General features: G+C 32.6%; 4 protein-coding genes across 7 annotated transcripts; 3 read left to right on the top strand and 1 right to left on the bottom strand.

Annotated features, from left to right (window-relative positions):
• The first annotated feature begins 27,056 nt into the window (after positions 1–27,056).
• LOC124360265 (fatty acyl-CoA reductase wat-like) lies at positions 27,057–62,428 on the top strand. The gene is made up of 9 exons (XM_046813715.1): positions 27,057–27,173; positions 53,500–53,718; positions 54,205–54,453; positions 56,777–56,925; positions 57,329–57,438; positions 58,452–58,644; positions 60,013–60,294; positions 61,134–61,391; positions 62,217–62,428. Exons 2-9 carry the CDS (start codon positions 53,515–53,517, stop codon positions 62,374–62,376), a joined length of 1,605 nt encoding a protein of 534 aa, XP_046669671.1. The 5' UTR covers positions 27,057–27,173; positions 53,500–53,514; the 3' UTR covers positions 62,377–62,428.
• Positions 62,429–70,009: 7,581 nt separating this feature from the next.
• On the top strand, positions 70,010–82,775 carry LOC124360264 (transmembrane protein 98-like). 4 transcript variants are annotated; one of them, XM_046813712.1, is made up of 6 exons: positions 70,010–70,236; positions 72,534–72,630; positions 72,821–73,012; positions 75,162–75,381; positions 76,521–76,712; positions 78,470–82,775. In XM_046813712.1, exons 3-6 carry the CDS (start codon positions 72,867–72,869, stop codon positions 78,530–78,532), a joined length of 621 nt encoding a protein of 206 aa, XP_046669668.1. In that variant the 5' UTR covers positions 70,010–70,236; positions 72,534–72,630; positions 72,821–72,866; the 3' UTR covers positions 78,533–82,775. The 4 variants fall into 4 exon arrangements, with proteins under 4 accessions (XP_046669668.1, XP_046669667.1, XP_046669666.1 ...); XM_046813711.1 differs by lacking the exon at positions 72,534–72,630 and having other exon boundaries at positions 70,010–70,229; XM_046813710.1 differs by lacking the exon at positions 72,534–72,630.
• A 5,965-nt stretch (positions 82,776–88,740) lies between these two features.
• On the bottom strand, positions 88,741–110,224 carry LOC124360263 (ras-related protein Rab-18A-like). Its single transcript, XM_046813709.1, has 5 exons — positions 109,819–110,224; positions 104,821–104,938; positions 102,376–102,567; positions 95,826–95,954; positions 88,741–92,220 (listed from the first exon to the last, which is right to left on the bottom strand). Exons 1-5 carry the CDS (start codon positions 109,896–109,898, stop codon positions 92,101–92,103), a joined length of 639 nt encoding a protein of 212 aa, XP_046669665.1. The 5' UTR covers positions 109,899–110,224; the 3' UTR covers positions 88,741–92,100.
• Positions 110,225–118,967: 8,743 nt separating this feature from the next.
• On the top strand, positions 118,968–133,100 carry LOC124360262 (ATP-binding cassette sub-family F member 2-like). Its single transcript, XM_046813708.1, is given in 14 exon segments — positions 118,968–119,000; positions 119,002–119,158; positions 120,038–120,244; positions 121,049–121,237; positions 121,979–122,119; positions 123,595–123,721; positions 124,196–124,298; positions 125,660–125,755; positions 127,306–127,485; positions 128,240–128,380; positions 129,185–129,376; positions 130,228–130,431; positions 131,227–131,366; positions 132,898–133,100. Coding segments are annotated over 13 exon segments (1,887 nt in total). The 5' UTR covers positions 118,968–118,982; the 3' UTR covers positions 131,359–131,366; positions 132,898–133,100.
• The last annotated feature ends 11,079 nt before the right edge of the window (positions 133,101–144,179 follow it).

The following is a 144,179-nucleotide window of genomic DNA, read 5'->3' as shown; positions in this document are numbered from 1 at the left end:
GCAACATGGTACGTGGTATGTTATTTTCAGGTAATCTTTATCACTGATTGAATAACCTTTTACAAAGAAAGGCATTAACTTTCATACAATTTAACTGTATTTTCAGATGAAGTCATTGATAATTAATATAGGCAAAATGCCTACATTTTCTGTTCCCTATACTTGAGAAAAAGTTCTAATTAAAAATTCTTTATCAACACAAAAAATAAATACAAAAGGTACGTTTATAAATAATTATATCATTGGGGTCATATTTTTGGTTGAGTTTCAGGACGTTTTGCCACTCTAACTCGTCGCACGCGGGAAAAAAAGGTGCAAAAACATTAGAAAATATACTGGAGGACATAATGAGGAAGATGAGTACCCAGAAAACACCTCGTGGATTAGGAATACACAAACTTACGCTACAGTTTGTGTTGAACTAACTTAAAATTGTGTTTACAAAAAATTACAGTTTTTAAGCTTCAATTTATGTTTTCTCAAGTAGCGCTAGATATGTCTGAACGGTTCCTCCTTTTTTAACTTAGATAACAAACATTATACTTAGATACCTAGTTAAAACAGTTTTTCAGTACAAAAAAAGACAATTAAGACCATAAGCGAAACAAAGAATTAAGACCACAAGCAAAACAGTTTTATTATTTCCGGTAAACCATATATTCCAATTATAGAGAAATAAGTGGGCTTTTATATAAATTTCAGAATAGTGGAACTATTAAATAAAAAAGTACATCCAATATAAAAAACTGAACATTACGAATTACGATAGGGACATCTGAATTCCAATAACCATGTCTATATGTAAACTTAGAAGTAATTATAAAACAATGAACTGAATATTTGAATTGCTGTGAAGTCTACTTTCGTAATTTATCCTCTGAAAATTAATTTTTCAAAAGTTGTTTTATTCGTCTGATGGCGTAGTGTCTTATATTGAATTAGATAGGGCTTGAAGCTGTTCTATAATTACTACTGACGTTTCTTGGTTGTTTACCTTTATCTAAGTGAATTTTAAAACCTCGCTCATCAGTTAGAAAATGTCATGGTTATTTTGCCTACCTTTATGTGTCCTTCTTTACCTTTCTCTCTAGAGTAGCGTTCACCTTACAGCCCATATTTTCCTTGAGGTGTGAGATTAGAATATTGAAAGAGCTAAAAATAGCAATATAGATGAGATATTTTATTGGTAAATCTCGTCGTTAAGACAATCACGTAATCAATGTGTTTTTTTTAAGAGTTTCCTTAACTTTCCTGCTCTGAAAATAAATCGTACTTTGTTATGAAACTCAAACCAATATATTACTGTACTAATTAAATTACCTTCTGTTCAGTGAACTACACCATGAATTAGCAACTGTTTATGCACATAACTGAATCTTTACATAAAACGTAATATAATGTTGAGTTTTTTTGGCTCTGATATAATCATGCTTACTGAGTTACCAAGAATGATTATAAATATTTTAAAATATATACATATTTTTAAATATGTGTATATTTTCATCGTTAGTGTCTCTATACATTTATTACATTATAAACATTCCAGCAATGGAGTAACTGCCATTTATTAACTACCAACATCAACTAATTACACTTTAAAAACTAGTTACAACTTTTTTAGCTGCTGAAGGATGAAAATATGTGCTTTCACCGGCCTATGAGATTCTCACAGATTTACGAGTACATGTAGTAACTATGGAAGACCTACTTGTTAGAAACAATCAGAGCAACTAACTTGTATACCTACTTAAAAATGTAATGAGTATGTTGTCACCAAAGCTAAATCAGGCATATTAGCCTTTCATCACTCGAATTTTTATGATTGTATCCTATACATCTGGATAACTAATTTAAAATAATTGTTTTTATACAATACATAATTTTTCCAAAAGTCAAGATAATCAAGCTGTCAATACAAAAAATTAAAATTAACGTAAATTTTTAATTATATTTTAATATTTTAGGCCACATATTGTATATAAGCAATTTATAGAATTAACTTTAATTTAATAAGGACCTAGGGAAAGTTTAATGTGACGAAAAGAAATACTAGGAAATGGAGCTATAATGATAAAATAAAATACAATAAAAATAACGTTAAGTTAGTTATTTTATGTTACACGCTCGATTGATGATATTTTATGATCAAGCGTTGTTAAGAATGCCTTATAATGATAATTGATTGAACTGGGTTATGGTAATAAATCGGTCAACAGAGTAAGTAATTCAATTAGCATGAATACTAACAAGAGTAATTGAAGCACGTGACGCAGACATTCTCAAAGGCGGCTGCTAACAGTCTTAGCCTTAGGGTCCCTTGGTCTGGGACAAACTTAGTGTCGTGAACCTCATTGTAACTAGTACTCAGGGAATTGAGGAAAACAATGCAATATACTACTTTAATCGTATGTGCATATTAATATAGTGATTAGTAACAGGTAAATTTATGAGTAACATTCTAACAGGTAAGAAAATTACTACAAAATATAAAAAGATCTATTGTTGCGATGCTCGTTTACGTTAATCTGTCAAACCACTGATCCGATTTCAATTAATATATATATATATATATATATATATATATAATATATATATTATATATATATATATATATATATATATATATATATATATAATATATATGTATATATTGTTTGGTCCAAATTAAAAAAGATGTAATAGTTTTTATTTCGATTCATAAACGTCAATTTTTATATTGCGAGTTTTAGGTTTAGTAAGCGTTAAGTATGCAGTGCTTGGTTAGTACTACTGTAATGTTGATATAAAAGACAATGTTACTATCTAACTTTTACTGTGTACTTAAAGTCTGCTACAAAACCCATCTTAGTTGTATTTTGATAGAAGTAGGCTTCTCTGTCCTTTGTATGTATATATTTTTCCTGTGTAAATAATATCCGGATAAAAGTTACAATGGTAACAGTCACTTTGGGGGAATTATAAGAAATATTCAAGAACAGAGGAGCAATAAAAAGAATTGAAATGAAAATCCTTAAAATTACAGCGAATACAGTGATGCCATATTCCCAGTTTATGCCACAGCTTAGAATAGATTTTTTATCATATGTGTTTGAAGGCCATATCATACCCGTAGTTTTATAAGTAACTCGTATACACGTCACTCATATACTAATGAATAATACTTAGTACTATCACCTCTTCATGGAAGTCTAACGTCCTTGACTTCACATCTAATGCTGTGTGTTAAGTAATTGTTTTAGTTTTGGAATGCCATTCAGTTTAGTACGGTCAGAATGTGTATGACACACTTTATTCACACCTATAGTAAATAATATATTTTTCCAATGACAAGGGAATAAATAACCCAATAAATAAATAATTAAATAATCTATTTTTATATAATCTGTAGGTTGTAATAGTAATAGGATTAATTAAGCTCTCTGTCTGATTGTGAGTAGTGAAATCAAATAGTTTAGATAACTGTATCACTATTGTTACATTAATTGGACCGCTGTTATATCTGAAATAAATGAAAGAGTTATCAAACAACTTTACATGAATAATAAAACCTGGAAAATAGTTAAAGTTCTTTTAGCAAATATAACAAGCTGTGTTCAGCCCAAGGATCAATATATAAAATACAAATGCTATTTATTAGTCTACGAACACAAATCACTGACCGTGTTATTTATACATTCATCAACCTCAACTTCGCAATGAAAGGAATCTTTGAAATGCTTCAGATGTGAGTTTCAATTAGCTGAGTGAGGATTAATTGAGATATTTCACCTTGAAACCATCTTTGAACAAAGATACACAACGCTACTCGCTCACTTACAGATAGCTCCCGGCTTGGGAACTTTTTACCGATCTTTCCACCCCTGTACTGTAAAATACTACGAGGTGTTTAAAATCCTAAATTTAAATAGTCGAACAAGTTTCGCTCACTTAAAGATAGCTCCCGGCTTGGGAACTTTTTACCGATCTTTCCACCCCTGTACTGTAAAATACTACAAGGTGTTAAAATCCTAAATTTAAATAGTCGAACACGTTTAATTTAACACACAAAACGTTATGTATGTGCAGAGAATTTGACACACTAAACGTTATGTATGTGCAGAGAATTTAACACACTAAACGTTATGTATGTGCAGAGAATTTAACACACTAAACGTTATGTATGTGCAGAGAATTTAACACACTAAACGTTATGTATGTGCAGAGAATTTGAGAGAAATTCCTGTTATAAACAGATTTATACTCAATAGTTAAAACATAAAAATATTGTATTTATGGATTTTTTATCTTCACAGTATTAAAGTGCAAACTTATATCTTGACAGTACATGCACATAAAGACGCTTAACTGCTTGGATGGTAAATATTACACTACTCACAAGCCCGACCTTGAGTATTGCTCACTTTACCTTGGTGTATTTTATTTTCCATTATTCTATATCTTAGAAAACGAACCGTAGAAAATTTGATATAAGGGGATTTTAAGTATTGGATAACGCATGTTGGAAAAAAGTGAAAAATGAGTTCCAGTAGACTTGACGGTAAGAGTTTTGATTTAGACTTATTTAAAATTATAAAATTGTCATTTATATTAAATATAAATTAACAAGATTAATATTGATTCCTTCCTACTGGTTTAGTTCAATAAAAATGGAGAGAAAACTGGGATACAATTGAAGGAGCAAATCCGGGTATTATGTTTAAATATCATTTAAACCCATAATAACACCTCAAAAGTGCGTTGATTAGTCTAAAAGAGCACATTATAGTTATGAAGTTTTGACCAATTTTTTCACCATAATATTTTGTTTAAATCAGTAAAAAAATATGATTTCAACAAACTTTTTATCTATGTAATAAAAACTTTTTAAATGTTGAGTGTTTGCAATAATTTGAATAAGTACTCGGTTTTCCCCCACTTTCCCTTAATAGTATAAGTAGTTGCTTACATCACACATATCGTGAGAACTATATTATTTTGAGTTAATATATTCTGTAATACTTAACAGAAGTAAAACAAACAGTTTTTATTTGAGTAATTACACCAGCATAAAGTTTAAATTAATATAATCTAAATTAAATTTGATAGTCAAATCAAGTTATAAATTGGTATTATTAAATTTATTTAAAATATACACAACGTTTATTAAATTTAACATAAATAAATGTGCATGGCACTTTTATACACTAATTTTGCAATAGTATTTTGTTCAAGTATAATATAAAACTCACTCTTTTATTAAACCAGTATAAACCATCAAAAACTACACAAATAGTATTAAAATTTGCAGAAATTTTACATTTTTTTGTTAAAGCGAATTGAATTTAACTTACATACATGTGCATGGCACTTTTATACACTAATGTTGCAATAGTATTTTGTTCAAATATAATATAAAACTCACTCTTTTATTAAACCAGTATAAACCATCAAAACCTACACAAATAGTATTAAAATTTGCAGAAATTTTACATTTTTTTGTTAAAGCGAATTGAAATTAACTTACATAAATGAATACAATTATATTAAAACGTACTCGATCCATTGTCCTAAGATGTCCGTACAGAATATTTTGTGTTTATGAAATTAAATTATCAAAACCAAACTAAAGAATTAGTCTTGAAGTTATAACCAGAGCTGTATTGAGAGAATGAAACAGAATCAACTTCCTAACCTAATTTAAACAATCCATGACTGATTCAATTAGTATTCTTATAACTAACTTTATTACACTATATACTATTGTTAAGCATGGAACACAGATGAATCATTGAAAATAGATAATCTTTATTATTGTATAACTTGTAAATTGCTTTATTTGGATTTTTTAATTATTTCCACAAAGAGAGTTGACCAGAGGATTGTGTTTGATGCATCTTCGACCATCACCATTGATAAAAATCTAAGGTATTGAAAGTAATTATTTTTTGCACTTTTAAGAATTTATCACATTGTACCACTTGAGAACTTATGCTATTCAAACAGTAAATAATCTTTAGAACCACATGTGTTCACATAACTTTGAGATAAAACAGAGCGTCTCCCCTTTATTGCATTCCCAACCACCGCAATCGTGATCTTTTGTTGCAGATTGCACAGATTGTGACGATATTAATGCTCCCCAGTCTGCCACCTTTTCCGGAGTGTGCAGCACGTATTGTGTTGTGTGTCTGCCAAGTGTGACGTGTTATGCAGTGACGTAGTTTGTGCTTTTTCAGACCGCTCTTGTCTTTATTGTTTTATTGACCTGTTTGATTTTATTACGCACAATATATAATGATGACCAATGAACAACTGTCAACCTTTCATATAATCCATTGTCAATAACAATTTTTAAAATTAAAAATTCATACATGGTTAAACTTATGTTTTATAGACTAATTTATATAGACCCACTGATTTTGTATCCAGCTTGAACAGCTTACATATCTCAATGGTTTATCAAGACCTCTTCTACAAAATTAAACGCTTTCGTCACAAAAATGTGTTAATTGGTTTAGAAATAATTTTAGTGAAGAAATGTTTTTAATTTTGTACATTTTTATGGAGTTAATTACCGACACCATAAAAATTCAAAAGATTTCAAAAGAGGATTTTAGTCTTTGCCAAAACACTTCCTCTCTTGGCCTTTGTATTTATTGGCCGAAATGTAAAAAAAGTCATAAATATTCAAATTGAATTTTAATTGATCTCAGAATGTTTTTGGAACATTGCCAACACCATTGCTGTTGCATAAATAACCGGCTTTGTTAATATCTACATAAGCACATTCCATCATTCTTCTGTGATGCAGGTCACGGGTTATTATAGTACCCTATTGACGTTTCAACTCGCAACATTATCTGCTAACACAACAAAACAGACTATTCCTCAGTGCTGTGATACAGAGTTATCGAAAAGAAAAGCCATCGATATTTTACCGAAACTTATCCCATATATATCATAAATACGTAGACATACGTTTTCCTAGCTCAGTGTAAAGATATATAACCACAATGTGTAGAAAATACCAGCAGAAAATTAGATGTACACGTATTAAGCATAAGAATTTCGAGGACATTTGATCACCCCGTATACGACCTTGCTACGGTACGTGATTGGTATTTTAAAGATATTAAAATGTATCTGTACCAATCATACAAGAGAGCTCATCAACTCGGATAGTGATTTAATTAAACAGAAACTGGTAAAGGGAAGACAACAGACAAGTCCTTGTAGATGTATTACTCTGTTATGTGCCACTGTATTCTCCAGCGTGACACTCTACAAACTAGTTTTGTTGTGTTTATTATAAAACAGTTACTTATTGGTGTACTGGAACTCAACGACACAAATCGCTGATAAATATTGATAAACATTATTAATAAATATTTGAGTAATGCTGGTGAGAAGAAAAATTCAAAATGTACCAGAAACAACAACAAAAAACCGCTTCATCCCAATTATATTCAATCAAACAGATGAATACACCCATATCAGTAGTTCACAAGACTACAATCAAAGAAATCTACTCCAGGAATAAAACCGAAAGAAAACATATACCCCGAAACTCACGTCTAACGTCAAATATCCTCTCCTCTTGTAAGCCCATTCCAGTTGATATGGTGATGATCATGGAAGATAATCACGAGCAATAGCAAATAATCTCGAATCGAGATCTATGGTTAATAAAAATGCTCAAGGTATATTGCGAATAAGCACCAAGTTAAACTTTAGAGATTTGAGCAAGACAGCATTGAACAGATTGCAACTGTTGACTCTGTTAAAGTCTCAAAATGTTGGAAAAAACTTTATTCCGTATGTCTAAATGTGCCCTATAGTCAGGGGCCGGGGCATACAATGGTATGAGACAAGAGGGAGAGACAACTACTGTACTGGAAGACACAGAACGATAATGTATAATTATTTGCCTTCGCTGGATGTTGTTTAAATTACAAAACAGATGGTTTGATTTGCAAACATGTCCCTCCAATTCGTAAAAAAACTCATATGAAACGCTTCCTAGCGTCGAACACGTTTTACAGCGTTGGCGAGGTTTTTGCATTTAACGAGTCACCCGATTCAATGACTGACTCCGGTCCTGAAGGTGGTTTGAAATTGGCGATGGAAAAAAGAGACTTTAGTGTATGAATGTTTTGTAAGTTTGAAAATGGTACTAATGAGCTGTGAATGTTCCAAATGTTAGAATTAAAAAGTATGTCTGCCATTCAATGTTAATTATAACGAGTAAATAAACGATTTTATTTGAGTATAGAGATACATTTGCGCTATTTGAAGTCCTTCTATAACAAAGAATATAGGAGAAAATTAGAAGAGTAGGTAGATATTAGAACTCCGTTTAAGAAAGTCACTCCTAGACAAAGTCTGGTAGAAAAACCAAAAAAAGTCACACATAATTTCAAAATTTTGGGTTTATAGAATAAATGTAACAAATAATTTAAAAGAACCAATAATTTGAATAAATGTAAACAAAAAACACGAGAAGGGGTTTAAGGGAGTCCCAATCAGAAATATTGCTGATTGTTCTTGGTCCAAAAATCGTAAACATCTTGGTCGTAAACATTTAGATGAAGCGAGTAAAATACATCCGGAACTTCATTTGATTAAAAGGGAATTAACAAATGAAATGAGAATTAACTTAAAATCCTAGCGGACAAGCATTCAGGAAAGCATAAACAAAATTCGGCAGATAACATGGCCTATTCTAAAAACAAACTAATGATAATTCTGTAAATTCAAGTAAGAATAAAGAGTTATAATAAAAACAATGCAGACACACAAACCGGTCTCAAGAAGTTTGTCTGAATTGAACAAAAAAAGAATACCCTTCATTTTTTAATTTGCAATCATCTCGTTTATCAAGTTATAAAAAACTTATATTTTTGAATCATTCTAATGTATTCATGAATCAATAAGCTGAAACAGAATAAAATTCTTTCTCAATAACCACCTGAGTAATAGTTAGTATACTAAACATACACGAAGTCATTTTCAGACTGAACTACGGCACTTCAAGTCTTCAGTCATATCTGCAGGGCCGTAATCACTTTGGCGGACACCGGAAAGGATATTGACCGGGTTCCGTCATGTCCCGCCACCTTTCGTCCACAAAATCCCTTCAAATATACGTGTGGCAGAGCCCGGCCAAGGCCCCGGTACAATTTTCCGACAAAACCGGTCTGTGTACGGGCCTGCATATCTATTAAAACTTTGGATCTGTCTGTCATAGCCGTTTATTGTCCTCCGGATGAGGATTCTGTGCTATTTTTGACAGATTGGAGGACGCTTTTCGCATCCTTATCATTAGAGTCATTGCTTGTTGTGATTTGATAGTCCACTTTTGCAAATGTTATTGTTAATAGTTTCTGAAAACTACTCGCTCCTATTTTTTTTTGTTATTTATGTTAACGATCTCTGGCACTCAATAATGAGCCACATTGTTTAATATGCCATCGACAAAAGCGTAAGTGTGAATGCTGAATCAAAAACTGCACTCAACCAGAAAATTTACTCAGTTTTGAATAACCTTAGAATTTGGTTTCAAAGCAATTCCTTGTTTTTGAATACAAATGAACAAAAAAAGTGCAGTTTAGGCTAAGGACACAGTCAGATGCACCTATCCTGAAAGTAATGTCCGTAATGAAGTCAAATGTCAGTCTTCACTATCATTTGTAATAATCTTACCAATTTTAAAATTCACATCCACACATTTGAAACTAGGCACTTGAGCAATCTTGTCATACCTTTGTTACTGGCTAGCATATCTTAAAAATCTATCCAATGCCTTGGACTCAAGTTGTTAAACTGTCTTCCTGAAGCAATTGTGAAAGTTCATCTTCATTCAATAAAAGACTTATAGTTTTTTTTTTGTGACGTAAAGGCTATTACTGAATAGAGGAATACTTAAAAAGACTTGTTCTAGTTTAGTTTTCTTATTGTGCCTCTTAGCTGTTTCATAGTTACGACGAACTGCCTTAATTAATTTATAAGTCTTTGTTTATTATACGACTGAATCATTTACAATGTATTGTCATTAACAAAAATCATTTGACTATGAAACAGAAAAGTCATGTACTCATTTAGCCGTGATAACCAATATGTGAAAATACCACGTGACTATTTGATGTGATTTTTGTATACAGAGTTCAAAAACTTGTCACAAATACAATATTAGGCGAATGGGTATTGAAAGGATGATTGCGTTTTATCTATGTCACAGCAAATTGCGATTTCTTCGACCTGATATAAGGTTTTAAATTACGGTTTTCACCCTAGCATGTCCCGGCCTGGTTAAGGTCAATAATATAATTTACACTAACCAGCGATTATTTACAGAGTTCCGGTTCTTTACTATTGATAAATTTTAGCAATACTAAAAACCCTTTGATAATAAGTATGGTTATTTAATAAATTTAGTTCATACTAAAACTAAGTGAATTGCTACTTTCAGGTAAGGGACATTAATTCAATCTTCTCTATTTTCTTTCTTCAAATGGGATCAACAAATGTTATATTACAAGGTAATTTGTAAAAACATAATGTTTGACCAAGTCCGAAAGTCGTATTCACATCACTGTAGTAGTATTAATTGAACAACCGATATGCCAAACGAATTATAAACTCAAATGGATTATATGGAGACCGTATTTTAAATATTTAGTTTTTCATACAACTATATCAACTATAGCATGTGAATTAGGCAAATAATAAATGTGAATAATGCGTCTGGCTAAGGTAAAATTGCATTACTAATCAAAATAATAATTTACAGCTATATTGTTACAACATTACATGATTTACCCAGTTAAAATATTACTACTATTCATAGAAGTATTTATTTATTTAAAGTCTGTTATAAAATAAATATTTGAACAAAGCATTAATAGTTTAATTATTTATGAAGAAGAGAAATAACATGAATATTTTATAATCAGAATGTAAAAGTAGACTTAAAATACGGTATGAATCTCTTCTTTTATTTATCACGTAAAATAATTCAGAAACTTGAATCGGATTTAAAACACATTGAGTGCCAACGTCTCAGAAACACGCTACTTTGCTTTATCCCCTGACAGTCTACACGAGATTAGAGCTGTAAGAGTAAAGAAATAAATGTTACTACCGATTCCATGAACAACTCCTTGTTACTCTACTCACAGCACTGGATCGGGTGAATGCGCAGAGGGGATCTTTTGGAATCTGAGGTGGACTTTAGAAAAACCTCAGGTTTTTATACAAAATTCGGAAAGTTTCGTTATTTGAAGAGTACCTACCAAACTGCTAAACTACAATGGTTTAACTCCTACCTACCCAATGTGTAGAGGTGATGAATTCTTTGGAAATGTCATGTTCTAAGTTCTTTCCTATGACCTTTGGCGTTCCCCAAGGCTCTATTATAGGTCTTATTTTTTTCTGTTATATGAGAATGATCTTAACACCCATTTGAAGGAACACTTGGTGTAATACGCCAATGATACAAGTGTTGTTGTGTGACTCAATTACTTGAGGCTGTGCTACATACAGTATTACTGAATTTTAATGTGTACTTCGAAAGACACAGTCTGTCTCTAAACATACATAGAACAAGGTTGCCCTATTTATGAACCACGTAGAACTTAGTTTAAAATCTTAAACTTTGCCACTGTATATAAGGGTATGGCAGATTTTGAAATTTGAGTCCGTTTGTTTCCTATAAAGGAACAGATCCTAAGTTTAATTTTTAGAAAACTCATGTGGGATAAGTTGTGCAGAAAAATAAACACTAGATTTTTAAATACAACTAGATTCTGAAATAAATATAATCTTAAAATGGTATAATATGGCTGTTTCTTCACTGGTATCATATAGAACTTGATTGTTACCCTAATTAAACCGGGGTTTTATAGACTGCTAAAATGGCTGTATGGACATATTTAGCATTTTGTTATTTCGCACGCTATATTGCTCAGGTCTTCTAACCAAGTGTAATTAAGAATGATTTATAATGGTAACTGGAGCAATTGCGTTATACTAATTAATTTCTCATCAGAGCAAGCAATTAAATTAACGAGAATATACACAAGAGTGAGTGAAGACCATCTCAAAGGTAACTACTGATAGTTGCAGTCTTGAGATCTCTTGCTCTGGACTTTAGTGCCAAGAACTGTATTGCCATGTTTGCATTTGCATTCAGTAAAGTAGATGAAAAATGTAATATGAAACTTCAATCATGCATATGCAGTTATAGAATAGTTACTGGTAATTAGAATGACACTAACAGATTTAGATAAAAATACATGTTATACTGTTAAATAGAACAAAAATACACCAATATATTAGCTATGGGAAGTAATCTATGAGTAATATTATGAGTCCTAAATGTTAATTAAGACAAAATAATACCAAAATGAAAACCTTCCCTAAGATACTAACAAACTTTAGAACACACAGTACTTCAAAAATTAGCAGCGATTTGGAGGTAACCCCCATTCTTCTGGGACCATATTTAATCTTTGGTATTCAGGGCCTTTGTAAGGGTCTTTGGCGATGGATCTTCTACAGAAAGTTAGTCTATGTGAGACTAGATTGTATGTCTGGTGTCTAGTTCTACAAGGTTTCTCAGTTCTCTGTTTCTGTATCGACGGCCTCAATTATTTCTGTTTCGATTTCATATTGTAGCATATCCTTGAATTTTTACGTCATCTAGCATTTGTGCCTGTTTATGGATAATAAAAATTAAGTTAATAAAAGCAGATTTAAATATTATTTGTTATATTATAATTATTGTCACTGGAAGCCTTCATATAAGGTGTTTAAAGTACCATTACAATTAGATATTGCAACGTGGAGTTCGCAGTCTGGTTTTGTGTTAGGTCATCTTACCATTGATTAAATTCTGTATCAATGTGAACGAAGAATGCATTCTTATACCATTTTATTTAAAACAATGCATGTTTATGCAATATTTTAGGTGTTCCGATGAAACGAAGGTAACAAAATACGTTTTTAGCTGAAGACCATTTTAAAATCACAAATAACCAGAACACAAATTAAAAACAAATAAGAATGGCTATTTAAAATGGCTATGAAAGAGAAACAATTAGGAAACCTGTTTCAGTATTAACTTTCTTTAATCTGAGGTGAATGAATAAGCAGGCTTAAACCCTTTTAAAGACTTTTAATTAGCGGAGTGACGTTTTATTGAGAGCTTTCATCTTGAAAACATCTTTGTATCGAAGTTGCACAGTTTTTACTACTATCTCTCTTACAGCTGGAGTACTCTCAGGTGGAAACTTAAAGAAAAATATTTTCAAAATCTTTACCAGTACCGTAACTAAAAAAATATTAAATGGTGCTCAAGTCTTGGGTCATGAAATAAATTTCAAATTATGAACGGTATTGTACCCAGTATTATGTTTAGCATAATAAATGTATATTTTTGATTTTTATCCTCTTGAGAAGTATAAACAGTATATCATGGCAGTACACGTTACATAAAGACACTTAAGTGCTTGGATGGTAAATATTACACTCCTCACGAGGTCGACCCTTGGGGGATTGCTCACTTTATCTTGGTGCATATTAGAGTCCATTGTTATATATCCTAGCAAATCAACCTTGAAGAAAACTTTGTGTGAGTTATTAAGTGCTAGCATTCACCCGCTGCTTATTTCACGACTATGTTGTAAACTTTCTACTTCACACATGTAAAAAAATTGCTAGCAAAATTAAAATTGGAGCATTTCAAGGATTTAAAAATATGGAATTTATTTTAATAATGTAGAGAATTCAAAAAACTCACTAAATGGCCACACTTAAAATTTGTCTATTATACACGTCACTTCCGTGAAACTATTGCATTCGTACTCAAGTATTTTGAATATTTTTACCTATTGTCTTAAAAGTTTCAAAAACCGAAATTAGAAGAAATGTTTTTTTCTTTTGATTTTAATAAAGCAAGAAAGTTATGGAATATGCCTGATATTGAAGCAATTACAATTGGCTAACGAATAAAATAGATTTTTTTAAAGGCTATAGTAGATGTCACAATTTGTTGTACATTTTCTAAAACTAGTTTCTCCCTCTGAAAAATCTATTGGGGGTGGGGGGGGGGGGGGGTGGGGGGGGGGGGGGGTGGGGGGGGGGGGGGGTGGGGGGGGGGGGGGGTGGGGGGGGGGGGGGGTGGGGGGGGGGGGGGTTTTATTTGAAAATATTTAAAATTCTATATTGTCACCTACAAAATAACTTCTTTCTGAAGTCACACAGCGCTGGGGATGGTTCTTCCACTCCTCATAGCAGTGCTGGAAGTCCGATACTGGAATAGTCTTCAGCTGGTCGGTTACAGCCTTTTGAATGCTTTCGACAGTCCCAAAATGAGTTCCCATGAGGTGCGTTTTCAACTTCAGGAAAAGAAAAAAGTCACAAGGACTCAAGTCAGGCGCGAATAAAGAGGATGAGGAGCCACAGGAACTGGCTCCTGGCCAAAAACTCGTTTATGGAATTTTTTTATGACAAAGAGCAATATAATGGTGCAATACCCACTTGTTCTTGATGTTTGGTCACGACTGACCCTTTTTCGAAGCCTTTCAAGAACCTCCCGGTAAAAGTGTTGATTAACCGTTTGGTATAGAGGTAGAAACTCTTTGTGAACGATTCTGTGAATATAAAAAAATCAGCATGCATTTGATTTTCGACTTCACCATCCTTTTTTGGGGCCTTGGACAGGTTTAAGTGTGCCACTCCATGCTCTGGCGCTTGGTTTCTGGGCCGTAATCAAACACCCAAGATTCATCATAAGTAATGAATGACACGGCCCAAAAGATAGGGGTCATTTTCAATCGAATCCAAATGTCAAGGTACCTTTACTTTCTGATGTTCTGGTCTTGAGAAAGGTCTTTTAGAACCACTTTTGAGCAATTTTTTTTCATCCCCTCTCCATTGGTCACAATTTGATGAGCAGTGGTGGTGTGTGAGTCAAATTTAACTCTTCCCCGATCATTCTGACTGTCAACCGACGATCTGAACGAACAAGATCCCGGATTCTGTCGACATTCAGACCGGTGTTTAAAGATAAAGGCCCTCCACTTCGTGGTTCATCTTCAGTCGACTCTCTTCCTCCTGAAAATGCTTCAAACCACTGAAACATCTGGGCTCTTGAGAAAACACTATCTCCGTAGGCCTGTTGAAATTTAGCAAGAGTTTCCGTTACACTGTTACCAAGTTTGAAGCAAAACCTGATAGTATACCGTTCCTCGAAATTGATGTAACTTATTTTTAGAACACAATACAAAAAACTGTTCCCCGAAAACAATCGCTACGCACAAATAAATGACATGAGTGAGGCCAAACTTGTACTGAAGGTGGATCACTTGTTCATCTACCACCCCTCCATCCCTAGCCAATTCATTGTTACCTGATCAAACGTAACTTTGGCAGTCTCATTACTTCATTTATCTCATTATTTAATTACATACATCTTATGTTAATATATGGAATGAAATATACAGAGTGCGTTGCGAAGTCAAAGTCAAATATATCCTATAATATAATTAATATGCAATTATTTCAGATCAATTGGGTGGTTGCATTGAGGTCGACGTCCCTTTGCTATCCTTAACATAATCCTTATGTAGCTATGATTTAATATGATGAGTTCTACATCAAATAATAATTTTATGGATTATAAATTGTACATATTTAACGTTAATATTATTTACTTCGAAAGCAATTTCTTAAGAAATGTTGACTAAATTATGCATAGTAAATTTCATAAGATATAATACACTAAACATTCAGATTTATAATATTTAAAATTAGAATAAAATAACACGCCTATTTACCTCGACGAGTATTTCTGGTTCACCGTACTCTTTAATTCCGTTAGTTTTCGTTCTTTGAAATAATGCATTTTCCTTTTGTAAAATATTGTTTTACAGCCTATATAAACCTAATCCAATTAATACATTTTACTCGTATGTCATCTGGTTTGCACGTTACTTTGCTTTTATTTCGACGGCTGTAATTATGCCATTTCACAATGCCATGTTCGCCAATTTACAATACCTTATATGCACGCATTTTTTTAACTTCAGGAAGAGAAAAAAGTCACAAGGATTCAAGTCAGGCGAATGAGGAGGTTGAGGAGCCACAAGAACGTTTTTTGCTGGCCTAAAACTCGTTTATGGAAATTGCTGTGTGGCAAGGAGCATTATCGTGATGCAACACCCACTTTTGTTCTTGATGTTTGGTCTTACACGAATGACCCCTTTTCGAAGTGATTGACTAAATTAAGGTGACAATAATTGGTTGTAAAAAACTTTTCCTGGCTCCCATTCTTCCTATTTTCCATTCCGTCTCTCCTTCATTAACTATCATTTTTATTACCATCAGGCCAGAGGTGTATTTCAAGATTTGCCGCTCATAGGCTAGCGGCTATCTGCCGCCCCCTGTTTTTTTCATATCCAAAGTTGTATTGACGTAAACGTAGTAGGTAAAATTACATTATACGTTGAAACCAATTTGACTTTGTTATCATTTATCAATGTTAATAATGTATTTTAGTTTAGTAAAGCTATAATATGACTAATTTGAAGGAAATAAGAACATTTTATAATAATAAATACAATATAATATATTTGAATCGTAAGTGTTAAAGCTAGTAAGTAAAATGTATGCATTTATTCAGGATAAAGTAAATCAGAACTTTGCATCATTTACACCTCTATGGTGATTCAATCAACTTTCTTCTCGATTTGAGAGACTGAGAATAAATTGATTACATCATCGAAAGCTAATTTCTTTGTCATCTCAGACTCGAAGGCTAAAACAGGCACATCCCCCAAACGTGCTTCAGTCATCATCGATCTCGTGTAGGGTTTTATCCGTTTGAGAACCAAAAATCATCTCTCTGCTGAACAGTTTGACGCAGAGATTTATTATAAAAACTGGGAAATTTTTTACAGCGATCAGTTAGTGTCTCCTTGTCTGGTTCTTTTTTCATTAAATATGACAAATAAAATAATTGAGCTCAGCTCATCGTGTACAGTGTTTCTCTTTTTCTTTTTCTTAGATAGGGTGTCTAATGGTACATAAAATATTTTTTATTTTAAAGTTCTCTCTACCAAGAAGTTTTATTTCACCTTCTTTAGTCTCATCAGGTTGGACCTTTGTAATCAACGTGACGAGAATGAGAATGAGAAGAAACATCACGTACCATGGATGGTGCAGGAATTTTCACATGAAAATAAAAAAATCGTTGGCCAACGTGTAATAATAACTTATATATCAATAAGATGTAACATATCTATTAACATAATTCGTCAACCAAATGCAGGTACACCTAGCTTATTGTTCCTGGATGAGTCAGAAGACGTGATTAGCAAGCTGGACTGTTTTATTTACGAGTCGAAAACCTTACTCAGCATGAAAACGCATAGAGTAGTAAAGTGATTATCGATTGTTGAACGCGACCTCCTGAACGATTTATTAGTATTTTCAATGAATAACTCATATTATGTAACAGCTAATTATGTATCTCGAGTTAATATGAAACAGGTAACGAACTACAAGGATAGTAACCTTTCACTAAGGCCGTAATACCTGGCAAGGCCATAAATGGTACTTGTTTCCCAGCCACGACTCTTCCGACATGCTTTGTCTGACCTTATCTTAAACGTATACAGTATATACATAAAGCAAAACTTATATTTTATCAAGTTTTTGAGATCTCATAAAGTTTTAGTAAGATCTCAATTTCAGTAACAAAAATTAAGTTATTTTAATTTTGTTAGAAGTTTCCAATAACATGTTAAGGGAACACGTTTACAAATCATATTAAATCTTCAGGAATTGAGGTGTTTTTTTTTTTTTTTTTTTTTATTTATAACAACAGTTAGTTGTGTTAAAATAACAATTCTTTCTTGAACTATATTTAATTAAAAACGTAATTTCCATATGTCATACATGAATAAAGAAAGACATGTTAATATCATTCACATTATCTGTTGGGGATTTAATACTAATCGTATTCCAATTCTGCTTATATTCTTAACTGTTGGTAGATGTTTTTATTTTGTAGTGTTATGCATATTTCAGACAAATATATTTCAGTCCAAGACCTTAATTTGTTTGCTAGACATAGTAGTCATCTAATAGCCTCTAAAACTGTTCGTTTAACAGTTGTTTGCTAAAAATAAATTTGGTAATATAAATTATTAATTATATTTTCATCATTATTTCAGAGCAAAAATAGTTCATTTTTGGCCAAAATCGAGAATACAATGGTAGGCGTTAAAGTAAATTTTATAAAAATGTTTTTAATATATTGAAGTTATTTTCGTGGATTTCCATTGTATGTTTTCCAGATTAAATCTTCGAAATCCTGATTCAACGATTGAGGTAAACGTCTACTTGCATTTTGAGGGACATGCGATAAATAAAATGGTCTTAAAATATTCTTCTCTTGAAAGCACAATCTCTTTGATGCACATTTTATTCCGAAATGATTTGGAATATAATTTTACAACATATTTGTGTGAAATTATAAATGTGGTGTTTTTGAGTATGAAGGAAACAGAGGCCAAGTAGTAGCCGAGAATAGTACTTTTCATCACTAGGAGCAAAAGTGGTGGTTTTTTGTTCGGAATGTTTTACTAGCGGAGCGAACGAGTTCAGAAATACGTATGCGCCAAAAGACACTCTCGCTTCGTGTGGATATAACAGGAAACAACATGAAAACCGGTAAATTTTATTTAGTGGTATTAAAAAAATAATTCAAAATAGTCATATTATCAAGTTTTCAACAAAAACAGATTTTATTTATTTGTACTGAAACAATTAAAAATTTTGAGGTTAGCTCACTGAAAAAACAAACGCCATATAATTTTTTCAGGTTCCAGTCATAAGGCAATGAAAAACATCGACTTCATGGGCAAGATTTTATCTGTACAGTATGTTAGACAAATAATCACAACATTCAATGTTCACATACAACCATCAGTCGAAATAACTAAACACTAATATTATTTTTATGTTGGTATTTATTAACAAAACTAATGTGAAAATTCTGATTTGTTAAATAATTTATCTAAAGTGGATGACAATTACTTATCTGTCAAGGAATCTGGACCGTTTTGGAAGGAGTGTAACCGGTCGGCTAATTATTTCCCGTTGACTACGTCACTGGGCTTGTTTTCAGGAGAAACACGGTTTCAATTGGCCTTGCTTTTGGTGTTAGCTGTACGTCTAAATACATAAATTGACTCTATATAATACGTGGTTGCTTAAAAAAAATGAGAAACCATCATAGTTATTATGGAGATTTAAATTTCTGATGAGTGTTATAAAGATCTGCAATGAAAGTGTGTCAATCAATGTTCGTTGTATAAACTGGAATTGTTCTACTCTTGCAATTACCTGAGCAATTTATAATCTTTTCTATCTTATTAAACGTAGATACATGTAACAGATAAATGAAAGAAAAAATCGATATTAATATTGTACAATAATTTTATACGAATAATATATTACTAATATTTAATATAACTATCTATTATAATATATTTGTTGTTGATCGTGTATTGAATTGTTGTTTGACTTCATTACTTAGTTATCATTACCTTCAATGTTTAAGACTGTTAACCATCATAACGAAGTAAGCTGATGTTAAGTTGGTTACTAGATTTTACAACCAATCAGCTGATATTAACTTGGTTAGTAGATTGAGAATAACTACTTGAGCTGGTAACATAAATGTAACCTGGATAAGGTGCTTCATCCAAGGAAGCCTTATGGACCCTTAGCGAGAAGTTATCCTAGATCCTTACAAGACTCCTACGTCAAGAACCAAATAGTACATTGAGGCGGTATGAGATTTCCTGAAGCCTATTAGCCTAGAGCTAACAATTAGTGGACTGTTTGTTCTGCAGCATTATTAACTAGGTCTTCAGCCCCTTCAACTGCTTGTAGCCTAAACATCAGACTCGCTTGATGAGATTGATTGTTCTGCAGCATTATTAACTAGGTCTTCAGCCCCTTCAACTGCTTGTAGCCTAAACATCAGACTCGCTTGATGAGATTGATTGTTCTGCAGCATTATTAACTAGGTCTTCAGCCCCTTCAACTGCTTGTAGCCTAAACATCAGACTCGCTTGATGAGATTGATTGTTCTGCAGCATTATTAACTAGGTCTTCAGCCCCTTCAACTGCTTGTAGCCTAAACATCAGACTCGCTTGATGGGACTGTTTGTTCTACAGCATTACTAACTAGGCCCTCAGCCCCTTCATCACAGATGTAAGGTTTCTGAGCAGATGATACTTCACAAGATTTTGGGTGGGATTATTGACTGTCCAGATCAGGTTGGAAGGCTACACACCAGACTCGCTAGAGGGGACTATCTGTTCTTCACATTATTTAATTGTTGGTTAGTGTATTAGTTATTACTATTATCATTACTGTTACAGCTATTACTTCATGTCGATATTTATTACTTTGTTGCTGATTTATTATTATTGAGTCTGTAATATACTAAGTTTAAAAGATTCATTCGTTTATAAGTAAATAAATGTCTGAGAAAACGTATCAATTTGTGAAATCTTATATTTTTTGTACTAAATGGGATTTATTGATGGAATTTGGCATGTGCCATGCTCATCTTTTACTGTACTTTCCTTAAAATGATCTGATAAATGCTGACTATTTGTTATGTGCTGCTTAAATACAAGGTCAAAAAAGGTTTGAAAACCGTGTTTAGGCAAGTTATTTTTGGTATAATATATTGAATTAATAAATCATTTTCACAGTTACTACACTATAATTTGGTATATTTCAGACTGAATAAATATAAAATTATATGTTAAAAATAATTGGTTGAAAAATATGTTAAAAATATTGTTTTAGAAAAGTTTGCTAAACAAGTATAATGTTGGGATTCTTATCAAGAACTTTGCTGTAAATCACTGGGATCTCGAGTAGACCTTTTCAAAAATAGATGTTATCTAAATGAACGACCGAATTTATTTCTTATTTAATTTCAATAAAATTGTTACAATGTGATACTATAAAATTTGAATTAAAACAAAGTTGGTATAATCATGAGCAATACACAGTGATAGACTATTTTCTTATTTATTCCTGGATAGCTAGTACTATTAATCTCTAGCAATTCAATCTGATACTGAGCTCTTGTCTTTACCTAATTTCAATTCAAATTACTCTTTTTCTAATAAGTATCTAATATTGTCACGACGGAGAGTGTCTTATTCTTGAATACATAAAAAACTAAATTTACCGGATATACTGTGGGGGTAATGGCCCCAGCTGCTTCAGAAAAACATGACCTCGTGACCTTGAGCCTTGAAGGAGACCCGCTCACTTTTAAACCATCACAAAAAATCACCTCAAGACTAAACACACCACTTAGCTTTACCAATTTGTGCAGAGGCCATGGAATCCCTTGATTGTTCACCAGTGCGGAGTTGTAACCCAGAAGTGAGTGAGTGAGTGAGTGAGCAACGTAACGGTGAAGGACTAGCAATAGTGAACACTACAGTAGGCCCCGCTTCATCTATATCTAGTCTCCTTCCTCTTGGACTTTATACAATTGAAAAAGTAAGTATTGACATATTTTACTCATATACTCCATATGAAATTATTTATCGTGTATGTATCACATCAAAGCCATTCTAATACCACGTAACAGTCTGCTAAAAACCACAAAGTTCAAAAATGTACTGCACTCTTTAACACATTATACTATAATATATTATATATATTATTATGTTATTACTTACTCTACATTATAGAGTCATCTTTGTGTTAGAATAATTAATGGTGAACTAAAACCCTTTTTTAAGGGGTTTTAGTTCACCATTAATTATTCTATTCATATTATGTTTGTATTGTGATGGTTCTACCACGAAATTTGTTAATTATTTTACCAGTTAATGTTATATTTTGTATTTAAAGTTTACCACGTAGAAAGTTAAATAAGAAAACATTAACTCTACAATACTTCAAACATTAGAAATCAGGAAATAGCATAAACCTACCATACTGTACATACCCATACAATTTACATATACATATTTAGTGAATGGATATAATAATAACTTAAAATTTACTTAAATTTACTTTAATCATAAATAACTATACTTTCAGGAGTTTAGTGAATTTAACGGACAAATAAAAACATTTGTTTATAGTTTGACTAGTCAATATCTAATATAAAGTCAGTTAATTAGGTAAACCGATTATATTACTGTATTTTTGAGTAAAACATTAGGTAAAGAAACTGTATGTAGAAATAGGTTTTTCGCTTCACTAATGATGATACTATATCCATGTTTAAAGTACCAATAATTGTGCTTAATTAAATCCGATAAATGACCCAATAACACAGTGTTATAAAGACTGTACATTTATATCATAATGAACAATGATTAATAATAAAGCAAATTAAGGTATTTCATTGGGTTAAAAATATAAACTATAATTTAATTCATTTTCAGAGCAAGAAGAAAAACAAAAACCTTTTCACGGCATTTCCACTAGTCAAATCGAATACAGAAATCCATCAGAAAAGACTACTGCAACAATTTTAACCTGTACATATAGCCTTTTCCAAAAGTTGTAAAACCCGAATTCACTCTTAAGTTCGCACCGCAATATTAGAAGATCTAAAGAGGAAAGATAAATGTACTGGATCAATAGTTAAAGGCAATATAAGAAACTAATTTGATTATATGCAAGACTGAACTATGAAGGTGGTGATTGACAACCTTATTATTCTAATAACCTAAGACATCTACTGAACCATTACAACATTGAAATACGTTGTCCCAAATATCCCCATGAACAGAAGATAACTAATTAGATTTTTTAAAGTCAATAATTGTTGACTATAGATGACCACACTACTTGCGTCTACTATTCTAGACCGAGGTGCAAAAAAGTACAGGCACATTTAATTTAATACTTATTTTAATTTTGTACTTTTCCATTTAATAATACAGTTTTACTCAGTTACGTCAACTTTCCTGTTTGTAAACAGGTGTTACTTGTTGTTGTATTAATATAAGACAAGGTGGGAGTACGTATACCAGGTGTTGTGTAACAGGCTTCGCTGAGGTACGTAGAACATTTCAACTTCACAGCTCACTTAATTCTCGAGATGCCTTGCGGACAGATAGACAGGCAGTCATATAGAAAAGTTATTCTAACATATCCCCGGAAGACAAAATATACATTATGTCAGCCTACTGAGTGATAGGCTTCGAACCGCAAGCCAAATCCCATGGTTGGCCCTTATACATCGATGGGTTGGACTTACACCAGTGTAGAACTATATATATATAGCAATTAAGTTTCATGCAAAATTTCAACTTTACAGCTTACTTAATTCTCGCGATGCCTTGCGGACAGATAGACAGGCAGTCATATAGAAAAGTTATTCTAATATATCCCCGGAAGACAAAATATACATTATGTCAGCCTACTGAGTGATAGGCTTCGACCCGCAAGCCAAATCCCATGGTTGGCCCTTATACATCGATGGGTTGGACTTACACCAGTGTAGAACTATATATATATAGTAATTAAGTTTCATGCAAAATTTCAACTTTACAGCTTACTTAATTCTCGCGATGCCTTGCGGACAGATAGACAGGCAGTCATATAGAAAAGTTATTCTAACATATCCCCGGAAGACAAAAGATACATTATGTCAGCCTACTGAGTGATAGGCTTCGAACCGCAAGCCAAATCCCATGGTTGGCCCATCGATGTACTATTATACATCGATGGGTTGGACTTACACTACTGTAGAGCTATATATATAGTAATAAGGTTTCATGCAAAATTTCAAGTCCACAGATGGAATCATTGTCGAGATGAATAACAGTTCCGGTTAGTTAGTTGCGTAGTTAGGGAAATTTCTACAATGCAAGAGTGCGCTGAAATAAAATTTTAGCACACAATTTTAACATAGCTTACCGTTATATTATTTCGTTTACTATGTGAGTACTAGTCTACACACAAAGTTACCAAAAGATGATGTTATATGTTTTGAGGTAGTAGTGAAATTCTATACAAACTTTCAAGTGTACAGGTTTTGTAGAGAAGGTACACAAACATAATTATAGAAGTAAAATATTTTCCAGTCCCTAGAGTATTAGGCTTCGCTAACGCTCAGCCATAGAGTAATTTAATGTAACGAGAGTTTTAAAATAGAAAGAATTGAGTACATTATTTTTATACAGTATTTTCCAGATTTTTAACGATTTAATGTTTTTAATGATTTCTCTTTATTTGCCACCTAGCTATATTATCTATTTGCTCCATTTTGCACAGCAAACAAATCTGTGCTTTGCTCTAAATAAAACTTTATTTCAGTCCCAACTCGAAGTGTGTGTGTGTGTGTGTGTGTGTGTGTGTGTGTGTGTGTGTGTGTGTGTGTGTGTGTGTGTGTGTGTGTGTGTGTGTGTGTGTGTGTGTGTGTGTGTGTGTGTGTGAGTGTGTGTGTGTGTGTGTGTGTGTGTGTGTGTGTGTGTGTGCGCGCGCGCGCGCGCGCGCGCGCGCATTGAAAATGAACATTCGCTTCTCATTGGCTAAGAGTTAGCGAAGCCTATCACTTGAACGGCTGGAAAATGTTAATTCTGTTTGTCTGTCTGCAAGATATCTCTGGAACGTGCTGACCTATAATTTTAAAATATTGTATAGAGCTTTATTTCTTTGTAAGCAACACTATGTTATATGATGGTGTGTTGATACATGAGAATTTTTGAGCGTTACGAATATTTTTATATTGGTTTTATGGTCAACCAAGTTATACGAAAAACTCACATGATAAATTAGCAAATAAATTGAGTACATACATATGAAATTTTAACATTTTTTTTATAGTTAAATTGTGCATGCAATATCAGCGAAGCTTGTTACGCCAGAAGTGGTGTAGCGTACTCGTACCTTGTTGAATAAAACGAAAACAATTAAAAAAAAGTAAAAATGTTTGTTTTCCGTTTATAAATAACCTACACATGAAAGAAATTGTGTAATGAATTTAAAAAATTTCATATAAATAATTTAAACAGATAAAACCCGCTTTTAAAACATGACATCAGTGTTTCAGAATCAATTAAAACTGAAATCGGACGTAAAATGATCGGGCAATATGCAAAAGAAATGAATTAATAATAGGCACCAGAGACTTGTTCAGGTAAGTGTAGGCCTACACCTAATCTGTGGTATTGCTAACCACACGGTGCAACCTCGCTTTCATTTATATTTGCGTGCTTGATCACAGTATCTGTTACTGAGTCAGGCAGCATTTTACTTGAAGTTGTGCATACGTAATTGCTGTTTACTCGTATATAATGACATGTGGTAACGGCATATTTGTAAAATATTGAAATCTTGAAAGCTATTGTCAAATAACAAAGTTCAAAGACAAGACAAAGGAAGACACTTACTTCCATGTAGACACTTCCATAACTAAACCCCGATTCTTCATAGTTTTCCTTCCCTATAAATCATCTCAGCATACTTCATTGTAGTTCACTTAGTAGATTTAATATATTTGATCTCTTACACTTCTTTGATTTGCTGGAGAAGATGCATTGTTATAAATCCTTAGTCCTAAATGAAAAAAAATGATTTTTTCGGTATAAATGAATAAAAGCGAAAATTCTTTATTTCAGGCTCGTAGAAGGATGAGGCAGTATAGCGTCAGTAGTTACCAACTGTTTTAGCTGTTCGTCTCCATAAAAGAAGTAATTAAATTATTTTTAACATAAACATTCTACTCCAGAAAGTTATAGTGAATAATCTGTTCAACATTGAGTCCATAGTGAAACTATTTGTTCAGCTTTACAAATTTTTGTGATAAAAATGTCTTTATCTCTATATACATGCGGCTCTGTCATTCCGAAGAATCTGCAGTGTTTCACCGAGTTTTATGCAACAAATTGTCAGAAACACACTTATTTACACACAGTTGTCACATTCATTAATTGCTTTCCAATGTAATCAACGAAAAGGTGTAGAAAATTAAACCTTTTTGTGATTTTGTATTCTACATCTGGATTCATTGGGTGACAGAAGTACCTTTTCGGAAACCTCATAAATATTCTTTTTAATTAAAATGTTCCAGATAAGCAATGCAACTAAAATTATATCAAAACAATAATAGTAGAAACTTTGTATAAACAGTTTAATGTAGGCTACGAATCACTTATATCTTGATCTGATTTCATTGACTCATAGACAAATCCGACTACTAATAATTAGTACCTACGTTAGCCGAGATCCCATTTACCATTTTAAATAAACGTATGCATACCCGGGCTTTGTAATAATATCCATGTTGAGTGTGCACGTATGCAATGTTTGCTATCCATGTTAACAAAGCCTTTATTGGGATATCAGAAATTCATTTACAGCAAGAAATTGTCCTACGTAGAAAAATCAGCTTTTTGGTACTAAAAACAAAATAGTTATAATTTCCCAATGAGGTGGTTAGCTCCAAAATTCCTTACAGATCTCTCTGTACAGACTTGTAGTGTTTCCAGATACAACACAACCTGTTACACTAAGTAATTTTCCCTTTAGCAGTTATAAGTTTAAAAATATATAAAGCTTATCAAAGACACATCAGGAGTAAAACTTTTTGAAACGTTGCGTCGCATATAACACGCCACAAAATAGGCTACATAATGTTCCATCAAGATTAAGTAAAAGACCACTTTAACCTTTGCTGTAAAATAATTAGTTAATTAGTACTTTCTGATGACTCGGTAGTGGCCAGTCAAAATGCACACTTTGCGTAGGCCTATAACGTATGAATACCGAAAACATAACTCACATCTCCCAAATTCCTGACTTTAAAGCAGCATAACGTTTTCACCCCTTTTCCAGATCTTCTATGAACTTCTTATCAACAAAGCAACTAGTTTTCCTGTAATTGATATTGTTCCTTTTGCACAAATTTCCACCCAAGGGACAAAACGATGTTTTGACTTAAAAAACGAGAGTGACGTATGCCGGCGGTGGCTGCTGCGGCACGGTGGCGTTGTTGGCAGGTTGGAGGGAATGGTTGGTGACCTGTTCGCCTTGCCCAGGAGGTAAGCCCCACAGCCGCGGTCTGCCGTGCCGTCAGTTCGTCAGTCCGTCTCTAGCTTCACCGGGAGTAGACTACGCCGTTCAGGTGAGCCTACCTACCAAGCAGTCATTCGGCTTCATTGGTTTCCTTAATTTTACTTGCTCAGCTTCCACAATCGTACAGTCATATAACAGAAGTTAATTTATAATTTACCAATCAAATTGTTTCTTGTCGAAAAAATTAATAATGCTTAATTAGTTATCGTTATATGATACTGCACCGACGAGTTCCCAACGGCAACCGGTAATTTTATACTTAAGTTTTTTGAAAATTCACAAGTTTAAAATAATATCACATCATTCATTACATGCCGATTTTAGTACTTTAGATAAACAAATTAATAACGATTTTACAAAAATATTAATAAAAGCATTTAAAATTACAAACAGAATTTTAACAAAGGTTTTATAACTCAGTATAAATGCCAGCGTAACCGAATCAAAGATGTTGTAATTGACTATATGCAATAAAGCAACTGTTTTATGGTAATCATTAAACAGTTCAGTTCGTTACCGTGTACCCAACACAAGTCACTTTCTTCACACCCTGTATGTGCAGGACTAGAAAGAGGAAACAGTGTATTTGATATACTATATCTAAATACGCATGGAATTTGTTTCGAGGTGCAATACTGAAGGGCCATTAAACTATCGCGAATATGCTTACACTCTATAGATTTCCTTTAAAATATTCACACATTACTGAAGTTGGAAACTTCATTTCGCACACCTCACACAGTGTTTCTGACGGAGAAAGATTTGTTGATTTTATTGTGGGAAAACCTAATAGTTTGCATCACGATTAGGCATGAATCCGATAAATGCATATTTTTGGAACTGTACAGAGGTGATTGATTAGTATACATTTGAAATAATATTAAAGTGTTAAATAGTAAAACGACATTAAAATTGAATAAGCCTTTTATTAGTGTTTATTTCTAGAGTTCTACCGATGGCATTGTATGAATTGTAGTAAACAGTGTTTTTAGTATTCACTTTTTGTTTTGTAAATACTAATTTTAATTACCATAATATTTGTTTAAAATTGTACAGTTTTTTAATCTAAAGAAAATGGTATGTCTTTTTTATTTTCTAAGAAAATTGTAGCTATTCTAATGTTATACACGAAATAGTGCAATACTTCGCTACCTTGCATACTAATATGTAATAAACACGCAATTTTGTAATACTGAATATTCAGTCAGCAATAGTCCGTGTTTATAAAAACATCTTAAGAAATTGACGTTATGAAAAAGTGATTTTTAATAAATTATATACAGACTCTGGGATGAATTAATTAATTAAATATGGATAACAGAGAAAAAACACTTGGAGATAGAGTAGACGTCTCGTCCCGTGATACCACCAGCTACACGTATAATTATATAGTTAAGAGCCGGCTGTTCTGGCAGCCATCTTGATCTTATCCCCATTAGAACAATGTTCAACTTCAAACACTACGGTCTTATATTCAGTTTGTATAACTATGGGAGATGTCTTATTTTAAAGAAATGAATTACTAAGCATCCAAGCCCTTTATAGTTTGTTGGCTATTTTTTCTGATTACTAAGAAGGATATTTTATAAAGTTTTGTACTTCATCATTTTAATATAGAACTATACGCTTTACAAGAAAAACTAAAAAGCGTTTGGATGGTTTTTGGTCATAATTAAGCCTAAAAATTATGGGCAAAATATTTTTGAAACCTAAAGTTGTTGTTTAGGGTGAAACTAAAGATTATTTCACTGCAGCCGGATTTTAAAAAGAAAACTTTTCCTTTAAATTTAATCTTGCAAATCTTCTTATGTAACAGTTTTTTATTCAACTCATTGCTAAACCAAATACTAATGTTTTAAAACATCTTAAATCAAAATTCCGCCTCAATATTTATGATTGTTCGTTGTTTAACTAGCGAGCATCTACAAACTGTCAAACATGTTTAAATTACAAATTTACAAAATGTTTTATTGAAATTAAACATTAAATAAGGTGTATTCACTTGGAATGTTCAAAAACATTCTGAAAAATTAAACCGATGATATGTAACACCAATTTACTAAGAAAAACTAAAATTGAGCTTACCTTGACATTTGCATTAACATAATTGATGGGAAAGAAAGTATATACGTACATAATGTACCAGCATATTGGAAATAAAATTGCAAAAATTATAACTTTTAAATGTTTAAACAATGATACTCTTCCTACTGACTCTCTTACATACTGCACTTGAATTCTGTGTTCTTATATCCCCCTTGAGTGGCTTTTGTAGCGTATTAATCTGTCAGTGGTGTGAATAGTTTGACAGCGCCTATTTTACCTAAGAACTTAAAAGTGTCCTGTGATTTACGCAATAAGTAAACAGACGATTATGTAATCACGTAAATAGCACACTGTGATTCCTTGTGGTTACTACAATATCCTTTACAGTGGTTACTACAATAAATATTCAAACTAATAAAAACCCTTTTCACACGTCCCTGTGGTTTTAGCTCTACTGTACAAACATAGCTTATAGAGGCTGTCTTTGATGTAGTATTGCTGACGCCGCTCCAAAAAACTTGAATTACTTAGGCTACTAGTTACTTTTAAATTACAATAGAAGAAATTAATTACAGGAAAAGTGGTTGTATGACGTCAACGTTACACTGCAGTTCATACTGGTACTTTTAATTAATTGAAAAATGTAGTCCTTCTGATTGTTAAGAAAATATAATTAAGGAATTCTTAGAAATTTTACAAAAAAAATAATTTTTTGTTTTTAAATATTTTTGAAGTATATTTAAATGTTGAAATCAACATGCATGTGAGTTTTATTTGGTTCTAGCAGGATGTTGTGTGATCGAAAAAGTTATGAATGATGGATTAAATTAGAGTTCTATAAAACTATATTTTTCTATATCAAAAAACTCCCCTTTACCCCCTTAGGCTACTAGAACTAATACAACCAAGCTCGTCGTCGTGCCTTACAGTAGGCGAAAAATTCTTATTTCATCCAATTTTAGATCTTAATTGGGTCACGATCAATATAAACGTTTTGCTATAAGATTGTTAGATAGTATTTTCACAATAAAATGGTGATTAGGTTTGTGTTACACTGGAACCTAGATATTGATAGTTGGCAATAATTTAATCATTCCCGTGACATTCGTTGATGTCTACTCTTATGTTGTATGGCTGCCTCATGTTATCGAAGAATTAAATATTCAAATTATCATATTTAAAAAATACAAAAATATCTAACCAGTGTGTTCTTGGTTTTTTGTAATATGAGTATTTCAAATAATTTTAACTAATGTAATATTTAAACTTACCTATTACGACTTGCTTTCCCAACTTAGTCGTTAACAATAGCTAATTGTAATACATATCGTAATGTTATTTTTATGGAGTATTCATACGGTACCCTTTCTTCCTATGCTTTTATTTTATTGCAATATAAAAAATATTTAAAACTGTAATATCGTTTGTGCTAGAAATACATTGTAGCACATAATTAATTATACATTTTAAAATTCAAAATAAAATCCGTCAAGATAAGTGAATGGAAAAATTATTAATTAACAAAATGTGTGAAAACGCACTATTATCAAATAAGACTAAACTATCTCTCTGAACTAAAGTTTTAAGATTATTTTCCTCTTTCAACAGTACATCCTAATGGTCCTTGTATGTTTAATAAGCATTTCATTAAAAAAAAAACCAACAATATCAAGTTAATTATTTATTATTATTATTAATTATTTATCAAGCTATATTATTTACAATGTATTTACAATTTCGTTTTCTTTTGGATACTTGAAAACGTTATTTACATACCATTAATTATTAAATAAAACTGAATGAACGTGTTGTATTGTTCCATTCCAATATAAAACAACTACAAGAATAAATAATTACCACGAACATACAACGTCATATTCAGTTTTCGGAATTTACTTATACATAGGCTACGTACGAATTTTATTATCAATATTCCGACAAACTACCTCGTTAGCATTAGATGCTCGAACAGTAACTTTTCATACATCCTTAATCCATTAATAAAACTAAACAAAAAGGAACAAAATGTGTTTAATCTTTATATTTAGAACTAAAAGTAAAAGGTAATTTTGTAAAAAGAATAATTCTTAGTGTGCGTACAAATAGCCCCAGGAATATTCATATAAAAACATTTACAGTACTGAAAATGGAATAAAAGTATTCAGTGTTCTACATACGCGAGATCAAGAGAATGAGAAGGTGCCCAATGACTTTCTCTGCTAAATCTACCTAACAACGCAGCTCCCATGCAACAGAAACCAGTTTCCTGCTTCACACACATCCATCCTTACACAGCAAACCCTATTAAACAGATGTATAACACGTCTTTTTAGAATACTTACTGTCAGCAAGGGATAGAAATTCCCTGAAGATAAATTCCTCGTAACAAAACAGTGTTACCAGAATGATGTCATAGCACGCATCTTTAAAGGATCATTACATGGATTCATCCCTTCAGCTATTTGGGGTTAATGATTCATGGTGTTATAGTACGATCCCTCCATTAATGTTTTTTATAGTACTCATCACCAGTAATGTTTTTTTTAATTGGCTCTTGCCACCCCATTGCACAACTTCTTCCCCAATACTCAACTCGCTACTTCTTCTACTCTTGTGACAAAGTAATGGAGAACAAATTTTGCACACAATTCCCTCTCCCATAGAATATTATGTACAGTGTACAATATTGTGTGCCCTACCAATACCCATACCGACCTGCTTGGCCATTAATTTGAGTTTGAGTTTCCTAATTTTCAGCGAGTAAATGTTTTAACATGTTCAAGATTTTCCCTCGGATTACCTTTTTGCTTCTTCTCGCAATATCGTTAAGAGACTCATGACAACTTTTAAAATGTGAAACCACTCAAATACCTTTGAAGGACTAAATACTCATCGCTATACGCTGTCTGCACCATTGTATTATAATGCAGAATTTCAGCTTTTAAAACAAATATTAATTGCAGCTTTATTCAATTTATCAAAATTCTGACAGAGGTCTCAGCAAGAAAAAGAGTTCTGATAATTAATAGTTCTCCGTTCAGATAACAATAATGCCATAATTAATTTGTTGTGAGTATAGAACTATAGATGACTTTTTTAGAGAGGCATCACTTGTGAAGCAAGAATACATAGATCGGATGTTTGTATAGGCACTGTACTGTACATATTTGGATTATGGACTTGGCCACAGAAAGTTATGGAGTGGTCCCTGAAAAGAAACACAGCATGTGTCTAGAACTCGTATATCAAATACCAAAGTTCTTTGACAGGAAGAGAGGCTTTTTGAAAAATATTATGTAAATGTTTATAACAATGTAAGAGAGCATTACGCCAGGCTTCGCTGATGTTCAATGCAACATTTATAGCTTATTTCAATATTGACAGATTGAATGACAGAAAATTATACGGCAAAGAAGCTTATACATCACCCGGCAAACAAATGGAAATTGTGTCAGCCTACCGACACATCGTGATAGGTTTCAATTATCTCAGGCAAATTCCATGATTGGACTTGCAGCATCATACAACTCATCCTTGTCTATGTAGAAATGAAATTTCAAGCCTACAGATGAAATCTTTCTCGAGATATCTTGTTACATGATACAGTCAGAGTTTTTTTCAATTACATTTGATTTCATGTCAGTGTATAATAAAAGTCTACACACCTAGTAACCACGTATGTGTATGGGCTCGTTGGGCTATATGTGTTAATATATCACATGTTAAGATATCTTATGATTAGAATTACGTATTTTCTCGTTGCCATCACGGTTATATTTCAGCCAAATTTCATGGAGTGCCACACGTACCATAATAATAATCTAACTAAGTATATTCCTCATGTAGAAAATAAGCTTCATGCACAATTTAAAAACTATAGACCAGTTAGATTAGTTCGTTTACGAAATATTGTGCGGATAGACAAGCAGACATAAATGGAAATTTCTCCAGCCCCTCTAGTGATAGGCTTCGCTAACGCTCAGCCAATTAAAACAAGGTAGGAATACCCCACGATCATGTGTCGCGTAATATGCTTCGCTGAGGTTGTATATTAAATTTCTAATCAATTAATTCATTTAACTCTCGAGATTCTCGTGATGCACAATTTAAAGTCTACGAATGAATGACTTTTGTCAATATAATGTCTTGCAACAAGATATATTAAGATTATTGTTCATTAAGTTGGGTTTTCTAGCAATGGTTCAAATTGCCTCCCGGTGAGCAGTGCTAGGGAGGGTAAGTACTACAGCGCAAGAGTGCGTTGAAATTAAAATCCTGTCACCGACTTTTTGCATCGACTTTCCACTCTTATTATTTTTTGGTTTAACTGTATGCATAAAAATTTTACATGTTCAAATCCTATTTAATTTGACTTACTAAAAAAATTAGTTTGCTATTTTTTGTTGTCATTATCAAATCAAAACGTAAAACCCATAAGACCAATATACAAATATTTACTAACCCAAAATTTCAAGACTGTAGATCATTTGGTTTTCGACAGCAGACAGACGGGCAGTCAGAGAGACGGAAATGAAACTTTTCCAGCCTCCTCGAGTGATGATAGGCTTTGCTAATGCTCAGGTGACACAAAATGGCCAAACCTATGGATTACTTGTGCCTCTATATTGCTTAAGCTGGCCTGATGACTGGTATTTTATGGTACTAAAATATACAGATGATTAACCACGATACAGTTAAAACTTGTTACTGTAATTAGAACATTGTATTTCATGCGAATTATTAAGAAGCGACTAGGCTTATTGAAGTCGTGCGCTGTCCGTCTTTCAATTCTACGTCCGTCTGTGCGGTAATACTTGATAGAAATCCTAGAAATTTAAACATGATTCTTAGGTTCCTCTAGATCCAAGGAAGAACCCTATTTATTTTGAGGTCAAAAGGTTAATGGGTAGTTCATATATATCTGTCCATCCATTAGTCCTGTGCAATAACCGATAAAAGAAAGGTCCTAGACACTTGAAAATTGGTACCTAGATACCTCTTGGTCAAAGGAGAACTCTGTTAATTTTAAGATCAAAAAGTGAAAGACCAATCCGTCTGTCCGCCCGTGTGCATGCTATTTCTTTCGTTACGTTCTGTCGGGTCCTTCGATACTCCGTTGTATCGTTATACAGTTACTATTCTAACAATACGTTCATGAATCAGTCATAACTACTCTAATATGGTCTGTCACTAAAGAAAAAAATAGTTTTAGCCTGATACAAAACCATAATGAACATGGCTTTTAAAACTATGTATTAAAAATGAGAGTAACATGACAGTGTATATTTTTGTTTAATATTTATATTTAAAAATTCTAAACTATTATGTGCTCTAGGAATAACTTATAAATATTAAAAGAAATATAACCTATAAAGCAAATAAATTATGAAACAAACTGATGTGTATTTGAAATGCGCTAATAAAACTAAGAAAATTATACGTGGACAATTTAACTACTGCGCTATTTATACTCACAAGGTAAAATAATGTGCTATTATTTATTTGAAATGAAGGTTTTAAAATTAATTATCTTACGAACACGTGTCATCGACTACTTATAGACAACAGGATGATTGATGTACACATTATTTCACGTTCACAACTACCAGGCGTGTCACGCATCTCATTGTGGAGGTCTGGTTTCAATTTAACTATCGTAAACGTTTGTTCAGAAGCAACAATTATTCAACACCATAATTAAATATACGCTCTTTTAATCGCATATATTAACTAAGGAAGAACAAATGCTTATTCATATTTGGTCACAGTCATTTACAACTACATCCTTATATTAGAATAATCCATATTATAATATCAAGGTTCAATCGACCAATACATATTCTCAATAGACCAATGTGTTATAGATGGTGTCAGCCCCTAGGTTAAAACATAAATTAGAATGCTTTTCCAAATGTTATTAATAATTTTGTCAAGGACCTTTAATTAATAAAATGGTTCCAGAACAGTTTTGTTGAAAATATCTTCACTATGGAGCTTTGTTTCGAAACATGGACGTAGGGTCCAATGGGTCCGTATCCCCCAAAATTTTTATTTTTTTCAATGACTTTTTTGGCAAATGATTATTATTATTTAAATAATTTAGTATTACTGAAATTTTCCGCTGAAAGATCGTTCTAAACAATGAAACTAGTCAAGAACTTTTTAAGAAACAAAATGGGGCCTTACTCCCCGTCCACTACAGGAAAATATCAGTTGTCAGGATCCTCCCCCCAAAATATTTTTCTGGCTACGTTCTTGGCTTCGATTATATATAAACATGAACAAGAGTGTTAATTATCACATTTAAGACTAAACCATAAGGCCATACTGACATAGCCTACATATTAACATAGTGAAAACAAAAACAATATAAAGTTTATGCCAAATTTTGAATGTTCCATCCAAATGAGAAATACTTAATTTACTACTGCCTTCCAGGCGGATTAACTTTTGGTTGGTTTATACCTGCCGGTAGGCCTACTTTTGGTACTGCCATATCGAGGTTGTTACTCACATCCGGGCAAATCAATGAATATCAAGCTACACCACTAACTGCAAATGTCAGGACATTAAATAAGTTGATGTATAGGTCTATTGTACTTTGTTAAGGAAGATAAATGTTAAAGTAGGTATCTGCTAATGTGAAACCACACATTAGAGTCTGCCATTCTTCCCATGTCTCTGTTACCCTAGGTTTTCGCTCACTTTGTCCATATTTTATTGAATTTTGAATTTAACTTTGGGATCAATCCGTAAAGTTGCCATGTAAAGGAATATTCCTGAATAAGTTCAAGGAATGTATTGTTAATCATTGTTATCAATTTAGAGTTCCACCCTCTTGACTCCAAATGCGTTTGTTATCACGTTTGTCTGGTTAATATTTTATAAGATATAGAATATCCATGTCTAATTTGGATAGTGTCCATCCAATAATAAGGGAGCTATATCAGTCAATTGATTCACTGCTTCCTTCATGGGACTTCGCTCCCTTTGGTTTTGAGTAAAATGAGGCTTTATTCTTGAGATTAACCAATAAACTCTATGCCAAATTTCGTTAAGATCGCTTCTTTGTGAAGATATATTACATTATAATTGCTGCGTATGGTTTTCATATTGGAGCTATGCCTCCTTGGTTCCAATAAGATTGTATAAATAATTTAAGTTGTGGATTCAATTACTAAACGCGGTACCGAATATGGAGAAAAGTGGACAAAAAACACACCCACTAGAGTATTTACAACTTGACTGACAAGCTTTGTCATTTATGCTTCATTTAAAATTTTAGGTATCTCTATGTTTAGAAAATCATCTTCAGGAGTCTACTATTGATAATGCGTCTTTAAAATCATTGACAAAACGTTAAACGTAAAATTAAAGACAAACTTAAAGTCATCGTTAACAAATTCTGACATCGTAATGTACAGCTTTCTCGTAAACGAATAAAAGTGCTTTCTAAATTGGTACGACAACAAATATTTTAACATTGGTAAATGAATGATATATGGAACATTGTTAGAAAAGATTCAAATCATAAATGATTAAAAATTATTTTATTTCAATTTTAGTAGAGGGTAAATCTGAGTTAGACGAACACATAATAACTGCCCATTTAAATGAATTCTTCCATCGCGAACTTTCAGCTTCCGCTCCACGTTTATGTCCGAAAAGAGCTTTACACCAGCTTCAGCACTTCAGCCCTTCATTCATATCATAAATGTTCAAGGTAGGTACTTACTTCCGACCAAAAGGTCATAAAAACCATCCAATCTGTAAGGATTAGTTTATCATCTGGTTGTAATAAAATCTCTCTATATGTTTAAAGGCAACCATCATTAACCCTTCCGCAAAAAGGATGATCCTTCCTTACGTGATATTTATCGCCAAATAATTTGTTCTGTCCTTATTGTCTTTCCACCTGTAAAAATACAATATCATAAACAAACATCAACATGCAAATCCATTCAGCTCTGTATTAATGTACAATAACGTTTGCCGAGTCTTGGATGTGTTGCCTTATTTTGTGACGTATTTGAAGCATTTTTATTGTGTTTAACTGAAGTAACAAATTATAAAATGTAAATATTATGAATGTGCCCATATGTAGTGTATTTTGTGATAGAAATATTTTTAGTATTAACGTGATGACTCATCATATTTATTTTAGGTTTTATAAAGAAATGCAATGTGGCAATAAAGCGATTACTTATTGCTTGCCATATAGATATGAGAACGTACTACGTATTCTTTAATCGTAATTAAAATCCTTAGAAAAAGTATAGTTATTATCATAAAGTAATCATTTATACCGCAAGCAAAACTCATTTAGTAGTTATAATAACGTTGGGTTCTTCAAATTTTACTTTTAATATGTAGATGTTATACGTAAATGATTAAATGAGAGTTACTTTCATTTTTGCTTTGTTGTGATTCTCTGTCATTTTGTTAGCTACTCAATTAGTAGAACAAAATTAAACATTTTAATTTATTCAATATTAGCTTTGTCCGTCCTTATCTAAAGAACTTTCCGCTGTTTCACTCAATAGATGGTTACAATACGAATGCCGTATAAAACGCACAATCAATAAAGTTTCATGAGTTTTAAAACCTTGGATATCTCGACTCATATCGACTATAAGTATGTTCTATAAAGATTTAAAACAACTCACAGAAATGTTATAGTATAAAGATAGTTTGTTTTAAAAAGCTTTTAACGCTGAAAAGTAATATATTCAGGGACTAATGCGCTAACGATGGTGCCCATTTGACAGACTTAGTGACTCAGTGTTCAATGTCAAAACAACGAGTGGGCAGCGAGAGGGCGAGCGAGACCGAGGTCATAGGTCGAGGCCAACATGAGGGCTCAGTAAACATTGAGTGCTACAGCCTTCAGTGCTGGCTTCCTTCCTTCCGTCTACCAGAAATGTAACTGATACGGACTTTTTGCTAGATTAGGCTAAGATCAACGAATGTGTGGGATTTAAATCGTATAATATTACATGCAATTGATACTCATGAGGCGATATATGTCTTAGAAGAAGCTACACATTTGTATTGGTAATTTTCTTCGATTTTTGAGATGTGTGTACCAAATCAGCGTTTTATCAGATCTCTTTGTGTTTGTTTTGAACTTTAATCAGATCTCCACATGTATCTTAAATTATTTTAAAGCTATAAAAGAACAAAAACTCTGCATCTCTGATCTTGCCAAACCAAACCTAAACCTTGCCATCGATGTAACTCTGTGTGTGTATAGGGCGGCGCGAAAGAAGGAACGCGCACGTTCGAGGGAATGTTAAGGCCAAACATGTTTTTATACGATGCCATGATAGTTCCCATAAAGGTGGCAACACTGAGCAAATGTTTAATGTCAAACTCCGGCGTAACATTTCTTTTAATACCATATGATGATTTGTAGTGTGTTGTGTTTAAAACAAAGGAGGGCAGTTATATTTTATTTTAACACCCATTGTTGTCAAAAGCCATTAGGATTTTATTTAAGAAGAGGCCGGTCTCCTTTAAAGCCTTATTCTGTCCGTCCTCATGAGCCATTTACCTGTGTGAGGATTTTATCAAATAGAATAAAGGGGAGTGTCGATACAGTACAAGGTCGATGGTACTGATAAAAAGTTTTCGGTCACAGACAAGATTTGAACCTATGCTATCTCTAACTCAGACTCAAAGTTCAATGTCAGATCGCTCGGCCATCGGCACTCCCGCAGATTGTATGGAATATTTCTGAAATGAACAAAAGATCAGATTTTCGTCTTGGCATGATTCCATGGCCAGCACCCAGACGATGACCTCGTGCCATACACTCTTGGCTGTACATCAGAGGCCCCTACTCAGGAATTGTATACATGTCGACTACCGGTACACGACTTCTGAGGTAAATCAGATGAATCTGATGGGTGTGGCAGGCCTTGATACGTCAGGAAGGAAGTAATGGTTTTTTGTTCTCTGCTTTCCAAACATATTCACATATTTATAGCAAAATTAAGATCTTTTCTTAACTTCTTTCAGTCACCAATTAATAAACATATCAATGTTGAAAATTAATAAATTACAAATTTTGTGTGTGTTATATTGCATTACACTAACTTGTTGTAAATGTGCTGCTTCACGCATGTAACCTGTATTTAAGTCGCTTTCTTACTAAATGTGTTGTTGGATTTATGGACCCACGAGTCCCATGTTTGGTTTCGGTCAAGGTCGTCTAGGTAAGCGCGACCATGATCATTCTACACATCTGTCGCACTCGTTATCTAAACTAAACAAATCACATGGTTTACTCTAACTTGTTTATCTTATTATTTCTTGATCACAATCTACAGGCGTGCCACGCATGTCATTCTATTGAAGTCAGGATTAAATTCACCCATAATCTAAAAATTGTGATACAGACAAGGGCCCCACAAACGTTAAATTATTTAACAAATAATATTATACTATATAAAATACGGAAAATATGAGAAATATTACATTTATTATAATCGACAATCGTCGATTAACGAACTTTAAACCAATAATATTGTTACTATTATAAAATATTAATTTATGCCGTAAAAACATCTTTGGCGCCAGTGTACAGTTTGTATTTACAGACATTTTACATTCTGTAGTTAGTTCTTATTTCTCGGTTCCATAATTATGTAATTATTTTCATTAAACGTAGGGATTTTCCTTTGCAATGTCAGATACCATCGATAAAATAATGGATTTCGTTCATAAATATGTATAATTCACGTACCTATCAGCCTTTTTGTAGAAGCTAGTATGGAAATGTTCACAAACCAGCACCAAGAGTTAAATAAATTGCAAGTAATATTCTTAGTTTTACTTTTCACCAATTAACTTGCTATTTATCACATTATCATTTAGATCTTACTTCTTCAAACCACTTCCCTGATGGTACAGGTTGTGATAAAAACAGTCGTAGCTACATTCCATAGCTAAGATTAAAGGACAGTCAATGAATAAGCTAAATTTGACGCACGAAATAGTGATTAATGGTCGTTCATTAGGCAGCAAATCCGCTAATAATCAAACTAATATGCATGCCTCAATGTATTACAACTCACTCATAAATCAAAATCAATGTCATACGAACTTAATACTTGTAACAATGCAGTTTGCTGTTTCCCACTCTGTGCGCAAGCCCTCTCGTAATGAAGAAATTAATTCGTGTTTTTTTTTTTCATTTTAAAATACTATCAGGAGCTTATAAAACTTCGTTGGGGAATAAAACTAAATTATAGAATCAGTAGCAACCTACAAAAATCCTTATGATTTCAAACAACTAAATATTTGAAAATTAATTATGCCTCTTAATTTGCGTACCGGTACAACATCGTGTATCAAACTGTTCTCTTGGACACTTCTCTCTTTATCCATAGTGGCTTTGCAGATTCACGCATATAATACATCTCCAGATTCTTCTGACTAAAAGCCACTGGATCTCTCAATCTCCTGGTCGTCCTTAATCTATCTTCCACTTTCCTGGTCCCATTATTTCTTGAGTCTTTAGTGTTGGAACCCCAAAGTCCACCAGAATCTTAAATATAAACATCTCCCTTCCTTTGAAGTATCATCATCTCTGGAGCCTGCTTCTCTTGATACTCTAATACTGCCATCCCAGCATTACCTCAAGCATCACATAAACTAAAAGTCTGAAGATTATGATGCTCCTTTATAAATTATATTACATATTGTATCATTCGTTTTGTTACATAGGTTCTATATCTCCGGAATTTTAAAAAACTAGGTTTTTGGAACTTCTTGTACACTACAGCACGATTCAAGTTCTTAAATCCTGGTACACTGAGACAAGCAACGCAGTTTTGGAGTGTAAGGCAACATAATTATATCTCTTTAGCTTTCAGACCTTAAGCGTCTTTTTCCACCCTTCTTTCTGCCCTTTTTCGAGCCGCAGTGATTTGAGATTCAATATTTTTTAACTCTAAAGCACGGGGAGTGAAACCATCATTAGGGTTTGTGATATGTTTCAGTGTGAGACCTTATCAAAAATTAAATATTAATATTAAATAGACTATAAAGTGCGCAAGCCAATCTTACTTTAGGAGCTAGAGGTGAAATGTGTTTTTAAGACTAAAACCATTTTTGCCCTTAAAGATATAGATATTGTATCCATATTTATCAAACAAAATAAGCATGTTTAAGCGAAAGATTTCAAACGGTTCAAGAATATTAATCAGAAACTATAGATTGATCTTTGAAATAACTAAAGATGTTTTATTTGTTAGATATTTTGTTTGTCAAAACCTCTGTACTTTGACTTTCTCCTAACATCAAAACAGACTCTGGCACGTTTAGGTTGCTAGCTCAAGGATGGTTTCAATTATTGCTCCAAAGTTAAATGTTCTGGAATGTTAAAAAAAGCACAGAGAAGATTTGTATGCAAGTGTCCAAACTATGAAAGAGACTAACATCTTTAGTATGAAAGCAATAATATGAGCTTTAAATTTTGAACTAATGACACAACACATACACATCTTCTCACTTCCTACGAAACATTTCTTGAAAACTTGACTTAAATCATTGAAATAATTTTTAGTTAGCTATCTAGAAGTAGGCATACAGTGTAAAGTTGAGATGCATATGAAATTCATAGTTTATAATCGTTAAATACGATTAGGAAGAAGAAAAAAGTTTTATGTTACTAAATGCATAGAACTTTTTATATTAAAACAACTACTTACAGGAAAATGTATTAACAGAGAACTAAAGAAGCCGTTTTACACAAATTTCGCTTTGAAGATTAAAACTTTCCTGTCCCTATACGTTATCGTCTACTACTACTTCATATTAGAAGCTGCAAAACGAGAAAAAAAAATAACATCTACAAATACTTAGAACTAATCAGATTTTTGAATTGGGAGGAAATGCAAATGTATGGCAGGGATTAAAACTAGAATGTGTTGACACCAGATACTAACTATATCATGCCATTTTTCTAAAATTACTGTGTCTGTAGTTCTATACTATCATGGAGTTTTGTACTACCTAGTTTATAGTTATGTGCATAAATTATCTGTTACTCATGTATTTATACCGGTTTATTACAGCAATCAATAATTCATAATAAATACGATACCAATTAAACGTTAATAGTAGCCTATAAAGAGGAACTAATTATTTTTTTTATTGCTCGCGTTTGTAGCACTTAACATTTAAGAAGTCGGTTGCGGATGTCGGTCTTATTGCTTAAACCGTTGTCGGTTTCTAGATCGAAGAGCAATCAACGTGCCAAAAAAACTAGTTCAAACCTTGAGGAAGTAAAATTTATCGGAAGGTCAGAGCCAGTCAGTTACTGGGCCATTAGGAAACTGCTAAAAACTGGTCGTGTGCAGACATGGTTTCCTTGCTTGCCGAAAACCTGATAAACAGGCAGCAAACGTATGCTATACAATGTCACACGCAACCGGTCAACTGGATGGAAGCGATACCGGTCCTAGCGATAGGTCTGCGATTTAACGCGCAACTTGACAGATAATAGTCAGAGTATTGGTTAAGTACGCCATTTATTTGTTGTTACTACGAAACCAAAAACCTGATTGTCCTGTGGTACAGCTTATAATGATTTTAATGGTTCAAGTAATAAAAGCAAAGTTTTTCATATTCGCTGAAACCTAAAAAATTAAATTTTGCCATCAGTCAATCTTCATCTTCTAATGTAGTCAGAAGAGAAGATGGTGGAACCTATTACACGCATTTATATTTTAGTGACACTTCTGTTACTAAATACTCACGTTTAGTATAGGACGTATTGCACAGTATGTGTGTAAAAATATCTAAGTTTTTATTTTAGCTTCGAATTTTAACGGATCTTGACAAAACTCGACACGGACTCCAGCAAGTAAATACAAGGTCGAATATTTTGTTAGAGCCAGTCGAACGGGAAGAGCTGGGTCTAACGTAAACATTTTCTGTACACATTTCGTACACATTTATAATTTTTAACATTACTAGTATAATTGTATTAAGAATACAAAGTCAAGAAGATCGATAGACCTCTAGAGATCCTACAAACCAGAGATGTTCAAATGTACTGAATTTCTACAGGCCTGGAAGCTACAAGAGCCTTAAATTCGGAGATGCTCTAAATCCCTTGACCAAAATTCTTAATAAATCGGAAGTTCTTAGAGTGCGTAAATCACCAGAAACCAAGAGCTTTAAAAATGGGAGCTCCTAGGAGATCGAGAATCCCTAGATGCCGAAAGCTATTACTTATTGGAAGCGAAAAAAAGTAAATGCCTCAAAAGATCAGGTGGAATAAGATACCTTAGTCTTCAGCTTCATTCAATTCAGGTCATTCAATCTCAAAGACGGCTTTAGTGTACTGTATAACACAATAGCAGGGCAGTCCTATTAAAGTAGTAATTTAAATATATGTTGTGAAATTCTAGAGAGTGGGTTGTCCCAGAATGTAAATTCCCAAGTGTATCGTGCATTTAAATACTAGAGAGATATACCTGAAAATGTTTATATATATAGTCTTATCACATATTTTTTCAATCGTTCGATCTCGAGACACGGAAATCTCTGAAAATTAGTATTCAATACTTTCCGCTCTGTTACACTGATACACTAGTGTCCATTAGTTGAGTTAAGCATGTAGTGGATAACACATTTCCTAATCTCACAGTTACAAACCTAAAAAGGTGGGTTTTCATCTTTGAATCATCTTGTGATTTCACAAATGTCCTTTAAATTATATTATATTATTGTAAGACACTCAAAATCACTTAAGCTATAGTCGCTCCGTTTAGTAAAAAATACAATGATTTTGAGTTTATTAATTTGTCTCGGAGAAGAGTTATATTTTGCTGTAATCAAGCAGGAGATGGGTGAGTTAACTATTGAGTCCTTCCGAGTTCATCGCACCGATCAAAATATACGACCTGTAGACAGAGGTTAGACCGAATAAATTATTTATACAGCGCAGAGAGAAATGTTGCGTCCAACACCAACGCGGTATATTGATCACAGTACCATACGAGTATACAGTACAGTATTCTTATTACTTTAACTGATAAATAACAAATTTTCTATCGCCTTCCCCAAAAATATCTATGTATACCGTAAACGGATCGTTCCCAAAAAGATGTCGAGGCAGCACAAACTCCTAATGTTCTAATTTCAATGCGCCAACAGTTGAAAAATTGTGATTAAATTGTCTATTACATTTTGTAATTTATTTAATATTGTGCAAGTTGTTATATTTCCACACTCACATAATTAGTCTACCTGAGGATTTACTCATTTTTTACCTTATGCTTTAACAAGCAATAGAGAGCATTCGGTGTAATTTAATTCCTAGGATTTCAAGGCTTTCCGTAAATGGTTCTGGGAAATATTTTTCTGCTCCAAGAATTATAAAGCAGCGATTATTTTGCGCACTTAACTCATTAGTATGCTTTTTCCCTATTCCCTATTACATTGTGATTAGATGATTGTGACGTTGAGATAAACACGATCACGGCTGCAGTCGAGCATTGTACGGACACGTCCCTTCCGGAGCCGCACAGTACGCAGATGCAATATGGATGCATATCTGGAGGTCTCGGTGTGACTGCACAAGTATGAACTTATGCAATGCATATGCAATTTCTGAGGACTTGTGACTAGAACAACCCGCTGGCCGTTATGTCCAAAATGACGGACTCTACATTTGCTGAGTGCCCGATATTCCATGCTAATTTCTATTACTAACAAACAAGGCAGCATTTGGCTGGCCGTCACGCGTCCCCCCCCCGCCATGGCCATACTACAGTGCATTCGTCCTTACACAATGGTTCCTGTCACCATATATGATGCCTACCTCCCACATTACAGTCTCATATACGTTTCCGTGTAATCCGAGGTTTTTTTTATTTCAAGGTAATGTCAACCCAGTCAACTTGAAATTTTGGGTCTCATACATTACATACACATACAAACGATCATTTCTAGTAATGAAATCGTTGTGTATGAAATATTAAAAGAAACGGATTCGTTATAAATGATGAAATATAATTTTTTAATTAATGAAAGATAATTTTACTCAGCTTCAATTAGTACATTTCACAAGTCTTAGCAGTACCGCTTATAACACCAATTAAATGTATAGCAATCTGAAACCTGAAGATGCGTCAGAAGAGGATAAAATACGATATACATCTATTTGAAAACACTAACGTTGTTAAATGCCAAACAAGACAGATATTGCCATTTTTATAATATAAAATATAATATAAAAATATAAAAATATATATAATATATATAAGATATAAAAATTGTTTATAAGTCGTAAGAATAATTAATTCGTTTAATATGTACATTATGTAACCATACCATATATAAAAGGGAGTTAATTTTAATAGGCCTTTATTTATTCAAACGGTAATGCCAAAAATGCAACTTGGCGTAATAAAAGCCTAATAAAACTTATTTAGGCCTTGACTGTGATCAAGACAAACAAGGCTGCTTGATTATAACTTCACGATCAGGTGTCTGGTGTCTACCACTCCTGACTTTGGTTCCACCCAACGAGTACAGACGTGAGGGGAAAACATATACTATAAATGCGGATATTTACATAGATAAACAGAGATATAAACTTGATGTAGAGCTTTCTAACAAGCCATTAACGTACAGACAACAAGTAGAAATTCATCCATCATGCAAATTCTATGTAAGTTTCCTTCACCAGTTTTTTACTCGCCGCGCTGGCTGTACAAGTCTAGACTCATATGTAAACAACCGGTTGTGGTGGCGACCATTTTGATTTTTGCGCAGTAAGTACAATATTAAACGTCTAACACATTTACTTCCTTCGAAGATTAATGGAAGGTGTTTAGTTCTTAAGATATGATTAATGGCTACTAATGGATTTTTTTGTAACTCAAGATAGGAACGAGAAAATCATTAAATAGACAAAATTTTAAACAATTGAGTAGTCGTTAAACATTTGCCTTGTGACATTAGTGCCTTTGGTGGATTGGTTGACGATACTTTCGTTATGTTCTGTCGGGCTTTTCGATGTCCCGTTCAATCAGGGTAAATTAAGCTCGTTTTATCATTATTGTTAGAGAAACCAATGTACCAAGTTCCAAGTCTCTAGGATCTTCCATCAACAGTTATCACCTAAACCGACTGAGAGACTGGTAAACTGCTCTTTGACGTCTTAACCTCAATAGGGTTCATCCTTGGATCACGAACTGTTCCAAGGTTTTAGTCTCTAGGCATTTTCTACCAATATTTATTGCACGTAGGGGCTGACGTATGCTCGTTGAACTGCTCTTTGATCTTGGACGAAAAGGAAGCTAACTAATTTAATGCTCCAGGACTTTTCTATCCAGAATTATCGTATAGACACAGACAGACAACGGTAATATTATTAAAGAAGCTAAAGTCGGATCCTGGAAAAGGAAGTAATATTGAAGTTTACAAAAGTTGTGAATTCGGTTACGTGGAGCAATGTGCTATTAAAATCAACACCAAATACAATTAATATAGAATGAAATTAAACTATTTGATTTTTTATTCTTAATTATCTTAGGGGAGGGGGTACAGTAATACGATATTTAATCTACTAAAATCGTAGGCTAATAGTTAAGAAGAACCAAGCTTAGCATGTGTAGCTAGAACCACGTTCTAACATGTAGGCTAAACTTTTCAGTTAGTATTTTTATACATATACAATACACTTTTGAGTATTTTCACAACTCACCCAAAATGAAATACTTTTATGAGATTCATCTTCAAATTTAAAGAATAATACGTCTTTAAATTTCCGTTTGTGCCTTGTGAGCAAACATTTCGTTACTTCGAAAAAAAATAATAGCTTGAATCACAAAAACGAAGGAGATTATAGTATAATGGAACCTTCTCTTCTTGAGAACAGCTTCGTCACAGGAATAACCGAGCGGGGTCGCCGCAGCGCTCGCTCAAGGTCGCGGTCATAAACCGAAGATGAGTCCGCGAGATCTCTGCTGTGATGACGGCTGCATGCGGCCAATTGTTGGGGAAAGCCTCTCTGGACGTCATCGCCGTGGAAGGTTACAGTTCCCATACACGTCGAAGCAAACATAATTATGCAGTGATTAAATAAATGATCTATCAAGGCCTCTCTATAACTCTGAAACATTCTAATCAGACAGATAGCATTCACTTATTAATCCTGATTTAAATTTCAAATGGTTGCGAACAAATACAATGTTTAACCTACCACAACAAAAAATACTGACGTACGAGATAAAACCCGAGTAAAAATAAACAACCTGCGTATGAAAACCTTAACGAGTGTGATGCATTGGGATAATTGTAATTTGCACAACATTAGATACATTGTATGAATAAATCAACATTCATAAGATGTAATGAAGGTAATGACTTTTTACTTGAATATTTGTTGTTTTATTGTTTCGCGTATAGTATATTCAATATTTAAACTGATAATACCGTACATTTTAGCTCGATACTTTCAGACATAAACTGACTCTTAATACTAAAACAAGAGTATTAACTTGTCTTTAGTCGAAATGATACACCTCTAAGGAGCTTGTGAAGTATACAAATATGAAATAATCATTTTATTATATATTAAGGCTATGTTTTTCTACAGTTTTATGTAGCCTAAGCTTGTCACTGGGTAAGAAATATGGTGTTGTAGGCTTTTCCCTGGGTAAGAAAAATGTCGTGGTGTAGGCTTGTCACTGTGTAAGAAATATGTTGGTGTAGGCTTGTCACTGGGTAAGAAATATGTTGGTGTAGGCTTGTCACTGGGTAAGAAATATGTTGGTGTAGGCTTGTCACTGTGTAAGAAATATGTTGGTGTAGGCTTGTCACTGGGTAAGAAATATGTTGGTGTAGGGAGTTAATTACTAAACTACCCATTCATTGTAAATCTACAGCTTCCTAATCCATTTTAATAATTATGAGTACTGTATTGTTGTTTAAAATCAGATAAACTATATGAAAGTTTTAATTTCGAGAAATTAAAAGTTTTCTTATGTTGAATGATGTTTCATGGCTGAGTCCATATTTCAGTTTTTAGCAGCTGTTACGATAAGACAATAAAAAGTCAGTTGATGTATTATTTGTGTCCCAAGGATAAGAAATACGTTTTAAGGACACGTTGTATTAATGAAGACATACACTTCACAGTAGGGATATTGATTTTACACGGTCACTCTCTTGAGGTTTTCGAAATCAAGTACCATTCCGATGTCCTGTTAGATATACAAAAGTTGGCAAATGATTCTAATGCACTCGGCTAACTTTGATCCAAAAGATATCTAAGCTGAGATAGATTTGTTCACATGTGTAAATCACCAACATTCATGTTAGGCTAGTTTTCTTACAAGATTTATCAATTTAGGAACACAACCATCACGCGATATTTAGCCTTGGACTCTGGAGCAGACCACAGGATGCAAACATTTAAAAATAACCCCATAAATCCGATGACAATATCCTAAGTTACTTTCTAAATAATTACTGATGAAGAGTATTATAAATAAGCGTAAGTACCATTATATCAGAAATCTCTAATCCCAATTCCAAATAACAGATTAGAAACAGTGATGTAACGACTTAGAAAGTCAAAGTTATTCTTGCTTGTAGGCGTATTAAAATAAGTCTAAACGGGGTGTTATAAAATCTGAGCTGAATTTCTTAGTAATCAATAATACAATTGTTTTTCTGTTCAACCTTTACTTATCACATCAGTTACAACATAATCACTCTACAAATACATTCATCTAGAAATTTTAACTGTAACAGATTTATAAAACAAAATGAAACTGTATTGTTGTTGTTCTTTTGCTTGTGTATGTTCAGTATCTGCCGCATTCTAGCACGTATGTTGTAAAAATGTCAGAGATTTTTTAAACGTTTTTTATTTATTTAATGGCGGCTATCTATATATCGGACGAATTTGTGGTCTTGGTTTTGTTATGCTCTGTCAAAATTCTGGAGATCCGATTCTTCTAGTCTTATTGTTGTCAGTATATTATTTCTTAAATTGTCACTAAACGTCTTTAAGGAAATAAACTATTTCCAGTAGTTTCCAAATATTTCCTTTTCATTATTTTCTGCTGTATTAGTTGGATTGATAAATCTGTTCTTAAAACTTTCAATGAAGGTCTATGCTGAATGATATTTACTAGTTGTATTCAGTATGGCACTTTACCGCTCCAACCGTAATCTTACTTTGAACAATCAAAAACTTATATTTTTTCCCCATGTCCACATTAAACACAATGGGTTAAAAAAGTAGTGTTCAGTTTTCTGTAATGATTCATTATTAAAGAATGTTAAGATAAAAGGACTTTCTTTTTTTCTTTTATTTTGCTGACCCGTCGTGGCTTTTTACCAAATTTCAAATGGTTTATATAATTTGAACTTTTACCCTGTGTCGTGAGCTCTGTTGTTTCAAGTAGTTCCACCAAATAGAGAAAAGAGAGGTGACAACGCGCAACAAATCCATGCTCCGGATCTGTTACGTCACAAAAGGTTGACGGTATTTCGTCACCGATTTGTTCTACTTCACTTACATCATCAGAGCATTTCCCCCGGGCACTGTTACGGGTATCGTACTGGGCGGATGTCGGACGATCGTCCTCACCGGACTATCTGCTGGAGACGAGGTACAAGGCCCGTTACTTCCGTCCATTCTTCGAAGTGTCAACTAGATTCTAATACTAAATAAATAGTCATAAGGAAATGTTAGATTGCCTGTGTAATAGTTGAAGATACCGATGCATCAGTAATACGATGCTATTTTCTAGACAATAACAATAGAGCTAATGAAGTATGAAGGTACTACTAGCAAACTAGTACTACAAGAATGATCTTATATTGTTGGTTATTGTTAGTTCTTATTAACTTTATTTCAATTTTCATCTGTTAAATGTTGATTCCAAGAAACTATAACTATTAATTTTGCCATCAAACAGCTAATTTGCATAAAATTTAGAATATGTTTGGCACATATCGAGACATTAAGATTCACTATGTCGTCTAATTTTAAATTTTTTTGATTTTGTATTATAATAATATAAATTATTTTAAATTTAAAATTGGTCTCATTACTAAAATAAGAACAAGGGAGCACAAGTATGTACTGATTGGACTCAACTAAATTAGAATAGCATTAAAACAAAAACTATGTAAAATAGATGTTTTAAATTTCAAAATTATTTACTTTGTTCCATTTTATGTAGTACTAAATTATCTAAGCAATTTATAAAATCATACTTTTCTTATAAAAAAGGGATTTACTTTACCTTTTACCTAAGTACTTTACTTTTTAAGGGAAGAACTTAACATAGAAATTAATTATTCAATCAATGCCAGGGCATTTAAGATAAATTGATAAACCACCAATAAATTCTCTAATTTATAGACAAAAACAATGGAGCTAATACTTATTATGGATGTTAGTAAGTAAAACTGTAAGAATTATCGTATTGTTCGTTATTGGTAATAATAATATTTCTTTTAAATTTAAATTTCATAACACGTTCATTTAACACGTTCGCTACTAGAGATTACCAAATCATTGTGTGGTGTATGTATAATCACTGAGCCGTTTAGTAGTGAAAGTGCTCAAGACTCAATCTCATTGTCTCAGGGCCAACAATCAACAAAGAAATCAGTAGTTCTGATCTATTGAACGTTATAATGCACAGAGATTCCAAAGGCATACAGAGGATTGAGTACATATCATTACACGCCCAGTTCAACAAGCAGCCAAACTGTTTAACGGAAGGAACACAGGCTGTCTGCAGCCCAGTGTCAACCACGGCATACGTCACACAACCTTCAAGGATATCCACATAGTTTCCAGGCCTGTATAACTAGTACCTCCGCGACCGCGACTGCTCCACACGTGTGAGGCTTCCTCGTTCTTGTCTGCCGTGGCCTCGGCTCTGACATTGCCAAACACGTTCCTTATCTACGCCACACCATAACGATGCAAAAGTTTGATCCTCAAACATTGCAATGCACTTTCGCCATTATTAACTTAGTCAAATATTACACGACGAAATGTCGATACAGAGACAAATATTTGACTCGAGTACATCGTGTCGTGAATGTTAATGTTGAATTTAGCTCAAGTTCACCTTTCTTTCGTTGTAGCGTCTGGTATTTGACGCTGTCTCAGACCTGACTCATGTCTGTCTACCAAATCTGGAGTCATGTTTTTTCTGAAGAGAAAGTCGACGACGAAGAAGCTCAAAAAGAACTTCTAAATTGTTTCGACATCAGAGACATCTAAATAGCTGGAAGATGAACTGGAGCTAAACTCAGCATTCAAATTGAATCAACCCTTCCTACAATAGTTACGTTTTGTTATTTGAATATTCGATTATCCGATAGTTACCTACTATGTAGATGAAACGTTTTTGTCAGTGGATTTTTAAAATATTGTTAGCAGCTTAGGGACTTGAATGAGAAGAGTCAGTAATTGGTGTTGTGAAAACCACATTAGTAAAACTTGCAAATAAATCAAGTCCAAGAGCCAATTTGCATTGCTTAAGCAACAGCTTAGTTTTCTTAAAGTAGATCGTCAGCCACCTTGGTTTTGGTTGCGGTCGAAATAGGAGACATTAAAAATATCAAACGATATTTTCCTCAGATCATATTTTAGCTAGCCTCGGCCGAACATATCAAGATTTGTTATTTGGATTCAAAATTGCGACTGTCAGGTTCTTCATCGGCTGATTTTAATATTCTATGAAAATTTTATAAGCTTCCAGACTAAAACCTGAATACAAATATCAAAAATTTGTTATATTGACCACTAGTTGTTTAGTTGTTGACGAAAGAGCTTAAGGACCCGACAGTGCCTTATTAAATTCGTGTAGTTGTCCATCCATCTGACTGTCTCGATAACTCTTGAGGAAAGTCCCAGATACTTGAAACTTGGTACTAAAGTTCCTCTTGGTCCAAGGAAGAACCTTATTTATTCTGGGGTTAAAATGTCCAAAACGCCGTCTGTCCGTTTGTCCGTGCAATAACTCGTTATGTTCTATCGAGTCATTCTACATTCCTTTGTATCCGGTTTATTCTATTTCAGTATGGTATATCTAAACCTTATTTTATTCCTGTTATTAGTCATACACATTTTTTATACGTTTTGCTGTCTTTTTCGTACATATTATCATTCAAGTTTTCTATATTTCAAAACACCCAGTTCTAAGCGTTGTTTCCTGCATTTTCAGTTTGAGATTAGATACTTAATTTCAATACGGTGGATGATTTTTTAAATATAACTAAATTAAACAGATCCACGTGCGATCTGAGTAATTATATTTCACATTTAGTTTTTAACGATTCGTTTAAAAGTGTTGATTGTAATTAAAATAGTGTATCTTATATATTAAAAATCACCGCAGTACTGGAAATAATGGATTGCAGTAAAAAGAGATTTCAAGTTACAAATACAGAATGTGGTTTTCTGTGTTTCATCAGACATTAAACCAGAGCAATTGTACTTCCCTTGTAGGAAATACTTCAATACATACCAAATAGTACCTTAACTTGTATATAATAATTATTGAGAATTTGTATTTATACCTCATTTCAAAATTCTTTTCGGTGCCAAAAAAGCTTAGAGAATGCTTTTAGGAATTTATTCGCATTAAAAAATCCTTTTTAAAACATTTTTACTGTGACCTCGTTCTCGCAGAACAGTAGTAACTCAAGAAACTTAAGGGATTGGTTGTCTTCAAGTGGTTAAAACGATCTCAACATCAAACGTATTACATCTCATGTACTTTGTAGGAATATATAGTCTTCAGATTTTAACTATATGCTTTATTCTGCACCAATTTAAAAATTTAATACTATGACTATTAGTTGACCGCGTCAAACAGATTTGAATATAATCAGGATGCTGATTGAGGCCACGGAACACGTGTCTGTGGTTTCCTCTTCCCTCCTGTTGCGGTCACGATGCAGACGATGAGGTGTCTAACAGCTCGTTAATTGTTATTTGCACCTACCATTGTGAAAGCGCTACTTATTTTACACCATCCGTATAGTAAGATACTTTTTTGTTGGGTTTTTGCTTCTACTGTAACTATTAATCTAATTGTTACACGACACATGTGTGTGTGTTAAGGCTGCAATACAAACTGCAACAACAAACACAACCTGTAGAAGAGTATTATTGTTTAATTTAACAACAGTATAGGCTACCGGAGAGCTTCTCAGATGTGCTAGTAGTGATCTCTGGTGAAATGGGCATTGATGAGAGTATTAATGGAGACGTTTATGACGTATAGCTGAACAATAAGCGAGTGCCGGGTGTGATGTTGCAGGAAGTAGGCCCAGTGATGGAGAACGCGCTAAGCAACAGTATACCGGAGAGCTTCCGAGATGTGTCCGTGCTGATCTCTGGCGGCACGGGTTTCATGGGGAAGGTACTGACGGAGAAGTTGCTGAGATCTTGCCCGGATCTGCGCCACGTGTACTTGCTGGTCCGTGAGAAGCGAGGCAAGAACATGCACCAGCGGCTGGACGAGATATTCGAAGATCCGGTAAATATTTGGACGTCTTATATACCAAACCGATAGACCAGTAGTGATCAAATTCTAATAGATTTTAATATTATTATTTGGAGTTTATATAACTTTAACCACCCATATTAATTCGATAAACTCTTCTGAAATAATGTAAACAGAATGGACTAATACAGTAATTCATACATTACATCACAACAAGTACAGTATATTCACTCTGAATTCGAATTTAAAATGTATAATGTAGATATAATGTTTAAATATCAAACAATCCACGAGTTTCCACAAATCTTGATTGATTTTTTTAGTAATACTCTATCAGAGAGCAGAAGTTAACTAACCTTCGAGTATGGAATAATAATGAAGTCGTATATAAACACAGAATGGCCTCCTTTCCATTATCATCATGGAAACTCTCGTTTTCAGTTAGTCACAATACTCCTTAATAAAGCCAAAGCAATGACATTTGTTAGTTAACCTTTTTTTTATTTTTTGTCTTCCCAGCTATTTTCGGTGTTGGAGCGGGAGCAGCCCAAGTATCGGCACAAAGTAACGGGAGTGAGTTGTGATATGGGTGCCCGTGGGCTGGCCCTCTCAGAGCACGATAAGGACCTTCTGGTGCAAGAGGTGTCGGCAGTGTTCCATGGCGCCGCCACTGTGCGCTTCGATGAGCAGCTCAGGACAGCCTACAACATCAACGTCAGGGGCACTCAGGAGATGATCAACCTTGCCAAGGAAATGAAGAACTTGAAGGTATGGATTCCGGCCAGCGATTTAGCTTATAAATGACTGTCTAGGAATTCATGCAGTGATGATATTGTTCATATTAAGATAAATTATGAGTTAGGTGTATAAATAAGACAGTGTAATGTACTTTTGCAAAACCACAAAGTCCAAAAACTCGTCCCAGTTTATTTGCCACGTAACAAATATCATTATAGTACCTAGTTTTGTTACTATAATGAAAGTATGTTCGAGGTTTCTTTTAAAAATTTGTTGTGTCCCCAAAATGGATTGGATGGATTTACTCATAAAATTTAAATATACACAAGCCTCCTTCATGTTATAGTGAAAGCTAGAGATTGATATCACTTCTCTAACCAAACGACGGCAAGTCATTGTTCCTGTAATGCTTTTACAACAAAAAGCTATCCTTAGTTATCACACTCTTATTCTGTGGAAAAACCAAGTCATTTATATGTAATAGAGAGTTAGTAAAAAGGTTATTATCAACTAATTATATGGTACCAAATCGCACAATCACAGGCATTTACAACACAATTATACCATCTAAGTTGTTGACGTTGTCGCAATATTAAAGCGATTATAACACCATTTGGTAGCTTTAAACTAACCTTTATGTGCATACAAAAGGTTAACTTTTTTTAGGCAACTTGTGTAGATATTCAGGATAGCCTCAGAAGGTCAAGAAGAACACGAAAGACACTTGAGGATTATTGAAACGAGTGGGAAAATGGTGTGTTCTTAAAACGTTTCAAAGAGTGATTTGGAGAGCATCGAGTAAATTTTTCTTTCTACAAAGTAAGCTCTGAAAGTACGAGTATTACTTCTTGTCCAAACAAGGTTCAGAAAACAGTTGACATTCCTCTGCTTTCTACAGCAGCCCAACTGCGTACATTCATCCTTTGTAGTTATTGTTTCTTTAAAGGGTGTGTTCCTGAATCAACAGTCATTCAATAACCATATTGAAACCTGTTATCTATAAGAATAAATTATATAAAAAAAGATAGTAAAATGGAGTGTAAGTTTTTCATAAAATTACAGCAATTTCGACGCAGATCTTCAACAGAAGAAAAGTTATTCCTGAAAATCTTAATATTTGTTTACTAAACGTTGTCATACACGAAAAGAAGTTACATCTATTTTACACGGAACTTCTAAATCTAATGAAGCAAGGAAGCGCTTCAGACCATTGACAAACTATAAATTTAGAAAATATTACTAACTTACATCGTCCTCCATGCTTATGAACAGAAAGCACCTCCGTCAATGGATTCGTCGAAAAATGTTGCAAGCAGCCATCACATATCATGCAAGCATAAACACATTGACCCAGCACCTTACCTCGCTTGAAGGAAATGAATCTACTGACTGAATGACCTGGAAAATCCTTGCTGATGCTCAAAGGAATAACTTACCTATTAGGGAATGGAAAATTATCCGTCATTATTTCTCAAGTTCATCGATAAACTTATTTTTAACAAATCACTATTTTGCGAAACGTGTTCAAAGAAGTTTATTTGTACAAGAGAGTATTTAATCATTCAGTTGGTAATGTTATCATTGTCTACGTTAGTCCGTGATTTGTGCATCTTAGATTACTGATTTCCAAAAGATAATTCCAAAAATTGTAGGTGGCCAAAACTTGGTCTGGATATTGAGATGTGTACGAAAAAATAAACATTTTAATGAACTAAAGTTACAATTCGCATACTAACTCCATTTAGTACATTTCAATGACCACACCAATTTCAATATTGTCTCTTTTGTCTGATTGGACTTCTATTGGAGTTGACTCGTGATAGTAAGCGTAAACCCAGAATACAAGAATCCCTCTGTTCGACACTTCAAGAAAAATTACCGATTCTCTAACTCCGTTTCTGGGATGGGGAGGAGAGGAAATAGTAGATCTTCAATAACAGGAAGAAACGTAATTAACAATACCACTCTGTTAATAGGTATAACTGGAGCTAGCTCAAGATTCTCAATATGTATAAGTTGGTGTGTTATATAATACAATGTTGCTAAATGTCATATTTAAAACTATATTCTGATTTTTGAAAACACATTAATGTCGAATACCCTCATATTGTAATACTATAAACAGAAATACAAATAACACCAACACCAAGGCATGAATTTTATTTCTAGGTTTAGGAGTACACCGCAATATTCAAAAGTTACGCTGTAAATAGTTGGTGGAAGAAACTTGCATTACTTTTGTGGATTTCTTTAGATTCTCGTATTATACGCTCTAAGCTTCCATTGGTTGGAGTCTATACATTCTGTTACAAATTATTAGCATGCAGTTTGACAAGTTTAATGCTCGTTTTAGGTGTTTGTTCACGTGTCAACGGCATATGCTAACTGCCACTTGGAGACTATAGAGGAAACTCTCTACCCGACCCCCATGGCACACGATCGCCTCAAGGAGATAGTCGAGCATGTCGATGACGATGTGCTGTTGGAAGCCATGCTGCCAAAGTAAGTTGACAGCCTAATTTATCAGCTATTAAGTCGATTACAAATGGAAGGGTGGATGTAATGAGGGGTGAGATGTAGTTTTGTTACTAGTTAAGAGTTAAAACCTACGCTAGTGTCGTTAATCAATACCCTTATGGCCACTGGAAGTTATAAGACATTTTTTTTTAATGTATCCTAAACCGTGGTGATTGGATTCCTATATAAGATGACAAACTTCTATGTTGTGAAATTCAATTTACAGTGTCAAATCACGAGCTAGAGAATTTTTTAGATTACACAGCACGTACAATTTGTTCCATTATGGAATCTATAAAACCAAAGCTAAAAAATTACTACAATTATCCTAATAATAATTGCACAATTATTAGTTTATTCTGACTAATACATACATTTTCACTTACAGATTGTTAGGAAAATGGCCCAATACTTACGCATTTACCAAAGCTGTGGCCGAACATGTTGTCCAGGAGCATTCAAAAACATTGCCTATAACAATCTTCAGGCCAGCTATTGGTAAGTAGTTTTATTATATACATTTAACCGTATTGGTTCTTTGATTTAACAAAGGTATACGATGAATATAACGAAAAGTTAACTAAATATAGTATATATATATATATATATATATATATATATATATATATATATTTTAGCTAAGTTTATTATATTTTTTCAATGCGCCTCCAACACTAAACAGCTCTAGTGAGAAACTCTAAAATTATAATCCAAAGCCTGTCTGCTAAAGAATTTAATCCATATGGTAACGTAAGACTTGTCTCGATAAAAGTACCTAACTTTCTCTTCGCCGAATCATATAAATCCAGAAAGATCACAGAGTTCCATAACACCATCCAAAACAAATAGTATAACTACTCCAGAAAATGTTAGCAGTTAATAATTTGTTTGTGCGTATTGAAATGAAGAATATGACATTATTGATCAAGTTCAATCAACTGTGAGGTTACCAAATTTTCTAGAAAAAAAAAAAAAAACATTATCTATATAATTAAATATGCAAAAACAACTGGCCTGCCTTTGAAATAAATCAAACCATCCTACTAAAACTAGAAAACCGGAAATTGCATAAATAAACATTATTACGTGTAGCCCCATGTGTTATTATACATTGACTTAGTAAAAATGAATATAAGCTGAACCTAAATAAACGGTTAGCAGCCATTTATAGACATATTACAAGATTTTTTTAAAATATTTACAACAAGTAGGTTCTGTTTAAGAAAATAAATAACTATTTATACTGGCGAGATGTTTTACCCACAAAACATTACTTACTTTCAACATAAAATTTATACATTTTGATTGCAAGTTTGATAAATGGTGTGTAGGACGTATATTATACTCGTATGTATCTTGATTAAATTAGTTTTGTGTGCGTTTCTACTGTTCTGAAAGATTATACTTAACGTATAACGCTAAAGACAATACTTACTTCTCTTATTATGGTTATTAAAAATCTCGCAATAAGTCTCCTAATGTCAATTCCTGCATATTTTGAAATGTTGCAGTAGTGGGAACAGCATATGAGCCGCTGATTGGATGGACAGACAACGTGTACGGGCCGACAGGTATTGTTGTTGGAGCTGGTTGTGGAGTGGTTCACACAATCTACGCCAACACTGACTGTGTTGCTAACATCGTCCCTGTCGACATGACGGTCAATGCTCTCATCGCATCTGCTTGGAAAACCATCAAAGATAGGTACACTAGCAATGTATATCAAGTACATTACATAAATTATACTATTTTACGATGTTATTTGAAGCTCTATGTTTTACTGCTATCCAGTTTCTATCTGAAACGTACATGCAGCTTTAGACCTATATATACTCAGTTGAGGATAACCTTTTACCAGTGTACTCTTATTCAGTGTAACTTACCATCCCCGTTCACTTTAATTCTAATTAATACCTAAAACCATTGATTTTATTTGTGACAAAAGAGATAACTCTTCCAATGCTATAAATTGAGGCACAAAATAGTGAGCTATCGGACTGCCATCTGTGGACTGAAATGCTCAGTTAGTAAATATTACAAAATTAGGTGGCGCAGCCGTAGCGTCGAAACTCAGAACTAACTGAAATAATCCCCCAGACAACAGTATGAATAAATTATCTCCTGTGTAACTAATGCCATAAAATCTTGAACATATTTTCTCAGAACTCAAATCACAACTAATTGGGCTGATTAATAAATCGAAAGTATTCAACTCAAATGTAGAATTAGTCCGATAAGACAAGTGTCTTATTAAAGTAGAACCGTAGTAATATATCAACTAGAATTATAGAACCAAAATGTAGGTGTATTTGATTCAATAAAAATAAATGACCATTGATAACTCAGAGATTTATGGCCAATGTGTAAATAATTAAAAATATAGCGAGGCGAAGCCGAGCGTGGAAAATGTTATGGAACCCTACAATCGAACTTTCGAGACGAATATTGAACGATACTGTTCATCACGATATACAAAATCACATGAAATCTGTTAATAGTTACCTGACATTTCATAGTATAGTAATTATTCTTTCATAAGAAAACAGAACACTATTTCAAAATTTATTTTGGTGTTAAAATCAGCCGTTTGAACATAAGACTGTCAAACCAAAAACGGAATCGCACTGATGTACATTACACATTTTTTAAACCGGATAAAGTACTGCAAAAGACCTTCAATAAATTTTAATTGCTTATACAAGAAAAGATATGTTTACTTAGGGAAATATTGGTTTACATGCTAAAAGTAATGTTTAGAAGAGAGAAATCAGATGACTTATCTAGGAGCGAAACGATGACTTTCGCAGAATCAGTTGTATTGGAAATTAGCCCATTACCATACAGAGTGATGAAAATATATTTTCTTGAAACTTCATGAAATTAACTGAAAATGCAGGTTTTTAAATTGTAAGTTCTTGTTTAAGGAAAACCTTACAGATTTGTACACGATCTCTTATTCATAGTCGTTGTTACGAGATTTAAAATATTATGTACTACAATATACACAAATGACATGTGTGATTATTTTCCACAAAAAGTTACCAGTTTTTAAGTTTATCTTTCTGTTTCCAGCCAAAACAAGCAAGCTCCAGAGGAACCCAAGGACTTGGTCAGTGACGAACCAAAGATTTATAACTACGTGTCATCAGTGGAGAAGCCCCTAAAATGGGGAGACTTTAAATATCTGATCGAGACTCACGGAACGAGTGTGCCTCCCATGAGAGCCATGTGGTACTATTTCCTGACGATCCACCGTTTCTGGATCACCCACCTGATCTGTACATATTTCCTGCACTACCTACCAGCCATCATCATTGACATTCTCGCCAAACTCACCGGCAAGGAAAGTCCCAAGTATGCATTCGTTTCGTGACAAAACTATGAGCTATTTAACAGTGTGTTTATGCAGCATGTAATTACGACTATGTAATGCAGATATACTCAAGTATTAATACTTGATACTGATAATGGTATAGCCTTCTAATTAGTCCAAAAGGATTGCTTGCTTCTTAGCAAGTGTTGTTTATTAATATTGTCGAATAACAAATTGTAATTATAGGACCAGTTGTATGTACGTCATGTACAAAACGCAGGGATTGGGGATTTGCAGTTTGATTTATTTCACTGAAGTGTTTAAGATGAAACGGGTTAATAAATAAAATAATGCCATGTCAACTAAACAGTCATCAAACATTCTTAAAAAGTACATTATGTTAAATTCTCGTATAATCTAATCGACTCACCACATTAATATTTCTAAGTAGAATTCACCTATTCCATTAATTTTATAAAGATTAAAGTTTTGAATTGATTTGAATTAGATCTTTGAAAGCAGCATTAGTAGCTTCAATGTATAAGACCGGCGGATACTGTTATTATGGCTTTCCTTGTAAAGCAGACGGAGTGAACGATTGCGTGAAATCATGAAACTTTTAACGGTTTGATAATCCTTTCTTTTAATCATTAAAATTGAATTAGGTTAAGGAAGTATTTGGATCAAATTTTTAATTTATTACTGAATATATATTTTGATTGATTATTATAAAAAATTACGAACGTAAGACCTTTCTTAGGCCAAGTAGCCTAATTCAAACTCTGTAGTTTACTTTAAGTATAATTTAAAAATGTAATCTTTTATTTTAACAGAATACAAAATTATACTTAAAACTAATATTTTAACCTCTATATTACAGCCTCTTCCAGGTTTATCGCAAGATAGATAAATTCTCCGGAGTACTGGCGTACTTCGCCCACAGATCGTGGAATTTTAGCAACAACAACGTTCAAGAGCTTTGGCGTAGTTTGAGCCCATCCGATCAGAAACTCTTCAACTTTGACATGAAGCAGCTAGACTGGGACAAGTTCTTCTACAATTATATTCGTGGCTTGCGAGTATATTTGCTGAAAGACGATATGAGCACTCTGCCCCAAGCCATGATCAGATGGAGGAGGTAAGTAGAGATCAGAATGTTGATATAACGAGTTCAGATACTCATATAAAGTCTATCTAGGTTATTCTCAACGTTAAAACAGCAACAGAGAATTGGAACTGTCAGACATTAAATTACATTGTTCGATACTAACTGTCACTAGAGCACACAGCTCATCCTCCCCGCACAATTTTAATCCACTAAATAAAAATGTGTTCTCTGTGGACGATATAATTATCAGAATTTTGATACGACTTCTGTCACTCTTATACTGCACCTAACCTTACAATTAGCAACTAACACGCTGTCGGGATAACTGATACAGATTCAAGTTTATACAGTACTCTGAGGTATCAAGTATGCACCTCTTGAACAAAATTGAACTTTTAGCACTAATATCATATTTTAGTTCATAACTCTCTTATCACTTTATAATCTCTTAAAATCAGCAAAAACAAAAGCATTAAAATTACAACAATTAAAGGATGAAGTGTATCTAATAACTAGTTCAAGTTTCTGTAAGTACGAATAAAAAATCTAAAATGTATACTGAAATTCTTATTAATCTAAGAACTCTGCTATAACGCTGTTCGGTAAGCTGAAATAGTAAATAAGGGATGTTCCTGACAAATGAATAATTGTGAAACAATGCTCATTTTGGCTTATTAAATTGTAGATTATATATAGTTCTGTAATTTTCATTGTCAATGTTTTATGATTTAAAAAAAACATCAAAACGCTTTGTGAGCCCATAGTAGGCAGAATTTAACAAACTAATTATTTTGATTTCTAGATGAGTCTTCAAACAGTACTTGTGACGTATTATAATATGTGCTTGGGTTTCAGATTCTACTGGGCCCATCAAACGCTCAAGGCTATTTTTGGGTTTCCTCGTACTCCGAGTCAGTTGGGCGTGTGGCTCTACCTTCTACAACGCTCTCAGTTAGTCTTCTGCTCTCCAACTGTTGTTTTATTTATTAGTGAATGTTCTTATTTATTAGTTTAATTGTGAATCTTTCTGTAATAGTTGTAAATACAGTTTCCTATTAAAATTGAAATGTTTCATTCTGTTAAGTCCCTAGTGTATTTTACATATTCACACAACGCATTTATTCTTGGCCGGAAAAATAGTCAAGAACAGTGAGCAGGATTGTCCCGTAAAGTAGCTAGTGATCTACTCTAGTATTATTAAAGTACTTGAAGTAGAAATGGTGGTAGGAATTGATTATGTATTATTTACTATTCTTTTTAAATAGTGTTATTGCTCTCGAATCTCAAAAAGTGAGCTGAGGACAAATCATCTGAATACAACAAAACTAGCTTGCCTCTTTACTTTGCTGGGCAAAAGTGACAATCGCAGCTTTTATAGACTGCTTGAAATGGTTTTTAACAAACATACAGTACAATATTAATTGTATCTCCAAAAGCTCATCCAGAGCATTAAGTTATGTACATACTTGTTTACAACACTGTCTACTTTTAAATCAATGAAATTATTCTGAAATATATTATTTTTAATTTTGAAAGCCCTCTAAGTTTAGCGTTGTTAAGAAATTTTTAAAATTATATTACAACATAAATAAACTGTGCGTTACAAAAAGCGTACTAAGGGTGTCATAGGCAACTCATTTTGAAATAGCATCCCAAGTATTCCTATCTGACATAAGCGATGAACATTCGAAGGAATTCCCATCATGGGAAGCGTATCCAAATTATTAAATGTCTAGATTTAATGGTCACTGATGTCAGGTAAGAAGCTGTTTCTTAGTGAGGTAGTCTCTATTCAAAGCATAGACAAAACTTTAAAATCTTCAACGTATTGTCCATGTTTTCCATATTAATCTTCCAATAGAAAATTATCATCCCCTTCTTTTAATCTTTGTGTATGTACATGTTACACAGCTATGGTGGGAAGAGTTGATCCAATGTAAATGTTGAGTTTTGCTCCATTTCACGTTTGCACTTAATCCAAACCTACTGTAGACCATGCTAAGTGAAAAATTGATCTTGATTTTGACCCCAACATTAATTACTAATTACATGGACTACTGTGTCAAGAAATATTACATATATTGCTTAAAATGCAGGATAATATACAATTTGAACCTCTGTAAACCCATGTTGCATTATTAGTAGGAAGTGAAATTGTCTTCTATAAGATTGGGCGTAACGTCATTTGACAGAACAAAAGATATTAAGGCATAAAATTACCGTTGTAGGTCAAGTACCGTAGTATATCGATTTGAAAAGGGCTGGTTCTACTGACTGCCAAATAACAATATCAATATTTTAACTATGTTCTCATTAAGCTTGTTAAAGCTTTTAAATCTTAATGTACCTTAAGGTACTCACATGGGTGGTATCAAATTTATCCTCAGGTGTATTTTTTCAAGCTCTCATTTTTTTTGAAGCGACAACATCTAGACACAGGGTGGATCTATGGATCCTCAATTCTAAGTTATATTATTTATTGAATATGTTCCAGACAATATCATTAGCTATAAAACTAACTTTAGGACAAAATTTTGTCCTCGTCTACGTTATAACCTAAGCATTTCACTATTTGCCCGCTTCAAAGCACAGTTACACTTCAACCCCCATGGAGGTAGTATATGATATCTGTTGCGAGGAGGTGATGGTCCTTCTTTGTTCTTGTCAGTGCACGTTAAATATGTACCCATTTCTCTCCACCGCAACCATTTTCATACAAGTAGTGTGAAGGTTACTTGTCACAATAAATTACAACTTTATTCCCAACGGTCCTTCCGTCGTAATCTCCCAACGGTATAACATGTATTCTCAACGCCCCTTTCCAAGCTAACCAGCGTGGCATTCTTTATTGGTTTTTCTAGCCTGACGACTTGCTGATCTCAATCAAATATTGAGTGAACATATCTAGAATCCATTCCCTCGTACATCATATATTTACATACTCCTACATACACCCAAGACCCCCCTTGTAAATTAAATGTTTAAAATTTTATACTTATTACTAACCCCAACATACGTCTATATTTTAATTATTCTGCTCCACTTTTATCAGAGAATCACGTTATCAGTTTTCACATTCAATTTCCTGTAAACCTATTGATACTATAATACACTTTGTTAGTAATTTTAATGTTTTTAAAACTTTCATCTTTGCAAACATATTTATCTACAGTACTATTTAATCCAAGACGTAGGATTTAATTGTCCTAAATAATAATAATAAAAATAATAAAGTTATAATCCATTAAATATTATCGGTCTACTTAATCCAGTAGCAGCTTGTAAAGAGAGTTAAAAATATATTAAATGACAATATTGATATCGTTGATCGAAGTCTTATTTTCGGCTCAAAGCAAATTATCAGAACAACCCCCAAGTACGTATTTTATGCAAAATCATCTTTGCATACATCAACTTAATAAAAGTTCGGTAAGCCTAATTTGTTCTGGAAAATAGTTTTCTCACTAATGTTAAAAATAAAGCAAAAAATATCTTATCTCAAACTAAACCTGGCACATTTAAAGGGTGCTATAAATAGGTAAGTTCATGATTGTGTTTTCAACAGCCTCCAACCAACAATGAAAAAAATAAGGAGAGTTGTAAGTACTCTCCCCTTTTCTGGAAAAGAAATTATAACGGGTCCTCCATCTGGTCATAAATTCATTGAATTATGAATGGGGATGCATCACCTCACTGATTTAACTTAATGCATACAATATAATCTAATAAAATCATTGTGTATTTCAGTTGATTCTTTATAATAAGTCTCCTTTTCCTGGTAAACAAAAATTCCGTAAGTATTTATTTGATAAATGAACTGTTACGATTTCACTTAGCTAGTAAGTTGGCGATGCTGAGGACCGTTTGTGATCAGTAATTAGATCAAAAGAAGGAATATATATATATTGAGATATAAAAACGAAAATAAATAATGATTTGGCATAGCTATAGTGAGAAGGGTTGGTTCAATGCGAGTATATTTGAGTTTAGTTTCATTTTACCTTCCGCTTAGTGCAGCGTCTTAAATCAGATACTGGTACACAGCTTCACTCCTGGCATCTGGGGTGTACGCCTGAATAAATCCATAAACAGTTCGTGACAAAAACGTTCAAAAATAGCTCTTTGCATCGTTTCGGCATCATAAACACCTAGACTTCAAAGGACTTATGCTTGTTGCCCAGCAGCTATCTAGTGTAATCTAAGTAAAAAGGTATTACAAGACAAGCTGCAAGGGTAACCAGAGCTTATTTGTAGCCAGCTGTCCCTGATATCGATACGATACAAAGATTAATAGTTAGGTAATAACGGTGATGCAATAATAGCGGTTCTTTGCTCATTGACAATGCATTTAGATAAAGGCAAGGCACATACGAGGATACTATTAGATTGTGAGCGGAAAAAAATTAAATATATTCAGTGCCTATTTGAAGTCAAAATTATAGGAAATGAATTGGACCGTTTTTACGTGTAAAAATCAAGGTGCACGTTCTTTCACTTCTTTCTTTCTATTTCGTAGTTTGAGAGCATTTTTGTGAAACTGCTTAGCCATAGTATTAGTCTAAAGATAAATATGTATACGTAACTCCTGGTTTATGCCTGAGTTAGCTAGAATAAGAAATATATTGGTAGCTTTGCATGATATAATTAAACATTCAGTTGGTATTAATAAAAAAATATGATCTTTAACTTAATGAAATGAAAATACGTATATAGGCAACAAGAATCTCGATCCAACAAAGTATAAATTGCTAATACTTATTTATCTACTTTTTTAGGCATTTTCCCATTACTTAATTATTTATGTACGGTGATTCATTCATAATCTTGAACCATGATACCATACGTTTGAAGAACGTATTGTAGCATAAACATGAAATGTATTCCAGCACAATCATAGACAGATATTTGCTACTGCTGTTCGAAACAAAATCTGCGAATTCTCGGGGTGGAACATCATTAGTCCAGATACCGTTTTCAAAATAATAATCTTTTTTAAGATTCAGAAAGCTTCTATGTTTATGTAAATGCTGTATATCAGTTTAGATACGGTAAGTTCTAATGATTTCATAGACATTCTGAGTTTAGTGTATTACAATATAAGAAACTATAAACAAGTATTTATGGCCAATTTATGGCGAAAAAGTGTGAAGGAAATGACTTGATATTGTCTCTTCAACATACATCTTCTAAATTTGTGAATTTGGTAAAGACAGCGATTTGGTGACCGCCAGACTCTGGAGTTGTACCAATTTCTAGGAACAAGTATTGTTTTAAATTTTGCGATTGTATTCTTATGTCTGGATATTTTAACGTCATATTAAGTACACCGAGAGCTATCTTTATAAGGAATATTCACAGCTCTCTCTTTGCGTTTTTTCTTTTACTCCAATTAATTGAATGTATGAGAGGAAAACGGAAAACTTCAAAATGATTTTATTGGATCCACTAATCAAGATAGAAAAAGTGTTCAACATAGAATTTTCAGAGCTTTAACGACTTAATATCTTTTTGTTATGACTTTTATGAAATCATTACATTATTTAATAGCCTTAAACTATAATTTTAGGTTTGAAATTTTATACTTAAAATAAAAACATATCTGTTTTAAAAACAAATGTCTAATTTTTTGAATAATCAATATATTTATTATTACAAAACATTCCATTTTTCATATTAGACAGTACACAAATATTTTAAAATAAGCAAATCATTTAAACTTAGTAACAAAAGCTTTAGTTTAACTTAAACTTGTACATTACATTCAAATCAAAAAATTGTCTTCATTTTATTTATTTCCAAACAATGGAAATTGAACGGAATTAAAAACATAGTACGAATAAAATAAAGTAACTCAATTGATTAGTGAACTCAAAGATAAACCAAACGTTTAAAAAATCGGTAAAAGATACGGACTATTTCACTCACTTTGGTAGTCATCTTCACTGTTAGAGCTGTTTGCCGTAGGCCAGGCCAATTAATTGGTCTTCATAGAATTCAGTTCAGTTCAGTTCAGGTTTATTGACATACGTTGGTACTTCAAATCGTCTCTTTGAACTCTCCTTCTGGATAAACATAAATACTTATTTTACATTTTTAGATATTGAATTATATTAAATATAAAATACCATAATTTTCGGACTTAAATATCTCTTTTACTGGCACGAAAGAAAGGGACACGTGAGGCACAAAATAAAACACTATATCTGACACAATCTGGTCTTATTTTTATTAGCTTAGTTATTTATACAAGTTTCCGCTAAAACGTTCAGGCGAATTATTTCTCTGGGTTTGGTGTTCATTTTGTTGTCGTGTTTCACTCTTCGTTTTTTTGAAGTTATATTTACTTTTTACAGCTGAGTCAATCAGTCTTACTTGAAATAGCGTAAAGGCTAATAAATGGTTTGCGACTAACAGGTACACGGTGGCCGTTTTTCATTGCAAAGTACTGAAGAATAAATATAGGTACTTCTAATGTATCAATAAGTCCCATTAAAAAAGTCTTTTTTATATTTGGGCAACATATGTTTGATTGTATATACCGGGTGAGTTTTTTCAAAGTGATCCAATAGCTATGTGTGTGGCGGGTTGCGTTTACGTTACTAGCCGCTGAGATTAAGGCGCAACAATCGCTTAAACTCACGATTTCGATTTGCAGATTAATTTGACAAATACGTTATTTTCAAGAAGGCCGTTTAAACCAACACTATAACCAACTAAAAACAAGGATAAGTCCTTTTATGGTATTATTCGGTATTATCTTATTATTTAGATTCCACCACAATCAGCACTGGCTACAAAACAGACTGATTTTAGCGAGTGTGGTGAGTTATTGCCAATACGATTCAAAGGAGGGTTTTTCTATATCTCTAAAATGGTTCAGGAGCTACGCATAATGCTACCCCGCCACTGAAAGTTTTCATCATCAGTCCGAAAAAGTCCTCGAAAACTATATTTGGGTGTTTAATTGTATATATATATATATATATATATATATATATATATATATAACTCAGTTATGTACAACAATCTGGCTTAGTATTTTACCCCTTCAACTTTCTTCAGTTATGAATTCTTCACCCTCACTTCTGGGAATGTTCATTATGACTTCTGTATGAGTGTGGATTATTAACTTGACTATCCTTACTTTTATATGTTATCTCTGACATAATTATAACATTCATTTAGTTGTACATCTGATTCAAAGACTCTAAAAGTTTACCTGAAATAATATCATGAGTCACCACTGTAGATAGGCTCAAACAGGTTATAATACCAAATAAAACATAATTATGTTTTGTTTGTCTTCAACTGGTTGAATTGGGGAAGAAACAAATTAGGTGATTGTAGTTCGAAATTAACGTAGAAAATTTGTAGTCAATTTAAATTGAAAAAGGAAACTGTTCCTGGACTCATTCCTTCTTCAACTCACCTGGATATTCAAGGTCGAGTTTAACCAGCGAAAGTGATGAAATATTTTACTTCCTGTACTGAGATATGTATGGGTGACATATGACAACTTTGCTATTTCAGTTTATTTTCCTTTATTTTACTCACACATTCAATGAAATAAAAAAAAAACAAGTTTTATCCCATCACATATCCACGGTCCATGGGAAATTCCTCTCCACAATATGACAGAGACTGCAACTCTATTTGGAATCCACTTAGAGATATATTTTTATTAAAGTGACTACTTCTTTTTAGTGGGCTATGGATGTATGTTTTGCACGGGGGAAGGAATCGTCACGGTTCTTCGCTTTGTAGCCGCTAGGGGCGGTATTATCGTGGCCATTTTTATGTCAGACAGCCCGGGCAGGGCGTTTCTCCGTTCATTGGCTATCCAGGCATGCTAATGAGAGGTTACCGTCCTCCTTATTGAAGTGACTACTTTTTGGCGATGTATGGATTGGTTTGAATAAATCTACAAATTACTGAAATGTAAAAAATATTACAAAAATTTATGTAAAATTAATAGAAAATATAAAACTTTTTTGTGTTAAAGAATTGAGTATCTAGTATTATTTTAATATATAAAAATAACAATTCAACCAATTATAACCAAACCTACTTTTTCAAGATATATTTACAGCCCATTTAAAGAAGTAGTCACTTCTTTTGGTAGCCCCGTGATTGTCTTTCCATTTTATTTATTTATTTGATTTATTACGTACAATGTGTTATGCTTAATATTATGCCCTGCTGTGCTGTACTGACATTTTTTTTACAAAAACGTCAATGGGACAGGGGTTCTACTCTGTCGTGACGATTATTTAACAATTATTAGAAAAATTAAGCATGGTAATATTTTTCATTTTGGTAAAAAAAGGACAATGGAAAATAGGTGATACTCCACGGTACTGGTCCCATCTCAAGTTAGGTTATGGCAGAAAGGCGGAGACTCAATATACCCTTTATTGTACAGAAAAGCATTATAATTTCTACATGTACGACATTGAAATAAATAGTTCTTAAAAATTTGTAAAACTCCAAAAGACCAATAAAATCTGTCATCTCACATCTCCCATATTTAAACAGTTTAGTTTGTCAACTTTAGTGTAACATGGTGTAACACAGTACCAAAAATATTACATATTATGATGTTCGTAGTCTCAGACCAACTTCATCCTCTTTGTTGACAGTTCTTCAAACAGTTTGAAAAAGGGCGTCTATTCGTTCTGGTTTTCATTTAGGTTATTAGTTTGTTATTGTTTTGTTTTTAATTTTTTTAGCAATTATTCGTCAATAATTTGAACTATTTTTCTTCCAGATTTTGTTTTTATGAGATTTTATTTATTCTAAGAAAATATTTTATTATTTTTAGTTTTTTGTATTAATTTGCCTTCAATACCTTCAAACAAATTAGCCTAGGGCCTAGGTACATAAGCTGCTTGTTTGTTCTACTATAGAAATAAATAATGTACAGTTAATCTAACCTTAGATTGTTATACTTAGGATGTAACACTAGACTTAAAACTGTGAAATTAGGACTATATAATTTATATTGCCGAACTTCTATTTACCTAAATACATTACCTATTATTTTTGTCAGAATCTAGGATGAGGCCTAAGATGTTGTAGTGTAGAGGGTACTTTTTGTAAAAATACAGTTCTCTTAATATTAATTTTATATTTAGGCCTAAGTAATTGTTTCATAAATTTTATATTCTGAAACCGAATTATTGGAGTACTGTAGTACTAGTGGGCTGGGTTTCAGTAGAAACGCCAAAGTTATACTTTGACTTTATTTGAGAAAGAGGAAATTTATGACAAGTAGTGATGTCATTTTGATGCGCTACTGCAACGGTAAATGACTATTCAATCTTGTTCACTAAAATTGGTTGAAAATTTACAATTAGAAATAAAGACATATAGTAAATATGTTTAGGCAGAGTTTCAAAAGTGGTACCTTCGTATTATTACTGAAAAGCAATATATTGGATACAAGTAAATTGCTTCAGCTGCATTACAGGCTGAAAAAGCAATCATTTGTAAATATTGATAAAAACAAAACATTTGACTGTATATTGATAAAAAAAACCATTATGAATATTAAATATTATAATTTGATAAATTTAAATAAAAAAAGACTAAATAAAATTATAACAAAATTATATGTACAATTTGACAAGAGATGTGAATCAAAACTATAACAAATTCAACTAAAAAAAAAAAAAAAAACAAATAATTTCTCTAATCAATGTGTACAGGGTTTAATTTCTTGGATATATATTTCTAACAGTCTTTAAAAAGGATATGAATGGATCTTATACAGAAAATGAAAACTTCCCTTTTATACAAGAATTCTGCAAGGTGTCCTCTGATTTTATCTGATTATCGCGTTTAATGATTTATAAAATTGTTGGATTGTTTGTTTATTCAATTGGATGGTGTTAATAAGTTGATGAAGTTTTTGAAACTGTTTATTTAATGTAAATGTGAATTGTGCACCTAATGAGACAATTGCAATACCCCTTGACCTAAATTACACTATATTTTGTAATCTAGATGTCTCTGAAGTTGAAAAAATGTAAAGAGTTCATTTTGAGTTTCTTCATTGCAAAGACTTTTATGGATCTCTTCAGATTAACATGACTCCAGATTCAAGGAGTCAAGTCTGTGATAGCATTAGATTTCAGATGCACTAAGAGGAAGGTGAACTGGAGCTAAACTCAACATTCATATTGAATCAACATAAAATTAGAAATGCAGTGTTCCAAAATGTCTATAATAAAACCTGTCCTATAATGCTTATGCACAAACAACCTACACCAACAATCACAATCATTAATAATTGTATTATTTTAATCAGGAGGGTGACCACTGGCGTACCCTCATTTGGTCACAATGCCACGAGGGTATGCCTGCTCACTCAAGCAGTGAATCTGTTCATTAATACAGCAATAAGTGTTTCATTGTATTTTCAAGGTAGCACTGCTTCATTTTTAAAATTTAGAAACTCTCTCCCTAGAGGGGGGGGGGGGTTATAAAAACCAATGTTTACTGGAACAATTGAAACTATTGTAGATTCCTAGTTTTTTTAATGCAGAATGTATTATATTTATGTGTAACCTCTAGAATTAAAACTAAATTAGTGAAAATTTAATTTGAATATTATTTGTTTATCATGTTTTTTAGTTAAACTAAAAAGTGTTTGTTTTGTTATTTTACTAGCATACTAGATATCGCTACACATTCATTCTTCAATTAAAAAAACAATGTTTCTCAATGTTATATAGAAGTATAGTAATGTTCAAGTTGTTCAAAAAACGTGAAAAAATTAAACTTGAAAAACAAGAAATACAGTGATTTAAAGGTGTTAAAATTACTAAAATAGAGTGCAGACATTTGGTTATTATTTAATAGAAGTATTTCACTGGTTTTAGTGTGAAGTACCTCATGTTGAGATAGTAAATGGTTCTATTTACTGTACAATTCTGTACTGTAATTTGAGCAGTCTCACATGATGATTCAGACTTTCTGTCTACTTTTAACTCAAGAGTTCTGAACCTAAGTCTCATGTTGTGTTGGCTTTCTTGAATATTAAATTTTATCCTGAGAGATTCTAGAATGGAATGTCCCTGTTTATTCCTGTGAAATGATCCTATTTCCAGCTAACGTTAAAGTGTTTTTTCTTGTTACTACTCACTAAATCTAGTCTTCATTCAATTCCAGTACCAAACTGACAAAGACCCATAGATTCATTAAATCTGGTATGTGATCAAATCAAATGCTGGATAAAAAGTTATTTTTGGCTCAGTGCTATAAAATGGTATGTATAAATTTGAAGATCGTACATTGTAATATTAAATTTGTTTTATATGTTTTGAACTAGGTGAGACTAAACAGTGAAAAAGTATATAAAATAAATAAATATAATAATGTGCTTTTTTAATGATCCATTTGAAAATGTAACATTATGAATATTAAAATGTGCATTAAGAGAATTAATATTTTTTCAGGTAAAATACAACAAAGAACCTGATATACTACAACACTGATGTCAGTATGGAATTAGTAGTGGTAGCTGCAATCATAATTCTTGGGATCATATTTACTGGAGCGTTTCTAAGTTTAGTGCTAATCTGTCAGCATAAAAATATTCGAGCTAAAACTTCCAAATATGTCAAGAAACTCACAAAATCTGATGTCAGGTATTGAGTGCGAATTCATGCTGCTTCATACTGTAATATATATGTGCTTTAATATATGGCAATTATTTAAAATGTAAATTCACAAATAGATTTAATATAGGCTACATAGTTTATAAGACTGCAGTGATAATTATGGTGTGTTAATAGCAATAAATTTTAAATACAAACTAAAGAAAACTTTTTGTGTTTACATAAAGCAAAGCTAGGGGGTTCTATTCTTGGCTATAAAGGTATAATGTTTGTATTAACTTTTTATGTCTAGCAAACGTTTTACTAGTTTTGATTTAACATCACAAATTATGATTGTTCAAGTAGAATTCTCTGAGGTAGGGCTAAAATTATCAGATAAAATAAAATAACTAGTATTATACCAAAGGTTCTATGTGGAACAAGAAGTGATCTGACTTATTAAAACACATTAAAATCAAAAATATAGTTTACTAGTCTTCATTCTAGTTTTGATTTCCAGTATTGTTTTTAATGTGTAGTTGTTCTCTTCTAATTCATAATTTCATTATTTCTCTCTGTTTACCATTTGTTTCCATAAAAATGTTATTCAGAAATAAATCATTCTTCATAATATGAAGGCTCATTTAGGATATTGATGAATAAATTAAACTAAAAATAAAAGGACCAAATATGAATTAAACCTAAAATAGTAAACTACTATGGTTTACATCAATTCCTTTAAAATGCTTAAATTGACTTTTTAGAAAAACAATTAAAACACTTTTTCATGTGATTAGGATATTAGTCCAAAAAGGAAAACTTTTATCAGTCAGATTCAGCAATTTTAGTTATTGGCTGAGCGATAGGAAGTTTATCACTTGTGGGGCTGGAAAAATGTCTTTTATGTATGTATGTATGTCTGTCTGCATAGTATCTCATAGAACAAACTGACGTATAAAATATTACTCACTCACATTAAAACACATGTCACATGAAAGTTTTTAAAACAGAATTTTAAAATTGTCTTTCACGGATTTGTTTAATGTATTTTTATTATAAACAATAACAATTCAAAAAATTATTTCTGATCAAGCAGACAAGTTAGTTTTCTTACAGTAATACAGTTATTATTTTGCATCAGAGGATGTACACCTAGCTATAAAATTGCATAACAGCTTACTAAACTTGTTAACACATTACTGCAATATACACCTTGTGGAGGCAGTTGTCATGCACATTTAGTGTGCAATTGGTTTTCTATTGAGTAAATATTTTAAAATTTTGTAGTGACATATTTAAAGTACCTTCTCTGGAGACAGGAAAAAAATTTTGTAATTCCATGAAAAGTTGTAGATATTTGAAGTCATTATTATTTTATTTGTATTACAAAATAAACATAGTATAGATTATTTCTATATTTTTTTCGTTTTCATAATGTCTTATAATAAAAATTATATGCAAGTCATAACAATTTTAGTTATCAAAATGAGACACCACTATGGTTTTTTTGATAACTAATAATAAAATAAATTAATTAAAAAGACGGATTTGTATATGAAAGATAAGTGTCAGTTAATGAGGATCTGACAGTTTCTTCTTAAAATTGTCTGTGTCCTTGACAGAAAAGGTCTCAGAAACGGGAAACTTGGTACCTAGGTTCTTCTTGATCTAAGGAAAGATGCTATTGAATGTAGAGACAAACTGTCAAAGATATCAAAGTAATATGTTTGTTACTTATTTCAAACCTTTTAAAATAGGTTTTTTTATATGTTGGTTATATGTCCATGATTGCAAAAAACATTCAGAATAAAAAATTTAATAAACAGAGTATATTATAAAATGTATACCTACGACTTTTTCCAATAACTTATAAACAGATGAATTTACTTGTTGGACTTAAACAGACATTTTAACTTATCTTGTAATCACATTATGTTCTGTAAGGTCCTTTGAAACTTCAATACAAGTAGTTTTAATTAAATGTTTTCTGAACAGTATGTGATTTTAATGTTGTTACAAAACTGAATGTAACTTGCCAAAATAGTGTACCAATTTCAAATGTGACTCAACAGATGAGGTATATATATTTTCTTGAATTCTAACTTATTAACTAAACCTGGGACCTTGATTTCTAGTTAACAGTTTCTCACGTTATATTAGTGTTTTTAAAAAATTAACTGAGTCAAAATTATTGTGACAGCCAGTTTGAGGATTGCCTGATGGAAACTGATGTGGAGCTTGGGGAGGTCTGCTTGCACCCCCACATTGAGAGTATCTTGGCAGCTGAGTGGGTGGGGGACGCTACAGGACTGGTCTCTCATTGCTTGGCCATCCTCAAAATCTGTCACAGCCTAACGAATCATGTGGCGGCACTGGCCATGGATCCAGTTCAGCAGTCCAAGCTGCAGGATATCATCCAGGTACGATATGGAGATAGATTAGTAGGTGTTTAACCCGAGTGCCGTGGCATCAGCATATAAAATGCGGTTAAAACCTTCTAAATTGCCAGCATTGATTGGCATAACGATCCTTATTTAGGCAATATTTAATGTTTTACATAATTGAAATATTCAAGTAACCATACCTACATTTTATAATTCGATTAAGGCCTCTTTTTTCAAGGAAGAAAACAAAAATAAAGGCATTAATCAAATTATAGAAATGTATTGAATATGGTTATTCAGATATTTACTACACACTACATTAAAACTATGATATTGAGGTCTGTCAGCTGATTGAATCGTCAGATACATTACAAATTTGGCTATGAGCTTTGTTTACTTTGGTACGTAATTGTGTTTTAGTGTAAAATAATCATAAAACAGTGTACAATTTACATGTATTATTGTAATGTGTACATTTATATTATAATGTTGATATTTGGATGTTGCCATAGCAGCAAGTTGTTTGTTTTATTGTTTCCAGAAATATGTTACTAAGTGAATAAAAGTTTGTCGATCATTGTTGATATTAGTTTATTGCATAAGTAATGTTATTTTTTGTTTAATCTGCAGTATTTTATTTATAACAATGAGTAGAGAAAACTTTGCAAACAATGAAAACCGTCTCTTACAGGCTTTAGACTAGAGTAGGTATTAGCTCAACACTTCTCAGTAGTAGACGGATGGTGCTGGTGATCAAGTGGTAGTGTTTTTATAAATTGTTTTTCAAATTATTTATTTGGAGAAAAATAATATTATACAGGAATTTTGTTAATAATTTTATGAGCTTCCGTGGTATAGTTCCAAATATGTAGAAAAAATATAATATACTCACAATTTTGAATGAAACTCAAATGTTATATAAAAGTTTTAAAACAAGTTGTATTAACACACATTATAAATATATATTTAATTTTTACCCGAAAAAAAAATATGTATTCTTCATTTTATTGCAAAAATACCAAAATTATGAAAATCTGCCAAGTGATTATTGAACATTTTTTTCAGAAAAGCTTGCAAATATACAAAAATCAGGCCAGTAATTTAAGAGGGTAACATAGCAAAATAGCTACGCACTGAAAGGGTTAAAATATGTAGCCCAGTTATAACAATTACAGGTAGCACGAAGAATATCTATCCGAGCAGACGACATGGTACGTGCCATGTATCCACCACTGGACGCTAGGCTGCTGGAGGCACGCTCGGTAGCACTCGTCCTGTCGGTGTCTCACCTCACACTTGTTGCCCAGGCTGGTACAAAGTTTCATTGGATTGAACAGTCTATCGCAGAAATGGATACACATTTGTTGGTAGGTCCAATCTTTATCATTTAGATTGTTTATGTGACAGTTCAAGTATATACTATTTGCCAAATATTCGTAAAATCGTGTTTTAAGGTAGCTTTTATTAATTGAAGAAAGTTATGTACAATATTTCTTATAATCATAATTCTAGATCTGTACAAAATCTTGCAACTGATAATTTATTAGTGCTAAAGTATTATCTGGCTACAAATCCCTTTTATATTCCCAATACTGTGTAGAGAAATATTTTGTGTTTACCATAACAGCTTATCAATCTTTGAGTCATTCTCCTTACTAATTTAGAAAAGAAGAATAAATGAATAGTTGTTACACATAATTATTTTAGAAGCAAAATCTATTTTTGCTAACTACCTATCAACCTAATCTGGTCCAGCTCAACCTCCCTAGGGCCAAAGTCAGAATATAATACAGCCCAGAATCCTAGTACTGTGACGTCACAAGACCTGTCTGACTACTCCAACCATCCAATAGGAATATGCACGTGCTCTGTTACATAATTGTGAATATTATATAAGTTTTTTTTGTAATTACTAGAACATCCAGAGACACAAAACCTACCAAGCATAATTAATATATAAACAAGGTTAACTAAGGAACAGAAGAATTCACAGCTGATAACTACAAACAGGTGGTTTGCACTTAAAATCATTCAACTGTAATAAATACATGATGAGTCTATGGGCGGCGGATGGATAGTGTGATGTAGCGAATACGTGGGGGGTTGCAGCACTCTGGTCTGTATCATAGTCTGGACGTGCTAGGGATACTGTCAAATTCTTACCAACTAACTACCGTCAAATTCTTGACGACTTTTCCTCAACCTTTAATCATAAACCTTTTATTAAGTTTTCCATAATTTTAATACTTTACTCATGTTATCAGAAATTAATCTCAGCATACTCTTATTGATTCTTTACAAATTGAAATTCTTATGTTTTGTTTGATTCTAACTCAGTAATGATAGTCCAATCAATGTGTTCTGTAAAATAGCAAATAAAGGGAAAAATTATTGTAAAGCAAATTTTTCCACCATCGACTACTACCATCTAGACAAGTGTCTGGCTAAATGTCTCCACCCCCTACCAATAATATAGTATATAGATTATTTATTAAGTATGTAGTATTGTGTTTTTTCTTCTATACAACAACATTAAATCTTAAGCTCCCACCTTCATTAATTGATACCTTTTATTAATTATACAATTCAGAAATAAATTATAGAATGAATGCTTGCCATCTGCAGAATATACATAAAATGTGTTTAATCACGTTGTTTGTTTTTTCTCTGTATATGAGACAATCACAGCAAACTTATCTAAGAATTTAATGTATGTTATTTGCATATGTTTCTGAATGAATATTGTTAATTGTGATCTTGTTAAATAATCCACTAGTCTTATTTGAGTTTTTCTTTATATGTTTTTACGAAAGGGTTTCCGCACTTCAATAGATTTATTTATATAATGTAATGTATATAGTTTTATGAATTCTCTATAGAATTCTGAATAGATTAAATATAGTCTGTAATTTTTTTTAAAGATTACAATCTTATTCGTTTGTTATGCGAATTGTATGGTTGGTGTATTGTAACATACTGATTTTTTGTTACGTTAAAAAGTAACTAAAATAACAAATAAAAGAATGGTCAGAACATCTGAAACATTAAGAAAAAACTGATATTGAAGTTATAACCAATAGCAGTGCTCCATTTCGCTTTTTTAATACTATTTTTCTTCATGCAGGTTTTACGAGAAGCAGCACTTTCCCAGGAAGCAGCTTGCAGGATACAGAATGCCATGGCTTGACATGAATTTGGAAAGCATTTAATATACTATTTTTCTGTATAGTTTATTTTAAGCTAGAAGGTGCATTTATATTTGTTCCTATATTGATAGTTAAACGGGGTTATAGGTGCTTCCAGGGGTATTTTTCATATATTGTGTACATTTTAAGTCATTAAAAATATAATAATAATTTAATTTATCAAATTTAAGTGTACAGATTACAACATGTAATAAAATTCTATAGTTTGAGAATTCAATTCTGTTAATACATACTATAAACATACTAAAAAGTGTGAATATATTTTAGAAATCCCTCCCAGAATAATTATAATTTGTAACTTTTTACAGGTGCATATAAAATTTTAATGTTCAACTGTAGTGCTGTTATATTCTTACATCCTTCTTACATTCTTACATCATTTTGTATTGGGAATGAAAAATGTAACATAATCTGTAATTAAACACTTTTTATACAATAACTCATAATGTGAACTGTATAAAATGTATCATTCCCTTTTTTTATTTCAGTATTCTTAATTACATTTGATAGATTTTAAGTTTAGCAAATTTAATATAACAGTTTTTTATTCAAGAATGTGTTTGTTAAAAAATAATTCATTTCAGTGTTTGCATTATTATGGCATATGAATATATTATTTATTGTGTGAATATAGGCTATATTTCCTAGATGCACGTACAGAATAGAATAATTGTAAAATATTAACTTAAATTGGGAAAGTATAAAAACTTTAAAAAATAAACTATTCAAACTAAAATAGAGGATAAAATATTAATAGACATTCCTTTGCACCTGACAAATGCACTAAAAGACTACATTCCATTGCACCTTATTACACTAAAAGACTAAGCAATATATTCAAAGTTCAAATGCTAAACAAATTTTAATCAATTATAGTCCTACTATAAACCTTACACATCGTAAAAGATAAGTGAGAAATCAACAGATATCGTAGTTAAGGCTGTAGCAGTTGACAATGCCAGCTGCCTAACTTAAAAAAAGGCAATTTTTCGTTGTATGGTAGGATAGTGGAGAATAATCAAAATAAAATCCAATACTGGTGAAAGTTTTCAAAGCAGTGAAAGATTAAAATTAATAAATATCAGCTCTTGTGTAACAAGAAACATGATTGGACTACACAATCAGTCCATGGTTGGTTTCAACATCATCAAGGTTTCCTGTTAATAATATGTGTTAACTTATACTACAGTAAAAAAAGTTACTAAATTAAAATTCTTTTGTGGTAGGCCTGTAATAACAGACCATTTTTTTGTGGTAGGTTTATGTTCAAAATGCCTAGATAGTGAGAATGAATATACTTCTAAAATTAAGTAATTCAAGTTAGGTTTAAAAATGTTTTTACCAACTCTACGGAGATTAGGCTACATTATTTTTTTATTCAAACATCGTTATGCAATTAATAACTGATAAAGACAAGAATTTCTGCTAAGAATACGATGTTATTGATTGTAGATGTTTCTCCCATCACTGTAATTGGTTTAAAACCATCTCCAGACCATAATACAGTGCTAATGCCTGCCATATCACTTCATATGTATTGGTTATATCATTTATAAGAACATATTTTTGTAAAGTCAATGATATTTAGATACTTGGTTTTGATAAAAAATTGTTCATGCTTCATGTGAATTGCATATTGAGATTTTTCTTCGAATTGCCTATAAAGGATCAGTGGAAACAAAGCCTAATTTGTCATACAAGTCAGAGATGATTTTTTAAATTATGTTAAGCATTTTACAAGCAAGCAATAATATAAAACATGCTAAGTGTAAAGTATGATACATCACAATTTTGTGATTGAAACTATTAAACATTTGTGTTCCATTTTATAATGTAATGTCATCAGTGCTTAATATTTATACATGAATTTTTGTATGTTTCTAATACTACAACTTATTATGTAAGTAAACATTTCATTAAGTGATATTTTTGTAAATAAAATGTATTGTTTTGTATGATGTTTACAAATTCTCTACAAATGTTAAATGTTGATTATTGTTATACAAAGTTTGTGTTAAATAATTGTATTATTTATGTTAAATAAATGTTGAACTAGAATAAAAATATATATTTACTATTTTAATCCTATATCTGCATAAAAATTATGTATTATTTTAAGCAAAACCTTTATTAGATTACAAATATGAAATTGTACAGTAACTAATTAATACCATTCAAGGATCTGTTACACTTTTAGTGTTTGATGTTAATAACAATGTTATTGTTAACATCATTTTAATAGCTTTTTAGTTAATAGTTTAGTTTAGTATGATATAAAATATCAATTTAAATGTGATAACTTGCTGCTCAAAGTTATAGTTATAGATGATAAAAAAATCACTCCTTTTGATTGCTTTTTAATATAGAATTGAAACGTGAAAGTTGGTGAGTACTTCTAACTCAACTGGTCAGCTATTTTTACTCTTCTTATAAATTGTTGTTCCCTTGAATGTTATCCAAAGGGTTCATTCAAGTCTAGTTTAAAACATTAACCCCATTTTAATAATATTATCTTTTTGTTATTTACCTTTAAAGGGAAACTAAAATCAGGAAATTTTGGTGCTAAGGTGAGGTAAGTATTTTTATTTATTTTCAAGATCAACATTCAAATTACTTGAGAAATTAATAAATCCTTTTTTGATTCCAATGTAAGTAAACTACGAATAGCAAATTCTTAGCATTGCTAGAGTGTTCAAGATAAAAAATAATATCAGAACTAATTCTCATTAACACCTAATTTTTAACCTTTAGCAAATACATAAAAATCGTGTTTTGATGTTTGTTTGCAGAGTTCATAGTTTTTTATGAAGTTTGTTCTGTATTTATATGTGAAATACAGTACTTACAACACTGAAATGAAATAATCTAAGAGAGCGAGCGGAGATGCAAGACGTGTAACCACTAAAGTTTTAGCTGCAAGTCTCAGGGAAATCTGCACATTTTTTTAAAGCTGAGATCTAGTAAGCCCTTTTGACTCTTAATGGAAGGTGCAATATTAAATCTATTCTTTTAGTAGGTTTTGGCTACTCTTACATTATGCCGTCCTTTTAAAGTTCCCTAATCGTTACATTATTTATTATTTCCACTTATAAAACAAAACCAATGGTACAAGAACTGTATTGTGTGATTACCATATCAAGCTTTATCTCTCTCCATTGAGAGCTCTTGTGCCCAACTCTACCCAGGAATGAAGTGACCATCTCTCTTCACTTCTTTGAACAAGTATTGAGAAAATTGCTGGAAAATGACACTTTAATAAAATTAGCTACTTGTCATTATTTTCTCTATATATGCATCCTGCATTCATCTTTTTACCATCCTACTCCTACCCTCCATCTAATAATTTGTACCGTTCATTGTTTAATATTTGTTGTGATCAGTCTGCATTGTTTTACTTTGTCTTTTACAATTAATTATTAAAATATTTGCTAAGAACAGATTTGGTATCACCCAATCTAAATGTTTTGTGCCTATTTTACAATACTAGCAAAAAACAAGGATTACTTTTTTATCAGCTGACATTTGGAGATTATTCTTATTCTTTAGATATTTAGGTGAAATTTACTAAAACAATGTAAGTTTGTTTGAAAATAAATTTACTGTCAAACTGAAGAGTGCAAATTGCCCAACAAGCAATTTATCTACATAAAAACTACTAACCTCTAGCATTAAAAAAAATGTTTTCTCTATCTGTGTAAACATAGTAGTATACAAATTTACTTAACACCTAATCTGTCCTTAACACCCAACAATAATCAAATTATTTTCAAATATCAGTCATCAAGAAAGTAATGCAACTTTATTCCTGTAAAACAGAACTTTGAGCAATGAGATAACAATTTACAAGTACATACAGAAAGTACAGTTATGTGATCCTTTGTCATAGCTATGACAGCAATCAGTAGTATAGAGAAAACTAATTTTGCACAGAAACATTACACCCTTACCATTGTTGTCAAGCAAAATTGCCCTACAATCTAGCAGATGTTCAATTAATTAAACTTTGAAGTATAACTTTTTGAAGATATAGTATGCTCAACAATTCTTCCAAGATTTCTTGTTATATGAATAGAGAAAAGTGCCTTACTATTGGGAAACTTGTTAAAGATGTATTAATTGTAGCTATATGATTAAAACATACTGTTTATTATGATACAATATATTTTTCTCGAAGTTATATATTTTTGTTGTATTATAATTAAAATAAAATATATTTAAAATCCACTCCTCTTTTTAATTATTTTCCAAATATAGGAGCAAATATCTGAAAGGTATGTAATGTGTTCAAGGAGTATATGATATTAGACAACTGATGAATATTTAATGTCCATAAATCAAGATGGTTCTCAGTTTTCAATTCTACTCCAGAAAAACAATTATTTGTCTTACAGATTACTTTTTCTTATCAAATTAATTTATTGTTAAGTGATGTTTAAACTTGTTATACACTCATTTTATGCGTACAAAGTCTACTGAATTTTGTTTATTTTATTTTTATATTAATATTTATTTTATATTAAACTATTCAAGACTCCAGATCAAAGCATCTTGTTTACATTTCAGATCCAATAAGCTGTTACATATTATCACTTTGCAATAACGGACTTCTGCACAATCTAAAACCTATGGCCAGCAAAAACTATGAAAGATAAGACATGAAATTTGTTACGTACATTTATCTTGTGTCCTAGAGGCGCACGAAGGAAGGATTTTGCGATGTGATATACCAAATAACAGTGATTACCAAATTCATTACCCTACACTTCGCAATTTTGTTCATTAAAAAATATCCAGAACCAACTAATTGGTTACAGCTCGCCACAGCTGCCATCTATAATAAAAGTTAGCTAATACTATTTGTCATTACTACATGCATTGCACAACACAGTTCATTCATGTAAATAAAAAAGTGTAATATTGAGTTTCCGTGACCTTATCAGCTGTCAAAAATAAGTTCCTATCTATTTAATTTATAAAAGCATATTTGGGTGGTATTTCGGAATAATAATATGCGTATATTTCATTCCTATATCTAAGTAATGCTGCTAGCTGAGTCTGCAGTTATCTAGTTATGTAGTAATTTTGTCTTTAATATTTACATTATTGTACTGACCAAGCACTGCACACTTAATATTTCCTAAAATGTACAAAATTAAAAGTATATTTTTAACTCAAACTTTTAATTTTCTTATATGGGTATTTCCTTCCTCTGTGCTTAACTGTGGTTGAAATAAGAAGTGTAGTTACTACCAAGTTTACTCTACGTCTTCACACTATATACATAAATAGATTGATAATAGTAGTTTAATTGATTAAACATATGGTTTTATTGTCAATTAATCAATCAATATGTTTTTTTTCCATAAAATAAAGATCATTGACAAAGTCTCATTCCAGCTTTCATTCTAAATATAGCCAAGTCAGTTATAAATCTTATATTATCTATATCTTATGTTACGCAAACATAAACTACAATACTCAAATACAGCCAGTGGCATCGGGGAGTTAAAAATAAAATGGTTTTTAATCAGAAGAAATCGTCCAGTGCATAAAATGTGTTGTCTAACAGCCAATTCAAAAATATTTTTTTCATTGTACTTTAGAACTAAGGGTAGCAAATGGTTGTATACCCTCAGTGCAATAACAGAATGGCATTCAAGAGTTTTGCTCAATCTATTAAAATTAATAGATGCAGCATTTTTATTCCTGGTATTGTGGGAGGTTTTATACTGCTAGACTTAATAAGGAAATAAGTCTAAATAAGGAAGTAGGTGTGAACTATGGTTGTTTTGGTACATTAAATTGTCCCAGTCATAAAAGGCCAATTTTGTGCCAAGATCATTTAGTGAATGCTTAGTAAGAACAGTTTTTCAGGCCAATAGTCATATCTAACTGACTTTCTTGATTTTTGAAATTGGTGATACTCCCGAGATTCACAAGAATATCATTGTGATCTGAGAAGGGAAAATGTATAATTTGGCAGGTAGGATAACCTAAACAAAATTCTGTTATTTGTAAAGACATTGTCCAGGCAATTAAAACGTCTTGTAGGGCTACGATTCAGGCAATAATTGCATTATCTTGAAAGATTTTGGAGAGCAAGAGCAGTTTCACTATCGATTGTTACATCAAATTTGTAGTTTAGATCGCCTCCCATCACTGTGGTGTAGTTGCTCCAATTCGTAAAGTAGTTCAATAAATCTTCTAAAGAGTTAAGGAGAATTTTGGGATAGTCCGATGTTGAGTGATATATCTAGACATCACTATGATGCTTAATTCAATTATGAAGTTAGCGGATACTTCAAAATAGAATTCAGAGCAGAAACGAACGATATCACAGGCTCTTGATTCTAATGAGTTGTGAACAAACACGAGTGAGCCCCCCGTAATATGATTATTTCTACTGTATGCACTGGGCCAATGATATCCAGATGGATGGAAAGCAACCAATGCTTCCTCACCCCTAAGCCAATGCTTTGTGATGCAAACCAATTGAGGGTTATCTATATTGTGTAAAAAACTTTCCAAAAATTGTTTTTTTTATTATTTTTTATATTAATCAGGTATTGAATACTAAGAAAGAATACTTAAATTATTCTCATGCTGATATGTATAATTTGGACTGATCATTTGAGATCCTATATAATTTTTGTTGTATTTTCCATTAGTTTTAAAAAATCTCGATTCCCCAATGCTGTGATAAAGAAACTCTTGGCTGTCAGTGTCCATGTTACCTATGTTAGTGACACTTTAAATGTCAGTACAATGATATAAATTTAACTCCTTGTTGATCAAATAACTGTTCATGGATCCGTTTTCTATTGAGGAGGAGTCTAATTTAGCACTATTTACTTTATTGAAATAAGAAAGAGCACTTAGATCACTGGCACAGTTACTCTGCTTTAGCATCTCACTAAACGTGAGGACGCCCGGCACAACTTTAGTCCCATCACACATGCTTGGTAACTTGGAAACAGTCGGCAGTGACTGGTAGCATCTCGGTTGTAGATGGATTGGCCTCTGCTTCCTCCATGTCCGCCTGCGCTGCCATCAAGTTGCTGTTGACCATATGAACACTACCATCAAAATAGGATGAAGAACTTGTCCCAGATTACGTGCTTCAACAGTGTACATCAACGAAATCTTCATGAGTAATTCCATTTTTAAGCATTTGATTAGGTCTTCGGGCATATGTTATAATAGTTATTCTAGCATTAGTACTGTGCTGAAATTCATGATGTTGTTAATAAAATGGCCGAATTTGACCCTGTTGTGCACATAGCCAATTGGAGAACACATAACGTGCTGTAGTTTTCTTTTTTTGAAGGTCTCCGGCAAATGCTTGAAAGTAGTGTCATAATTACTTTTGGTTGGTTTACCAGAATAGCTGTCTTTTGTAATTAAACTAAACACATATGTACTGTTTTGTATTTTCTAGCAAGGCTAAGTGGTTGGTGAGGCGGTGTGAGATGTTGAGCCTCCAAAAATTATTTCTAAACAACAGGCATTTGATGAGGACTGTTGAAGTCACCTGAGATGCTGTGAACAAAACCTACTTTTTTGTCATGTTTGTGTAGTTTGATAACATTTTCCATGTGTGCCTCAATTATATTGATATTGTCAGCCTATGACAATATTCCTGTATTTGAGGAAATATCACTGCTCCCTTGTTGTAATGGCCCAAATGTCTTCTTCACAAAGTCTACAATCATGTGTGCCAGTCTCTTTTTTCCTCTGTAGTTTAAGTGCATCCCATGGTTTATAAAATACTTTCTTTCAAATAATTCTAGGTCAATGTTGTTTATTCTAGAGGCTCTAATGTAATTGTTAACTAGAGCAATGTCATAATGTATTGCATCATCAGGACAGATGTCATAGCGGGGCAGAATCGTTGTGATACAGACTGGCCTTGAACAACTTAAAACTTTCAACTCACCTTCCATTTTTTGGTAAATGAATTAAGATTTTTTTAGACAATCATTAGTTCCAGCAATTAAAATGAAAGGACTGTTATGCGATTTTGTAGCTTGACTGTAAACATATTTTGTATCAGCACCAGCTCTGACTAATCCATCGACAAAGACACTTCTCTTACTACATGAGCACAAGTTCTGGGAGCCGCCTCCCTTGGCGCAATAAGTTCAATCTTAACTTATTCACACCAATGAGGTTTGAGAAAAGCCCTGTTTGTCCCTCTTGTACTCCTAGCTTCTGATTGATTTGTCTTAGGTTTTTTAAATTATCCTTATATTTGTTTCCATTTTTGTTTTGTTGAAGAACATTAAATCTGTTAGACACAGATATACAAGTTTTTTTTCACTTTCATATTTTATTAGATTAGAATATTTAGAATTGTTTACCACCTACATTTCTTCTCTAGGTGTGTTTTTATTAATGTCTTGATAAGATGAAGACTTATTACTGGTTTCGACCTCTATAGGCTGAGGTTGGACGGATGTGGGTACAGAGGGTTTAAACATCATATCACAGATTATCTGTGACGTTAACAGTAGATGTTGATGGTTGTGCCACATATATGCTAGCTGGGCTCACTTAGTCAAGATTATAAATCTTTTCATTTCTTTAGCTTTACAAACATTTAACACCTAAACATAAAAAACACAGAAATAATATTGAGTTATGGTTGATTCAATGTGAATCTTGAGTTTATCTCCAGTTCACCTTTCTCTTAATACAGCATTTGGAATCTGACGCTGTCATAGACTGGACTCCTGGAATCTGGAGTAATGTACACCCTAGATTACACTATATTTTGTGGTCTAGGTGTCTCTGTTGTCAAAATGGTGTAAAGAGTTCACTTTTTTGTTGCCGACTTTGTTTGGATCTCTTCAGACGAACATGACTCCAGATATCAAGTCTGAGACAGTGTCAGATTCCAGACACTAAACTAAGAGGAAAGGTGAACTGGAGCTAAACTCACACAGAAATAATAGTTTTATACAACCAGTTGAATGATGCTGACAATATTTATGAACATAAAAAGGTTGGTTTTGTATGTCAAGCAAAAAATACGACCTGTGAAAATGTTATGGTATGATATCTTTAACGCTTTCAATACCATTCAATTTCAACTAGTGCAACTAATAACCAATTTATTTTTAGAGGAATTTCCCTTATGGACTTTAAGACAGACTAGGTTATTGCTTATTCAGTTTGAACTGGCCCATGGCTTTAGGATTATCAATGTATGTAGACGATGTCCCCTGTCAGCAACTGAATTATCTCGCAGAAGTCACTTCTGTGAGTTGCACCATTTTTCACTCCCTTTGGAATATCCCCTCTTAAGAGCTGTATTTATAGCTTCTAAATTTTTTTATAATTGAAAGAAATATGTTTCTGTTAATTCTTGACCTATGCCATTCTTTAAGTCTTAACTACGTTGCATACAATGTAGTAGATATAAAGGAAGAATATGCAGCTATGTTTTCATATTTTATACAGGATATATTGGGAATGATAGTGCACTGATATCTAAGCATACCTTTCTCTGTTCAGCTTTAAACATATACTCTCTTAATTCCCAATAATATCTTCTGTTGTAAAAACAACTGAAAACCTGTTCGATGTTTAAAAAGTTGGAAATCATAACTACAAGCTTACATGAGCTGCTATACTATCCTACCTCTCATCACCTGTTTCATTGCAGTAACATTAGACATTTAGCAAGAGATAAGTGATTTATTCTGGTGGCAAAAGTAATTTCTGCTGATGAACTACCAGGTGTCTTTGGCATATTGCTCTTCAGGTACATAGTTTCGTGGTTTTTTTGTGTGTAGCTTTTTATCTTGAGATCTACTGTATAAACCAATTTTTTATAGTGAAACAGTGAATACATTAGTTGACATTTGTTACTCACTTTTATGCATTGAAGCTACATGGGATAAAACAAAATACAAACTATTGCATTTTTCTGCTTATAAAACTTATTTTATATTTCTTGCAATAAAACTTATTTTATTTTATGTTTCTTGCAATAACACTTGTTTTATTTTATGTCGATTAAAATCTTATTTTACAATAACTGTTTTGTTTTCTACTTCATTTTTTTAGGATTTAAAACACTTACACACAAAAACTTAAAAATCCAAATAGTACTGACAAATTCTTGGAATCTACATTCATTTTGTATTGTATTTAAATAAACCAGGATTAATAATACATCATCAAAAATATGCTATGTACAATTTTATTTGCAATTCATTACAATTTTCTACTTTGTGTTTTATAAGATAAAATATTGAATTGTAAAAACAATATAATTATAAAATACAGTTAAATACATTACTTTGACAAGAATCCTTAATTTTAATCCTATACAGTAACTATGTACATTATTGTTACAAACATTAGTATATGATTCTTTACACTGACTTATTAGTGTTGAGAAAATACTTTGATCAAACATAATGTTTTGTTTGTTCTTCATCCATTTTTATCAGGTTAATAGACGATTCACAGTTTTTTTTTTTACTTATGTCCAAGAAAACAAATATACACACCAATCCCAACAGCAAAGTGATGTACTCAATATTCAGAGTAGTATAAGTATTACGAGTGTTGGCTGATAGGTAATACACTTAACAGATACATTCAGGATTTACATTAATAGTCAAATATAAAATCATGTTATTGAAAAGAAAAGTTAGGGGTAGCAATAGACCTTCTTTTTGAAATTTAATTCATGATTAGTTGGATTCAACATCTTTATAGCTACACTATGCACGGGTTTCAGTCTTCGAAAACACATGATTATCTCATTTTAACCATGAATTTAATTTATATCAACAATGCGTAAAATTTGTTTTTGTAAATGTTATTATATAAATAGTTCTTTAAGAACCAACATGAATATTTCTAGTTTCAAAACCCAGGTCTATGTTTTATCAATCCATGACTTGAGACCACAGTTTAGATGATAGTAAACCGATATGGCTACTAAATGGTCCAATATTCCTCCTCGGTTACACTACTATCTTGTGTTAACAATATTTTTTCAAGTTCACGGTGTATATATGTATATCAATCCTCTAATAGTACAGAAGTTTGTCAATTTGCAGTTTCTGGATTCTACATGTGCATTGTGAAGCCCAATTATGTAATTATAGCTTATAGACTCAGATATTTCAAATTTTAGCTGATCAATGGAGTTTACAAATCTTGTCATTATTTTGGGATGTTGAAAAGATAATATATAAAGATTATTTCTACAATGCCAAAGACTGATGCATCTATACCATATTATTTGATCCTAGTAATTAAAAGGTTACAGCAATGCAGAAACCTGTGCTAGTTTAACCCTCTAACTGTCACACTCGAGATATATGGTGCAAAGTTAATAAGACTACCAACCACCATGTATAATATATATCATGCAACAATAGTTTTTAAAAGAATCACCACACCAGAGTTACTTCGTTTTCCATTATTATCTGTGTTTCTTTCATAAAGACAGCTGTTAGTTTTTGTTGCGCTATATGTAGAAAATGTTTAGAAAAATTCTGACCTGTTGGTGCTGCAATCTTTTGGACTTATATTGAACTACTTGGAGGCCATGCGCTTCTCACTGAACATGAATTCAAGAAATTTACGTTGATTGAGAGTGTTATTTTACGAATTTTTAATAATGATAGACATTGACATCATTTGGTATAATGATAACATATCGTAATAACAATAAACAAAGAGGATTTACAGCAAATTTTAAACTTTCCAGTTCACAATTGAGTCCTGTTAATGAAGAATAAAGGATTCTTATACTTCAATCCTCCCACCCCACATAATTCGCATTCAAGTCAATCCTGGACATTATTGATGAAGGTTTGTTGTAATTTTATTAATACATTTAAGTAACACGTTTAATAAATATATAAAAAACTACTACAACAGGAAAAATACTCTGTGCTAAGGTGTCTCATTTACGCAGCTATACATCTGAGAACTGCTTACATTCCAGGCGATCAAAGTTTTAACCCGTTTGTGAGATATTTGCAAGTGTGTCTTACTTATCAACCAGTTCTCATAGTTATATACTTTCTCTGTCATTATTACAGCTTTAATCTTCTATATATGAACACATAGTAACTTGTACAAACACATTATAAATAAAAACTCACCACAAAAAAATAAATACAATTCAAATAAAAACTCATCACAAAAAAATACAATCAATTATGTGTCTAGGTTTACAAATAAAATCAAGTTTATGATCAGAAAACAATATTATAATAAATGTTATTTTTCAGCAGCGAAAATCTAAATAAAGCAAACCTTTCATAACTAATCCAAAATCCCAAAGCTGCTTTGGATTTCAATAATGCAGAAACATACTATCAATTTAGGTTAGTTATAATATTATTTCAACTATGATAATAAACGTATGTGTAGTATTATGCATATAGTGTTCATTAGTTGAATGCCAATGTATGAAGAGAGAAAAGGTTTAAATGATTAACAATGAACAGATCAATTTGATAATCAAGGATGTTTTCTTAGTCATTAGAACAATCAAATCATAAAAAATACAGTTTATTGCCTTTTAACTAACATAGAAACTTTGATTAATAACATTTAACTTAATGTTATGAATTTTTTTATAACAACTGGACAGTTATAGTACCTAATTAACAGGTGGAATGATGAAAATATCCTAGGAAAACTGTCTTGTAATTTTAGTTTTACTTGCAATAGTACAACCTACAGTGTTGATTTCTATGTTAAAAGTATAATATGACTGTATTAATATTTTCTCCAGTATTTAATAAACCTGTAATCATTACAAACAGCGAAATTCAATTACAGTGCCAGAAACTAAAATACTATTTAACAAACATAAACAAAAAGAAATGTAAACACCAAAAGAATAAAAGGGTGCTGTTACAGTTGTACACTAATTTATTATTATTACATAATTTTCTCAAAAGTTTCACATTGAATTTCCTACAAAAGACAGTTAACACTTATTTACAAGTGTCTCTTCAAGGCACCATCAAATCTAGCAGTAGTCCATATTTTGTGCTCCACACAGCAAAGTGTCATCTATGTTATTGATAGCATTGATAACATAGCACAAGCTTAGTAGCAATGATGAGAGTAACAATAAGGAATTAACTGAATTAGGAATGAAATCCGTATAGACTGTGATGCTATACAATGACTGAACAGAAGCAACATTGTCTATTTCTTTAATAAAATACTTCATGTTCTATGCAAGTAATTTAATTAAGCCTCAATTTGACATATTTATATCCACTTATTTAAAATCAATAATAGATATATAAATTTCCATCAACCAATGTTTTCCTGGTTAAAAAATGTAGCATTAACGGAAGACCCACAGCTTACTCGACTAAAAAGTTGCGACATTTTATTCACCGAAAATATTTAAACCTCTTTAAAATGTTTATAAGAAATAAATCACAGCCTCTTATCAAAGTGGGAAAATTAGTATAGTTTTCACACTAGACCGGCCGATATAAAAATATCTGTTTCAACCGCTTGTGTGCATGTGGTGGAGGAGAGGAGATAACAGTTAGACTACGGAACACTGCCAGCCAACGCACGATTGTGTTTCAGTGGCAGACTCACCACCATTCACTGTTATTGTTTTGTTGCTCGTGTTTGTCTCCCATAGCCCAGGAGTTTGTATTATCTGTACAGAAAGAATATATACATCAGATGTTAGAATTTCACTTTGGATAGTTCAATCATATGATAATTCAAATAGTGCTAAAATGGTCAACATGAGAAGTAGTATAATAAATGATAAACAAGTTCAGTGATACAATAATATTAGTACCATTGTGTTTAGAAATCTGCAGTCTGGTCTCTTCCTCAGGTAAATAATAACCTAACACATAAATACAATCTAGGTTAACCCTCCGAGTGGCGGTACTTTTTTCTCTCCAAGTGGCGGGACATTTTTACTGATTTTGTATGTTCGCAAAAGAAAATTTATATAAAATCCTGTATATTATATAAGTATGACATATCATACATCGATTTAAACTTCATAACACACAGAGTAGAATGGTAATAATATGAAACACTTACCTTGGATTGGTGTAAAAAAACCAATGGGTTGAATTCCAAAAATAAAAATTCAAATTTTTTTGTTTTATATTAGGCTGAGTAAATGTTCCTAAACTTAATTTTTTAACACAAATCCAAAATAGCCATTTTGTTTAAAATTTAATTCTGAACAAAAATATGTATCCGTTATATGTATTATTCCTAAAAACAACGCACTATTTGCTGATCGAAACTTTTATGTACACGTTTTTTACTGCATTTTAGTCAGTATCAGAGCCAACCTCATTCCTCATCATTCTTCCTGGTTTGAGAGGCCTCCAATAATGTTCCAGGTAAGGGAAACACTCCCTATGAACCCCAAAATTACAAGTTGGGCACCAGAAGTGACTTTTACCCCCTTTTTTGGTGTGTACACACACTGCACAAAGTCTGGTAAATAAGCAATCCCGTGAAGAAGACCTACACTTGGTCCAGGAGGTAGTACAGTAGGTGGATGAACCGTTTGTAAGAGTTCCATTAGTACCAGCATATCTAAATACTATATCAAATTAAAGTTTAGAATCTGGTCTTTCTAACCATACCTAATATATAGCGTTTAAGTCGCGGCATAACATCGGAAATACCGGAACAAGAGAGGCTTGCGTTAATAGACGCTAGAGCGTCTTTGCCACTCGCGAACGAGATTTAATAGACGCTGCAGCGTCTTTCACCACTCGGAGGGTTAAAAAGAATGAATATAAAAGCTTGTGACACGTAAGTCACAAGAGATAAAGTTGTGTTTTTATAGTACAAACTGTTGTGTTTCAACAGTAAAATGCATTAATTTGTAGGGTGTAGTTGTTTGGCAATTTTAAAAATATATTTATATGTTTAAACAAAGTAATAGCACTGATAATTTTTCAACCATAATTTTTAGTGATCACCAATAACATTTGCATACAAAAAAATATTTATACTAATTAAATGTTAAGCTTGAATAAAGAAAATAACATTGCTGACTTCCACTATGGATGAAGTGCTGCAAACAACTGTTGTGAGCAAAAATATTTGTTTATTCATACAAAATGGTAGCTCATGATAAAATTGAGACAAGCATACATATTCCATGATTTTTTTCTCAATGAAGTCTGCATTGTGGATGTTTTTTTTTGTACATAAAAAGACTTAGGGTGTATAACCTTAAACTCCTGTATGTATTCTAGTGTTACGTAAATACCTATTCTAAATCTACAAACACTGACTTGTTACACAAGTACAGTACGTCTATCTCTGTATACTACTTCAGTCCAGCCATAGAATATGTACTACCACTGCTTGACTGAAAGCAATTTTGACATTTGGTAAGGCGGAAGATGCCTTCATTTCCTTGGCAAGGGTAATGGCATCTTGAAATTCCATCCACATAACGACCATTCATAAGAGACTCTCACCCTTGCTGTGTGTTGATCATAACTTTTTCTAGTAGCTGTTGAAGCCAAGGCTCACAGGAGCAGCCCAGTGACCAACTTCCAAACCATCAATACACTTTTCAACCAAGTGGTGAATGCCTTTAAGAAGGCTCATGCCATCTAAAGTTAATACTACCTACTCATGCTAGAAACATTGAACTGAACAATGGTTTCAAATCAGCCAAATGAATGAAACTGATCAACTAAGCCAAGTAATACATCAGGTGGCAGTTGTATTTAAGTTCTGACTAAGTGAGGATTACGAACGGCACAAAATCTATGTCTGTTATAACAGAAAATACCTAAAATGGATACTTATCTAGGGCAGCGCAATGAGGTTCAATTTTGCTTTTATCTGGGCAAAACCACTTCTGATACACTTGTCTTCGTAATGGAAGGTCAGATAGGCTGGAACAACCCTTATTAGAGCTCAGATCTTTCTAAGGTTCTGTGAGATCAATAATGGATGGGAGACATTGAGTGATCTGGACGCTCATACAAAAAGTGGTTTGGATGAAAATGTGGCCAAATGAAAAAATCTCGTGGAATTTGATGTTCACAAAGAATTTATACCATCAGGACGAATCATCAATGCTGTATTTTATACAAAAAAAGTCCTTGCACAAACTCATCAAACTGAAACAATTGGAAGCTTAACCTCAACAATGCTCTAGCCCACACCTCTCTTATTGTGACTGCCTATCTGCCTGGATAGTAGTTGCAATCTCGCTGTTCCGTCATACAGCATGATGTGAGCTCAACACACTTTTCCTATTCCCAAAGCTTAACACAAACCTGAAAGTCACTTTTATTATGATTGGGATTGTCACAGAGTAGAGAGGTGTACAAACATTTAAGGAGACGATTTTGAAGATGTTTAACACTATATTATATCAATAATTAATTGTTCATATAATTATTTTTAACAAATCCAGTCACATTACAACAAAGACAAACTCTGCATAACGACCAAGAGGAGATAAGGATGAAACAAGATCTCCAGAGCAGATGTAGCTTGGGGTTTGATCCCAAGACTGAACCTGTGGAATGTCACATATCTCCCTATAAAAATGCCCAGAAGCTTCCCTCAAAAATATGCTGACAATACTGCCACTCTTACTGCTTACAGAGCTCTTGACAAGGTACAATAGTTGCTCAACCAAGTCATGATGAGAATGCATGACTCCCTGGTTGGGAGAGAAGAATCTATTCAGAGATCATCTTTCCCTCCAAGACTCGGTCATTATCTGAATCCAGGCCATATAGACTAGAAGAACACACATAGTATTTTTATATAAATCTTGGCAGCAAGTTCACCTTTTTGGAGCAGTCTTATGGCACTACAGAAAATGTGATGGATAATGGAATGAATGCCATTTTGAATCATCTAATTTAAAACTCTGGTTGACCTGTGTCAAGCAGTGGCTATGTATATCACATACTCCATGTTTCTGTATTTCTACAGAATATGGCTAAAAGAATGCTAAAGGCACAAGGTGTGAGCAGTGTTCAGATCAGCTGTCTTTGTGGTTGTGGGGGCTATTTCCATCCTTATTGTGTTATTTTTTACCTGCACTATTATATTTGTCAATGCTTACTTTTAATTTTTTTACAAATTTTGAAGGCTGTTCCTTGTGAAATATGAAAATCAATGTCAGTCTTTCCATGACGACAAACACACTGAATTAAAAAATTGTTCATGTTGTCTGGAGAAACGGACACAATACCCTGAGCTATTAAAATATAGTGATATTCAATTACAAAGTACCACACATACCTTCTGGACAAGTTCTTCAAATGCACATTGAACACCATCCCTAGTTTTAACACTGGACTCAATGAACAATGTTGCATGTCTCTTCGCAAACTTCATCCCCTCATCACGTGACACCTCTCTGTTGTTACTCTGGACACAATCAATCATCCAAGGTGTAGAGTTTGTGATAACATGTAATATACTACTACAAACTATACACTAACTTAATTTGTATTCTGATGATTATAGCTAGAAATAATAAATAACTCAGTATAATACAAATGTGAACTTTAATGATGATAAATATTGACATACAGGTTTGAATTTTGAAACAAGATGGAGGATACAATAATGGTAATTTTTTTTAAATACAGTTCTTAAATTTTAGGGCAGGGTGGTCGTGCTGGCTTAATGAAATAGAAATATTATGTATTGTTTTTAATAAAAGATGTATTGTAATTTGAAAAATAATTTTGTTAAATTTTAATTAAGCTTATATTAATTTTGAATTGCTAGCCAAATCAAATGTTCCTGGGTTCTATGTTCTTCCAATGGATCACTGTTAAATTTAAAAGGAATTTTCTCACCCAATGTCTGTTTTCTGCTTCTCTGTACTTCAGTGATAATATGAATTTAATAAATTAACCTTTCTTTTGAACCAAATACTGCTGAATAAATATAACCAGTTTCTTTATTTAAATAATAATAATCTTGCTTCACTTCTTCTATATCCCTCTCTCCTCGTCACTTTTAAACCTCTCTCTCTCTTCACTCAACAATCATCCCTGCACACTGTATCACTGACTTTAGTTTACTTTATAACTTTTGAGTTTTCTATGTAATAAGGTGAATTTTGATATATTTAATTTTGTATTTATTATTGTTTGTATTAAAATTTGAGACAATTTATAAATAATTATTTAATTATTATTACTAATAAATTTATAAATTAAATTAAGTATTGAAATGAATGTAAGATGGGTGTATGAAATGAGTCATTACAAACATTAAAATTACTCATGTTATAAAGTTCAAAATGTACAATAAGAATCTACAGTTTTCACTTGATCATGAATCACTTTTCAACTCTTATTTTATTGATCAATTTCTTGTTCTTTTTTTAAAACAAAGACATCAAAACAACAGCTTAATTCAAATTCATTACGTATAAAGTTCTCCAAATATTTTATTTCATACAGGAATAGTAAAAATGCTACAGCAACATATGTATGTTGGAGAACTAAAATGCTCAATCATACTTGTTTAAGGCCGATTTCTTTTAATTTTATATTTTCTACATATGACTACAGATGATTATGATTCTTGTGATCATTTGTATAAAATAAAGCATGTAATTAATTTTTTTAACATCAAAGTAGAAAACATTCATCTGCCTAGTACTAGTAAGGAACTGTCTTTAGATGAATCAATGGACTTATGGAGGGGGATTTTTACTGTCCAAACACTAAGTTAATTTAAAATTCAAAGATATTAATGTAGGATAAAACTGTATTGACTGAATCTAATGGCATTGTATTAAAGTTTTTTGTATATGTAAAAGAAATGAATGAACTATCAGGTCTAGCATAGGTGTTCTGCATATGCTTTTTGAAATGTTTGAGAAGGTTTATTCTGCAAATATAGACACTTTTATAACAGCATCATTTGTCAAATTCTCTTTTGGAAAAAAGATTTACATCATCAGCACATTACAAGCTGACAGACTAAATCTACAGCTGTTTTTTTAGAGAAGAAACTCAAGAAAGAGAGAAAACTGTCAAAGTAGTATGGTTAGCAAGTGGAAGAATATAAGAATAGTTATACGAGGGCTGCTATTTATGTTTCCTGGCCTAAGGATAAAAATACAAGAATTTCAGAACAAAATCGGTTTTAATGTTTTTTAAAATATTCTCCATGAAGGTTGATTGATACACTTCTGCATGCGTTGGAACCAATTATCAAAGCTTTTTTCCACTACGATTCAGGTATTTCTAAAACATGGGTTTTGAATGACACAACTGCTTCTTCAGGTGTATGAAACCATTGTCCAAGTAGTTTTTTCTTGGTGTTCAGGGGAAACAAAAGTCATTATGTGCCAAGTCAGGGCTGTACAGCGGATGACCGATCAATTCAATGTTCTTCCCTGTTAAAAAACTCCATTGTTTCAGTTGATTTGTGGCAGCTCGCATTGTCATGATGAAGAATGATGCATCTTTTCTTTGAATTTTCCCGAAGTTTCTCAAATACTTCTGGCAAACAAATAGTGATGTACCATTCCGAATTGCTCTAATGGCACAGTCACCACATGACCAATGACCAGTAATGCCGAAGAAACAGGCAACCATTTGCTTCTTCCACAAACAACTTTGGTTGGATTTGGCCCGTATTGAAAGACCCATACGCTGTTTTGTTTTGTTTCAGGATCATATGTATATATACATGATTCGTCACCAATGCAGATGTAACAAACTGCTTTTGCTACATCTTGAGCGAATTTCATCAATATTTTCTTGCACCAATCGACACGAACCTCCTTCTGAGCGTTTGTCTGGTTATGCGGTATCCAACATGAACAAACTTTTTTCACATGCGAATGTTCATGCAAAATCTTATATGTTTGTCAACTAATAAAGATCACTCAATCTCAGGATATGTCACATGACGATCATGCTTTACCAGCTTATGCACAGTATCAATGTTTTCTTCTACAACAACCGATATTCGACAACCTTCATGGGGTTTGTCCTGGAGTGATCGTCAATCACAATTGAATTCATTATACCAGTTTTTTAGGGTCCTATATGAAGGTGCTTTATTACCATATAAGGAATTAAGTTTATCTGTGCACTCTTGTCGTGTCAGGCCACATCAAAAGTTATGAAAAATTATTACACAAAAATGTTCACGATTAAATTGCATTTTCACCTAAGATAAATTTTTCAAGTTGGTGTCAATACAGTAACACTAACAATGAAATAATAAAATATTTTTGTTGAGGTTATGTTTTAACAATGTGAACTTTGCACTGGCAACGTCAGCTGGTACTGGTAAAACAATCAGTGTTACCAAGGCCAGAAAAATAAATAGCAGCCCTCGTGTATCTTTCTCAAGTGTGAGAATGACATAAATTTCACCGAAAGCAAATATTCATATTCAAAGCAATAAATATCTTATATAAATAATAATAATAAATGTCCATTTACGATAAATGAAACATTGGGACCAACGTAATAATGCTTGACTTCAGACTGATCATAATACAAGGTCTTCTGCCTGACGCAGTGATTTAGCTTAATACGAGGGGTATCCAAAAAGTAAGTTTCCATTAATTATGAAAAAGTTAAAAAGACTCAAAAAATAACTGAAACACATTTATTCAACTTTTTACATCATACCTTATTTTTCTACATAGTTACCATCCATTTCTAAGCACTCTTGGTATCTAGGAAGTAGTTTTTTTATTCCAGCATCACAAAATTCACCCGCCAAATTTTTAAGCCAAGTATCCACCTCATTTTGAAGGTCATCGCTGTTGGCAAATCGCCGACCGCCAAGGTGTCTTTTCAGCTCCGGAAACAGATGAAAATCGCTAGGCGGAAGATCTGGTGAGTATGGAGGATGACCAAAAAACATCCCACTTAAATTTCCTCAAAAGTTCCATTGTTGCACGAGCAGCGTGTGGTCGGGCGTTATCTTGAATAAGCAGAACCGTGCGCGACAAAAGTCCGTGCCGTTTATTCTGTATTGCCCGCCGAAGTCTGGTGAGAACTTCACAATACCTTTCTGCATTTATGGTTTCGCCACGAGGAAGATAGTCAATCAATAACACTCCACGGCAGTCCCAAAAAACTGTAGCCATTACCTTTCCTGCCGACTCAAAAACTTTGGCTTTTTGAGGAGCTGCCTCTCCTTTTTTTTGCCACACCATACTCTGGCGTTTGGTCTCTGGAGTTGAGTGGTGAATTCATATTTCATCACCAGTGACTATTCTACTGATTAGGTTTTCATCTTCATCGTCAAACAACCGCAAGAAAGACTGGGCAGCAGCCATTCGTTGTTGTTTATGGGCATTGCTCAATAAGCGAGGCACCCATCTTGCACACACTTTTGCAAGCTGAAGATCTTCTGTCATGATATTGTGCACAGATGACCGGCTAACTTCAACACTTGACGGCAGTTTATCCATAATTTCATCGAGAGTCACTCGCTTATCATTGTCAATAACTGCTCGTACAGCATTAATGACGTCAGGTTGCCGAGAATTGGCCGGTCGGCCACTACGCTCATCGTCATGAACATTTTCTCTTCCTTCCAAAAACATTGCACGCCAATGACGGACCATCTGAACGGACATAACATGTTCACCATACACTTGACACAACTGACGATGAATTTCAACGGCAGTTTCGTTTTTGGCGGTCAAGAAACGAATAACACTACGGACTTCGCAACTGGCGGCAGAACGCAGTGGAGTCTCCATGATGTTTGGGCAACAACTGACTGAGAAGCGTGACAATGGGCCAGTGACCGGCGCACCTGTTGCCAACCGAACCGCGCTACATATCCCCGCCCACAGCTGCACGCTGTGTTACGTACGCGTCTTTTTACAGAACAGGGAAACTTACTTTTTTGATACCCCTCGTACAATTTAATATAATAAATCTATTTTACAAACATATTATTATTATTATTGTACTGTATAAAATAGGAATCACCAACAAGCATTACTCGAAAACAATATAAAAATCCACTGCTATGTAATGCCGCTCCCATTAATGCCATAATATTGTATTGCCAATCTTAACTGAAATAACCAGTAAGCATGTATAAAATTATCTGATAGTTAAATTAATATTCATATCATTTGTAAAATGTTTATATTTATTTGGTTAGCAGTAGGTATATGTTAAAAAGGTACAACCACAAGTAAATGTTTCCTTTGGTTCAATTTGGTAACTTTCTGGAAAGTTTACAAGAAATGTCTCAACACAACAAATAAAATTGAACCATTAACCCTTTAAGTGCCGGGCTTATTTTGATGTTGCATACGAAAAGTGCCAGGCCTCTATACTATTGGTTATGCAAGAAATGCCAGGGCATATTTGTCAAAAATGTAGAAGTTTAGGAAAACGTTTACAGCTCTCTTATTTATGAACAGAACTTTGTGAAACGTTTTTTAAACAGTTCATAATACACTATATTTGAACATTCGAACACAAAATATAAGGTCATGCATTACAAAATATATATTTTTTTAGTATATGTGTGTATACTTACATGATTTTTTTCTTTTTTTCTAAGTTTAAGGTAGATATCAATTACAAAAAAAATCTGTAGGCCAATTTTCATTTGTTTTTAGTGATTCTCCTATGGTTGTGCAAACACAGTCCAAGTTTTATTACATTTGATCCACAAATAACATATTTATATCACATAAAAAAAAAAAATACGATACAGTACTTTTTCAAAAGCTTTTGTTTCTATGGCGCAACAATTACATTCAAGCTTCCAGTTGCAAAACAATTTAAATAATATGTTTTTTATAAAACAAAAAAGAACCAATTCACTTTTTACAAAATAAAATAATTACTTATATACTAAATGTCCGTTTGGGCATGTACCTAACAAGTATGTTTCGGGAAGCAGAATGTGTGGGTACTTTGGGATTTTACCAACTACACCAGTATGAAGAACACAAAAATATAAATTTATAGAAATAAACATGATAGAACGAAAAAACAACTCTGTAATTACAAAATTACCAATTGTTAATGGGGTCAGATTCTGTTATATGCCCCCAACGCTTAAACTTTTTTTAATGAACTTAGAACGTTATAAAACGATGAAGTTGAGTAACAGAACTAACATTCCATCGATCAAAAATCATTTCCAGGTATTGTGATCGGTATTGTTGTCACTGTTATCTTATCTTTCTCGAGAATCCCGATTACGGCAGGCCGCTTATCTGAACGGGCGGCGAGACTCTGCAATCATGTTATCTACTAGACCGCTCGACTTTGACCTCTGTCTGAGGATGGGGAGGGGTTTGCGATAAGACAATTCCTGTTTTATATTAACGAAATATTGTTCTAAGCTAATCTAGTAATCAGTACAAGCAAAATGTCAAATAACGATTCATGTCTGGGTGTGGTCAGTATAATCCCAAAGTACCAATGTGTGTACTGCCCTTTTACACTTACGGCAGATGTAGGAGGATCTTTTCCTTGAAAACAAGGAACCTGTCGACGTTATGCGTACATGTATACGCTATAACATTTTTTTAATTGAAGAAAAAGAAATACAGAATATTACGATATAAGTATCAATAGTGGTAAAATATAATTTTAATAACAAATAAAAATCAAATTGCGGACGGCGGATTACTCGGCCGTTGGCACTCAAAGGGTTTAAAAGAATAGTCTAAAGTGACAAAAATTGAGATACTTATCTCTTAGAATTCAACAAAAATAACAGAAAAAAGGTTTTTGTTTAAATATATTAAAATTTTTTTATGTATTCGTGTATTAAAAATTAAAATAGGCCTATCATTTCTGACCATTTATTTACTTACTTTGTCTATTTTGTTGCCAACCAACATTTTAACAATGTTGCTCTTTGTCGAGTATGTATCCAGTTCATTGAGCCAAGTTTCCAGCTTGTTAAATGTTTGTTTATCAGTAACATCGTACACTAGAATTGCTCCTTGAGCATCTCTGTAGTAGCTTGGGGTGAGTGTTCGGAACCTCTCTTGGCCAGCAGTATCCTAAAACAAATGTTTTATTATTAAGGGTAATATCATCTCACATAATATAAAAACACTAAATAGTAAGTTATAGTAAATAAATAATCTCAGGTTTAATTTACAAAATTCTTGTTGTTAAATCCAATATTTATAATAATTCTGGAATAAGCCAATAGCTTATTTTTATTATAATTGATCTTTTATGAAGCTATATATTTTTGTTATATTACATTTTATATCAAAATTAATATAAAATTAATTAATAATTAATTAATATTAAAATTTATTTATGTTAAGGATGATCATTACATGAGGAGGTGGTGAAGAAATGCTCTCATTTCAATAAAACATAAAAATTCCAATTTAACGTTTTAAATAAAAATAATACGAAAAGAGAAAAATAAAAATAATGGTTCGAAAACCTCTTACATGGAATTTTTATATATTTTAAACTCTCCCCTAATATATGGTCAGCATGATATATTTTACCAAATAAAACTATACGCTACTAATAATATTGAGTAAACTTGTATAGTAAAGAAACATAAATTTAAATTAAATACAATAAGTAAAACTTGCTTAATTTATACAGTCGTAGGTGGTTGGTCGGTGATTGCAGACCTATTGTGACCTGTATTCTGTAGTTTAGTGTACTGTATTAGTGTTGTGTTTAGTTTTTTATTAAGTGCATGTTTTAGAGTTAGTGAAGTTGACACACAACAAGGTGGTTGTGATTCCTGACTTACATGTGTCACAACACTCTGGTGTGATTTGTTTATTTTAATCTAGTTTGTAATTATGTTAGGTTAGTTATTTACCTGAAGAAAAGATCAGATTGCAGATCTCGAAACGTAGTGTTACTGAGTTTTTGTATCACTGAACAATGGTAAATGTCCGGAAAAATCCTGTTTCCTTCATAATTTATACAGTTTTTGCAAAGTTAGGCAAAATACAGTATAAATCCTTAGGTAGAAAAATGCCATGCCTCTACATTACCACCAAATTGGCACAGACATCCTCTACTTCTTATGTAAATTTCATCTTATGTTTAATTAATCTATTTTTGTGCAAAAATGGGCAAGGATGGACTATTTGTATAATATTAATGTCAACCAATGTGTTGACCAATGTTGGCAACTGTCAAATCTTTTTTATTTTCTCATGAAGAGTTGTTTTGAAAGTAATTTATGGACACTGATCTGTTCATGTTATTTACTAACTTTCTACATAACATTGTCTTTCTCCCTTCTAAAGTGTAGCATACTCATACAAATAGGTGGTACTAAAAATAAACTAAACTATTACCTTGGAGAAAATATACATCTAAGGTTAAGTGGAAGAAAGGACTTCACAGTCCTAACTTCGACTCCAATAAAGCCATATTTGACTTCATGCAAAGATGACAGGGGTAAACTACTGAATCCATGCTTACTTGTGGTTGAGGACTATCTGACCCTTGAACAATCACTCAGTTATGGGTGTTAAGATTATCGCAATACAATGCACATTTAGAAGTATTTATACAGTTTTGGGGTGAACCTGGAATGCTCTATGTTAATACTTTATCTGGTGAAGCTATGAACATTGATATAAAAGCAAATAAATAATTGCAAATATCAGGAATTAGGCCATTCCAATACATGTAAAATGTAATTAATTGTTAAGATTAGAATTTAACTAATTTGTTCCACATTAATCAACATAAAACTTTTTTTATTTTGTTGTTCTACCTACAGAAACACAGATCCTTTTCGATAGTGATATCCGGATTATTTCTTTACAAGAACTGAAGCCAATGGTGAAAGCTCCATTAAGTTCATGCAGATTTCCAACTTAAAATCAGTTACGGACAACAGTTTTTGCCCATGTGCTAAAGTTCTACCCCAATATCATATATCTAAATAAGTGTGCAATACGCAATCAGCTGATCAGACCTGCATTAGAATTTTCAACCACGTAAAATAACAAGTCGAACCACTTGGCCAACAATTTATATAAACACACACACACACACACACACACACACACACACACATACACTGTTGAAATTGTAATCAAGTATATTCCTTTAATGAATAAAACTCATGTCATACATTGAGCAACACAACTTCTCACCACAAGATAAATCACCTTAGCACTTTACATGTACAAATCTAGCTAGTCACAAATTTTAAAACTCTATCACACTTAATAATAGACTAACCAACTGATCTATTTCATATAAACTTAAAGTTAATACAAATTGTTATGTCAATGAGTTATTTATATACTCACCCAAATAGCTAGTTTCACAGTATTTCCATCAATAGTTAATTTTGTGGTTTTAAAATCTACCCCAATTGTGGTTGCCTGGTCTGGATCAAATGTGTCTTCAATAAATCGAAGCAAAAGACTGGAAATAAACCATACCTTAACTGTACATATTATAACTAACTGATTTAAACAAACTTATAATCTAGTTTTAGTTAACATTAGTTGCAATTTTTCTGTAAAGAGGGACAAATTTCATACAAAATAAGATTGGTTAATATATGTAAATCGACGAATGCAGAATATCTCCAATCATATAAGCACAGCTGGATTAAAAGGATCTCGTCTTATCAGCTATTATTTGACTCAAGGGAACGTGTATTAGTTTGATGATAGTGTTCACAAAATTAAGAATTGGTTATTCATATAGTTATCTTGGTTATTCATATGGTTATCTACAGGAGACCCCATTTGTTGAGACATGTACAAGCTTTCTAGGAATGTTATTGTGGGTTTTGCTCACTATTAATCAACAAATATTGTTATTAATTACTTTTGGAACTTTTTAAAATTTGAATTAACTGCTGTTTTGTAATGGTTTGAGACAGTAATCTCTAAGTTAACACTGTTCATATTCTTTAATAAAGACCTTTAAAACAATGTGTAACTTGACAGGGGTTTACATTTAGACTTTTTAAGTTGGACTCAAAATTTGGCATTTTAGGGGCAGGGGTACAGCTGTGTGATACCAATTATTGAAAAGTAAAGTTTTGTGCCCGACAGATGTGTAATGAGGTTGATTTTTCTAGGTGTGGTCGTTAAAAAGTTAACAAGATAAGTAAAGTAGACTGGATAAATTTAAACTCTCCATAGCCATTATGCTGAACTTGACCTTAGTAGTTTCAAGACCGCACTGAAGAATCATGGACAAAATGAGCAGGGAAGACATTATTGCTGTTAATGATAGACTGAACTCTAAAGAGATTATACCAATCTGTTGTCTAATAAAATCTGAGTTTACAATAATTAAATTCAATACATGTCCCCTATTTCACAGTGCCGTTTACCTTCCACCCAACAAACCCATCAGACAATATACAGATTTAAGCTCTATTTTTGAGGAGACTGCTCACTTTAAACCTGACTGGCTCTGTTCTAATGGAGACTTCAACTAGCCAACCAGATTGGATGCACTCTGTGAATACCTCTTAGGATACTTCTTTTCCCTCTATTATAAATCTAATCAACATCTTTAACATTCAACAATTCAATTACACTTCATTCATCAATACTGTCGCCTCTCATCACGTTTTAAGGCAAGAGCACTTTTAAGGTAACAAGTTGTTTTGATAGATAATATCTATAATTTTTATTAGTGTGAGTTTTGTTTTATTCATTAAAAGAAGTATTCTCAAATCAATAAATCGTTTTTATAAATCCCGTACCTAATTACTTTGTATTATACTTCTGATTTGGTTTTAGAAGCATCTACCAGATAAAGAGGAAATTCTTCAGGTACTGGGTGATGAAATTGGGGCATTGGATGTCTCAGAAGAAGACAACATCCAAGAAAGCATTCACAATAAAATGAGTAAGAGTCAACTGATGACACCAATACCGAAGCAGCTTTTAACTCAGCTCTTCTAGAAAATGAGGAAGATATTAGACATAGCTTTGGTGGTAACAGATAATGTTAATACTAATGAGCTGTATCACAGACGATGTAACTCTATGGAGGATGACACCGGTTCAAAATCGGAGGATCAGGAGAAGACCATGTAATCTTCAACATCTCTCTGGCGTTCATGCAAGTGCTATTTTTTACCGATGAAATGTTAAAGGAGATGGTAGGATTTAGAAATATTTATTTTTCAAGCCAACGCAATTTTACAACAATTTTACTAGATCCCTAGATGCAGTGACATAACTTTTATTGACTTGAAGGCTCACAGACTCCATCTTATGCAACACTTGAGAACTTATGGCATATTGATGACACTGGCATAGAATATTTTAGACTCACCGATACAGGTTCATTTTAAAATGCTTGCAGTTTGATGATTATAGGAGCAGAGATGCAAAGAGAGCTGCAAACTTGTTAATGTTATATTTCTTAATATTGACAAATTTTACAAAAACTGCTTGAAACATTACAGTTGATCTGAAACAGTAACCATCGGTGAAGTGTTGGATGCTTCCCGTGGACTTTGCAGTTTTAACAATACATTCCAAACAAACCCATAAAATATGGCCTCAAAATATTTACTTCATGTGAGCCTAAAATGTACTACATGAACAATGTTGAAGTTTACTGTAGGCGGCAGCAACCAGGGATCTAATTATGGGGAAACTCATCACATGAAATCGTAAAACGTCTGTGTGACCCAAACAGTGGTCGTAATATAACCTGTGGGTTTTATATATATATATATCTTCAGCGCAAGACTTATTAGAAGATGATGAGTTTACTTGTGTAGGCCTTGGCACAATTTAAAAAAACCGGAGGGGAATCCCAACTTTATGAAAGAAGTGAAAAAATCCAGTATAATTAAGTACTTTTGCTTTTAGTGAAAACACCACTCTTGTCTCTTATATACCAAATAAAAACAAGGTGGTCTTAGCCCTGTCAATACTTTATTACGGACACAATGTTCAGTGAAAACTGATGGAAATAATGAAGTTCACAAACTAACCATTATTATATTTTATAATGCTACCAAATCAGGTGGTACACATTGTCGACCAGATGAAGTGCTTGTATTCAGTTACAAATCAAAAAGTGGACACTCGTGGTTTTTTGTGTCATTTTTGAACATAGGTGGTATCATTGCCTATCTAATACATAAGGCAAACAGTACTGAAGACTTCCTTAAAACACTGGGCAAACAATTACCTGATAACTACATCAGAACAAGAGTCACAAAGACAAACATCTCACCCAACATCAATATGATTCCATTTGAGGAAAAGTTTGGGACGGCTCGCAACTTAACCTAACCATATAATGAATCAAGGGGAAAAATCTCATAGGAAGTGTATATTGTGTGACAGAAAAAAGAACAGACCAACTTGATTAACATGGAAAGGATGCCACTAAAACATTAATTGTAAATGACTGTCATTAAAATGTGTTTGCTTTTGATAGTTTAAGTATTTCCAATTGATAATTTGGTACCCTGATTGCAGTGGTGGCTACTTACTATACTAGCGCCACATTTCCATTCCTAATATTGAAAAACATCTGAGTAGGCTCATGACCAATGTCGGTGGACCCGCAGAGGGTAAGCGCCAAGTCCTCATGTCCGTGACGAACTCGGTTATCCCCTACGGTTGCGAGATCTGGGCGGATGCCTTGCGGCAGAAGCGCTACAGGAGGAAGGTCGTGGCGGTGCAGAGCTCTCCGGATTTCATCTGCCTATCGTACCGTTTCGGAGCCGGCCATCCTTGTGATTGCGGGGGTAATTCCCATCGATCTTCTTGCTCTTGAGCGGAAGCATGTCTACGATGGGAATGGCACTGTCAGCCGTGCTGCTGCCCATTCACACACAATGGATGAGTGGCAAACTTGATGGGAGACGGAGAGTCGAGGACGTTGGTCTTTTAGGCTCATAGGTGATGGACCGAAAGAGAGCATGGAGAGGTAGACTTCTATCTTACCCAGCTTCTCACTGGGCACGGTTGTTTCGGCTTCTACCTTATCAGAATGGGGAAGATCCCGAGTCCGGAATGCCAGTACGGGGATTCGGATTCGGACGATGCCCTGCACACCTTCTTCAAATGTAGAAGGTGGGAAACGGACAGAAGGGAGCTGGAGGCAGCTATCGGGCATGTTTCGCTGGAGACCCTTATAGAAGAGATGTTGTCCAGTCCCGAATCATGGAGCGCTGTCGCTGCGTTTTGCAAGAGGGTGCTAAGGCAAAAAAGAAGAGAGCAGCTATTAAGCACCAGAATAGCTCATGTCGGTGGATTTTAGAATGAAGTAATGCCCATTGTGCGAACGATGGCACCCTCTTGAAGTAGTTGCAGAGATGCGTTTCCGAGAGGGTTTCCAATGCCTGGACCGATAGGTTTTTAGTGGGCGAGAGTCCCACACATCAGGGTGAACATCTGTCCCTGACGGTGCATAATGCATTTTCCTATCGTAAAAAAAAAAAATATTGAAAAACATCGTCATTTGTGATTTCCAGCCTCAATTACCATAAATAGTTTTGTTTAGAATGATGAGCAGAATATTTGAATGTTCAATCTATATACCCTAAAGGGAATTTCTAAGCACTACAGTCATTAAAATTCAGCATGCAGGATAAGAAGGCAAAGTCATGTTATAAATGTAGTCTAATATAAATTTGACTGGGGAGACTTTAATAAGCGGCCTACACTCGTTATTCGATTGACATTATCGAACAATTCGATATAGGTATTATCTAACTTCGATGTATGTAAAAATCGTACAAAATAAGAGTTATAATAAATTACCGTAACAAGAAGAATCTCGTACATTAAAATACACAAATTTTATACAAAATTGCAAAACAACAACAAAACCAACTACGGTCTAGACTTAGATATCAAAGAAACTTTACAATATTTGTTACTTGTGAGAAATATCTTACATATTTCACTCATACTCATTGCCATTTTCAAAGTCTCAAAATATTAGTTACTTCTTGTTGTTTATTGTTTACGTTAAAATAACTAATAAGCTGAAATCATATGATAAGTTAAATTGTAATATCGAATTATCCTTAGGATAAAAATTGAACCAATTGATAATAGCAATCGAATAACGAGTGTAAGCCACTTATTAATTAAAGTCTAACCATTTGACTACCTACTTTCCAAGCTCGATATGTGGTCACCAAAATGTTCCTGTATAACTAAATGTACCTATGCTCTTTACACACTTTTAAACCTCAAGGTTTCTAATCAGTTCAAATTTTTAAAACATAATTTACAAACTGCCCTTCTGACTATATTTTATGAGCAGTTTGCATAATTTCTAATGTTAACGATAGAACTTACCTGGATTTACCTACCCCACTTTCACCTATTATCAAAATTTTCAATGTTGTCAAAACATCATCTTCCAATTTAAAGGACATTTTAATGGTTGAGAACAAAAAAGAAATACGTTATAAATTATGGCAAAGTGAAATTTAATTCTTACACTTGTATTATAGACTATAAAATTAGACGCAAATCTTAAAAATTCTTGATACTTCACTGTTAATAAGTTATAATAAAAGTTACTGACACATTTTAATATTTATCTTCAGGTCCTGAAGTCTGTCTGTTAAACATAACCTAGTACAAAATGAATATAAAAGATTTATGTTCAATAATTCTACACTGACGTAAAATAGTAAAGTTATCAATCATGGAATGACGTTTAAAATCAGCCTTCAAAAAATTCCAAATCCGTTCCACTGTTTCAGACTAAATATGGAAAGTGGAAGTAATATTTTTGTTGGACGAGGATTTTTCGAAGTGGCTTTGTTTTGTTTTGTGTTTTTTTTTTGTACGCATTTAGCCTTTCTAAGAATATTGTGCTGCGCTCCTAGCATAAGTTACACGGTCAGGTAGTGCACTTTAAAACAAATGGACTTGAATTTTTAACATTATTCATTAATTTATTTTGCAAGATAGAGAACCTTCTTTCTTTTCCCTACTTCACTGCAGACTATTCGCAATAAGAAATCTTAGTGTTTATTCTATTCCAAACTTTAAATCCTTTTAAAAATCACATACATATTTGTTAAAAGGCTAATTCAGTACTTAGTTATGTTTCAAGAAATGCCCATGACAAGGCCTCAATTTCAATAGTTAGAATCCGTCATATATAATTCTGGAACTGTGTGACCCCTTAACAATAATTGGGACAAATAGCTATCTTGAAAAATGTCCAAACGTGTGTCTTAGCTCCATGTTGCATGTGTGTTTATGTGTATTAATATACTTTGGATTTACAAAAGAATCTGCTGTGTATGAAGATTCCTAGTCACTGCAGGTCACCCAGAATGTGCATGGGATAGGTTACGCAGGTTATGGACAATGGTTATAAAGGAATGGTCATAAATCATGAAAGCTAAACCAGTTTTCTCATCTTTTTTAGGAGCCCCAACATCTTACTGCGGAGCTGAGACCATAAGACCCAGTTCTTAAGAATGAGAATTCCGGCGGCTAGTGGCAGTCGGTCATAGCATGATTTAGTTGTGAATTTGATTTAGTTGTGAATTGGATAAAATTTAGCAATATGTGTGTGAACTTCATACAGCTGAACCAATACTCGCGAGTACGCCATATATTCTTCGAGTTTGAACGCCGACGGGTTCAACGGAGTTCTTAATTTCTTTTGTTTCTATAAAAAATTAAGAACAATCCAGCCACCAGGGACACCAAACTAGTTTGTCCTACAAATCCCTATCAATATATAATTAATTTGCAGTAAAATAACTTTGAGTTGATATAATTATAATTATATAATATAACTGCTACAAAGGCATAACAAATTAACAGTTGTTGTCCCTCTATACTCCGGCCTGGGGGGAAAGGGGAGAGAGAGAGGGGGGAGAGGGAGAGAGAGAGGGGGGAGAGAGAGAGAGAGAGAGAGAGAGAGAGAGAGAGAGAGAGAGAGAGAGAGAGAGAGAGAGAGAGAGAGAGAGAGAGAGAGAGAGAGAGAGAGAGAGATTCCGTTGGTATGAAAATTATATTCCCTAGCATCTGTGGGGCAAGTTGTGTGCTTTGAAAAAATATACATCTCAGCACTTATCCCGTTTCTTCCTCCATTCCATGTTTCAAAGAATTCTTATATGATCGTCATTTTGATCCTTATATAACCTGGGAAAGTTTCCAACAGCAACTATGAGGCAAAAAATGGTGACTCAACCCTCTCTCATTGCCTCCAACAGGGATGCCACACGGACTATTGCTCTGAACAATGACAAGTCAGGTAAATATGGCCATAAGAAAGAAAACTATATATTGGCAACTTATTCTGTCTAGTATCTCCCTATTATCTTTCAAAATACTCCTGGAGGAGGTAGTTCGAAACCTTCTTATAAGCTGGGAAGCTACTCTAAGGTAACATGTATGTTTGAGAAAATTATATTTAGGACTATCCAAATTTTAAAAATATCTTCCAATAGGGACGTTACCAGGATCTTTATCGTGAAATGATAATACGTTTCCAGTATGTTGTATCTTGTAATCATTAAAAGAAAATCTCGGCATTTTTTCGACTTCGTTGCTCTATGTCACGTTTCATATGACTCATATAGAAGCGTTTTCTGAAATCATGATGTGACTAGGATTCGCACTTCCCCCAACAACTTTGAGGTAATGTATGATGATTAAGATAATTCAAACCTCCGCACACAATCCTGTAGCGGTATCTTTGTTCAAGGACGCATTAAAAACAGTCTTATTCCAATATTCCAGAACCAAACACGCAACGTATTGTTTCTGACATTTCTGAAATAATTTGTGGCAATTTTAAGAAAACTTCATATAACTTGATATTGTAAAACTTTCAAAGTGATTTCCTATTTTGATACGTGTCCAATCAAAAAAATTAAACTGGGTCCTATCTAGTGCTGTCCTCTTTCGTTAAAAAATATTTCATCAAAATCGGTTTCGTTATTCGTGAAAAATCGATGACATACGTAACAAAAGTTGCATAGAAAAAGGTCCAACGGTAATCATCTGCTTATTTGTGGTCGGTTAAAAAGAATGATACTTTTCTACTGGCATCATTACAGTTTTAATGATGGAATGATGCAAAGATTGCAGGAGCCAACAATGAATTATTCAATAATTCCCTCTGCCCTTATCTGCCAATCTTTGGTTGCATTAAGGTGCTATAATTTGTACTCTGATCACCTGATTTGATGAATTGTGTATACATTACTTTTCTCAGCTGAATTAATGAAAATGAATGGGGCAGAAGGTAACATTTATAGCTTCGCGTAGTATTAAATAGTATTCATATCTATTACATTAATATGTTAAGCGAGAATCGCTAATCCACGCCCATTTTTCGAGTTTTTTTCTTTCTGATGTAAACCCTACTTCACAATGAAATAGAAAAAAATATGGACTTTTATGGTGGCTAGAATTCTTCTGGAGAAGAAGAAAGTTAAGCGGAGCGGATTCACAAGTCTTTGTGGCTGGACCCGAGCCTTTAACAACACCAGTACATTTCTGCACGTGAAAATTTTTGTTGTTTATTGGAAAATTTTAGGTAAGTCTATACATTAGTCAAGTTTTAAAGAAAAGCTGTTATCTTAACATATCTCTTGATGAATTTATTTTAGATTTAGTGTAAATTTTTGCCTCAGTATAATGGTGAACAGTGAACAATTATCCCCTACCTTTCACTAGTTTAGTTGGTAAAATTTAACATGTGAGATTAGGCCGATTTATGTTTAAAACAACAAAACAACGTCTTATAATGGCGTAAAATTAAAGGCCAGTAAGCTCTTACAACCAACCTCGATGATTTTGGTTACAGTAATTGTACATAGTAGTCTAGTACTTGGAGGCAGTTCAGTAACCCTTCTCATGTTAGGCTCATTACCAATTATTTTTATTTATTATTAGAAATTTCCATATTTATAACACATTTTACAGTTTTGGTATTTTAAGATTGTAGTAGAGTGGGTAAACCTAAAAAAAGGAAGAAATAAAAATTACAGTTAGGCCTATATGAGTTAAGTTGTCAAAATACATACTTTCTCTACAATAGGTGAAATCAATATGTATTGAATCTGATGTGGAGAAAGTTTAGAACTTCAAGACATTTAGTTTTTTCCTTATGTATCCCTATTATTTTATAACTGATAATCAACTTTCTTTATAAAATTTATAACAATAATTGGTACTGTAAATCCTCTAGGTTGTTAACAGTTATCAAGCAACACTCAAAACAGTTTAAATATTGAAATGTGTTCTTTTTGATACTAGGCGTAGACCTTTATTTTATGGCAAAAGAAATAGGGCCATGTATAGGCCGATTATAAATCAGAATCATACATCTTAATGTCATTTTGCAATTTATAATGTATGGTAGACAAAGTTTAAAATATTGTAGCCTACATTACTAACTAGAATACTTTACCAAGAGAGTAGTCAGGGTAGAATAAATTAAATAATGTTTTAAAGTTAAACATGATAGTCATTAGAACTATAAAGGCTATGTGATAAAATTGATTTGTTCTAGCTTAATTAAAATGTTAAAAGTAGATACAATGGCTGCAGTGTTATAGTAAGTGGCCACCACCACAATTAGGCCTAAGTCAGGGTACCAAACAATCGATTAGAAATATTTAAAATATCGAATACAAAAACTTTCTAATTATAGTTATTTTTCAGTGCGTTATTTCCAGCATAATTTAATGTTTTGAATGACAATATTGTTCCAAATTCTTTTGAATGTTGTATAATCATTTGTTGTCTGGTACCTATTTCAGTAGGCCTAATGGCCGCAAGTACAATGACAGTGTAATTATTTGTGTCAAGCTGTCAAGACAAGTTTATCCTTCAAAATAGTTACTTACATTTTTTAAATACACATAGCGTAGATAGTTTTCTTCATCATTCTATTATTACTTTTTAAGATATAAAAACAGCTGAACTATACTGTAATTTAAAATACCTATAACGTAATTTGGTTCAACGCTTTTGTTTCAGTTGCTTAGGTAATCATGAGTATTGATGGTTCTATTGTGGTAGTGGCGGCTGCTTATTATACTGTTGCGCTACTGTGAATTTATAGCTAGGAAAAATATGAAGAGGCACAATATATGGGTTTTGAGTATAATTAATTTATCATGTAATCAAAGGTTAACATTTTTTGACAGAATCCTGAAGGCTGTTTAAAGGGCCTTTCTACTATCTAATATATCTCAAAGATGCTTTTAACATATCTTATTCATATTTACTTATTTGCATGAGCACTAATAGTAATTTGTTACTGTAAAACATTTTTTACATATTTGATTCTTACCCCCTATCATTCTTAATCTGACATTTGCCATTATTTCTACACTCTATGAGATAATCAAAATAGTATAGCCTATTGGTCACACTTAAATTAGAAAAATTTTGTTGGAATGTAACGTTTTGATTTTTACAATATTTGGTTTTCTTATAGTAGTTACAACCAACCAAGTAAAGGCTATTAAAATGTTGTAATATTTGTAGTAGATTTTTATAATAATTTATTAGGCCTACTTACAAAAACTCAAAATTATCATCCTTGTTTTTTTTTTTTATAATGGTGCTTTGTATTTTCTGTTTATTTTAAGACCAGTAATATATTTATTATTCAGTGTAGGTTAGTTATATTGGGTGACCAATTTTTATAATTAATTATAAGTAATGCTTGCAAACCAGGATAGTATACACACTTTGACTGATAGACCTAGGGTAAAAACAAAGGTTAGACCATGCGTATGCCCCCTGGTCAGGAACAAAAAAGGCATGGAATAGTATTACCAGCATGTTATGCAGTGAACAGAAAGTACAGTTCAAAGGGCTGAGTCTTGGAACTAGTTACACCTGCACTAATACTAGCGACAATTGTTGGCATTTTATATCTTTGTGGAGAGTTTATGGGAAACTTCAAGTACAGTTTTAAAACCCAAGTCTTTTTTAGGAACAATACACTTTTGTCATGTTCAATGTAATATTTATGTTTGATGAAAATTATTCAATTGATCTACTTGGATCATGACATCTTGGTGATTGTAGCCTTTTTCTCTTTGTGGAAGAATTTTTGGTTGAACTTCTTTTTAGATAAATGTACTAAAGATTATTATCTTGGGTTTTCACTTCAGTTCTTCAGTAGCTTCAAAGAGTAGGAGAGGATTACTGTCTGTGAGAAGGAATTCTTTATTGTTTTTTTAATGCAGTGGGAAATTATTCTCTTGGTCTTTATCACCTTATAGATGAAATCTTGCGGTTGATGGTATTTTTTATCATATCATTATACCTTTAAGGGGGATTAAGTTGAAAATTTTTTGTAAAAAGTAGTGATATTTTGCATATCCTGCAACATATAACTTAACTGAAAATGATTTTCTTGTAACTAAATAACTATAATTGAGACAGAAAAGGGTTTGTATATGTTTGATTGGAACAACAAAAAAAACAAGGAATATGGATGCCTAAAATCAATTAATAATAAATGTAACAATTAATATTATAGGGAAAAAGGCGACTATGAATTATATTTTTAACAATAATAAATAAATTATAAGTCAATAACAGTTTAAACATCTAGTTCTCTTCTTTTACTTGTTATCTTTTTTTAGGTTGTATCCATTTAGGTTCATCATAATGACTGTGCCTACTATCATTAGTGTGATACTATATACTATGAAGTAAAATGTTAAAACTAAACTAGTTAGTATATTAACTAGTTAACCCTTTACGTAGTATATATTCATCCGTTTAGATACATCATCCTGACTGCTTATACTATTTGCATTTATACGATGCTAGTTAATTGAGAAGTTTATTTTTACAAATCCAAACGCATTAAGAAATATTAAAGCAAGTTATAGCTTATATGATACAGTCACAATCAGTAGCAAAAATATGTTACATGTAAGAAATAATGTAACAAAAGAGTATTCAGTCTTTGTAGTTACCAAAAACTTATCTACGAGTTTAAACTCTACTGACGAACTCTTTGTGATTGACTGATCATAGCTACATTTCTGACAACGTCTATCTACAGACAAGATGGCTAGATTGAATCTCTTTTGAGTTATTGTTGACCACAACCACGTCAAAACTAGGGCTGTATTCAGCTTTGGCGGGCCCCGGGAAAGATATCCGGCTGAGACCTGCCATCGTGCCGTTTATCAACACTGTCCATCGAATATACATGTGGTAAAGACTGGCGTGGGCCCCAGTAAAATTGTCAGAAAAAAAACCGTTATGAGTACGGGCCTGGGTAAGACCAACGGTAACTTGCGTTCTTTTATGAGTTCAGATAGAAATTTCTTGTTTTCCTGAGATTAATTTATTATGACTGCAGTAACGTCATGGAAATTTCTAACATTCTTGTCTTTTGCTAGCTTTGGTAATATAGAAAGTTTGTCTATGTTTTGTTTTGTCCAGGTTAAATTATAAATATCATTCACTTCACATCTTGCTTCTTCCATTTTTCCCTTTCACTATTTGCACTAGAACTAGAAGAAAAATTGTTGATAATATGAAAGTGTTGTTTTCTGAAATATAGTTCTGGACCAGCGAATGTTACAGGTGGTAATGGTGACACTTTTTGCTCTAACCACATTAGTACTGTACACAGGGGAGGGTTACAGAGAGTAAATCTAAACCCACTGTTCGTTATTCACTTTGCTCCAGAGTTTGTGAATCTTCTCTCATCTGTCTTCAAGGATGTCAAACTAAATTACGATTAAATTACCAGTTCATAGGATATGCTGATATCACTTATCTACAGCTTAGCAAGCTCATCAATAATTGAGTAATAATTATTATTACTAAAATCAAGAGTTCCAAGTGAAATGGTATGTTAGGTTTTTAAAAAAATGATAGTAAGCCTTTAGGATCTTTGGTTCTGAGATTTTCAAGGGCACTTAATCAAGTAATCTTATTTCACACTTAACCAATTTGAATGTTTAAACCTTAATTCAAAATTCAGAGGAATCAGCTGATCTCCGGTCTTGCCATCCCTGTCTCATTCATATTTGTATATTATGTATCCATCCGTTTAGATCCTGACTGTGTCTACTATCATTAACACGTTTCACAAACTATATATACTGCTAAGTTAAGTGTTAAACTATATAAGAATAATAACATATGGCAGTGACAATATTACTCAAACTTACAAATGAAAAGAATGTTATAAAAAAAATTTAATGGATATAATATTATATTATAGATAGCAATAAATAATACCTATAATGCAAAAATTTACTTCAAGAAAAAGTATGGTAGATTTTATACAAGCTGCCGTTTGTCACTTTAGGTTTTGGTTTTGGTTAACTAAGGCTGGTTAGTGCAGGTCACTTCAAGACTTCCAATGATGAAGATAACTTCCTAAGCCAATCCTCCTTGATTTTCTTGTTATATTAGATTTTTTTTGGTCTTAGTGATATACAGTTTTATATGCTTGAACTAATTTTGATTGTTTATATTGATATTTACTGTCAGCTTAATAGGGGTCAAGGTCAGATCTGTAAGGTTCAGTTTTTGTTACTAGTATGTTTGACTTTACTTAGACTATGTCATTATTGGCTGAGTGATCTGGTGGTACTAAGTTAATATTGCTGTTGTGGAAATGGTAGAGAAAGACTGACATTAAATTTGTACTTGCATCATCTTGATAGATTCCTCAACTTAGTTTTGTCTTCACCCTTTTATATGAAGATGGTTTGTTTTGGCATGTTAGTATTTCATTTAATGCTTGTTTGATTTTTATTCATTGCTAAATAAATTTTAGTAACTGAAATGATTGTTGGCTTTGGTACTCACTAAAGACCTGTGAGCCAAATAGCCCTGGTTACATTGACGTTTGGCTTACAACGCAGTTGGTTTTATACCCAGCTACACTCTTTAAAAAATCTGATATTTACTGTAAATTCTTTATGTAAAATGTTTGTCGTTTGGTCTTTTCTCGATTGTAGAAGTATTTTGCTCGTAGTACAACACTTTTAATTACTGAAGGAGATTTAATTTTAAATTGTTATTATTGTGCTTATTTTCTCTCAATACAGTATTTAAACAACCGTGCTAGTTGAAAAGGACAAAGAAAAACTAAGGAACTATAATGTGATTCATCTGTCAACTGTTTGTATAACTAACCAACTATTAAATACCCCAATGACTTTTCTAAGCATTAATAACATTTGAGTGATGAATCACCTTGATTATGGCAGGCTCTCTCTAAACAGGCTATAATCAAAATAAATATTTTATACATACAGTATCTTATGTTTGTCTTGTCAGTTATCAGATTAACTGTGTACCAATCATTGTTTATTTTGAAAAACAATTGGTTGTTCACATTTTATATGTTAATGTTTTACAATTGGCAACAGAGTTTCTAAAGGAATATTTACTAAGTACTAACCTGTGTATTAGGTTGAGTTTACACATTTTGGTTTAAAATGCTTTATTAATTGTGTTTTGTGTAGTTGAACCTCCCCATCATGCCGTCTGATGCAAAGAAAAAAACAAGCTCAAAAGAAAAAGGATGCAGCTAAAGCACGACAAAGTGGTAAAAAACCGACAAACACCAGAACGGAAAACGGTGACAAAGAATCCAGCCCTAGTGATATGAATGGAACTCAAGAAGAAAACGGATCTATTGAAATAAGTGCAGAAGGTAAATACTGCAGTTGAAATTAAACTTCAGTGATAAAAGCAGCATATACAAAATCTGCTTCTTTAGTTCAAATAAAACTGGACATATTGCAATGTTTTTAATTATTATAAATCTTTTTACATTTTTACTATACAAAAACATTGAATTTGGTCAAAGACTTAAATGCACTAAACCACAATGTGATTTGGTTGTACTAAAAAACAAATCATAGTGTGTTATATTGTAGATAGGCTACAAATGGTCTTAGTCCAAAATGAACTCAAAACACATTTTGGGTTTTAATATACTTATGGACTTAATGACAATTTTGAATACTCAGGATGTAATTAGATTAATTGGGTCATTCCAGATTTGAATGATTTTTATTTCTTTCTTTACCCATTCTAATAAACCATATCAATTTTAAAATTTCATGATATATATTGTTTTTAATTATGGTGTTTTAAAATAAAAAAACAACATATCGTTACCAAGTCTCAGCTTTGACATAGTTTTAAAATAAATCCATAACTTCAAGATTGCAGTTAGATTAAAGTATACATATTGTAGTTATTCATTTTATAAAGGTTCACATAATGACTTGTCAAACTTTGATTTTTAATCAGTCAACTTTATAATGGGACAGGAACATTTTCAAATGTTTGCTGAGGCTTAGCAGTAACTGAGGTGAATAGTTTAAATCATGAAGAGTTAGCTGAAATAATTTGGAATCTTAAAATTAGTGGTTATTTTCTGTTATCCATCTAAATTTAACTAAATGAAAAAAAATCAAGCCATTGATGTTTTTTATATAACGTGAATGAATAAATATACACATTAAAAAACCAGATATTTTACAGCTTCATTATTTTGCTACATTATGATTATATTACTTTTCAGAGGCTCTTTGTCAAAAACTGGAAGCTGATGCAAAATTAAATGCTGAAGCACGTTCTTGTACTGGAAGTTTAGCTGTTCATCCTCGTTCAAGAGATGTTAAAATTGACACTTTTTCGATAACATTTCATGGCTGTGAATTACTTCAGGATACTTTACTGGAATTGAATTGTGGCCGGCGGTATGGTCTTCTTGGACTTAATGGAAGTGGTGAGTACAAACTTGTGTAACGTGTTCAGCTGATACAAAATAAACTTGTACCAATGTTTGTATTTTGATATCTATAGGTTAGTAAGTGTTCAGATTTAAATTGAAATAGTGATATATTTTGTACACCATTTTTAGTAAGTACTAATTGTTTGTCCTCAATTGCAATCATCATTAGACGTAATTTACTTAGAACTCAAAAACTTTACAGTGACTTATTTTATTATAAGACATAATGAGTGCAAAAATACCAATATTTTAATATGAGTGTTTTAATACGATAGCAAGAGCAATGCTTACCTTTAACAGATTGGAAGGTTATTTGTATTCATCTCAACCAGACATTTGAAATTAATGTACAAATAGGGATATTTTGTACCTGCTGAACTCTATAGAGGGATTACTCTGAATCTGTGTCTAGAATCTGTCTGTTTGAATTTTTATGGTTGAAAAATTGCCCCTAAGTTGAAATTTCCCAATTTTTACTGTCTATTAAGAAGAAGAATAACCTTCCAATCTGATGAAGGTAAGGCTGCTTTTCTTATGCTATCAAAATTTGTCATTTTATTATATGATTAGTATTATCAAAATTATTCATTAACATGAGTGTGAATTAATGATTTATAATTTAAATTTAATTCCTATCACTGTAATTTTTATTTTTTGAGTTACCAATGAATATCTTCTTCTCCCTATCCCATTATACCCTGTTTAAACAACAGATGACTGTATAATTTCATACATAAAATTAATGGGTACATTCAGTACACAATTACAGCAAATCAAAACAATGCATTCATGTTTCAGGTAAATCTACATTGTTAGCAGTATTGGGTAATCGTGAAGTTCCTATCCCAGATCATATTGATATATTTCACTTGACTCGTGAAATGCCTGCCTCGGATAAATCTGCGTTGCAGTGCGTTATGGAGGTTGATCAAGAAAGAGTTAGATTGGAGAAGTTGGCAGATGAATTAGTTGCCTGTGAAGATGATGGTAAGTCCCAAAATTCCAGAGCAGTGAGTTTTATTGCCGGCATGTTTTTATTGTACTAGCCAAGATTGCTAGGGAAGAATATTGCTGCTGTGTATACATTTATAAAAACATTAAATACTTTTTATTGGATTTGTAAGTGTATTTTTAGATTTATTTACTGATACTTGAATGCTGTTTGAGTTATAATAACTAACAGTTTTTATGAAAACCAAATTTACAACTAAAAAAAGGAAACAAATTACTTAGAATACGTGTATGTAGCACATGATAACTTTTTAAATAGTTTTCTCTAAGTATGATATCATTATAAACTACAATAAATTGTTCATATCATATACAAATTTTGAAGGGCTTTAATTTATTAAATGTTACTTTATATCATAAAAATTATTCTGCTTACAGTTTAAATTTATTTTATTGAATCTTTGTTACATTTGGCCTTTGGATAAAGTTTCTTTTGAGTACCACAAGAACCTTTTTAAAGATTTGTAGTAACAACATACATAATGAACAGTTTGGGAGGTGGAGTTAATAAGCAAGTGAACAGTTTAGATTATTATTATTTTATTATTTCCCCCAACTCATAGTGAAAGGACTGAGGGACTATAATATGTTGGCTGTGAATTATAGCTCCTAAGGAAAGAATTGAACTGAAAGAATTTCTATTCATAAATGTATATGTATATTATGTACAAGACTGGTGTCTAGTTCTTTAATACAAATTATATTGGAATATTTCAGAATCTCAGGAACAGCTGATGGATGTGTACGAGAGATTGGATGACATGAGTGCAGACACTGCAGAAGCCAGGGCAGCCTATATCCTACATGGTCTGGGCTTCACCAAAGAAATGCAAAACAAGAAAACCAAGGACTTTTCAGGTATCTTAGATGTTTTTTTTGTAGGGTACTGATAGTTACACCAACATGTATTTTACAGACAGTAAAGGGCTTCAGTAAATAGTTAACATCGTATGAAGATATAATTTTAACCCTTTTAGTGCACTGGATATAAATTCTATATTTTCCCTTGGCATGCAATTAACTTTAAAAAAGTAATGTTCATGTACTAAAAGTCCTATTTCAATTAACATTTCTGAACTTATTATTGGAATTTAAAAAATTAAAACTTAAAATTTATTTGTTACAAATAAAAACTTATTGAAAACAAAACATTAAATTTTCCAGTTCACTGAAAACAGAAAAAGATCATAATATTTAAAAGAAACACAAAATTTAAATCTGCATTAAAGTCATCCTACAGTTGCTGTAAACAATCTTCAGATGTAACATATAACACACATTTCGACTCAGAAACAGAGGTTGTTCGCAAATCTTATAAATTGCATTGTAATTTTTCCCATACTGAATAAGCTGTCAAATGCTTTAGTTTACACTGGAAAATGGCATTTGGTTGCTATGAAAACCAGTATCAGATTGATAACAGACGGCTAAAAATTATGAGTAGAGGGCATCTGTTGGGTGACATTCAGTTAACACTCTAATGTGTTCCATCACCAGTTTTACAAACTACAGTTTGCGATCAAGTTTAAAAAACTTAACTAGTGAGATTTGCTGTCATACGCGTGAGGGAATCCTCTTTACTGTGCAGGATTTTCCACAATGCTCGTGGGAATTGCTATAGATATTGTTAAACAATGTATGTTTTAATAATATCTGTATCGTGAAAGTAACCATTTAGTCATAGAGCACTAACAAGATAACTGTGTTGGCAGAGATATTCCAGGCGATACAAGTTGTAGATTTATATTTTCATTACTTTCAGGTTGTCTTTGGGCAGATAATGAATAATAATTGTAATGTATCATTTTTGTAAGATGGATTTTATTGACTTCAATCTGAAAATGTGCAGTTTAATTACAAGTACTCTTTTTAGAGTAAACAAGAAAATTATTAGTTTTACCAGGATCAAGTCTAATAACATGACGAATTAATGTAGATTTCAATTTAAAAGAAATGGTGTGCAGTTGCCAAATCAAAATCTGAAATAATGTGTTATTACATAATATTAATGCAGAGTTTTAAATTCTTTGTAACACTGAATTGTAACGTTTACAAAAGCAACTTCAGGTGCATTTTAAATTTACAGCACTGTAGACTTAGTAACAGCATAATGGGTACATTGTGAACTTGTTATTTATATTTAAATCTAATACTTATTTCTTTTTTATTCACAGGGTTTAGAAATAGAAGTCCAGCAACTAGAATATCAATAATATGACAACTGCAATAAGTATTTGGTATTAAAGTAAACTATTTTGCTTTAGTATTTAATTAACAATTAGATATTTCCTCTGAAAGCTTGCCTTGTTGAGTGTGACGCTTGATTGTTGTAGGAGGTTGGCGTATGAGGATTGCTCTAGCAAGAGCCTTGTATGTGAAACCTCACCTTCTCCTATTGGATGAGCCGACTAACCATCTGGATTTGGATGCTTGTGTGTGGCTTGAAGAGGAACTCAAAACGTAATTATTACTTTATTTGTAATAAATATAAATACATTTATCATTAATATGATGTTTAATAGCACCTCAATGTAATCAGTACTGCCAATGTAACAGACTCATTGTGTCTTGGTACATGGCAAAACATAGATGGATGGCTTTAAAATTCTATGCTCTTACATTTAACTGATTTTTTATTGTTTTCAAAAAATAGCCTTCAGTATTTTACAATCCTGAATAATTAAAAAGAGTGTAAACAATTTAAAACACTGAATCAACATCAAACCTTGAATCTGATTGTGAATCAATAATTTTGCCACTCATAAATCTTACCATCTGTGAATTTGTTTTATTGTCATCGTATTCACTAAATTGACTAGTTTAATAAAAATAAGATAATTTCTTATACACATGACTGAGCAGTATTATTGTATTATTAATTATTAATAATTTCAAAGTAATTGATGCTGACTGATGAATGTAAAATCTTTACAGGTACAAAAGGATATTGGTTATAATTTCCCATTCTCAAGATTTCCTGAATGGTGTGTGCACTAACATCATTCACTTAAATAAGAAGAGGTTGAAGTATTATACAGTAAGTAGTTTCAGTGGTAACATATTTCTATCATGTCAGAAATATAAAGCATCAAAATGCAAAACCATTTAGTTCAATATTAAAAACATAAAGTGCAGTACAAAATTAGACTTTCATGGTTAAACAAATAGTGGTTTTCCTGGAAGAAAATCGCTTGAATATTTTGGTTTCTTCAGAATATTTACGTAATTTGAGTTAAGTATTTTTTTTTAGTTTTAGCCTCATTGTTCAAACCTTAAAGCTAATATTTCAGAAAATAGAAAAAAAATAAAACAGATTTGGTTTGAAACTGGTCTTGCATTTGGGTATGTATAGTCATATAGCACTTACTTTGAAGCTGATGTCAGTAATCATAATTCTCAAATACATATAAATAAATGTATATAGGCCTTTAATTATTGATACACAGTAGTGGTTATTCAACAATCCTGACATATTTTTATTAGCTTACAACTGTCAGACACTTGACTTATAGTTATATCTGATCGTTAGATTTCGGCTTATTTCGCTCAGACGTAGATAGATGTACATACTCGAATTATCAGCAATAATAGATGTTGCTATCAAATGGGAGACTTTATTGGATTAACAAATGACTCTGTGAAATATACGCTTGTGTGGTGCCATTTTACACAAAAGGCAAAATTGTAAACATAACTTTACAGATTGAACAATTATGGTAAATAATAAACAAGCATCTGAAAGCAGACTCAGTCTCGTCTTATACAGAACATACAATAAAAAAATCAAAACAAAATTGACGAGATGTAGGTATTTGGTTCTATAGTGTACCTATATTTATAGAATTAATGATCACAGCATATATTAGAGCGAGACTTGACATGGCATGAACAATTACATTGTAAAATCTAAATGTCATTTGATGAAGGAAGCACTATCAAACGTAATGCCACCAATAGAGCAAGAAACATAATAGTATAAATAAAAACAAATTTTGGCACAGCTTGACATTTTACCACACTGCATTTATTAAAAATCAGATTCAGGCTCAGATCAAACTTTGTGAGTTTACCAGGCATACGTAAGAATGTCTTAAAAGAAAATGTTTCATCCTCAAAAAATATTTAACTCAAGAAAGATAATCTTCAAAGAGTAAAAACATATGTTACAAAAGTACCAAGTAACTTAAAAATATTCTTCACAAAAAACTTATAATCAGAATGGTTCATGAATTTGAGTTGATTTAAAACAATTTGTTATATGTTACTGTTTTCTTCACTTTGGTTATATTAAATAAACTAGTTTTTTAGGTTAAAATCTTGTACCAATCTTCAAATAATCATTCAAGGTACAACTTGTAAGCCAATTTCGTATTTAAAGGTGAGTTGTGTATGTGACAGGGTAACTACGACGCCTTCGTACGGACTCGGCTGGAACTGCTGGAAAATCAGATGAAACAATACAACTGGGAACAAGATCAGATTGCTCATATGAAGGTAAGTAAGTCTATGTAGAGCTCTGAACTATAACATATTACCTGTCAATACTATTGTGATTTTAGTAAAAACGTTTATTGTAAACTATTATAATAGTTGTTATATAAACAAAAGTAGACTCTTAGAAAAATTGTTTTGTATTGCTAAAAAATCCTAATTCTTATTAGTATTTTATACATTTTTAAAATATGTAACAGCATGGTATTTTAAACCCATAGTATACAACAGTTTAACATTTGTAATAGTAAAAATTAAATATTGCATCGGTTTGTTATTAAAACAAAAGAATTATATTTTATAGCATAAAATTGTTCTTCGAACAAAGAAATAAACTGGCAAAATTCTGTAACAAAACTACAGCTATTAAAATAAATAACCACAAATTGATATAATACAATTTGTTATTTTGGTGTCATAATATATAGGTACTTCAATTTTCAGGATTTAAGTTTTACGCAAGATCTCGATACTTCAGCATTTCAGATAACTAGTACTATTTTTCTAACATGTTTGGTGCTTTCACAAAACTGGAAACTTTTAAATTAGCCTAAAATAATTTAATACTCAATTATCTAAAACCATTAGTTTAAATAAAAGAAACAAATGATTCAAGAAACAAGAAAGCATTAATTTCTTATTGCAGGGATGTTCAAATTATAGAAAATGATTGGTTTACCTTATTGAGAATTATATGCATCACCTTCAGACAAAGATTGTTACTTAGAAGTAATATGTTATTTTAAATTTTAATTTGGAAATGTTTACTAAAACAGTTTGAAATTGTAAATAAAAATAGAAACTCTGGTTCATATATAATAAAAACCTATTCATGTGATCATATATTGCAGGTGAGTTAAAGGTATCTTTACCACCTCACTTTAAGGTTTTAGATGAACACAATTAAAACAAAATAAAGAATAAGGGTGATAAATAAATTAAAAATTCTTCTAATAAATTACAACTCTATCAATAAGAAAACAAAATAATTCCTTTAACCATTACTTGTATTTGTACTAAATAAAATATACAAGCTTAGCATTGTACAAATATTTATTTGATTTTGTCAGAGAACATATTGCTAGCATACCACCACCCCTTCAATCTATCTTCAGACTTTTTAAGCTGTACACAGAGCTATGTTGAACATTTACTTTAAATCTGCACGAAAACACCCCTAAGCTCCACAAACTCAAATATTAATAAGTAGAACCCTTTGCTTACAATTATTTTATACATAGAAATAAGCTTAGCCTGGAATAGGAGTAAGTATGTTTTTGCCTTGTACTTATTTCCACATTCAAACATATATAAGGAAATAAAATTTTAAAATGAAAATTGATGGAATAATTGTTTTACACGTAAGGTCTACCCTTACTCTGGAAGATCATGTGTGATAATTTTTAAACAAATTCATAAAATTGATTGTTTAAAAATGTTAACCTCTAATAAAGTAATATCAGTTGTTCCTATTCACTTGGTTTTGCTCTGAAATGTATGTGATTTATATTGTCCAGTTTGACTTACTTACTACTAGTATGCATTATTTTCAGAATTACATAGCACGGTTCGGTCACGGCAGTGCTAAACTAGCAAGGCAAGCTCAAAGTAAGGAAAAGACGCTCGCAAAAATGGTTGCACAAGGATTGACGGAAAAAGTCACCAATGACAAAATTGTTACGTTTTATTTCCCATCGTGTGGGACGATTCCTCCTCCTGTGATCATGGTCCAGGTAAGTTTACAGAGATTTATAGTGGCAAAGTCATACGGTCATTGGAATTTGTTTTATCTAATTGAACTAAACCTAAATAAAACTATAAATAATAATATAAACTATGAATTTAATATTGATTGTGTAAAATTTTTCCTACCATAATAATTAACTGTAGTAAAAAATAATGTAAAAAATATAATACTGTTTCTCATCTATGAGGTAGTTTAGTAATAGTATTCTGTCATCTTAGACTAAAAAATTGGTCTTGGTTTCAAAACAGTTGAAGATAAAAAAGCAGTAGGATATTAGTTTCAAATACATTGTAAATAACAAATATGTTTGCTGTTGGTATCTGTTTGTATTTAAGATTTAAACTAAAACTGAGTGAATGATTTTTTTTACAATTTAAATGCTTTACCTACTCGAAATTTAGATACTAAATGTATCAGCATTAAACTAAAGTTATGTTTTTACATTCATTCTCAATTTCGTTATAGCGTAATAGTTTGCAGTTAGTTTTATGATGTTACCAAACACTAAATGTTGTCATAAATGTTTTGACAACATAATTGCATTGTCTTGTATATTTAAACTATGTTTAAGTTAAATCATATTACGGTAGTGATAATAATCTCACCCGAGGTCATAAAAACATTGTGTTTTTAATATAACCTGTATATTTTTTATTCTAATAGATATAGTCCATCAGAAAAATCTGTAATAGTGATACTCTGTATGGAGATTTTCTATATAAAAAGAGTTTTTGTTGCAGAATGTAAGTTTTCGATATACAGACAATACTCCTTGGATATACAAAAATCTAGAGTTTGGAATTGACTTGGATACAAGACTGGCTCTTGTAGGACCGAATGGAGCGGGAAAGAGTACACTGCTGAAGCTGCTGTATGGAGATGTAAGTAAAGGTCATATGTGTAGGTTCTTCCACTATGGCTTTTTAATGTGTGACAAGTAGCATAAAGATGTATTTATAAATTACCTATTTGGTCTCTTTACATTGTTTAGTAGGTTTGAACATTATTAAATGTAAATGCTTTTTGTTAGAAAAATGTTCTAAATCTAAATTTATTTCTGGATTAGTACAGTTATGTGTACATTTCAGACTCACTAATAATAACTCAATGTTTTCAAACTATGAACAAAATTTAAAATGTTGTAAGCTGTGTTTAATAAAACTGGCATACATATAAAATTAATTTGATAAAAATGTTTCTTTACTGTTGAGAATTTGATTAATTTAGATTAATGTCCTGTAAAATGTTTTGGTTTGAATTTTTGGAGATAGCAATCAAATCAAGAGTTACAGCATGGAACACTTCTCTGTCTGAAAGAATGAGGCAGTAGATTGGTGCTATAATGAAGGTTGCCATTTATAGGATACTATGAAATATCTGATTCTCTCTCACAGTTAACAGATTTTAACATTAAGTTTATAAAGAGGATTGTGGTTAAGAAATAACTTAAAACATTTTATTATTGGTTGAACATTTTCAGATTTTTTACTGTAACAGTGTTTACAGTAACATTTGGCTTGAAATGCAGATTTTTAATGCTACCAGTTTATTTAGGGCATTAAAAAATTTCTGTAAAGATGACCGAGAATGGATCCGAGAGTGTAAAGTTCACTGAAATATCAGATGGTTTATGTGTAAAAAAGGAAAGATTTTGTGTGTACTATGCTAATAACAATTTCTTACAGTTAATTCCTTCAGAAGGTATGATTCGGAAGAACTCGCACTTGAGAATTGCGAGGTATCATCAACATCTCCACGAACTGTTGGACCTGGACATTTCACCTTTAGACTACATGCTTAAGTCTTTCCCTGAAGTTAAGGAGCGTGAGGAGATGAGAAAAATCATTGGAAGATACGGTCTAACTGGTAGACAACAGGTAAAGATGTATTTCTTGGTTGTATCTTGTAGTCTGCTCTTGCATTTATTTTTGATCACACAACTCCAGAACACTTCTCATTTTGTTTAGCTAACGTTTTCCTCTACCATAGTTTTCCTTTCTCTTGTTTGCTATTAATCTTTCCCGCACCTTTGCCTCTTTATGAAGCATCTGCACTCCTTCAGCCATCTGTACATCTCCCTTTCACGATAAGTGTTTAATATAGTTTTGGCATACTACACATATTATTTTCATATGTAACTTATTAAAAAACTATGAATGTTTAATATAAGTGCAGTTGAAATAGCAGATTAGTAATATTTATTAGAAAAACTTTTAAGTAATAAAATCATGATAGACAAATTATTTCTGATTAAACTATGATTATTAGAAATAAATAAATAACCACCATATTCTTTTAAAGTATGAATTTAAATGATTCAAAATATTTGTCATGATCAACATGTTGTGTTTTGAAAATGAGGTGCTGTTCAAACCAAATATGAAGAAATGTTGAAAGAAACATGTATAGGTAAAACAACATATCCAGGCAGGCACAAAGTTATCTGTTCAGAGCTGGCTTTAGTAAACAGAACATGAGATTTTTCTAGTTAGAACAGTTTTAAACTTCATGCAGTTTTAATTCTTAGTTTAATAGGAAGATACTTGCATAAAGTAAATAACTAAACCAAACTACAGTTATGTATTATATGTAATTTCTGTAAGATTCCGTAATCTGGAGTGAAATATTGTCTTAAAATGGTAGATGAAACTTAAGGTTAACTTTCTCCAATATGCTTCATGACCTGTGAATAGCAGTTAGTAATAGAGCGTGGTGTGTGTTTGTGCAGGTCTGCCCTATACGGCAGTTGAGTGACGGCCAGCGTTGCCGGGTGGTGTTTGCGTATCTGGCCTGGCAGTGCCCTCACCTGCTATTGTTGGACGAGCCTACCAACCATCTGGACATGGAGACCATTGATGCCCTTGCAGACGCTATCGCCGAGTTCGAAGGTGGCATGGTGCTGGTTAGCCATGACTTCCGTCTCATCAGCCAAGTGAGTGCAGTTCAAAATCATATTTCGGTTTCATAACAATTGATAATAGTTGAAAGAACAAGGTTACAGCAGACATTTGCTATTGCTATAATGTGAAAAAAATATTTCAACATTTTGAGAACTGGTATTTGCTCTTACCTCCAGGCGTCCCAACTTTAAAACACTAGACTAAACATGCAATAATTTGAAATAAAAGACACTATAGATAAAATTAAATTTTCTACTGCAACACACAATCCACATACCACAATGTAAATGGAAACGAAAAGTAATTTCATCACAGCATACAGTTGTGTGGCTAACTTTCGAACAGACAGAACTGTCTTCTGTCTGATGTTAGAAAATGGATAGTCTTACTCTCACAACTATTAAATATTAGCATTAAATAAAATTATTTATAATATTTTTTTACCAAACATGAAATTTGATGAATTTATGAAAGATGATGAGATAACAGCTATGACATCATGGTGTGCTTATGTGATAGAATTCCCCGTGGTGATGATCTTCTTTTGCTGGGTGTGATGTGGGCATTGTGTATTGCAGCAGTGCATCTGCATGTTTCTTCTTATGTTGTTTTTTGAAATACAACTTTTCTGTAATTAAGTTTGATTTCTCCATGTTTTTTGCCATGTGGTTCTTGATTTGTTACTTAATTGTGTGCTTAACCTTATGTATTAAGGTTTGACAAGAGTAGAGAAGATTGGTTCTTAAAATGTTATGTATTTTATCCTTAGAAATGATCCACCATCAATAATGAACATTTCACATTAGCTTTAATGTGTTTAATTTTAGGTGGCTGAAGAAATTTGGGTGTGCGAAAAAGGAACAGTTACAAAATGGCAGGGAGGAATCCAAGAATACAAGGAACATTTGAAACAGAAAATTCTTAAAAATGCAGCAAAAGAAGCAGCAAAAAAGAAATAACCAATTGGGTAAGAATTGAAAGAAATATATATGCTAAGTCTTAGATCTCTTAGCTTCCTTTTATTTATTTTATATTATTCCTATTTATTAAATAAAGATTCCTGTAAGAAAACTGAATTTTTATTATTAACTTTAATCACAGACTTTTGGATATCAAGCATGACACGATTATCAATTTCATTTGCAGTCTTAGATTTATCTAAAATTGAAACCAAGTTCATTTTATTGAATCTAACATGCTTTTACAACACAGTTTTTAGTTTATAAAAGAAAATTATATGGTAGAGAAATTTGTTTCAAATACCTTCAAATAACAAAGATGAATACGCTCAGAGCCACATTGATGTCTAATGAGATTTATCATTCCTTATGCACTCGGTTATTTTAAGGTCTCAGAAATTGTTAAAGTTCAGAAATGCTTGAGCTTATGGTATGTCAACAACAAACAAACAATAACAAACATTTATATTTTGGCAAAACGTGTGTATAATTTTATTTGACTGTTTTATTCTACTTTGAAGATTTTGCTTCTAATGTTTGGACTGATAAATTCATAGTTCTAGCATATAATGAGATGTAGATATAATTTGTAATCTCACATACAAAAAAGTTTGATTTGTATTAAGTTAATTGAATTGTATAATCAGGCTTTGGTAGCGTTAGAAACAGTCCCAGGATGAAGTCCAGGGAAATCATATAAGTAATTATACATTTAATCATCTTATATGAACAAACACTCATTGTTTGCAGTATATGAGACCAAATGAATGTGGTAAGAAGGCTGGTTGGTAATAAGGCCAAAAGTTACAATTTTTAATACATTGATCTATGTCAATCGTGAGATTAAGGAATCTACGGAGAAGGAAGATAACACAGTATTTAAAATCTGACCAGTTTAGGATACACTGAAATAATTAACTAGGCAATGATCAGCTCACCAATTTTACACATAACGTAGCTATGGTTAGAAAGGTTGATTCAGTGCAAATCTAAATTTAGTTCCACTTCACCTCCCACATAGTATAGCATCTGAAAAGTGACACTGTCACAGACTTAATTTCTGGAATATGTTGTTCACATCTGAAGAGATCAGAAAGAAGTTTGAGAAGAAGAGTTAAAAATAAACTCTGCATCATTTCAGTGCAAGAAGACAGTGTCAGATTTCAGATGCTGTACTAAATGGAAGGTGAAATAGAGCCAGTCGACATTTACTCAAATTTAACATTATTTTACACAAACTTGTTACACAATCTCACCATTGTTCAGTGGTAGTTTCTATAACACTCTGAAATTTAATCTGATAAAATTATACATGTAACAAATGTGGTCTTTATATGGCACACAGATGAATATTGCAGCTAGGCTTGGCTATGTTGAATAATTTCCTTTTTTAAGCTGTAATAAATATAAACCATTAAATAAACATGTATTACTATTCACTATTAGTAAAAGCTATGAACAGTTAACAATAAATAGTGTATTGCAGTAGTGTTGGATAACAAAGTTAAAATTGATATCAAATTGAAATTCTATTTACAGATTGCTCGAGGGTTGCTGGTACACCTGAGCTTGAAAATTTCCAAAAGGACACAAATGTGATGGCTTCGTTTTCTCCCATCAGCATGTTTGTTAAAAACTTCTACCACTGTTCTACTGAAATTGTTTTTATTTCTTTAAACTTTTAACCAAACATCAGATATTTATATTTATTTCTCCACTAAAAATAAACAATCTGGATTATACTGATTTATTTTATGTATCCTGACTTCATAACCCTTTAATGCACACAGTGTGTGTTAGTCTACTGCCACCGACACTGTGAATTGTTGGTGTTGTGTTATCATGTTGGCAATGAGAAAAACCCAGAATGAATAAATTAGTAAACAGAATATGTTGTGAAAGCTAACCATAATATGACTTCCCCCAGTAACGTATATACTCTAGTGATTAAGTTGGTTGATTTCACACAAAGCTTAAACATTTTAGCTTAGTCTGTAATGTGATCTTCATTGCAAGCGAAACGCTAAAAGTCCTTAGTACGATGTTGATTGGGATGTCTGATGAAAAATGGGTGGACAGAGCATCGACCTCATGTATGGTAGTTCTATTGTTTCTGTATGACTAACTCCTGAGAGGAAGGTGAATTAGAGCTAAGTCTTCCTACCATAGCTTTGCTATACATGTCTATGTTTATATTAACTTTCTTTCATTTTTAAATTTACTTGGGAAAGACTTAGCTTCTTGAAATTTGGAACATAGCTCGGAAATGGAAAACAGAGCTACAATAAGACATTTACTATTTAATAAACACACTACAGCTTTTTACATGTGCCTAGGTTACGTGTCTTTGAAACAGAGGGAATACTTTTAACCTGAAATAGATACTTTTTATTAGATATTGCAGCTTTTGTCGACACGATTACTGCGGATCTTCTTAGCAGGTCTCGTCTGCCATGTCGCATATTAAAGATATTAATAAAACAACAAAATATATATTTTTGTTCCCTACACTATAATAAAGGGTATGTAAAATTCAAAGTTTAATAAAGATAAAAAAAACTTTTGACGCATAAGTGGCAATTATCTGCACATGGCATTCTTCCCTTTTTGCTGTTTGAATTTTATTTTTGATTCACCCACAACATAACATAATTCTTTGCCAATTTTACATTTTTGTTAGTGTTTTCTCTTCTAATTACTTTTTTAAATTAATAATCTGTATGACATGTTCACTGTGTTATCATGCTCTTTTGATGGAATGCCCATATGCACTTTTCAACTTAGTTCCATAATCAGTAAGTGAAATTTATTGTTTCCTGTACATTATTAAACTTAGGCAAATTGTTAACATATCGCATTGTATGAAGACAGAGAGTGCATAAGACATCAATGGTGCGGCTTGCCACTGTGCACATAGATTGATATTTACTGTCTAGCTTAGTATCTGTGCCTCACCTGATAAAATGTAATTTGCTCTGGCTTATAAACAAAACTTTTACCCAGGCCATCAGGCTCAGTAAGAGTGTAAAACTTTATATTTATGGCTCTTTTTTTATATATTGCTTAAATACAAGGGGTCCTTGTTACAACATTGTCAAGTTAGAATTCTTTACCTGGATTCTAATAATTAAAAAAAAATGCAAGCACTATAATAGGATGAAACCTGTATGGGACATACATACTCACTGAAACAAGTTTTAAAACAGTTTGTCTTTTCTAAAAATCTTGTAGACCTGGCATTTTTACATTACCTGTGAAAAGGAGAAGACCTAAAAAAAGTTTTGGACTCTTGCAGAGTAAAGGCCTTCCACTCACTAATTCAGGATCGGTCTGAAGTTCCATCAGATAAGAACCTTTGCAAACATATTTGTTTCAAGAACAATTCCTTGTATGAAAACATTCTCAACTAACATATTAAAATTATCAATTGGCTCCTTTTGTTCTGGTATAGGAGCAAATAAGTAAGCATACAAGTGTGTTCAAAAAATATCGCAAATTTTGTGCATTTTCCAAAATTATTTATTTGTGAATATCTATTTTGTCCCCTTCAAAGTAATCCTCCTGGGATATTATACACTTGTGCCAACGTTTTTTCCAATCTTCGAAGCACTTCAAAAAAATCATTTTCTTGTATCTTGTTCAGTTCCTCCTTCGATGTCGTCTCTATCTCGTCAATTGTGGTGTAGGGTCGTCCTTTCATGGGCCTCTTCAGTTTCGGGAACAAGAAAAAGTCACAGGGGGCCAGATCTGGGGAATACGGTGGCTGCGGTATCATTAGTGTGTTCTTTTTGGCCAAGAAGTTGCGTACAAGCAGCGATGTGTGAGCAGGGGCGTTATCGTGGTGCAAAAGCCAATTTTTGTTTTTCCACAAATTCGTGTGTTTCTGGCGGATTGCTTCACGCAAATTGCGCATAACTTGCAGGTAATATTCCTTATTCACCGTTCTACCTTGTGGCAAGAACTCATGATGCACCATGCCCCTGCAATCGAAGAAAACTGTAAGCAAAACTTTCACATTCGACCGAGCTTGGTGTGCTTTTTTCGGTCTTGGTTCGTGCGGCAGCTTCCATTGAAATGATTGAGCTTTGGTTTCCACGTCATAACCCACGATTCGTCACCAGTTATGACCCTCTGGAGCAAATTCGTGTCGTCACGGACAGATTCCAACATCTCATTAGCAATGTTCATGCGATGCTGTTTTTGATCGAAATTGAGCAATTTTGGTACGAATTGTGCGGTGACCCGTCTCATGCCCAAATTATCGATTAAAATCGAATAACACGAGACAATCGATATGCCTAGGTCCTCGGCAATTTCTCTAACGGTGATTCGACGATTGGCCAATACCATTTTCTTCATTTCATCAATTTTTTCGTCTGTTGTTGAAGTGCTCGGGCGTCCGGCACGTTCTTCGTCATTCACATCTTCTCGGCCTTCTGAAAACATTTTGTACCACCGATAAACGTTGCTTTTGTCCAAAGTAGCTTCTCCGTATGCCATGGTCAACATTCGGAATGCATCCGCGCACTTAATTTCGTTTTTCACACAAAATTTGATACAGGTTCTTTGTTCTATTTTTTTGAATAGGTAAAAATTGAAGACGAACCAAAACACGTGCAAGCAAAGCACTTATCAACAATTAACTGAACATTCAAAATGGCCGAAATTGTCAACATAAGTGAGAGACATATGTACCAACATAACGCCACAAAAAAATCAAAATTCGAATATACGTAACCAGCGAAAATTCAAAATTCGCGATACTTTTTGAACACACCTCGTATAATCTGGGGAATCAACCAATATTCTTTCTGATCGGAGTGTGTCAACTGATATCTCATCTGTTTCAATACTGTTTGAAGTAAAATCAACTTTATGACATTCATTCAGATTAACCTCACTTGATGTATTATCAATTATTCTACCGATTTCACTAATTGTTAAATACCCTGATGTATCTTCATCAATTATAAACAATTATAGGCCTAATATCAGTAAAGATTAGTTAAAAATGGAACGTTCACACAGTAATAAAAATCTTTAATTTTACTTAGTGAATAAAAAAATAGGAGGATGCTGAAGGTTCAGTAAAGGGGGAGGGAGGGTAGGCAGGAAAGGATCAAAATATGCTGCAATATGGAAATGCAGCATACATATTAATTTGTACTAAAGACATGAGTGAACTTTGTTTATTTGTGTGCAGACAAGGAAATGTTTACGATACATTTATTGATTAAATATTATGTGTTTTGTGTCTTTAAATGTATCCATATATTTCAAATTGGCTACTACTAAGTTTAATTGGTAAAGCGTTTAGTATGAATGAAGAGGGCTGAAATGTATTTTGAAACCTCTATATCAAAATTGAAAATGGTAAACATGGTTCATAAGGAGTTGTTCTGCAGGTCAGGATGTTGTCTGCTGTGGGACAAATGCAAAGCTTTTTAATTGACATATCTTGTTTGTAAATAACAAACCGTAATGAAAATCAAGTCGATTGGAATATATTTCATGAGTAAAAAGACAAAATTAAATTGAACTGTATAATAATTATGGTATAACAACAAACTCATGCCTCATAAAATGAGTGCTCTACAAATGTGAAACCGCCTTATATGACATAAGAGCAAATTAAGTTAAGGAACAATTTCATGCCTCATCTAGTGACGGCTCTACAAAAATGTCAAACAGCCTTCTACGAGACAAGAGAAATGAAGTTAAGAGAGTAGTTACTCTCTTAACGATTGCAATTGCAATAGTTTTCCTTAACATGTATCTTGTGAAAACGTGTGTAATTGTTACATAATTTTCAGTTAAAAAGTGTATTATTGTAGAAAAAAAACTTTATACTTAATTTCTAAGCCATTGTTTTTTTTTGTATAAGAAGTCTACGGGCAAGTTTTGATACTTTTTTAAATGAACTAGGATGTTGGAAAATATATCCTGATTTTATAGTATTAACACAGATACGTATTATTAATGAGGAATAATAATTTTTTAATGTTGTATATATCACTTTCTTAAGTTTGAATATATTATCTATTTCAAACTTATGTTGCAAAGATCTAGTGTACTGAAATTTGAAACATAGCTCTAAAGAGAAATTAGTGCTATAATATGCAATTTACCACTACATAATAAACACTTGGATATATACTCATACAAGTGTCTGAGTATGTCTGCTTATAGACTCATACAAGTGTCTGAATATGTCTGTATACATACTCCAAACAAGTGTCTGTATGGTATGAGTATGTCTGTATATATACTCATACAAAGTGTGAGTATGTCTAGGATAGTGGCCTTACAACGGATTATCTTCCGTCATCTGAAAATCAGTAGTTGTTTGTGACTGGGTAATGCAGCTTTTATTTATTTGCATGGTTTGCACTTGTGTGCAGACAAGGAATGTTAAAATACATTTATTGTTTGTAAATCTAGTGTTGTGTCCTTAATACATGTTTATATAATTAAAATTAGCCCTATGAAATTAATTGGCTGATCATTTAACGAAGTCTCTCTCTCTTACTAAAAGCAGATTTCTGATTTTGCGTCTGTTTATAGAGGCAATAACTTTAAAATAACGTAACTTAGAGTGTGAAATTTGATGTGAAACTCTACTATAAAAAAATTGAACATTTTAAACTTCGGTACATTGCAAGTCACTCTCTGATTCAGGATGTTGTATGCTGTGGGGCAAATACAAGCCTCCCTGAAGTCTTAAAATTAAAGAACTCAGTTCTACCTGCATTTATGTTCATTATTATAATGGTTGAATTTTCTTTATTATTGGACTTGAAAAAAACCTTATTGCTAGTAAAATCTACAAAAATTTAAATGAATTACTTAAATAAACACACATAAAAACTTGACTTTCACACCATGTATACATTTGTTAAAGGCCAAAGAATACACTTCATAATTTTAAAAACAACTAATTTAATTTTTTACATTATGTGATTAAATCATAATTTACAGAAAAGTTAAGCTAACACATGCTCACTATTCATGTTAGTAGTACTTAATAAATTCATAACATCCAACTTTGGATTTGTTTAATTTACATTGACTACAGTTATTTTCTGTACTTGTATAGAAGTTCACATGCGGTCGCCTGCGCAGGGCATTAAATCTGAAAAAAATTAATAAACTTAAAATATTAGCAAATGATAGATACTTTTTTAGCCAATAGATGAAATTCTATGTAGTAAGTTGAAATATATTTATTGTTTGTCAACATACAATCATGATACGTTGTTAAAGATATTACAGTAAACCATTAAAATTAATAAATGGCATCCATTGTAACATGACATGAATCAAATGGAAAAAGTTCTGTTGTAACAGAATCTTAAATTATGCTCAATACTAATTGCAGGATAACTTGTCTTTTAATGGATCGGTAATTATTAAATACCTTGAGCATACAAAATTTAATTTGATAATTGTGCAAACCTGTACTTGAAATATTGAAAGAATATATACATAGACAAAAAAATAATAGAGAAAATATGCACAGGAATTACTAATATATGTTATTCAAAATAAGCTTTGAAAGAAATCTCAGATTAAGATCAAACTCACTCTTGGAGCTTTTTTTTTCAAAACATGAGTACTTCATTAATCTATCTCCGAACAAGATTCCCAAAAGATAATACACAACAAAAAATTGAAAAACTACAAGATATTCACCGAACGTACAGGGATCTGTTAACCTTCAAACGTAAGTCTGTCAATGTAAGAAATCCCCTTTAACTTTGAATCTTTCAGTTCAGAATATTCTCAAGATATTTGCAGAGATTGTCATTTGAATACAAAATACAGTTATAAATGTCATGTTAAAATGTTGCATAACATTTTAACCACATTGATATACACCAATATATTGATATACACATTGAAAAAAACCACAAGATATACACCGATCGTACAGGGATCTGTTAACCTTCAAACTTAAGTCTGTCAATGTAAGAAATCCCCTTTAACTTTGAATCTTTCAATTCAGAATATTCACAAGATAGGAGATATTTGCAGAGATTGTTATTTGAATACAAATTACAATTATCAATGTTACGTTAAAATGTTGGATACTTAACCCAGAAAAGAAAAATATTTGTGTGTATCAGGAAGACTTGTTTTATTGCAGAAAACCAGTCTCTCAAAGTTTGAATTGTTCAGACCAAGTTACTATTCATCTCAGGATAATCCATTGTACTAAAATCGAGCTGGTATCATCAGTAAACTGTGTGGTGCAACAATCAACATAACTTGAACACAAATAGCACACGGAATTACAGTGGCTTTATTATCGATTCCTGAAAACCCTTCACTCACTTTCTCGAAGTATCTAAACATTTACAAGCAATGCCAACAGTGTTAGTTGTTGAGACTATCTGGCAATAATCCCACAAAAGTTTTTGAAAAATCCAATGACTTTATAATTTTTTCACTATCAGTAAATATATGAATTAATTGTTTTGCCCCTATACCGCAGACAAGATTCCCAGGTGCACACTCCATAGACAATAGACAAGTTTCTTTACTGACATATTCTTAAAGAATAGTAATAGAGTCACATATTATTACAAAAAGTTAGCTTATGATGAAACAAAGTCAAGGTTTTTGTAGTCTCCATTCTCCATTGCAGGCGTTCAGGAACTCATCTAGTGTATAAAAAGGTTGATTTACTAGGAGGTTACTTGTAGGGCATTCCTCTTCAATCCCTTCATTGTATCTGGTAGAGCATTCCACAACTTCCGGCCGATGTAGGATGGTTTTTCTTCAAAGATTGCTGTGCGATGTGGGGGCAGAACGTAGTTAGTTGCACGACGAGTATTGTACGAGTGGAAGTCTTTCCCTGTTTGAAGACTCAGACTATGAGCATATAGAATAACTTCTTGAATGTACAGAGCAGTGATAGTCTTTATGCCAAGGGCTTGGAAGGCATGCATGCAGCTTTGTTGAGGTTCAAGGTCAGCGAGGATTCTGATGGCTTTTTTCTGCAGGATGAGCACCGAGGTTCCCAGCAGAGGACCCACCCCATACAGCGAGCCCATACCTCATGTGCGTTTCTACTAGTGAATAGTAAGCTGTTTTTGCTGTTTCTAAATTTCTAGTCCATTTTATGTGCCTCACAGCATATATACCTGTGCTGATTTTTTTGCACATGCCATCTACATGCTCTGTCCAGTTTAGACTTCCATCCAGGATGACTCCTAGAAATTTAACGTGGTTTTCAATTTCTACGTCAGGTATTTTTGGAATGTAGTCTTTTCTTTTACTAAAATTAATCTGTATTGTTTTTGATGTGTTTACAGCCAAGTCATTTTTTCTGCAGTATGTCAGTGCTTTGTGCAGGGAGTTGCAGGCAGTTGTATGCACTCCTTCTGCTGTAGCATCACTGATTAGGAGTGTTGTGTCGTCAGCATACATAACACAGGTGGTGTTGTGGTCTTGGATGTATGCTGGGAAGTCATTGACAAATAAAACAAAGATGACTGGGCCTAGAACTGATCCTTGTGGCACTCCGCGTGTGACTGGTTATGGGTTTGATTGAAAGGTGTTTTTAAGGCCATGTGTAAAGTGCTCTGTACTTCAACTACCTGTGTTCACCCTGAGAGATAACTCATAAACCAACTGTTAGCTATACCAGTAGTGCCTAGAGATTTAAGTTTTTTTGATATGAGATCATGTCCTAGACAGTCAAATGCTTTGCTGTAGTCAAGAAGCAGAGCAGAGATGTATTGTTCTTTATCTATTTGGTCAATGATGTATTCAATTAGGTTGATGATAGCTGATGTGGTTGATTTACCTTTCAGAAATCCATGTAGACAACTAGTGACTATGTTTAACTGCTCCAGGTGGGTCATAAGTCTATTGAGAACTACTTTTTCAATTATTTTTGAAAAGGTTGAAACAAGTGAAATAGGACGGTAATTTTTTATTTAAGTCGTTGATCCTTTTTTATGTTTTGGATACACTTTTGATTGCTTTAATGCAGCAGGAAACTGACCAAGGCTGAAAGATGCGTTTATTATGCTGACCAAAGGTGGTATTAGCTCTTCAGCACAATGCTTTACAATTTTTGATGAGTATTCATCCATTCCACTTGACGGTTTAGATTTAAGGGAATTGATGACCACTCTTACTTCTCTGTCACTTGTCGGGCTTAAGTTAAAAACAGTCTTGGCAGTTGTCTGTTATGGACTGGTCGTTTGCATTGTTGTCATGATTTGCTACTGTGTGGTTGCTGAGTTTCAGTGTTGCTTCAGCAACTTGAGTGAAGAAAGTGTTGAAATATTCTGCAACTTCAATTGGATTATCCACCACTTTGTCATTGATTACAATACGGCTTTGAGGTAGGAGTTCTCATTGTCCTTTTCTTTCATTGTTAATAACAGTCCATAGGGCTTTGGTTTTGTTGGCAGCTGACTCAATGAAATTTGAGTTTACATTTTGTCTTAGGGCTCTAAGTTTATTATCATATTTTTTTTCCTTTCCACCATAATAATGACACTTGTGTGACACACTGCAAGAAAAAGACCCATAGGGACAAATGATTCCCTACATAACCAAACCCCAACAATGTACAACAAATTAAATTTTGCGTTAAACTTTGTTTCTACATGGAGAAGATCAATTAATAATCATCAATGATGATGCATGGCTCTTTATGGAATTAGGGTGAAGGTCAGCGAACGAATTGAGCAATAAACTTAATCATAACTTAATAAACTTAATCATAACATTTAATTTCTATGTAGAAAACACTGAGTTTGATAACTGATGTATGCACCATCTCCGAGGGCTGGAAAGATTTTTTTCTGTCTATCCTCAAGATACCTTGAGAACAAAATGGTCAAAAAAATCTGGGTAATTGTGAACTTAACGGCCGGAGTGGCAAAAGAAGAGTTTCATGTTATTAACTTATTGCTAATATCCTGAACAAAACAAAATAAGTTTTTATGGGATCACAATGACAAATAACAAAGATATAAAATAGATATAGATATAAAAGTGGAACTCCTTTTATCACTAAAACAAATTATATTTATATATATAAAACGTAGCTATATATATAAAGTGCAGTGTCTGGGATCTGATGCTGTTAAAGACGCCTCATGAAATCTGGAGTCATATTCATCTGAAGAGATACACAAAAGTAATGGAAAGGGATATACCGAGAGAAAGGTAAACTATTAACTAAACTTGCACATTGCATCAACCCTTCCCACCATAGCTACATTAGGTGTAGAAAACTCAGGTGCTCCACAGTGCTTAACAGATCTTGTCAGAAACATCGTAGTGCAGTCAATTGTGCACCTGATAAGATAATGAGAATATCTCTTTACCTAGATGTCTCTGATGTCTACTGTTTTGGATCTCTTCAGACGAACATGACTCCAGATTTCAGGAGTCAAGACTGCAACAGCATCAGATCCCAGACGCTGCACTAAAAGGAAGGTAAACTAGAGCTCAACTCAACTTTCAAATTCTAGGTGGTCTGACCACGAATGCCACTCTATCCATACTGCTAGCTAGGAAACGCAACTTGACAAAACAACCAAATATTGTAAATTCACCTAACCATAACCTTCTACTATCTTGCCTAAATACGTAGTTCCACTTTTAGTAAAATTCATCATTTGTAATTTTCGTCCAACGTCTTGTGATGTCAGAGAAGTTGGATGGCATGAGACATAATCTGAGGTCGGGAAAGTACCGATCAGAAATGTGTCTAGCTATCAGTGCACTTCCCTCAGGAAAAAAAGTAAACATCCCTCGAGATAATACCTAAATTCAAGCTCAGACCACGAGAGTGCTTATATATGTCGACTTTACTTTTTATATTTATAATACTACTTATGTATAGCATATACAAATAGTAGATAGTAACTGAGTAATACCCAATAATTATATTGTATGGTGAACATTTGAAATAACCAGTTTATAATTTTATTACTCTATCAGTCTAAATATTACATTTCAGTGAGTTAGTTTCGTATACTATGTGTAAATATACCAGCACATGTAGATTTTGTCTCATTTTACTTGAAACTTTGTAACGTCATTTGAGTAACAGCATGATGCTAATAAATACCGAGATTGAATTGTAATGTTACCACAGTAACAGGTTACTGGAGTTTAACACCTCAATACATTATTTTGTAACAGATTATTGACAAATAACAGTATTTCCCAACTCTAGTGACCATTACTCAAATACCATACACATCATTTAACTTTGTATGAATTAATTTGAAACAATAATGTCAAAGTGAATTATGATATAGACTTTTAAAATGTTAACTATGACGTGAAACCCCACTGGGTACACGCAATCTTTCATAAATGCCGTTGTGTTTCCAATTGGGTACACATCGGGCTTTTATAAGGCGCGTTGTGTGCCTGATGGGGTACAGGTTGCTATGTATTTCCTTATTGCATGTTTATTGTTTCCCTGTCTTGGTGATCACATGTTAAAATAGATACCTCAAAATACCATAATTTTTTAGGTTTCCAGCTGCATTATAATAAGCGGCACACACTTGGATGATGATTATCAAATGATATGGAATCATCGACATTCATGACCATCTGAAGGACAGAAAACAAAATGTCGGACCAAATAACGTAATACATATTTCAAAGAAGAATATGGTTCGGCTAGTTTTCAATCTAAAAAAATTTTGTATAAAAATTAATATAATTTACAAATTAAAATACAATATATACCTACAAAACAATAACATTTACTTACCTTATTATTTTCAAGGATAAACGTGACTGCTTGTGAAACAAAGAAGACATGTATGTCACTG

Source organism: Homalodisca vitripennis, chromosome 4 (assembly GCF_021130785.1).
Source record: "Homalodisca vitripennis isolate AUS2020 chromosome 4, UT_GWSS_2.1, whole genome shotgun sequence".
In the NCBI taxonomy this organism is placed as follows: domain Eukaryota; kingdom Metazoa; phylum Arthropoda; class Insecta; order Hemiptera; family Cicadellidae; genus Homalodisca; species Homalodisca vitripennis.
Note: the sequence above shows the minus strand (reverse complement) of the source record. Positions and strands in the feature narration are given on the sequence as shown.

Coding starts and splice junctions, on each gene's coding strand:
- LOC124360265 (XM_046813715.1), top strand. CDS start 53,515: ATGGAGAACGCGCTAAGCAACAGTATACCGGAGAGCTTCCGAGATGTG. Junction 56,926..57,328: donor TTGGAAGCCATGCTGCCAAA/GTAAGTTGACAG, acceptor TTTCACTTACAG/ATTGTTAGGAAAATGGCCCA. Junction 57,439..58,451: donor AATCTTCAGGCCAGCTATTG/GTAAGTAGTTTT, acceptor GAAATGTTGCAG/TAGTGGGAACAGCATATGAG.
- LOC124360264 (XM_046813711.1), top strand. CDS start 72,867: ATGGAATTAGTAGTGGTAGCTGCAATCATAATTCTTGGGATCATATTT. Junction 75,382..76,520: donor AGCTGCAGGATATCATCCAG/GTACGATATGGA, acceptor TAACAATTACAG/GTAGCACGAAGAATATCTAT. Junction 76,713..78,469: donor AAATGGATACACATTTGTTG/GTAGGTCCAATC, acceptor TTCTTCATGCAG/GTTTTACGAGAAGCAGCACT.
- LOC124360263 (XM_046813709.1), bottom strand. CDS start 109,898: ATGTCCTTTAAATTGGAAGATGATGTTTTGACAACATTGAAAATTTTG. Junction 102,568..104,820: donor CTGTGAAACTAGCTATTTGG/GTGAGTATATAA, acceptor CATTTGTTTTAG/GATACTGCTGGCCAAGAGAG. Junction 95,955..102,375: donor TTGGCAACAAAATAGACAAA/GTAAGTAAATAA, acceptor GATTGTGTCCAG/AGTAACAACAGAGAGGTGTC.